This window comes from Pelobates fuscus, chromosome 3, assembly GCF_036172605.1.
Source record: "Pelobates fuscus isolate aPelFus1 chromosome 3, aPelFus1.pri, whole genome shotgun sequence".
Taxonomy (NCBI): Eukaryota; Metazoa; Chordata; class Amphibia; order Anura; family Pelobatidae; genus Pelobates; species Pelobates fuscus.
Window position 1 is genome coordinate 12,249,138 of NC_086319.1, and position 121,896 is coordinate 12,371,033.

The 121,896-nt window shown below is 43.6% G+C and overlaps 3 protein-coding genes across 3 annotated transcripts; 1 reads left to right on the forward strand and 2 right to left on the reverse strand.

Moving 5' to 3' along the window:
* Positions 1–49,680: 49,680 nt before the first annotated feature.
* On the reverse strand, positions 49,681–54,798 carry MCAT (malonyl-CoA-acyl carrier protein transacylase). The gene is made up of 4 exons (XM_063445047.1): positions 53,369–54,798; positions 52,983–53,070; positions 50,708–50,925; positions 49,681–50,125 (listed from the first exon to the last, which is right to left on the reverse strand). Exons 1-4 carry the CDS (start codon positions 54,140–54,142, stop codon positions 49,703–49,705), a joined length of 1,503 nt encoding a protein of 500 aa, XP_063301117.1. The 5' UTR covers positions 54,143–54,798; the 3' UTR covers positions 49,681–49,702.
* A 7,104-nt stretch (positions 54,799–61,902) lies between these two features.
* Positions 61,903–76,373, forward strand: TSPO (translocator protein). Its single transcript, XM_063445048.1, has 4 exons — positions 61,903–61,974; positions 68,962–69,144; positions 71,940–72,078; positions 75,938–76,373. The coding sequence occupies exons 2-4, from the start codon at positions 68,963–68,965 to the stop codon at positions 76,106–76,108; spliced, it is 492 nt and encodes a 163-aa protein (XP_063301118.1). The 5' UTR covers positions 61,903–61,974; position 68,962; the 3' UTR covers positions 76,109–76,373.
* A 3,724-nt stretch (positions 76,374–80,097) lies between these two features.
* On the reverse strand, positions 80,098–109,130 carry TTLL12 (tubulin tyrosine ligase like 12). The gene is made up of 14 exons (XM_063446710.1): positions 108,971–109,130; positions 105,335–105,510; positions 103,572–103,770; positions 100,634–100,793; positions 98,505–98,638; positions 97,684–97,760; positions 92,761–92,877; positions 92,330–92,524; positions 87,309–87,420; positions 87,072–87,223; positions 86,100–86,181; positions 83,916–83,984; positions 82,326–82,464; positions 80,098–81,244 (listed from the first exon to the last, which is right to left on the reverse strand). The coding sequence occupies exons 1-14, from the start codon at positions 109,100–109,102 to the stop codon at positions 81,093–81,095; spliced, it is 1,896 nt and encodes a 631-aa protein (XP_063302780.1). The 5' UTR covers positions 109,103–109,130; the 3' UTR covers positions 80,098–81,092.
* Between the last annotated feature and the right edge of the window lie 12,766 nt (positions 109,131–121,896).

Here is a 121,896-nt window from a genome sequence, read left to right on the forward strand (position 1 = left end):
TGTAAGGTTAACATATTACATATGATAACTGTGTGTAAGGTTAACATATTACATATTATAACTGTGTGTGAGGTTAACATATTACATATTATAACTGTGTGTTAGGTTAACATATTACATATTATAACGGTGTGTAAGGTTAACATATTACATATGATAACTGTGTGTAAGGTTAACATATTACATATTATAACTGTGTGTAAGGTTAACATATTACATATTATAACTGTGTGTTAGGTTAACATATTACATATTATAACGGTGTGTAAGGTTAACATATTACATATTATAACTGTGTGTTAGGTTAACATATTACATATTATAACTGTGTGTTAGGTTAACATATTACATATTATAACTGTGTGTTAGGTTAACATATTACATATTATAACTGTGTGTAAGGTTAACATATTACATATTATAACTGTGTGTAAGGTTAACATATTACATATTATAACTGTGTGTAAGGTTAACATATTACATATTATAACTGTGTGTTAGGTTAACATATTACATATTATAACTGTGTGTTAGGTTAACATATTACATATTATAACTGTGTGTAAGGTTAACATATTACATATTATAACTGTGTGTTAGGTTAACATATTACATATTATAACTGTGTGTTAGGTTAACATATTACATATTCTAACAGTGTGTAAGGTTAACATATTACATTTTGTAACAGTGTGTAAGGTTAACATATTACATATTATAACAGTGTGTTAGGTTAACATATTACATATTATAACTGTGTGTTAGGTTAATATATTACATATTATAACAGTGTGTTAGGTTAACATATTACATATTATAACTGTGTGTAAGGTTAACATATTACATATTATAACTGTGTGTTAGGTTAACATATTACATATTCTAACAGTGTGTAAGGTTAACATATTACATATTATAACTGTGTGTTAGGTTAACATATTACATATTATAACTGTGTGTTAGGTTAACATATTACATATTATAACAGTGTGTTAGGTTAACATATTACATATTATAACTGTGTGTAAGGTTAACATGTTATAACTGTGTGTTAGGTTAACATATTACATATTATAACTGTGTGTTATGTTAACATATGACATATTATAACTGTGTGTTAGGTTAACATATTACATATTATAACTGTGTGTTAGGTTAACATATTACATATTATAACTGTGTGTTAGGTTAACATATTACATATTATAACTGTGTGTAAGGTTAACATATTACATATTATAACAGTGTGTAAGGTTAACATATTACATATTATAACTGTGTGTAAGGTTAACATATTACATATTATAACAGTGTGTAAGGTTAACATATTACATATTATAACTGTGTGTTAGGTTAACATATTACATATTATAACTGTGTGTTAGGTTAACATATTACATATTATAACAGTGTGTTAGGTTAACATATTACATATTATAACTGTGTGTAAGGTTAACATATTATAACTGTGTGTTAGGTTAACATATTACATATTATAACTGTGTGTTATGTTAACATATGACATATTATAACTGTGTGTTAGGTTAACATATTACATATTATAACTGTGTGTTAGGTTAACATATTACATATTATAACTGTGTGTAAGGTTAACATATTACATATTATAACTGTGTGTTAGGTTAACATATTACATATTATAACTGTGTGTAAGGTTAACATATTACATATTATAACAGTGTGTAAGGTTAACATATTACATATTATAACTGTGTGTTAGGTTAACATATTACATATTATAACTGTGTGTAAGGTTAACATATTACATATTATAACTGTGTGTTAGGTTAACATATTACATATTCTAACAGTGTGTTAGGTTAACATATTACATATTATAACAGTGTGTTAGGTTAACATATTACATATTATAACTGTGTGTAAGGTTAACATATTACATATTCTAACAGTGTGTAAGGTTAACATATTACATATTATAACAGTGTGTTAGGTTAACATATTACATATTATAACTGTGTGTAAGGTTAACATATTATAACTGTGTGTTAGGTTAACATATTACATATTATAACTGTGTGTAAGGTTAACATATTACATATTATAACTGTGTGTAAGGTTAACATATTACATATTATAACTGTGTGTTAGGTTAACATATTACATATTATAACAGTGTGTTAGGTTAACATATTACATATTATAACTGTGTGTTAGGTTAACATATTACATATTATAACAGTGTGTTAGGTTAACATATTACATATTATAACTGTGTGTAAGGTTAACATATTACATATTATAACTGTGTGTTAGCTTACCATATTACATATTATAACAGTGTGTAAGGTTAACATATTACATATAACTGTGTGTAAGGTTAACATATTACATATTATAACTGTGTGTAAGGTTAACATATTACATATTATAACTGTGTGTAAGGTTAACATATTACATATTATAACTGTGTGTAAGGTTAACATATTACATATTATAACTGTGTGTTAGGTTAACATATTACATATTATAACTGTGTGTTAGGTTAACATATTACATATTATAACAGTGTGTTAGGTTAACATATTACATATTATAACTGTGTGTAAGGTTAACATATTACATATTATAACTGTGTGTTAGCTTACCATATTACATATTATAACAGTGTGTAAGGTTAACATATTACATATAACTGTGTGTAAGGTTAACATATTACATATTATAACTGTGTGTAAGGTTAACATATTACATATTATAACTGTGTGTAAGGTTAACATATTACATATTATAACTGTGTGTTAGGTTAACATATTACATATTATAACTGTGTGTTAGGTTAACATATTACATATTATAACAGTGTGTTAGGTTAACATATTACATATTATAACTGTGTGTAAGGTTAACATATTACATATTATAACTGTGTGTAAGGTTAACATATTACATATTATAACTGTGTGTAAGGTTAACATATTATAACTGTGTGTTAGGTTAACATATTACATATTATAACTGTGTGTAAGGTTAACATATTACATATTATAACTGTGTGTTAGCTTAACATATTACATATTATAACAGTGTGTAAGGTTAACATATTACATATCTGTCTCTAAGGTTAACATATTACATATTATAACTGTGTGTAAGGTTAACATATTACATATTATAACAGTGTGTAAGGTTAACATATTACATATTATAACTGTGTGTAAGGTTAACATATTACATATTATAACAGTGTGTAAGGTTAACATATTACATATTATAACTGTGTGTTAGGTTAACATATTACATATTATAACTGTGTGTTAGGTTAACATATTACATATTATAACAGTGTGTTAGGTTAACATATTACATATTATAACTGTGTGTAAGGTTAACATATTATAACTGTGTGTTAGGTTAACATATTACATATTATAACTGTGTGTTATGTTAACATATGACATATTATAACTGTGTGTTAGGTTAACATATTACATATTATAACTGTGTGTTAGGTTAACATATTACATATTATAACTGTGTGTAAGGTTAACATATTACATATTATAACTGTGTGTTAGGTTAACATATTACATATTATAACTGTGTGTAAGGTTAACATATTACATATTATAACAGTGTGTAAGGTTAACATATTACATATTATAACTGTGTGTTAGGTTAACATATTACATATTCTAACAGTGTGTTAGGTTAACATATTACATATTATAACAGTGTGTTAGGTTAACATATTACATATTATAACTGTGTGTAAGGTTAACATATTACATATTCTAACAGTGTGTAAGGTTAACATATTACATATTATAACAGTGTGTTAGCTTACCATATTACATATTATAACAGTGTGTAAGGTTAACATATTACATATAACTGTGTGTAAGGTTAACATATTACATATTATAACTGTGTGTAAGGTTAACATATTACATATTATAACTGTGTGTAAGGTTAACATATTACATATTATAACTGTGTGTAAGGTTAACATATTACATATTATAACTGTGTGTTAGGTTAACATATTACATATTATAACTGTGTGTTAGGTTAACATATTACATATTATAACAGTGTGTTAGGTTAACATATTACATATTATAACTGTGTGTAAGGTTAACATATTACATATTATAACTGTGTGTAAGGTTAACATATTACATATTATAACTGTGTGTTAGCTTACCATATTACATATTATAACAGTGTGTAAGGTTAACATATTACATATAACTGTGTGTAAGGTTAACATATTACATATTATAACTGTGTGTAAGGTTAACATATTACATATTATAACTGTGTGTAAGGTTAACATATTACATATTATAACTGTGTGTTAGGTTAACATATTACATATTATAACTGTGTGTTAGGTTAACATATTACATATTATAACAGTGTGTTAGGTTAACATATTACATATTATAACTGTGTGTAAGGTTAACATATTACATATTATAACTGTGTGTAAGGTTAACATATTACATATTATAACTGTGTGTAAGGTTAACATATTATAACTGTGTGTTAGGTTAACATATTACATATTATAACTGTGTGTAAGGTTAACATATTACATATTATAACTGTGTGTTAGCTTAACATATTACATATTATAACAGTGTGTAAGGTTAACATATTACATATCTGTCTCTAAGGTTAACATATTACATATTATAACTGTGTGTAAGGTTAACATATTACATATTATAACAGTGTGTAAGGTTAACATATTACATATTATAACTGTGTGTTAGGTTAACATATTACATATTATAACTGTGTGTTAGGTTAACATATTACATATTATAACTGTGTGTAAGGTTAACATATTACATATAACTGTGTGTTAGGTTAACATATTACATATTCTAACTGTGTGTAAGGTTAACATATTACATATTCTAACAGTGTGTAAGGTTAACATATTACATTTTGTAACAGTGTGTAAGGTTAACATATTACATATTATAACTCTGTGTTAGGTTAACATATTACATATTATAACAGTGTGTTAGGTTAACATATTACAACTGTGTGTTAGGTTAACATATTACATATTATAACTGTGTGTTAGGTTAACATATTACATATTATAACAGTGTGTAAGGTTAACATATTACATATAACTGTGTGTAAGGTTAACATATTACATATTCTAACAGTGTGTAAGGTTAACATATTACATATTGTAACAGTGTGTAAGGTTAACATATTACATATAACTGTGTGTAAGGTTAACATATTACATATTATAACTGTGTGTTAGGTTAACATATTACATATTATAACTCCACGGACATCTGGCAGGGCCGATGGATGACTACCTCTCCACACCGCAACCGCTGGCCGGCACACGCGGCCCAGACAATATGGCGCCTGCATCCCCGGGTACAAGTAGCCGTACGGGCTCCACGCGCGGCTCTCCGGCCCGTTAATCCCCCAGGGACACCCTCACACAGCTGTCCGCGGACCTGGCTGTGATAGCGGCGAATATGCTTACGCGTGGTGACAAGACGGAACTCAGCAGAGCTCCGAACCGCCATCCGGGAAGAAATCACGGCCGTGACGCAGGATCTTACAGTAGTGGAGCAGAGAGTGGACGCCTTGGAAGTGCACCAGTTACAAGCCACACAGCACCAATGGGCATCAGAGCTGGCAGCCACTAGGCAGGGTAACATCATCCTGGACCTGAGACACCAGGTAGAAGACCTGGATAATAGAAGCCGCTGCGGCAGGGTTAGGCGTGGAGTGGGGCGACGGCGTTTCCGGGGGGCTCACGGAGAGACGCCGTATGAGGTGACCCTGATGTGTACGCACTACAGAGTGCACAATTCTGTTTTCAGTTCTGTCATAGTTTAACCATGTTATAAGTTACGGGTCTCATACCGGAGATAGTTCAAGGAGGAGACCAGGGAAGTTAGGACCGCCCCTTTCCGTTGCACGTCCATACAGGCCCGTGGGGATGAAAAGTGAGAGAGTAAGCCCCTACAGGAGGGGAACGAGCACTGACAGGCAACCTACGCATGGCCCAATAGACTAGGCAAGACGGAGCTCCCCACACGAGGGACATGACCCGATTAACGCTTGAAGCTCGGGGGGTGACTGGGCCGGGGGACTGTTCCCCACGCTACACGAGACAGGGAGGTTCATGGGGAATTTACTCAATAGCCGACACCTCTGGCGGGTCGGGAGCTGACGGAGACCGCCGACGACATTACCTACACAGAGGGACAACTTACACCGTAGGAATCTGTGGCAAACCTAGCCACTTCTGGACTATACTGTAGAAAGGTTGTCCGTAGGTTGTATGGGGTACTGTGTATATTTTGCTGTGTGTGTATTGTATTATGGTAGTTCGCATGCTGGCAGCCGTAAGCTACCAGCATGCAAACACTTTGTTTGACGAACCGCGGCTATCCGGGCTGTTCGTCAAACGAATACGGGCTCCCTAGGTAGACTACACACTTAGAGTCGTGTGGCGCTCATTAACCGATTGCAACAATGTTGCAATCGGTAATTAAAGGCTCTCCTAGGTGGCCGTCGTTCGACTACCGACCATGCGGCGGTCGGCCATCTTGGATCCTTTGTCTCTGCAGCGGTGTTCGGTCGTCGAGTGCCTGGAACTGAAAGCGGCTACTCGATGATACGAACACCGCTGGACTTCCAGAGCGTTCGGGAGTTACGCTCTCATCACATTATGTTCCCCATCGGTGTTCGGTAGTTTCAAACCGAACTCGATGGTTAAATGTATTTCGTGCGGCGTTCGGTTAGTTTAGCTGGGATCTGAGCGGTATTCCCACTAAATGTGCCCGCAGACCCCAGCTATCTACCGAACGGTTGTTCGTATAAAAGCGATGAATATTATGTGAAATACAGATTTTTATGTGAATTGTCAGTTTTGCTGCACGAGGGGATAATCCACTTAATCGTCCATTTTAGTGGGAGTATCCCTCTCGTGCAGCAATGCCTGTTGGGATAATTACACTGCCTGATGGGAGAAATCCCCTGTAACATCTGTAAGGAAACCCCTTGCAAGGGGAACTGCATAAATATGGAAGTCTGTGAATAAAGCAAGTTAGTTGACTCCCAGACTGTGTTTCGTCCGGTTATTGGGAGGATTGGGATATTGCCTTGCTTTCTAGCGCTGACTGTGGATTTTCCTGTGATACCAGTGGAGATCGTGGATTATAATACTGCATTCTGCTACAGAATCCTTCCACGCACCCCGTGCAACTGACCTACACTGTATATACCGGTCAGAGTTCGGAGAGGTAACCCTCAGAGGGCCCCCGAACGACTTCACCTGGACGTGGTTCAAAGTTGCTACCACTACCCCCACTGACTAGACCACTCCCAGATGGTTACGCACCCCCTGACTACCCTCTCCCCCTCTTTCCTGAAGTGTACTGCCCCTGACGGAGAAGGCGTACCCTCTTCTAGTCCCACACTAAGCCCGGGTGGGGGCCCCATACTGGGCAGATATGGCACAATTTAGACCGGCGCAGCTTAATCTGTGGTCCCACAATGTTCGAGGTCTTAATTTACCCAAGAAGCGCGCGCAGTTAATTCGTAGGCTCTGGGCAGAAAGGGTTTCCGTGGCGTTCCTGCAGGAGACACATTTTAGAGGTAGAGACGCACCGACACTTGAGAACAGGCGCTTCCCACAGGGCTACTATGCGAACCACCCAGACGCAAAGAAGACAGGTGTGGCGATCCTATTCGCACACACGATACCGTTTAGACACAAAGAGACACTCACGGACCCAGGCGATCGATATATCTTCCTCAAGGGCACCATTGCGGACGTCCCATACACTTTCGCATGCATATATAGCCCCAATCGTAGACAGCACATCTTCCTCGCTAAGACCCTCTCCAGGCTAGACAGGTTCAGGGAGGGCCTCTTGGTACTAGCCAGAGATCTCAATGCCCCACTTGATCCACACCTGGACTCATCGAGAGGCACTAGCACGATCCCAGCACACTGTTTGCGCTCGATGCGACGTTCCATGACCAGGTCAGGGCTAATAGACTGCTGGAGAGTGGCACATCCGGAGGACAAGGACTTTTCCTACTATTCCGCGGTACACAAACACTATAGCAGAATAGACTATGTATTCTTGCCCCAGGAATGCCTGACCCACCTCCAAGAAGCGAAAATTGGAATCATACAGCAATCCGACCACGCGCCGGTACTAATACGGATGAAATCCCCATTGTTTAAACCTGCGGAACATCAGTGGAGACTCAACGAGTCTCTACTGGATGACCTGGACGCTAGTACGTCGGCCCGTCGGACAATCACAGACTACTTTGACACGAATGCCACTGCGGACATGTCCCCATTGACGCTGTGGGATGCACATAAATGTGTTATTAGCGAACACTTCATATCCATTGGCACACAACAAAGGAAAAACAGAGCTCGTGGAATCTCCGACCTTACAAAGAAGATAGCTGACTTAGAAAACTCACACAAACACACAGTGGACGACAACGTTTATTTACAACTTACAGAAGCCCGCAGGGCACTAGCAGATCTCCTATCCTAGGGCCTGCTGCACACCTTACGGAAATCCGCACGGTTCTTCTATGAGCACTCCAACAAGAGCAGTAGACTTCTGGCGAAAATGCTCCAGGAGAAACGGAGATACCAACACATTCATAAGATTCACACACAAAACGGACGAACCGCGGGTATGCCAGAAGGTATCCTGGAAGCCTTCAGGGAATATTACATGGACCTGTACAACCAGTCCCAAGCCCGATCAGGAGCCGCGGCGCAAATACACCACCGAAGGGTCACGGACTACCTGTCCCAGCACATCACGCGCAAGCTCACGACAGACCTCGCGGAAGAGCTGGATGGTCCCCTGACCTTAGAGGAACTCGCGGCGGCTCTGAAGAAATCGAAACCTCATCGAGCACCAGGCCCAGACGGCCTCCCCCTGACATACCTGCGGACATACCGGGAGGTGCTCCTACCGAGACTTCTAGCAAGCCTGAATGCCATACGGGACTGTGGAGCGTTCCCCTCAGATGCCCTGGCGGCAACGATCGCGGTGATCCCCAAGGAAGGGAAGGATCCATCTAATTGCTCTAGCTACAGGCCGATCTCGCTGCTGAATGCTGACCTAAAATTGTTCACGAAAGCTCTCTCACTGAGGATATCCCGGATCCTACCAGGCCTGATTCACCCAGATCAGGTTGGCTTCATCCCAGGTAGGGAAGCTAGGGACGACACCATCCGGGCGCTGAACATTATCCATTGCGCGAGATTCAGGAGTCGGGATGTCGTCCTCCTCTCAACGGACGCCGAAAAGGCGGTTGATCGGGTGGACTGGATATACCTGAATAAAACGCTACGGCACCTAGGCTTTGGTACGAACATGCGCACATGAATCTCAGCCCTGTACACTACGCCGACCGCCAGGATACGTGTGAACGGTGCCCTGACTAAATCGTTCCCTAAACGCAATGGGACCCGCCAGGGCTGTCCCCTGTCCCCTCTCCTGTTTGCCCTCACCCTGGAACCATTCCTGGAGGCGGTCAGACGGGATGGGGGCATAATGGGGGTTCAGGTGGGCAAGGAGGAGCATCGGGTGGCGGCGTACGCCGACGATATGTTGTTCTTCCTTGAACAACCCCTGATCTCGGTACCCAACCTGCTGCAGGCTTTCCATAGATTCCGCCAAGTATCCAATTTGAAACTCAACCTTGATAAGTCGGAAACAATGCCGATAATGCGGAACGAAGACGATGTCCATAGACTCAGTGCCCAATTCACCTTCTCATGGTGCACAGTGAAACTGCGCTACCTTGGAACCTGGCTACCGAAAGACCTGGCGCAAGTATACCAGCTGAACTTCCTCCCCCTCCTCAAGAGCATACAGCGGGACCTCCAACGCTGGACGACAAGCTACATCACCTGGTTTGGCCGTATTAACGCAGTCAAAATGAATGTGAGGCCACGGCTGCTGTACCTCTTTGCCACCTTGCCGATATCAATACCACACTCATTCTTCAAATCGGTAGAATCGGCCATCCGCAGGTTTGTATGGAACCATACACAACAAATGTGCACTAAAGTGGTACCCGTGGAGGCTATACATCTCTACGGGAAGGGCTTAAAAACTGGGGACAGGCGCGAAGCTCGGGTGGACGGGACCGAAACGAGCATATGTGCCGCCATGGACCCTGTGCTGCCGGGCCGCGAGAAGTGCAAACGCTCGGGGGGACCTCACCCGGGCAGCGGACCCCCACCCGTACCAGTATCTACCTTAAACCCCCTTCCCCACCTCCCTCCTCACCCACCTCCTACTGGACACCCCCATCACTCCCCACTGTACTGAAAGGGGGGCAAGACTAGCCTTGCCCTAGCAAGACAACGCCCAGATGGACTGACGACACTGAGGTCGGACACAAGAGAGGACCAAACACCGGCTGAACAGACTGGGCCTGACACCTGACACACGGACAGGATCTCGCTAATGTGGAAGACAAGTAAATACACAAGGGGGCACGGGAACCAGTAGTTGCCCAGACATGGGCACTGGGACACAAACGGGACCTAACACAACGTAAGCCTACTCAACACATAACTCTACTACCACATGACTTGTTGAGGGTGACCGATACACCCCCCCCCCCACTAATGAGCTCTTGAATCTGCACGCTCCACGAGATACAGAGGCTAGAACCGGACGGGATGGAACCCAGGCAATTCCACACGGACAGAGCTCGCCTAAAAGCCAATTTGACACTAGCAATGGGAAACCAGGGTGTCACCCTAGCCAAAATGAGACAAGAGCTAGGGGGAGGTAGACCACATGGACCACATGGCACCGTCCACAGGTTTATGACATTGGGACCGGGCAAGACATCACCTGAATTAAGTTTAACCCTTAGCATGACAGACTAAGCGAACCTAGTTACCATGAGATGTGCTTCCTCACTATGTTATTTATGCAAACTTAGAGTACATATGCTCACTCTTGCTAACTACTGAACTATGTATGTCATATGTACAATGTATTACTGTAGTTATCCTGAAAAAATCAATAAACAATGATTGGAAAAAAAAAAAAAAAGCTTATTTTAGGTTATTGCACTTTACATCCCTGACTGCCTGGATTTGGCAAAAATGAGGATAAAATAACCAACCTGTGATTGTTGCTTAGTTGAATATTTTTCCAACTGAGCAAAACAGTCACAATTTTCAGCTTTTTTTTCCCCTTTTGATCCAATTCTGAGTTTCATTAATAACCAGGACTGGATGGTAAGTTACAACAAGATTAAAAGAGTTGCCATTGCGACACTTTTTGCTCCTATATTTAACAAATGAAACGTCTTTATGTTTTACGTAGATAAAGAGAAGAGATTGAACAAATGGGTCTTGATTTTGTGTAACCTGTCCCTGTACAGGTTACAGTAATAGACACTCACATCGTAGGACACGAACGGACCGTGTAAGGCTGTATGAAGTGTCATGAGTGAACGAAAGCAAATTGTTAATGTACGAAGTAAGTATGAGTCATTCATTTAACAAATACCGCATTCCTAAACTGAGACGTACATTTTCACAAAACCTTTTTATTGTACCTAAACGAGTTTATTATCATTGTGAACATAACAAGTAAGACTTTTAATTCTTTCCTATGACTTGGATTTGTTTGGAGGATAATACAACTCAATCTGTACATTGCGTAATGAAAGCACATTCTATTGTAAAGAAATTGAGTTTATTTATTGTTTTGTATGTCTTTTTGCCCTGGGGTTGGCTACCAGCATAGCAGTAAAAACCATTAATTTGGAAGTCTGGGTACTCTTCATCCATTGTATTTGTGCCTACCAGATTGTTTACTACATGAGTTGGATGACAGATTTACTTTAGGCTGGCTAATAACTGCAGCAACTTGCAAAAATCACAGCAGAGTCGTGTAAAGGAGAGCTGGTTATTTCATTTCTATCCAAGGTCTGTCCAACTTGAGTGTACAATGTACACATACTGTGTGTCCTCTCTCTTCCCTGGCAAGGGCCTAAGACATGGCAGTGTGTATGTGTGGTCAGTGGCACAGGATATCACAGCCCAATTGTCTGAGCTGGAAGTGGCTTTGAACAGGCCGATGGCCACTGCACAATGGCTACTTTCAGCTCATTTTGCGTTTCCACTGATGGGACAATACCCTAACATGCAGAGTCTAGTACAACAACAGGTTAATAGTTGACCAGATAGAACAGACATGTCACTGGACCCTAGGGTACCAGAGAGAGAAATACAAGCCACGGTCAGGATAAAGGAGAGACAGAGTAACAGTAAAACTAGCCAATCAGAAAAACCGAATGACAGAAGGACGTATAAACTAGCCAGATAAGGATTACAGAGTCACCAACTAGCCAGGCACAGAAACCACGATAGGGACAGTACATGGGGCCTTTATAAAGTGTTAGACGTCATTTGATTGGTGCACGTCACATCATCAACCCCACAACGTACGTAAACAGGGGCGCTGGACTGAGTTAGATCACGTAGAACCAGAAATGATGTGACTCCCCTTGTGTACCTTTAAGAATGCGCTCCGAATGCGAGCAGTGCTAACATATCTGGAGTTTAGGCTGCATGAATGACTTACCCATTTAGCACACACGGCCCGCCTGTGAACATGGGATTTACACACTGACCGAGTACGTAATGCCACACACTGCCAATACATGTTCCTTATTGAATAAGGACAAAAAAAACCAACAACAACAAACCCCACCATAAACCACAATGAGAGGTCCATGATTTGATGGGGTCTTTTCTGCAAACGATCTGTGGCTGCTAGACTGGGCTCTCCAAGTAACATTAATTGGACGCAACTTTCTCCAGTTTTAAGATACAGTATAGTCATTAGAACCACTACAGCTTTATGTACGGTATACAGCTTAATGTACAGTATACAGCTTAATGTGTAGTACACAGCCCAACAGGGCCAGATTAAGAGCCCATTGGGCCTGGTGCTGACAATTATGATGGGCCTAATTACAGAATCTTATCGACTAAAAACACTAAAACCATCATACCTCCCAAGCGTCATGTATCTGATGGAGATGGTGTTGGAGGGAAACTCAAAGGATGAAGCTATAAGAAAACACATACTCTATGCTAATCTCTCTCTAATTTATGCTTTCATCTTTCAAGTAAATCCATAGCCCCTAACAGCAGTGTCCAGTGAAGTCAATGGGCGGGGTGGTGGGCCACTGATGTGAACCACGTGACCAGAACTGCGAAAAGGGGCGAACATGCCCAAAAAAGGGGACATGTCTGTCCAAAGAATTGGAAGGCCAGCCTGGCATCAGTGTCCCTATGTATCACAGTGTCAGTGTCCCCATGTCGCCCAGTCTCCTAGTCTCACTGGGAGACATGGGGACACTGGGAGAGATGGGGACACTGGGGGAAATGGGGACACAGACACTAGGGACACAGAGAATGGGGACACAGACACTGGGATACATGGGGACACTGATACATTTGGGGACACTAAGACAGACACTAGGGACACTGAGAGACATGGGAACACGTACACTGGGAGACATGGGGACACTGAGACACTAGGGACACTGGCTGGGAGGCATGGGGACACTGAGACACATGGGGACACTAGGGACCCTGGCTGGGAGACATGGGAACACTGGGAGCCATGGGGACATTGAGAGACTAGGGACACTGAGAGACATGGGGACACAGACACTGTGAGACTAGGGGACACTGGGTGCCATGGGGACACTGAGACACTAGGGACAGTGGCTGGGAGACATGTGAACACTGGTAGACATGGGGAAACTGGGAGCCATGGGTACACTGAGACACTAGGGACACTGAGAGTCATGGGGACACAGATACTGGGAGCCATGGGGACACTGAGACACTAGGGACACTGGCTGGGAGACATGGGGACATTGTGAGACATGGAGACGCTGTGTCCCTAGTGTCTCCGTGTCCTAAAGTGCCTCCCAATTTCCCTATGTCTCCCAGTGTCCCCTAGTGTCCCCAGTGTCCCCTAGTGTCTCAGTGTCCCCATGTCTCCCTGCTGCCTTTCCCCTCATCCCTCACTTCACTGAGCTGAAGTCTGTCTCTGCAGGCTGGGAGCTGCTGTCTGAACTCTCTGTGCTGTGTAGCTCCCCCCCCCCCCGCGGATCAGTGAGTAGAGAGAAGCAGGGAGGGATATGCTGTAACTGTCTCCACACACAGTGACCCCTACTGGCTGGTGCTGGTATTACAGAGTAATCTCCGTTTATACTGAGAAAAATATCTGCATTTGTATTGCCGGTATTACTGCAATACCAGCACGGCTAGGCAGCCTCAAATACCGGCTGTGCTGGTAAAATACCAGTCAGGTGGCAAACCTAAGAGTAGTGTGTAAAAAAAAAAAAAAAAAAAAGGATTTTCTATTTTTTTTTTTTTTTTTTAAATGGGCCTATTCCATGGGCCTGGGCCTGGAGCTGCAGCTCCATCAGCCCCTATGTTAATCCGGCCCTGCAGCCCAATGTACATTATACAGCTTATTGTACAGTATACAGCTTATTGTACAGTATACAGCTTAATATGTAGTATAAAGCTTGATGTACAGTATACAGCTTAATGTACATTATACAGCTTATTGTACAGTATACAGCTTAATATATAGTATAAAGCTTGATGTACAGTATACAGCTTTATGTACGGTATACAGCTTAATGTACATTATACAGCTTATTGTATCTTATACAGCTTAATGTACATTATACAGCTTTATGTACATTATACAGCTTTATTTACGGTATACAGCTTAACATATACTATACAGCTTTATGTACGTTATAAAGCTTATTGTACAGTATACAGCTTAATATATAGTATACAGCTTTATGTACGGTATACAGTTTAATATATAGTATACAGCTTGATGTACAGTATACAGCTTTATGGACATTATACAGCTTATTGTACTGTATACAGCTTAATATATAGTATACAGCTTTATGTACGGTATACAGCTTAATATATAGTATACAGCTTGATGTACAGTTTACAGCTTAATGTACATTATACAGCTTATTGTACAGTATAAAGCTTAACATATAGTATACAGCTTTATGTACGGTATACAGCTTATTGTACACTATACAGCTTAATATATAATATACAGATTAATGTACATCATACAGCTTATTGTACAGTATACAGCTTAATATATAGTATACAGCTTTATGTACAGTCTACAGCTTTATGTACATTATACAGCTTATTGTACTGTATACAGCTTAATATATAGTATACAGCTTTATGTACGGTATACAGCTTAATATATAGTATACAGCTTTATGTACGGTCTACAGCTTATTGTACAGTATACAGCTTAATATATAGTATACAGCTTGATGTACAGTATACAGCTTAATGTACATTATACAGCTTATTGTACAGTATAAAGCTTTATGTACTGTATACAGCTTATTGTACACTATACAGCTGAATATATAATATACAGCTTAATGTACATTATACAGCTTATTGTACATTATACAGTTTAATATATAGTATACAGCTTTATGTACGGTATACAGCTTAATATATAGTATACAGCTTTATGTACTGTCTACAGCTTATTGTACAGTATACAGCTTAATATATAGTATACAGCTTGATGTACAGTATACAGCTTAATGTACATTATACAGCTTATTGTACAGTATAAAGCTTTATGTACTGTATACAGCTTATTGTACACTATACAGCTGAATATATAATATACAGCTTAATGTACATTATACAGCTTATTGTACATTATACAGCTTATTGTACACTATACAGTTTAATATATAGAATACAGCTTGATGTACAGTATACAGCTTAATGTACATTATACAGCTTAACGTATTGTACAGTATACAGCTTAATATATAGTATACAGTTTGATTTACAGTATACAGCTTTATGTAGCTGTTCTGGTGAGTATAGACAGTTCCTGCAAGCCTTTTTAACCCCTTAAGGACCAAACTTCTGGAATAAAAGGGAATCATGACATGTCTCACATGTCATGTGTCCTTAAGGGGTTAATGTAAACACTGCATTTTCAGAGATGCATTGTTTACATTCACATGACATTCACTCAGGAGGTGCTTTCTGGGTTTGTGCTGCACAGTGTGCACAGTGTGCAGTTCAGCGTCTGCACCCTCTGCATGGAGACAGTGCACCTTCCTCATAGAGATGCATTGATTCAACGTAGATAGTATAGAAAGAAATTAGAGAGAATGTGTCTGGTCGCTGAAGATTTTATGGGGGGTAACCCCTAAACGTAACATAACGTAAAGAGAAAGGAAAAAAGGTAGAGAAAAGCCAAGAGAAGGCAAAGCCAAGAAAATGTCTAGTTTAAATCCCTTTTGAGGCTCTAGTACTTTTACAGCAACTCTAAGTAGTCTTATAATATAAAATATAAAATTTACTTCAATGGTTTAAAAAAATCCTAAATATGAGAAAAAGTGGAAAAATACATAAAAAGCTGAGGGGGACGAAAAAAGGAGAGAAAAATAGCTTTGCCCGTGTTACCCCTGTTGGGTGGTAACATCTATAGCACAGAGATACAAATATAGTATAATTGAATTAACAGGCTCAAGGGCGGGATATTTAAACTACCGATCAGCTCTAACTCGGTTCCCTTGGAAGAGCCGATACTCGGCGAAACTCGCGTTGGGACTTTAGTAGCAGAGGGTGGAGGGGGTTGACAGGGGACTCACTGCAGCCGTGATATTCAATTTATTTCCCTTGTTCTAGCCGGTTTGTTGGCAGAGGGGAAGGAGTTATTGCCGTTACGATGCGCAGGGTGATGGGAGTAGCGACATACACTATTGGGTCTATTGATACCGCTCTCTTAATTATACTATATTTGTATCCCTGTGCTATATATGTTACCACCCAACAAGGTTAACACGGGGAAAGCTAGTTCTCTCCTTTTTTTCGTCCCCCATAGCTTTTTATGTATTTTTCCACTTTTTCTCATATTTAGGATTTTTTTAAACCATTGAAGTAAAAGTTACATTTTATATTTTATATGATAAGACTAGTACTTAGAGTTGCTGTAAAAGTACTAGAGCCTCAAAAGGGATTTAAACTAGACATTTTCTTCTCCCCTTCTCTTGGCTTTTCTCTACCTTTTTTTTCCTTTCTCTTTAAGTTATTGATTCAACGTATTTCTATGAGGAGATGCTGACTGTGATTAGCCTCCCAATGCTTTTCTATAGGAAAGTATGGGATTGGCTAAGATCATTAAACTTGATGATCTCAGCCAAGGAGGTGGATCGGGTCATGGCAAGACCCACGCAGTGCTGGAATAAAGGTACGTTCATAGTGTCTTTAACAAGTTTGTATTCCTGTTACTGTAGTCCTTTATGTCCTTTAATGGATTTGTTTTTATATTATTCCCATATCAGTTTGAAATATGTAAAGATGCTGCCATGGCAAGAGCGCGGTGTTTTGCACACATGCAGCTGAAGGTGATGCAATGTTGTATCAAGCAGGTGCCTGTCACCATGGCAACGTGGCTTGGCGCAGTCATTGCTGAGCGGGTCAGAGGTCCACCGGAGATGCTGGGATCCTGGGAAACGAGCAGCATTTCTTTCTGTGCGCACTCTTGTTATCGCATTGGGTAAACATATCGTGTGGAGCGCTCTGAAAATCCCCAACTTCTCATATTTCATCAACTGAAATAATCTGTTTGCATAACAACCAGGAATGTCACGTGAACGCAAAGGCGGAACAAGCATTTTATTTCTAAACAAACAAAACCAAAACAAAAATATATCTGAAAACATCTTTTAAAGACCCATTAACCCCTTAACCCCTTAAGGACCAAACTTCTGCAATAAAAGGGAATCATGACATGTCACACGTCATGTGTCCTTAAGGGGTTAAAGTTACAAATCAGGTTGATTAAATTCCCTGGAATATCCCCCATTCTGAGCTGCTTTGCAGTTTATTTACTTTCTAATTACGAAATAGCTGGCTCAATTAGTCTTTTTTTTTTTAATACTTAGATCTGCTTTGAATAAGACATATTTTAAGCCCTTCAGGTCAGATATGTCAGAATTGATAACAAAACGTTGTCCTATTCCTTGTACCTGTAGTCTATCACAGGACTGGAAAATTATTTGGTTCAATTTCTTTTCATTATTTGAATCCTTTGCTTTTGATCATTCGTCATGCGACCTCCATTCATGGCTGAGTGTCTACATACAGCTCAAATGTCTGGGGGACGTGATGTACAGTACATCTTGAAATGCAATGTTCCAAATCCAGGTATTTTACCATTACTACTTACACTGGAAGTCTATTCCAGGTATCTACTACCCTTTCAATATCACTGTTACGGCTCCCACTGGAAGGCAATTCCTGGTATCTACTACCCTTTCTATATCACTGTTACTGCTCCCACTGAAAGGCAATTCCTGGTATCTACTACCCTTTCTATATCGCTGTTACTGCTCCCACTGGGAGGCTATTCCAGGTATCTACTACCCTTTCTATATCACTGTTACTGCTCCCACTGGAAGGCTATTCCAGGTATCTACTACCCTTTCTATATCACGGTTACTGCTCCCACTGGAAGGCTATTCCAGGTATCTACTACCCTTTCTATATCACTGTTACTACTCCCACTGGGAGGCTATTCCAGGTATCTACTACCCTTTCTATATCACTGTTACTGCTTCCACTGGAAGGCTATTCCCGGTATCTACTACCCTTTCTATATCACTGTTACTGCTCCTACTGGAAGGCTATTCCAGGTATCTACTACCCTTTCTATATCGCTGCTAATGCTCCCACTGGAAGGTTAATCCAGGTATCTACTTCCCTTTCTATATCACTGTTACTGCTCCCACTGGAAGGCTATTCCAGGTATCTACTACCCTTTCTATATCACTGTTACTACTCCCACTGGGAGGCTATTCCATGTATCTACTACCCTTTCTGTATCACTGTTACTGCTTCCACTGGAAGGCTATTCCTGGTATCTACTACCCTTTCTATATCCCTGTTACTGCTCCCACTGGAAGGCTATTCCAGGTATCTACTACCCTTTCTATATCGCTGCTAATGCTCCCACTGGAAGGCTATTCCAGGTATCTACTACCCTTTCTATATCACAGTTACTGCTCCCACTGGAAGGCTATTCCAGGTATCTACTACCCTTTCTATATCACTGTTACTGCTCCCACTGGAAGGCTATTCCAGGTATCTACTACCCTTTCTATATCACTGTTACTGCTCCCACTGAGAGGCTATTCCTGGTATCTATCTACTATTTGTTTAATTTTTTATATTTGTAAGCTGAGCTAAACATTTATTCTAACAAAGTGAGATTTAGTTAAAATAATTAACGTAAAGAGAAAACATATAGGTTATTGACACACGTTTAGTTAAGGACCCAGAATCTGCTCGCGTTTGCAGCCACAGTTAGCTATATATTAAATGGCGTCTAAAGACATCCGTGTGGCTAGGCTAACTAGCTCTGCATCAGGATTGGGAGCAACAAGACAATCCTGCATCGCCGTTATGCCATGCTATTCAATAGAGGGCTTGTGTGGGTCCGCTCGACTAATGCCCTTTTTCGGCAGGTTATTTATTCTGAATAAACTAGTGGCATGGTTGTGGCTGAGGGGTAATTTGGGGGAAACGCAGAATATAAACATGAAAAGGAGCATAGCTCTTAGTCCAGTCGCTCAGGCAGCGTTGCTGTAGGTAGCTAGTGTCCGTCAGCAGGTGATCAAGCCTTTTCCGTTCTGTGTGTCTGTTGCTCCGATCATCCGATCCCTGTCGGTGGCAAGGCTGGTGTTGGCATGGTCGGTGTGGGCATCCTTGCTGTGCGGAGGGCAGAAGAAGGCTGTGCGTGGCTGCGGGCTTTTCTCCAGCTCCCGGGCTCCGGTGAGGCCGGCATCCTTTGGCTCCTGACTTTGGTCCTCTGCGATACCATGTCTTCCTTGTTGAGGGTCCCGGAGGTTGTCCTCCGCCGCCGGTGGGTGACCTGCTTGCGTCGCCGTGGGGGCCTCCTCGCGGTGTCTAGGCTAGAGGGGCGCTTAGTTTTGTGTAGAGGAGGTTTGCCCGTGGTTGCGAGGATCCAGCTTGTCCCAAAATTTCTGGAAGATGAGGTCCAGGCTCGTGGGTTGTGGTTGCGAGGGTTCAAGTCCCGCCGGCCGTGGTGCTCCCGCCATGTGGCTGGGCCCGGAGCATCCGGAGCTCTGTCCTGAGTGGGCAACTGCAGTCCATGCTTTTGCTTGTGTCCAGTTGGTGGGGACAGGGATAACCCACACCGGTCCATAGGGTGGGGAACGGAGGCCTTTACTGTGCCTCGCTGAGTGTTTCTGCGGCGGGAGAGCGGCCGTCTCCCCCGCCCCCGCCATACTTGTAGGCCGCAACCTCAGTAGGGTGTACATGAGTACACATACAGGCCACACCCAGGGGGAGGCATAAAATAACCAATAACATAGATGTTACCTCCCAACTGTACACATAATGGGATTAAGTGTCACACTAAGGGGAGGGGATGTGTGGGAGGTAACATCTATGTTATTGGTTATTTTATGCCTCCCCCTGGGTGTGGCCTGTATGTGTACTCATGTAATAAAAACCAGGCTGGGTGCCCAGCACCTCAGACCACTGCTTGACCTTCAACACGGAGCCTTGTCTCGTTCTTGGGGGGATTCACTGTATGCTGTTGGAGATTTGACTGCTAGGAGTGTAAGCTGATGTCTGCTTTTCCTATTCATCTGCTAGCAGCTATTTGTGAGGTTCCAGCTGGAGTGCTACCTTATTCACCTATATCCAGTTCGTGAGTTCTGATGTTCTGCAGTAGCTGTGCCTTTCTGAGAAAAGGGGATTATCGCCTAAACGGATTTTAACCCCTCATATGCTGAAACGGTCCGTTACAATTGGTGGCAAGCGGCGGGATCGTTCCTACAGCCAGAAGGACAGCTACAGAACACCATTTCTTTGGATTTACAATTTGAGGGCAACGCATGTCTGAGTACAGCGACCCTGACAGCACCAGGATGGAACCAGCAGTGGAGTACAATAAGGGTGACATGGATGACCGGGATGCAATAAGGAAAGGCATCTGGTACCAGGCCCTGGATAATGTACAATACCAGCGGGGTGAGAGTCTCCCCAGTGAAGAGCAGCGGTTGCAGAAGCAAGTGGCCCTGCGGATGCCCTTCCTGGGAGAGCAGCCCCTGGAGGAATGGGTGAAGGAACTAGAGCACCGGGTATGGCAGGAGCTATGGCTGGAGGATGCCTACCAGGCGCTCTGGTGGTATATGGCACAGTATATACCCTGGACAGCCGAACATGACAAGCCAGAGGGAGAGGAGTTTGATGGTCCTGGCTTGTTATGGGAGTCCTTTGCAGAGCCTGGCTTCGGGAGCCCTGCGCAAACCAGACTGCAGGACATTTTCTATGAGAGGGAGGCTAGGCATGAGTGGGATGACCCCCATGAGGTAGAGCAAGACCTGGCTCACCTAGCAGCCCTGGAGTGGGAACTGGAGCAAAACTACCAAGATCTCTTCCGCTTCATTGGGAAGGCTCAGCAGGACAGTAAGGTGACAGACCCAGATCCAGACCCCTTCCGCTGGGAAGATATTGTAGAGATTTACTGGGAAGAACCCCAGGTGGCCTGTAGAGATGGGACCGAGGTCTCTCCACCGGCCCTGCAGGGAATTGGGAGCCCAGTCTCCATTCCCCAGCGGCAGGCTGAGTTACAGGGGGCAGAGGTAGTTGGTCCCACCCCCCAGCAGCAGAGTGATATGCCGGGAAGGCAGTGTGAAGTGCAGGGAGAGGAGAGCAGCGTCCTCCCTCCCCAGCGGCAGGCTGAGTTACAGGGGGCAGAGGTAGTTGGTCCTACCCCCCAGCAGCAGCATGATTTTTGGGGAATTGGGAGCCCAGTCTCCATTCCCCAGCGGCAGTGTGAAGTAGAGGGAGAGGAGAGCAGCGTCCTCCCTCCCCAGCGGCAGGCTGAGTTACAGGGGGCAGAGGTAGTTGGTCCTACCCCCCAGCAGCAGCGTGACTTTTTGGGAATTGGGAGCCCAGTCTCCTTTCCCCAACAGCAGGACACTGTATTAGGAGAAGAGACGGTCGGTCTCCCTCCGCAGATGATGGAAGTATGCATGGGAGAGGAGCTTATTACCACCTCTCCCCAGCGGCGGATTATTAATGGGCAGAGTGTTCTATCGGGAGAGGAGCTTGTTACCCCCTCTCCCCAGCGGCAGTTTAATGTACCAGGGGGAGACTGTAAGCCCCCCACCGGTGCAGATGGGACCGTGGTCTCTGCACTTACCACACAGGGGGTAGGGATGGTCGGTCCTACCCCCCCACGACAGAACTATGTATCCAAGGGGGAGACAACCGGTCTCCCCATTCAGCAGCAGAGCTATGCAATGAAGGGGGAGACAATCCGTCTCCAGCAACCAGGCTCCAACCAGACTACTCCGGTGGTAGTGCTGGCATCAGGACAGAGTACTGCTGGTCTCTGCCCACTCAGCAACCCACCAAGGCAGCCTACCAGTCCCCTGCACAGCCGGGGTGAGGAACCTGGACATGGACAACTTTCTCCTCTACCCAGGTGTAGTAACCATTTATTTTGGGGTGGGCTGTACTGATGTTTCTGCTTTGTGGGTGGGTTGCTGGACTAACAAGGGCACTGACCGGCAGGAGGTCAGGTACCCTGTTAGTCTTTTTGGAAAGGGGGAGAGATGTGACGAAACCAACCTCGCCACTGAGAACTGGAGAAGCCTGGTTGCCCGCCTGCTGCCTTTGGACTATGGCCCTGGGAGATTGGGCCCTTTACAAACAGTATTCGGCCCTAACAGAGTGCATGTCACTCATTCTGGCCCTTTAAATACAGTGGGGCCATTCGGTACTTGCCCTGTGTGAGCAGTGATACCCCCCAGATAGCTATGCCATGGAGCCTATTCATATAATGAAAGACTAGTGGAAAGACTTTGGCTCCATGGCAATTAAACTGTATTTGTGTGGTCTGCGTGCCATTCACCTAATAATGTGCACGCAGACCTGAGCTATCTGGGGATATGTTAAATGTCTGTGTTTAATGTATAAAATGTGACTTTATGTATTTTAAAGAGTTTTATGTTGTTTTGCAACCATGTGGTTAATGGAGTCTGCCTCTAGTCCTGGATAATTAGATTTCTTCTCCAATTATCTCCAGGGCAGAAGGGAGGAAGCCAGGATGCATTGTGGGGATGTTTTACTTTTACTGTTTGAGCCAGGGGGAATAAAATATACTTTTACTAACTTTTCAACCCCTGGTCTTGTGGTGGAATCTCGGTAAAAATAAATTTAGTAGGCCGAGATTACCACGTGGCATGTGTACGTGCATATGCTGACGTATCGATCAGTTGGTTGCACGAGGCAAGATACGATCAGTAGTGTACGGAGCATGTGCAAGAATACAGGATATAGTATTCCCCTCCTCCATTGTGCTGGACAAGCCATGCGGTCAAACAGGAAGTTAATTCTTATTTGTGTTGATTGGTTAAGAGAATGTGCGGGTGGAGCTTAATATGGGAGGAGTTATATGCCTATATAAGGAGCCTGCACTATTGTCCGGGGCTCAGAATTTGCTGTATTTTGGTGACGCTAGTCCCTCTGGGTCCCGATCGGTGATCCAATAAAGAATCTCTTCCTTCCTGAAGAAACCTGTGTCCATCTCTCTGTGCTTGGCTTCCGTCAGTTTCTCCGGTATCATTTGGTGCATTGGCCGGGAAACTCATCGTTCAACGGTAGCTGAGAGGCAGAGGCGTGAGACGGTCTATCTTTGCCCACGTTCTCTACGGCTGCACCCCTGAACTTCTGCGTGGACCTCCCTTCGTCTCGGCGCCACTGGGCCGTTGTCCAGGAGATCATCGGCCTCTACGTGAGAAGTGCTGGGGTGTCCCCGTCGATGAGTGTGAACTCAGGTTCAGGAACGAGGAGGTAAGACAACTGCTGTTTTAGACGGCAGGACCCACTAGGGGTATACCGATTGTGCGGTAGGCCCAAAGGGGTTTTGAATCTGTGTATCTGCCCCCTCTGTCGGAGGGAAGGAGCGAAGGCGCACCGCTCGATCGAACGCTCTTTAGTCAGACCGTTTGATTTGGTTAGTCAGGCGGGGTCCTGGTGTAAATAGCCCTAGCCGGACACCGGTGTCTTGTCTAGACTAGCGTTCTAGGGTGTATATTACGTTCGCTAGGTCGGAGGGACCGGGAGACTAAGCGGCGCCTGTGTAAATTCGGTTCGCTAGTTCTCATCCTATCTGGGCTAAGTGGGAAGGCGTGTAAATTTGGAACCCACTAGACTTTTGATAGTGCGACTAAGAGGCGCCTGTGTAAATTCGGTTCTCTAGCTCGCTATATATGTGGTGATTGGGCAGTGTGGCTAACCAAAACGGGTGTATATAGTTTTAGGTAGTCCATTCAAGGTACTGGCCAATAGTTTAGTTGGGAATTGTAAATGTGTTAACGATTGTTTAGTAAAGTGTATATCTTGTTAGATAGCGCGAGCTCAGCCGTCTAGCGAGAGTGTTAATAGTGTGTTGCTGTATTATAGTGCACGGTACCATAACCCTGTATATTTACTGACACTGTATATAAGTACTAATCATTGTCGTCAATTGCATGTTTTAACACCATAACCACTAATAATTGTATTGTGACCTTAACTTGTGCTTTGACCTATGCTAACCGTACTGTAACCGCTATTTGTAAAAGACGATGTTACTGGGGTGTGTTATAGACGGGTAATTCGGATATAGTGAATTATAGCGTGGGTGACTGTATAGTTACGCCAAAGGGCATAATATTGATTATATAGTGACTGGTGTAACAGCTGTGTGTGTACGGGAATTCCCTGAGTGTTTATTGTTATTGTGTACGTTTCACTTGGTAACCGTACCACGTGGTGCTGTTGCCAGAGGAAACGGGTGTGACTGTTGAATAGTACGCGTGTATAGTATTCGTTGTCGACGACGTTCCATTGTTAAGTATGGGTGCGTCGCAGTCAACGATTCCGGATCCCTTAGGTTGTATGGTGAAGAATTTTAAAAAGGGATTCAAAACTTGTGATTTTGGGGTTAAGATGTCTCCTGTACGTTTGGTTACTTTGTGCACTAGGGAGTGGCCTACTTTGATTGCGGCATGGCCGCCACGTGGCAGTTTGGATCCAACTCTGGTACAGCGCTTACACGTGGCTGTATCAGGTAGGCCTGAACTTTACGGCCAGTTTCCTTATATTGACTGTTGGAGACAGGCCGTAAATGACTCGCCAAAATGGCTCCAGACATGCCACGAGGAGCAGTGTCGCCTCATGGTAGCTAGGACTTGTTCGTCCACTAGGACCGGTGTTAGGCCCATTTTGGACACGCCCCCTGAGTCCGAGATCCCTTTGCCGCCCCCTTACTTTCCGTTAAGAAGAAGTGACGCAAACGCAGGAAGTCCTGCAGCCCTCCCCTCATTACCCCCATCCACTTCCGCTTCCTCCTCCAGTACAGGATCCACCCCCCCTCGTACTAAATCTCCCCTTCCGGAACCAGAACCCACCCCCATTAGAAACGAATATCCTGATTTGGCGCCACTTCAGACTTCCGGTCAAGCTTCATCTAGCTCGACCCGAAGTGTTTTATTTACAACCTTTTCCCAAAACCAACCTCCCACATCCCCATACCCTATCTCTCCCCGACCGGAACCCATGACTGACGCCTCTCTACGTAGCCCCATCCAAACCCGACAGTTGACTGGTGCCCAACAATTAAAGCACTATCAGATGCCTCTTCGCCTAAATCCCGGGTCAGCTTATATCGATGCCGCAGGTCAAATGGCACACGCTGACCCAGTCTTCGTATATGTCCCATTTACCACTACCGACCTTTTAAACTGGAAGACCCATAATTCCTCGTATACTGAGAAACCACAAGCCATGACTGATCTGTTCACCTCAATAGTACAGACGCATAATCCGACATGGGCTGATTGCCAGCAGTTATTAATGACTTTATTTAACAATGAGGAAAGGACAAGAATAAATCAAGCAGCCATAAAAGCACTAGAGGATAGAGCCCGTGCTTTGAACCAAGCCAATCCAGCAGCATGGGCCGCAACACATTATCCCAACACCGATCCCGATTGGAACGTAAATGGTGCTGATATGGTTCAACTCAGAGCCTATAGAGACGCTATAATTGCTGGCATGAAAGCAGGAGGAAAGAAAGCCATTAACATGTCGAAGACAGTTGAGGTGATCCAGAAAAGCGATGAGGCGCCCAGTGTCTTTTATGACCGATTATTGGAGGCATACCGCTTGTATACCCCCTTTAATCCGGAAGACGCAGACAATTCCCGAATGGTTAACTCCGCCTTTGTCAGCCAAGCATACGGAGATATTAAGCGCAAGCTACAAAAGTTAGAAGGGTTTGCAGGTATGTCCATCACCCAACTAATGGAGGTAGCAAATAAGGTCTATATGAACAGGGATACAGAAAGTAAGAAAGAGGAAGAGCGCAAGATGCGTAAAAAGGCTGATATGCTAGCGGTAGCGATCGCAGGCGTAGATAAACGGGGCCCAGATAGAGGCAATAATAGATGGAGTAGGGAGCCTTTGAGTAGGGATCAATGCGCGTATTGCAAGGAAGAAGGGCATTGGAGGAACGAATGTCCGCAAAGAGAGCAGTACGAGAGAGACCAACCCAGGGCAGGCTACGGAAACTTTAGAGGCAGAGCGAGAGGTAGAGGAGGCCCCGGAGGGAGTAATGGTTATAGAGGGAGTAATGGGAACAGAGGAAGTGTTAGGGAAGACAGGTATATTCCAGCAGCGCAAAGGTCCCGCGATAGAGAAGGCAGGGACTTCGTAGGATTGGCTGACACGGTCATGGAGGACTATTGATACCGACCGGGCTCCATCCCCCTTGGTCGAGCGGAGCCTATGGTCGATGTATCAATAGGGGGAAAAAGGAGTGCGTTCATGATCGACACTGGTGCTGAACATTCAGTGGTGACTAATCTAGTTGCTCCTCCATCTGGAAGGACTATTACTGTGATAGGAGCAACTGGAAGAAGTGCTGAAAAACCGGTTCTTAAAAGTCGACTCTGTACATTGGGAGGCCACGTAGTAAAACACCAATTCCTTTATATGCCTGAATGTCCAGTCCAATTGCTGGGACGTGATATGCTATCAAAATTACAAGCGCAGATTACGTTCCTACCAAATGGAACAACATCCTTAAAGTTTAATGGACCTTCAGGTATTATGACTTTATCCGTACCAAAGGAAGAAGAGTGGCGACTTTATACAGTGTTGACTAGCCAAAACCCTAGGAGTGATGAGACATTGTTTAACATACCAGGAGTTTGGGCAGAGAACAACCCACCAGGACTGGCCCGCAATATTCCACCTATAAAAATTGAACTGAAACTTGGGGTTTATCCAGTGAGCCTAAGACAATACCACATCCCACAGAAGGCTAAGAAGAACATCCAATCCTATCTGGATAAGTTCATACGGTATGGTATCCTAAAATTCTGTACTTCCCCCTGGAACACCCCATTGCTGCCTGTTCAAAAGCCCGGTACAGATGAGTATCGACCTGTGCAGGACTTAAGAGCAGTCAATGATGCGGTTGTTAGTATACATCCAGTCGTACCCAATCCATATAACCTGCTTGCTTTAATTCCGGGCGGGGCTACTTACTTCACAGTCTTAGATCTCAAAGATGCCTTCTTTTGCCTCCGAATTGCCGCAGAAAGTCAATGTATTTTCGCTTTCCAATGGGAGAACGCTGTAACGGGCTCAAAACGCCAAATGACTTGGACAAGACTGCCCCAAGGGTTTAAAAATTCACCTACCCTATTTGGTTCAGCTCTAAGTCAAGATCTACTGGATTTCGAGTCTATCCCAGGAGAATGTGTATTGTTACAATATGTAGATGACTTGTTGATAGCAGCAGTTACAAAAGAAAAATGTCAGCAAGCAACGCACGATCTACTACATATTCTCTGGAAGGCAGGATACAAGGTGTCCAGGAGGAAGGCTCAGTTGTGTTTGCCAACTGTCAAGTATTTGGGATTCCATATCTCTGAAGGTCAAAGGATTATGGGGCCAGAGAGAAAAGAAGCTGTCTGCCAAATACCAATACCCAAGAATAGAAGACAAGTGCGAGAATTCTTGGGGGCAGCAGGCTTCTGTAGGATATGGATTCCCAGCTATGCGATACTGGCAAAACCTCTGTACGCAGCCATCAAAGGTACAGAGCACGACCCCTTCTTATGGACCCAAGAACAGCAAACGGCATTTGAAGATGTGAAGAAGGCTTTGATGAGTGCCCCAGCATTAGGTCTACCTGATCACACACGACCATTCTACTTATATGTACACGAGCAAAGAAGAATGGCTGTGGGAGTATTGACACAGTACTTGGGATCATGGCAAAGACCTGTTGCCTACATGTCTAAGCAACTGGATGCAGTGGCCAGCGGACTTCCACCTTGTCTAAGAGCCGTAGCTGCAGCCGCCCTGCTAGTAGCTGAAGCCGATAAACTCACTCTGGGTCAAGAACTTTATGTACGAGTCCCACATGCAGTACAGACGTTGTTGGATTACAAAGGAAATCATTGGTTTAGTAACAGCCGTATGACCAAGTATCAAGCAATGTTGTGTGAAAACCCAAGAGTGCATTTAGAGACTGTAAACACCTTAAATCCAGCTACCCTTTTGCCGCAACCTACTGAAAGTCAACATGATTGTTTGGAAGTAATGGATGAAGTATTTTCAAGTAGACCAGATCTTCGTGATTTTCCCATCCAGAACCCCGATGTTCAATATTATACCGACGGCAGTAGTTATGTGAAAGAAGGGATCCGCTATGCAGGATATGCAGTAACAACAATAGACAAGGTGATAGAAGCCCGGCCACTGGCGAAAGGAACATCAGCACAAAAGGCAGAATTGATAGCACTAACACGAGCGTTACAATTGGCTGAAGGTTTAAGAGTAAATATCTATACGGACTCTAAGTATGCGTTCTTAACCACTCATGCCCACGGAGCTTTGTATAAAGAAAGAGGACTACTGAATTCAGAAGGCAAAGAAATCAAATACGCAGCCGAAATCCTACAACTATTGGAAGCAGTGTGGGAGCCGAAAGAAGTCGGTATCATACATTGTCGAGCGCATCTGAGAGGAGATGGTGATGTAACCAAGGGAAATCGGATGGCAGATAGTGCAGCTAAGCGTGCTGCTGAATCAGGAAGACAGGAGTATGTGGGGCATATAGCTGCTCTTATACCAACTCCACTGTCCCAATGGACTCCAGTTTATACAGCTCAAGAAGAGGAGTGGTTAAAGACTGAACCGGGAAAGTATTTGGAAAACAAGTGGTATCAGCTAGAAGATGGAAGAATAGTCATACCAACATCACTAGCAGTAGAAATTGTCCAGAACTATCATAACGGGACACATTCTGGGAGAGACAGTACAGAAGAATCTCTCAGGAAACATTTCTACATACCAAGATTGTCCAACTTGACTCAGGCCATTGTACGCAGATGTGTAACGTGTGCTAAGAATAATGCAAGACAAGGACCAGTAAAGCCACCAGGAGTCCAGTTTATGGGGGGACTCCCCATGTCCGATCTACAAATAGACTTTACAGTGATGCCTAAATCGGGTGGACATCGTTACCTGTTGGTAATTGTGTGCACCTATTCAGGCTGGGTAGAAGCATGTCCTACTCGTACAGAGAAAGCAGGAGAAGTTGTAAGATTCCTGCTACGAGAAATAATACCCCGATATGGACTACCCTGTTCTATAGGATCGGACAATGGTCCAGCTTTTGTTCACCAGTGCCTACAACAACTGACTCATATGCTTGGTATAAAGTGGAGGCTTCATACTGCATATAGACCCCAGAGTTCTGGTAAGGTAGAGAGAATGAATAGAACTATTAAGAACCAGTTGGCTAAAATGTGTCAGGAAACCCAACTTAAGTGGAACGTTCTCTTACCCATAGCTTTATTGCGAATCCGCAGTACCCCTACCAGAAGGATGGGCCTCTCTCCTTTTGAAATTATGTATGGGCGACCACCTCCCGTACTTGGTAACTTAAGGGGGGATTTGAGTCAGTTGGGAGAAGGAATTACCCGGCAGCAGGTTGTAGAGTTGGGTAAGACTATGGAGGAGGTACAGAAATGGGTACAAGATAGATTACCTGTGAATATTTATCCCCCTGTTCATAGTTATCATCCAGGAGACCAAGTGTGGATTAAAGAGTGGAATAATGTACCGTTAGGGCCCAAGTGGAGAGGTCCTTATGTTGTTCTTTTGTCTACCCCTACAGCGATAAAAGTAGCCGAAGTAACTCCGTGGATACATCACTCCAGGGTTAAACCAGCAGCAGTCGATTCTTGGCAAGTTACAGCAGATCCAGAGAATCCCTGCAAGATCCGGTTGAAACGCACTACTCAGTCGGAGTAACGAGGAATTATTGTGGATTACAAATTTTATTGTTACAGGTGTGAGTGAGAAGGCCATAATAAAGCCTGTCCGCTTACCAACACATAGTGTATAAGCCAGGAAAGTCTCGAAGGGACACCTGTGAAGACGAGCAGAACTCCATTCCCTGCAGCCCTCACATCCTGGAAGCTGAGGTTCCATCGCACGGACGAAGACTGAGGATGACGGCGAAAGATGTGCTTTTGATTGTGTTTATTTACATGTGTTTTTATATTCAGGAAGGTAGAGGTACCGACACTCCTAGCTGTGAGGTATGCATTAAGACTACGAGAACAGGTAACCATATTTCCCAAACCCTAATTTGGCATTCACAATACGAATGTAAAGGAGAGGTATCAAGATGTAGATACCTAAATATAGACTATAGTGTGTGCCATTTAGGAGTAGGAGAACCTAAGTGCTTCAGTCCAGAGTATCAACCTCGTACAATTTGGTTGACTCTCAGGAATGGAGATCCTCAGGGGACCCTAATTAATAAGACGGTGTTAGAATCCGTATATTCTTCGGGTGTTCTGCTATTTGATGCGTGTAAAGCGATATCAAGTGGTAGAAAGCCGTGGAATGTATGTGGGGATCTTATATGGGAGAGGACGTATGGGTCTAATGATAAATATATTTGTCCCAGTAGTAAAAATAAATATGTGAGTCCTAGATGCCCAAATAAAGACTATAACTTTTGCCCATATTGGTCTTGTGTGGGGTGGGCGACTTGGGGACAGACAGTAGATAAAGACATGATAGTGACTAAGTTGCCGACTAGCCCTTATTGTAAGTCTATGGAATGCAACCCAGTCCATATACTTATTAATAACCCCGACAAGTTCCTAGATAAGTATGGAAATTTATTTGGGTTTCAGATATACGGGACGGGTTTAGATCCTGGGACATTATTGTTTATAGGAATAGAGACTGATACGGTATCCTCCCAGACTCATCAAGTATACCATTCCTTTTATGAAGAGATGAGTATAGATAATAAGATCCCCCATAACGCTAAAAACCTGTTCATAGATTTAGCCGAAAGTATTGCCGGTAGTCTTAATGTTACCAACTGCTATGTGTGTGGAGGTACTAACATGGGAGACCAATGGCCTTGGGAAGCAAAGGAGGTAATGTCCGGTTCTGAGGCAGTTGACCAACTAATATCTACACAAGCCGATTATCATTTGAGTGTTAGAGGTAAATCTGAGTGGAGATTAAAGACCTCCATCATAGGTTATGTTTGCATAGCAAGGAAAGGAATAATGTATAATACTTCTGTAGGAGAATTAACTTGTCTAGGGCAAAAAGCTTATGATGATGATACTAAAAATACAACTTGGTGGTCGGCTTCAAATGTCTCAGAACCATCTAACCCGTTTGCTAGATATGCCAGTTTAAAGGATGTGTGGTTTGATTTATCCATCACATCTACCTGGAGAGCCCCAGCAAATTTGTACTGGATCTGTGGTAAGAAAGCCTATTCGGAGTTGCCACAGGACTGGGAAGGGGCATGTGTGTTGGGTATGCTCAAACCATCCTTCTTCTTGTTACCGATTGAAACAGGTGAGACTTTAGGTGTTAAAGTGTATGATGTGAATTATAGGAAGAAAAGGGGACCCATAGAGATAGGCGCCTGGGAAGATGATGAATGGCCTCCCCAGCGTATCATAGATTATTATGGGCCAGCCACGTGGGCAGAAGATGGTACCTTTGGTTATAGAACCCCTATTTATATGCTCAACCGCATTATAAGATTACAGGCGGTGGTTGAGATTATCACTAATGAAACATCACAAGCGCTCAATCTCCTAGTGAAACATAATACCAGGATGAGGACAGCAGTATACCAGAATAGATTAGCCTTGGATTACCTTTTGGCAGTAGAGGGAGGTGTATGTGGGAAGTTTAACCTAAGCAATTGCTGTCTTCAAATAGATGACGAAGGGCAAGCAATAGCTGAGCTTACTAGCCATATGGTTAAACTAGCGCATGTGCCTACTCAGGTATGGAAAGGGTACAATCCAAGTAGTTGGTTTGGTAGCTGGTATGAGTGGTTTGGAGGGCTTAAGGCAGTGGTAGGTGGAGTCCTACTGATTTTACTGTTGTGTCTACTCCTACCGTGTCTTATACCCTTAGTAGTTAGGTTTGTGCAAAGCCTGATAGGAAGTATAGCAGAGAGGAAGGCTGCTGCACAGATAATGGCGATATATAAGTATAAGGCTCTAGATCAGGGAGAACCAATGCAGGAAGATGAATGTTGAAGATTCACATCATAAGATAAGTCTGGTCTGGTTCAAGGTAACTTGCGGTGTAAGCAAAACTAAGGTTATGTGATGCCTCAAGTAATTGTAAAATATCAAGAGGCATCAAAGGGGGGAATGTGGTGGAATCTCGGTAAAAATAAATTTAGTAGGCCGAGATTACCACGTGGCATGTGTACGTGCATATGCTGACGTATCGATCAGTTGGTTGCACGAGGCAAGATACGATCAGTAGTGTACGGAGCATGTGCAAGAATACAGGATATAGTATTCCCCTCCTCCATTGTGCTGGACAAGCCATGCGGTCAAACAGGAAGTTAATTCTTATTTGTGTTGATTGGTTAAGAGAATGTGCGGGTGGAGCTTAATATGGGAGGAGTTATATGCCTATATAAGGAGCCTGCACTATTGTCCGGGGCTCAGAATTTGCTGTATTTTGGTGACGCTAGTCCCTCTGAGTCCCGATCGGTGATCCAATAAAGAATCTCTTCCTTCCTGAAGAAACCTGTGTCCATCTCTCTGTGCTTGGCTTCCGTCAGTTTCTCCGGTATCAGTCTGATTCATGCCATTTTTTAATATGTTGTTCCCCTGAATGGATTGATTGTGGATATGTATTTTTATGTGAATGTGATGTATGGTTTTAAAGTTATGAAAGTTGGGTAAAAGTATATTTTATTCCCCCTGGCTCAAACAGTAAAAGTAAAACATCCCCACAATGCATCCTGGCTTCCTCCCTTCTGCCCTGGAGATAATTGGAGAAGAAATCTAATTATCCAGGACTAGAGGCAGACTCCATTAACCACATGGTTGCAAAACAACATAAAACTCTTTAAAATACATAAAGTCACATTTTATACATTAAACACAGACATTTAACATATCCCCAGATAGCTCAGGTCTGCGTGCACATTATTAGGTGAATGGCACGCAGACCACACAAATACAGTTTAATTGCCATGGAGCCAAAGTCTTTCCCATAGTCTTTCATTATATGAATAGGCTCCATGGCATAGCTATCTGGGGGGTATCACTGCTCACACAGGGCAAGTACCGAATGGCCCCACTGTATTTAAAGGGCCAGAATGAGTGACATGCACTCTGTTAGGGCCGAATACTGTTTGTAAAGGGCCCAATCTCCCAGGGCCATAGTCCAAAGGCAGCAGGCGGGCAACCAGGCTTCTCCAGTTCTCAGTGGCGAGGTTGGTTTCGTCACAGTCGGTAAGTACTTTTAGAAGCGGGAGCAGCCGCGGCATGCGACCACTCCGCTCTGCAGTCAAGCCCCGCCCTCAAACCAAGGTGTTCTTTCAGAATTCCAGAGCTTGGTCTATAGTGAGGTGTGCATTCTAGAATTGTATTATGTAAGCTAAAGCAAACTGTGCTTCCAGAATTCTAGAACCTGGTCTGAAGCCTGGAGTGCTTCCACAATTCTACAACCTGGTCTGAAGCAAGGAGTGTTTCCAGAATTCTAGAACCTGGTCTGAAGTATGGAGCGCTTCCAGAATTCTAGAACCTGGTCTGGAGCCTGGAGTGCTTCCATAATTCTACAACCTGGTCTGAAGCAAGGAGTGCTTCCAGAATTCTAGAACCTGGTCTGAAGTATGGAGCGCTTCCAGAATTCTAGAACCTGGTCTGAAGCCTGGAGAGCTTCCAGAATTCTAGAACCTGGTCTGAAGCATGGAGTGCTTGCAGAATTCTAGAACCTGGTCTGAAGCCTGGAGTGCTTCCAGAATTCTAGAACCTGGTCTGAAGCCTGGAGTGCTTGCAGAATTCTAGAACCTGGTCTGAAGCATGGAGTGCTTCCAGAATTCTAGAAAGTGGTCTGAAGCCTGGAGTGCTTCCAGAATTCTAGAACCTGATCTGAAGCCTGGAGTGCTTCCAGAATTATAGAACCTGGTCTGAAGGATGGAGTGCTTCCAGAATTCTAGAACCTGGTCTGTAGCATGGAGTGCTTCCAGAATTATAGAACCTGGTCTGAAGTATGGAGTGCTTCCAGAATTCTAGAACCTGGTCTGAAGCATGGAGTGCTTCCAGAATTATAGAACCTGGTCTGAAGTATGGAGTGCTTCCAGAATTCTAGAACCTGGTCTGAAGCATGGAGTGCTTCCAGAATTCTAGAACCTGGTTTGAAGCATGGAGTGCTTCCAGAATTCTATAACCTGGTCTGACGCAAGGAGTGCTTTTAGAATTATATAAACTGCCATGAAGCATGGAGTGCTTCCAGAATTATATAACCTGGTCTGAAGCCTGGAGTGCTTACAGAATTCTAGAGCCTGGTCTGAAGTACGGAGTACTTCCAGAATTCTAGAACCTGGTCTGAAGCATGGAGTGCTTCCAGAATTCTAGAGCCTGGTCTGAAGTACGGAGTGCTTCTAGAATTCTAGAACATGGTCTGAAGCATGGAGTGCTTCCAGAATTCTAGAACCTGGTCTGACGCAATGAGTGCTTTTAGAATTCTAGAACCTGGTCTGAAGCATGGAGTGCTTCCAGAATTCTAGAACCTGGTCTAACGCAAGGAGTGCTTTTAGAATTCTAGAACCTGGTATGAAGCATGGAGTGCTTCCAGAATTGTATAACCTGGTATGAAGCATGGAGTGCTTCCAGAATTCTAGAACCTGGTCTGAAGCATGGAGTGCTTCCAGAATTCTAGAACCTGGTCTGAAGCATGGAGTGCTTCCAGAATTCTAGAACCTGATCTGAAGCCTGCGGTGCTTCCAGAATTCTAGAACCTGGTCTGAAGGATGGAGTGGTTCCAGAATTCTAGAACCTGATCTGAAGCATTGAGTGTTCCAAAAATTCGAGAACCTGATCTGAAGCCTGGAGTGCTTGCAGAATTCTAGAACCTGGTCTGAAGCATGGAGTGCTTCCAGAATTCTGGAGCCTGGTCTGAAGTACGGAGTGCTTCCATAATACTAGAAGCTGGTCTGTAGCATGGAGTGCTTCCAGAATTATAGAAGCTGGTCTGTGGCATGGAGTGCTTCCAGAATTCTAGAACCTAGTCTGAAGCCTGGAGTGCTTCCAGAATTGTAGAACCTGGTCTGAAGCATGGAGTGTTTTTAGAATTCTAGAACCTGGTATGAAGCATGGAGTGCTTCCAGAATTCTAGAAGCTGGTCTGAAGCCTGGAGTGCTTCCAGAATTCTAGAACCTGGTCTGAAGCATTGAGTGCTTCCAGAATTCTAGAAGCTGGTCTGTGGCATGGAGTGCTTCCAGAATTCTAGAACCTAGTCTGAAGCCTGGAGTGCTTCCAGAATTGTAGAACCTGGTCTGAAGCATGGAGTGCTTTTAGAATTCTAGAACCTGGTATGAAGCATGGAGTGCTTCCAGAATTCTATAACCTGGTCTGAAGCCTGGAGCGCTTCCAGAATTCTAGAACCTGGTCTGAAGCATTGAGTGCTTCCAGAATTCTAGAAGCTGGTCTGTAGCATGGAGTGCTTCCAGAATTCTAGAACCTGGTCTGAAGCCTGGAGTGCTTCCAGAATTGTAGAACCTGGTCTGAAGCATTGAGTGCTTCCAGAATTCTAGAACCTGGTCTGTAGCATGGGGTGCTTCCAGAATTCTAGAACCTGGTCTGAAGCATGGAGTGCTTCCAGAATTCTAGAACCTGGTCTGAAGCATGGAGTGCTTCCAGAATTCTAGAACCTGGTCTGAAGCATGGGGTGCTTTTAGAGTTCTAGAACCTGGTATGAAGCATGGAGTGCTTCCAGAATTCTATAACCTGGTCTGATGCCTGGAGTGCTTCCAGAATTCTAGAACCTGGTCTGAAGCATTGAGTGCTTCCAAAATTCTAGAAGCTGGTCTGTAGCATGGAGTGCTTCCAGAATTCTATAACCTGGTCTGAAGCATGGAGTGCTTCCAGAATTCTATAACCTGGTCTGAAGCATGGAGTGCTTTTAGAGTTGTATAACCTGGTCTGAAGCCTGGAGTGCTTCCAGAATTCTAGAACCTGGTCTGAAGCATTGAGTGTTTCCAGAATTCTAGAAGCTGGTCTGTAGCATGGAGTGCTTCCAGAATTCTAGAACCTGGTCTGAAGCCTGGAGTGCTTCCAGAATTCTAGAACCTGGTCTGAAGCCTGGAGTGCTTCCAGAATTCTACAACCTGGTCTGAAGCCTGGAGTTCTTCCAGAATTCTACAACCTGCACTAAGCCAATGTGTTCATTCAGAATTCCAGAGTCTACAGTGAGGTGTGCATTCTGGAATCGTATTATGCCATCTAAAGCGTTCCAGAGTCTACAGTAAAGTGTGCTTTCTAGAATCCAGTCTGTAGGAAGATGTGGTCTCAGAATTCTGGAATGCAAAATAGTGTATAATGTATGGATTCAAATTAGCAAAGTATTAAACAAAATACTAGCAATAATGAAAATGAACACGGGTGGATTGCTCCTCCACAAGTCTGTTTTATTACTATTATCATGGTACTTAGCAGGCATTGCTCTAGTTATGGCAGTACAGTTTTTGGTTTTATAAGTTTCCCTGGCATACAGACCTAGGGTGGTCGCCTAACCTTAGCATTGTCCTCTTAAGCTTATATCCTGAGTTACGGTTTACGCTATTATATAGACAAATATTTGGTGCTGTAAACTTGACATTCAATGTAATTCCATGTCCCGTGTATCATTCTTTTTTATATAATTCTTTATTTTTCTTGTGCATACGATAACAACAGGCGTGTAGAGCCACAACAGCGTCTACAAGCTTTTCAAGACATTTCAAAGTGTGGCAGTTTGGTCGGCACATTTTTGTATAATCATGAAAATAACAGGCTGTTAAACATTGTTTTTAGAGCATAACATGCTAGCGTAAGTAGGCATATTAAAAGTGAGACGTGAGTTTGATTTAACATGCTATTCTAACCACAGGCTGAGTTAAGACATACTGTGTTTGTCGTGGTATGGTTTGGCTAGGCCAGGCTAATATGGATCGCTTATATAACATAACACAACATGCCAGTGTAATAAGGCGTAATTAGGCGTATCAAACGTTAGACGTAATTTTGATAAAACAAGCTAAATTAATAACAGGCTGAGTTAAGACATACTGTGTTTGCTGTAGTATGGTTAGTAGTACAGTTAGGCCAGGCTAATACAGATCGCTTATATAACATAACACAACGTGTCAGTGGTATTAGGCGTATCAAAAGTTAGACGTCATTTTGATAAAACATACTAAATTGACAACAGGCTGATTTAGACATAGTTAGGCATACTGTGTTTGCTGTAGTATGGTTCAGGCTAATGCAAGTCGCTTATATAACATAACCTGCTAGGGTAACTAAGCGTGTTAAGAGTTAAACGTAAGTTTGATAAGACATGCTATACTAGCTACAGGCTGAGTTAGCAAGACATAACAGAATGTAGGATCACTGGCAGTGATTTTTGACAAAAAGAAAATACTATAATCGATAGCTGTGCTAGTGAGGGATAATCATTTCAGGTTAACTAAGATAGTGCCAATGGAGAGATCAATCGAACCAAACAATAAGTAATAGGAAGGATCAGTTCAGTACTTGCTTAGAGTGGTTGTTTAACTGTCTGGAACACATATTTGAGTATGCATGTTGTGAACAAGTAGTGATACAGGAGCCGTTCCCGACGATGTAGTATTACAGTGTGGGAAAGTCTGCTTTGCTGTCTGGAGTCAACCAATGCCTGCAATGCCAATCCGTTGGTGCTGTGTGCAATATTCCTTCGAGGCAGGGACTGGGGCAGTGTTCTGAGAGGTAAGTGTAAGCATCTCACCGAGAAATCCTTTGGGCTGCTGCATTTGTTCGGCGCATGGAGTAGGTAGGCAGAAGGTTGTGGCTGATCTGTGCACCCTGGCTCGGCAGCCGTTACCCTTTTTCACTGGCTTAGCTGTAGTAGCGATATGCTGTGTCATTCGGTCCTTCCCTCGCCTTGGGTATTTAGAGGGTTGTGGAGGCATCCGTTTACGGCGGATGAACCTCCATTTGCGCGGCATGTGCAGGGAGGCAGTGCCTCGGGGTGCTGTCCTCTTAGGTGGCGTTAACGCCATTGCTTTGGCTCTGCTTGTCCGCTTTGGGCGGACCATGCCCCTCTGTCTCTCCCTCCGCTTTGTTGTGTTGCCGGTGAATCGCTCCCATGGTGTAGTTGCCATAATCGGGTGCCTCGGCCGTGTGTTAGAGGGTGTGTGTTGTCGCTTTGCCAGTGTAGCTAGTTTCAGAGCAGGTGATGGGTTCCTCTTACCCAATCTCTCCCAAAATGTCTGGCATACCTCCTCAAATTTAGCCTGGAATGCCGCTGTCCATTCTTCGGTTGTCTGTAGCGGTGGATTTGCGGTACTGCCGGCAGCCTCGTGGGGTCGCTTGGTCGGAGTTGATCTTATAAGTGTCCCAGAGGTGAGTGCTCACTGTAAGCTGGTGGACCGGGATGACCCCCGCCGGTCCAGAGGGGGGGGGGGAAGTGAGAGCCCACCGCCAGGTATCCGGCGTGGTGTTGCAGCTGGGGAGCGGCCGTCTCCCCTGCGCCTGCCATGCTTGTAGGCCTCATCGTGAGTTTAGCTCGGTTCTTCGCTTGAGAGGTATCGTTCTCCTCACTCCGATGCCCACTCTTGAGTGGTGGCCTCATAATCACGATTGTGTGCCGGTGTGGCAGTGAAATTCCGCTTTAGACGCCAAGTTTAGCAGGAGCTGCTGAGATAAGCGTCTTCACAGCTCTGCGTTCCGGCCCCGCCCCCCCCCCCGTGTATCATTCTTGAAACATTGTTTGTTACGTGTTGTATGAGGAACGCAACGCAAAAATAAAGGATGTCGAAAAGCCAAACCGATTTTTGTGTAATATGGAAAATAGCGTATTGAGACTATTTCCCTCACATGTTAAAGAATCGCTGTACTCACCCAGACCATTTCATCTCAGTGAAGTCATCTGGCCCATAGCTCCCGTAATGTAAATCACAGCCATTCTGGAATAATGGCGATGTTTCTTTAAATTGCAGGCTAAACACGTGTCTAGCGGCTCACGCCCCAACTGAGCCATTCTCAGTTCTGTGACGTTCAACTAACATCCTCTAATGCGTCTCAGAGAAAACCACTGGATTCAATCCTTCTCTATGGGAAACATTTGATTGGAGGGGCGTAACCTTTGCTGTGCATGCGCTTCTCATCCACACCTCTTCATTTCCTGTCACTCCATCTGAAAGGAACCCACGTCAGTGTTGTATTCCCACGCATGCGCGAGATCTATGGAGGATCCCCTATTTTTTCTTACATATCTTTTTTACTATGTTGGTATTTCAGTTAAATTCCAAAACAATAAATGTATTTCAGAAAGATTTTAACTTTATGAAATAATGTATTTTGGGGGGGGGGGGGGAGCTAGGTGAGGTATGAGGGACAGAGCTTCCAGAAGTGCTATCAGCATATCTGATATGTTTTTGAGTATCCCTAAACAGCAATGTATACACAAAACATCATATTCTAGCTAGGATAGAATCATATGAACAGAATGATAATTATTATTTATTTGTTTTAAACAAAGGAACATGGTCAGACTGACATAACTTGACTGTGGTTTTAAATTGGAACTGATATATAGGATGTAGCGGATTGGTACCGGGCTGTCCCACGACATGTATGAGAATAAGTGTATTTGGTCATATGGCTGGTTTAATGTGTATGTACATGTATAGAAAGCATGGTATCCGGGTATAATGACAGTTAAATGTATGTAAAGAATTGTATTCCTCTAGTTGTTCGGTAGAATCATTCAAAATAAAACAAGGGAATGAAACTACCGAACAACCAGACCACCCAGGAATGAGTGTGCCTCCAATTACCGTTTGCAACAATGTTGCAAACAGGTAATTGGCAATCAGTGCAGTGTGGTCTTTGTCCTCTGGGTGGCCGCCATTCGGGAAACAAACACGTGGCGGTGGCAATCTGAAACTACCGAACAGCGGTGTTTTGCCGTCGAGTGTCTGGAACTAAAATCGGACACTTGACTAGGCAAACACCGCTGAGACCTCCATACTTCCAGAAATTCGTATGGAAACTACCGAATGACCCGCCGTTCGGTAGAAAGAGCCCCATAAACAAGGGAATTCATTCAAACCCTCTCCAGGCTCTATAACACAGGCAATTCGCCTGTTTTCATTCCCTTGTTTGTGACCGACCGCAGGGCCAAAATGCATGGAACTGTTTTCGGATACTTTACCCATGCGGTCGGTCAAATCTTTGGAACCCCATATCTCACGAACCATTCATCCGAATGGGCTAATTTTTAAGTATGTTGGTTCCCCAGAATAGAGCTATCTGGGGATGTTGGATTTGTGGATGTACCCCAAGTATTTAGGGTACATCCAAAACTCGGGGAAAACTGTGTACACAATAAGGGGATTATGATGCTAGAGGAGGGGAGGAGATCTGTGGGAGGTTACTACTTAGAGATTGGATAATGTCTTAAGTGATGGAACCTCCTCCCTTGCATGGGAGAGGGCTTTATAAGGAACTGTGGAATAAAGCTTGTCAGACTACTCCTGAAACTGTGTGTCGTCCAGTTATTGGGATTGCGATGGGGATACTGCTGTATTACTTTACCTGCTGGAAACCTTGCCTGTGGACTTAACATCACCTTGTTCCTGAGCCTCACTGGAATCTCTAGTGGAGAATAGCTGTGCAAGATCGGCTCTCCGCTACATTGGTTGGCAGCGCTGGGATCCAAACTCACAGAGGAACAAGCGTAAATGGAGTACGGATGGAGATTGATTTTTCTGCGCTAAAACGCTCCACGCTAAAGGACCTCCTAGAGGCAAGGGGTATACAAGCCAGCAATAAGAAGAAAGCAGTACTTGTTACAGAACTCATGGCAGAGTACAGAATGGAGGGCGATTCAGTTCCGGCACAGAGGGAGCCGGGAAGAACACCACAAGGATCGGAATTCCAGAGGCAGGTTCAGTTCAGGCTATCCTTTTATGGGGAAAACCCCCCAACAGAAATTGTTACCAGGACAATGGCCGAGGTACAAGAATTCATCCTAAGGACACAGGCACCAGAACAAAGCTCTGCAATTAATGTGCCACAGGAAGGTAAGCCTAAAATACCATACCAGGCTTTTAAAACATATGTGGAGGCAGAGGAAGATATAGACGCTTTCCTGCAAGACTTTGAAAGACTGTGTGCACTGCATAAAATTAACGCAGAGGACTGGGTACCTATTTTGGCCGGAAGGTTAACCGGGAGGGCAGCAGAGGCATATCGGACTGTACCTAATGACGAAATAAGGAATTACAGTAAAGTGAAAGAAATTATACTCGCCAGGTATGCTATAACACCCGAGGCATACCGGCGGAGGTTCCGGGATCTAAAGAAAACAGAGAAGGACTCGCACGCAGAGTGGGCATGCCGATTACAGGGGGCAGCGCTCGGGTGGGTGCAAGCTAGCAAGGCACGTTCTATGGAGGATGTAATACAAATGTTGCTGATGGAGCAGTTCTATGAGGGAGTAACCAATGAGGTCCAGGAATGGGTAAGGGACAGAAACCCTACTTCCCTTACCGAGGCGGCTAGGAAAGCGGATGACTACCTGGATGCACGCAGGTCACAAAAACCTGCAGCTCCAAAAGCAACCTTTAAAACATTCGGGGGAAACAACTACACCCCAGCTCCACCGAGACCGCTACCACCACCTCCACCACCCGCTGCACAGCCCCGGTTCCGACAACCCACCGCTGGCCCCTGTCATCACTGCCAGAAGTGGGGACATTATAAAAGGGAATGCCCACAGCTACGGGACCGTTCCACCTGGATTCGTCCAGGCCCACCTCCACCCAGGGCGGCCGCAGCCCACCACTACCAGGACCTAGTCACCACCCCATATGGTTCCGCAGTCCCCATTACTACTGTGGAACAATGGGAGGTACTGCACGAGGCAGATCCGGTCCAGGCCAATGTGGATAATCTACGGCACCATCGACAGACGGTATATCTGAATGGTACAGCAGTCCGGGGATTACGAGATTCGGGAGCCACCATCACTTTGGTACAGAGCCACCTGATTTCAGATCAGGCAAAACTGAACAAAACTGTTGCCGTCCGGGTAGCTGGGGGAGCAGTGTACCGGCTACCTACAGCAAGGGTACATTTACATTGGGGAGCGGGGGCAGGGGAAGTGGAGGTGGGGTTGATGCCACATTTACCGGCGGAGGTTTTATTGGGGAACGATCTGGGGAGGCTCACTTCTGCTTTTGAGCCCCAGTCACCCACCACAGGAGAGGTCAACCCTGTAGTCACCCGACAACAGGCCCGCACCCAGGACCACAACACACTGCCGGAGGTCCAGGTAAGCAACCCTACCCCCCCTCTAGAATGTGTCCCCTGGGCTCCACCTAATGAATTTGTAGCTGAAGTCGCAACAGACCCCACGCTTCAGGTGTATAGGGACAAGGTTGGCACGGGTTCCCCCGGGGCGGAGGGAGAGAAGTTTATCTGGGATAAACAACTTTTATACAGGGAAACAACCAAACAGATTACGAGGTTAGACCCGATAGCGAGGAGACAATTAGTGGTACCACAGCGGTACCGGGCTGAATTACTCCGGATAGCGCATGATATTCCGCTATCCGGACATCTAGGGGTTAGTCGCACCAGGTACAGACTAACCCAGAGTTTCTTCTGGCCAGGGATTAGCCAGGAAGTACGCAGATATTGCACGACTTGCGATACCTGCCAGAGAGTGGGAAAAAGGGGGGATCGCAGGAAGGCTAAACTTCACCCCTTACCCATAATAGAGGAACCTTTTAGCCGAATAGCGGTGGATCTGATAGGCCCCCTCAATAAAGTTAGCCCGTCAGGAAAACGGTATATTTTAACGGTCGTAGATTATGCCACCAGGTATCCAGAGGCAGTGGCTCTGACCAACATCCACGCTGAGACGGTCGCGGATGCCCTCATGCGGATATTCTCCCGGATGGGATTACCCAGGGAGATTATCTCGGATCAGGGTACCCAGTTTACCGCAGAATTCACCCAACACCTCTGGAGGATCTGTGGCATTAAGCCTATTATCAGCGCCCCTTACCACCCCCAGACGAACGGGCTCTGCGAACGATTCAATGGTACCTTGAAGCAGATGCTCCGAACCTTCGCAGAGACCCACAAGGACTGGGAACGATTCCTGCCGCACCTCCTATTTGCATACCGGGAGGTGCCGCAGGAATCCACAGGGTTCTCCCCGTTTGAATTATTGTTTGGAAGGAGGGTCCGAGGCCCATTGGATCTTATTAGAGAGCATTGGGAGGGAGACCGGAGCACAGATGGCACTCCCATCCTACCATATGTGTTGGCCTTTCGGGACCGCCTAGAAGCGTTGACCAAGACGGTACGGGAAAACCTTCAGGAGGCCCAGACCCGCCAGCGTACATGGTATGATCGGGGAGCCAGGGACCGTAGCTTTCAGGTCGGGCAGAAGGTACTAATTTTAAAACCTGTCCGACATGATAAGTTACAGGCCGCCTGGCAGGGCCCATATAAGGTGGTGGAGCAAAGATGCGATACCACCTATATTATCGGCCCCTGCACAGGGACTGGGGGGCGACGCATGCTCCATGTGAACATGCTGAAGCCCTACCACGAGCGTACTGAGGAGGTAACCGCCATCTGTGCCCCTAACACGGAAGAGTTTGACAGCTTACCCCTCCCCGATTTGCTGGGGGATGGGCAGCTGTCCGGAGATTTAGGGGAGGTTACGCTGGGAGATCGGCTGAGCCCACAGGAGCGGATCGAGGTACAGCAACTATTGGAAGAGAAACGCGACACGTTCTCTAATGTACCTGGATACACGCCTCTGGCAACTCACCGGGTCGAGACCCCAGGGCAACTACCCATGCGCCAGACGCCATACCGCATTCCAGAAGCGGTACGGGCAAACATGCGTAAGGAGATCGACGAAATGCTCCAACTGGGGGTGATTGAACCCTCAGACAGTCCTTGGGCATCTCCTGTAGTCCTCGTACCAAAGCGAGACGGTACGACCCGCTTCTGCGTGGACTATAGGAGATTGAACGAGAAGACTGTATCTGACGCCTATCCGATGCCCCGGATAGACGAGTTACTGGACAGAATGGCCAGGGGCCAATACCTCACCACTATTGACTTGTGTAAAGGGTATTGGCAAATCCCCCTGGCCCCAGACGCCATCCCGAAGTCGGCCTTTGTCACCCCATTTGGCTTGTACCAGTTTAAGGTCATGCCATTTGGGATGAAAAACGCCCCAGCCACCTTCCAAAGGATGGTGGATCGACTCCTAGATGGATTCCAGGACTATACATGTGCCTACCTGGACGATATTGCTATTTTTAGCAATACGTGGCAGGAACACTTAGCTCACATCGGAGCTGTACTAGATAGGATAAGGGAAGCAGGTCTGACCTTGAAGCCGGCCAAGTGTAGTATCGGCATGGCTGAGGTACAATACCTGGGACATAGAGTAGGGTGCGGTAAACAAAAACCCGAACCCGCCAAAGTAGAGGCTGTAGCCCAGTGGCCCACCCCTAGGACTAAGACCCAGGTTTTAGCGTTTCTAGGGACAGCAGGGTATTACCGGAAGTTTGTTCCCAATTATAGCGCCCTGGCCAAACCCCTCACTGACCTGACCCGTAAGAACCTTCCCCGCCAAGTAAACTGGACCCCGGAGTGTGAGCAGGCATTCCAACAATTGAAAAATGCACTGATAAATGCCCCTGTCTTGGCAGCTCCCAATCCAACTAAACGTTTTCTTGTTCACACAGACGCTTCTATGTTTGGATTGGGGGCAGTACTGAGTCAAGTCGGGGCCGATGGCGGGGAACATCCAGTGGCTTACATCAGTCGCAAACTGTTACCTCGAGAAGTAAGCTACGCCGCCATCGAAAAGGAATGCCTGGCTGTGGTGTGGGCCCTAAAGAAGCTACAACCCTATTTATATGGACAGCCCTTTTCCTTGCTCACGGATCACAACCCGTTAGTCTGGCTGAACCGGGTGGCTGGAGACAACGCCAGGCTGCTGCGCTGGAGTTTGGCGCTACAGCCTTTTGACTTTAATATCCAGTACCGGCCGGGTAAGCAGAATGGAAATGCTGACGGGTTGTCAAGACAAACTGACTTAGAGAAATGATCCGTGAGCCCCCGGACATCCCCAAGCCGATCCGTGTTGGATCAGACTGTGTATGCCGGCTTGTGGGCAAGGGGGAGCAGTGTAGCGGATTGGTACCGGGCTGTCCCACGACATGTATGAGAATAAGTGTATTTGGTCATATGGCTGGTTTAATGTGTATGTACATGTATAGAAAGCATGGTATCCGGGTATAATGACAGTTAAATGTATGTAAAGAATTGTATTCCTCTAGTTGTTCGGTAGAATCATTCAAATAAAACAAGGGAATGAAACTACCGAACAACCAGACCACCCAGGAATGAGTGTGCCTCCAATTACCGTTTGCAACAATGTTGCAAACAGGTAATTGGCAATCAGTGCAGTGTGGTCTTTGTCCTCTGGGTGGCCGCCATTCGGGAAACAAACACGTGGCGGTGGCAATCTGAAACTACCGAACAGCGGTGTTTTGCCGTCGAGTGTCTGGAACTAAAATCGGACACTTGACTAGGCAAACACCGCTGAGACCTCCATACTTCCAGAAATTCGTATGGAAACTACCGAATGACCCGCCGTTCGGTAGAAAGAGCCCCATAAACAAGGGAATTCATTCAAACCCTCTCCAGGCTCTATAACACAGGCAATTCGCCTGTTTTCATTCCCTTGTTTGTGACCGACCGCAGGGCCAAAATGCATGGAACTGTTTTCGGATACTTTACCCATGCGGTCGGTCAAATCTTTGGAACCCCATATCTCACGAACCATTCATCCGAATGGGCTAATTTTTAAGTATGTTGGTTCCCCAGAATAGAGCTATCTGGGGATGTTGGATTTGTGGATGTACCCCAAGTATTTAGGGTACATCCAAAACTCGGGGAAAACTGTGTACACAATAAGGGGATTATGATGCTAGAGGAGGGGAGGAGATCTGTGGGAGGTTACTACTTAGAGATTGGATAATGTCTTAAGTGATGGAACCTCCTCCCTTGCATGGGAGAGGGCTTTATAAGGAACTGTGGAATAAAGCTTGTCAGACTACTCCTGAAACTGTGTGTCGTCCAGTTATTGGGATTGCGATGGGGATACTGCTGTATTACTTTACCTGCTGGAAACCTTGCCTGTGGACTTAACATCACCTTGTTCCTGAGCCTCACTGGAATCTCTAGTGGAGAATAGCTGTGCAAGATCGGCTCTCCGCTACATAGGAGATTATAGAACATTCTAGTCATTAATAATTGTACTTTTCGTTTTAACTTTAAATGTTACATTTATCTTATTGAATGCAATGGCAAACTTCCAATGTTTTGCAATTTTCTGTGTTTGCTCTCTGAATATTCGAGCAGTGGATTACAAGATAAAGTTTAACAACCATCCATAGGCAGATCATCTTAGCAAGATGGCTCCATCTGTCGTCCGTGATGCATGACTCACCTTAGCACGCTGCATCGATGGGACACAGGGCGTCTTTACACGCCACCTGAGGGTGCCAGACCCTGTAAGGACATCTTTGCTTGTAGTGCTTAGACTGACCTATACTGGCGGCCTTGTGTTTTGCCATAAGCTGTTGTGAGTAAAGTTGGAACATTCCCTTACACATGAAGCATCAAGTATGCCAAGGTAATTTGCATCACATGCCAGGATATGCCACAAGATAAAAAGAATATATTTATATATTTAGCAGCTAATGCAATTGTGGCTTTCGGGGTTTTTGCACAATCCATATCGTCACTTTATGAGGCGGAGAAGGTTACATAGTTGACAAGAGACTTGCGTCCATCAAGTTTAGCCTTCTTCCCATATGTTTTTGCTGTTGATCCAAAAGAAGGCAAAAAACCCAGTCTGAAGCGCTTCCAATTTTGCCACAAACTAGGAAAAAATTCCTTCTTGACCCCAAAATAGCAGTCAGATGTATCCTTGGATCAAGCAGCTATTACCCCACTAATTAGAAATGATATCCCTGTATGTTATGTTTTTGCAAGTATTTATCCAATTGCAGTTTAAAAATCTGTATGGAATCTGATAAAACCACCTCTTCAGGCAGAGAATTCCACATCCTTATTGTAAAAAAACCTTTTCTTTGCCTTAGATGAAATCTCCTTTCTTCCAACCTAAATGTGTGACCTCGTGTCCTATGTATAGCACTGTTTGTGAATAGATTTCCAGATAAAGGTTTGTACTGGCCCCGAATATATTTGTATAATGTTATCATACGTTAACGGAGACGGACCGCAAGGCCAAACCTTATGGAACTATTTTCGGCTACTTTTGCCTGTGCGGTCGGTCATAACTTTCAACCTTTATAACTCCCGAACCCCGGGTCCAATCTGGGTGAGCTTTGAGTATGTTACTCACCCAGATCAGGGCTATCAGGGGATCCCCTATTTTGGAGTCTACTCTAAGTATTTGGGGTACATCCAGAAAGTGGGGAAGTAATGGACATGGCTAAGGGGATTATGTGTCATGCTGAGGGGAGGAGATGTGTGGGAGGTAACGCATGTGTGATTGGTGTACTGTAAATCTCTCCCTTGCATGGGAGAATCCTTTATAAGCCACTTGTGTTAATAAATCTGGAGTTCCTGTTTTAACCCTCAAAGTGGTGTTGTCTCATTCTTGGGGGAGCATTTATTGTATGCTGTTCCAGTTTGACTGCTAGGAGTGTAAACCTATTCGTATGGTTTCCTATTCAACTGTCTACAGCATTCATATGCTTGAGAGGATTTATATGCTTCTTCGGTTCGGTGATTGTGGTGTCTGCCAGAGTGCTTGGAGTCCTCAGGAAACGCTAGGAGCATCCTTCAACGGAGGTACCCAGTCGGGGTGCCAGGTGATCCGTTACAGTGTGGTCTTACCAGCGATTTATAAAGAGGCAAAATTATATTTTCATCCCGAGAATTTATGCCCCTATTTATACATGACAAAACCTTACTGGCCTTAGCAACTGCAGATTGACATTGCATATTGCTGCCTAATTTGTGGTCTATAACAATTCCCAAATCCTTCTCGTGTGTGGTTATCCCTAATTCACTACCATTTAGGGTGTAAATTGCTTGTGCATTCTTGACCCCGAAGTGGTTAAGAATTCTCTACGTTAAATTTCATCTGCCATCTGCCCAGTACCCCAATCTATCCAAATCCCTCTGCAGCAAAGCAATATCCTGCTCACATTTTATTACTTTACAAAGTTTTGTGTCATCTGCAAACACTGATACATGTCTTTCAATGCCTATTTCAAGATCATTTATAAATATGTTAAATAGAAGTGGTCCCAAAACAGAACCCTGAGGGACACCACTTACCAAGGTAATATGCAGATTGTGCACACCGACACCTAGTGGTTTAAATGAGCAATGCAGCTCCAGATACTTTCATTATTGATCTGCCTCTTTTCCAAATTAAAGCAACACTAATTTTCTTTTTCAGGTTTTCCTTCTTCTGTTCCTTAACTTCACACTAGCTAGTAGACTCAGTCTGTCTTTGTATTAAATCAACCATTTATAGACATAAACTCTACAAAACGTTGGGCCCATACCCAATTCTTCACTCAGAAACAACTAACCGAAGTGCTGAATCCACACGGTGTGAGCACCTGCCACAATCAGATTACATTTTAATAAAACACGTTTCGCGGGGTGGGAAAGCACATTATCACTGATCTGGCAGAGCTTGTCAGCATTACAAATATAATAACCTTTAAGTGTTATTTAAGATGTTTGTTTATATTACAAATTCAAACGTAACAAATATAAATTAATTAGTGATCAAAAAGTCTCAGAAATGGAATCAGGAGAAAGAGATGAAAATTTATATTTTATTCTACGTTCCAGGAGATTCCTCTTTTTCAAAAACATCCACATTTTGGTAGTATTTCCAAGCCTTGAAGTTGCAGGATTTCAGGATGGACCCCAGCTGTCTTCCAGGGCCCATTTCTAATGTTCGGGGGAAATCTATCCCCTTTTTCCTTTCATAGATGGCATGCATTGTTTGTTCCCACTTTACAGGCGAGACCAGCTGTTTGACAAGCAGTTTGCTGATTACAGAGGCGTGCTTATAGCGCTTGCCATCAATATTACAGTAAACGGGGACATACGGCTGCTTAAACTCCAGGTTCTTGAGGGCTTTCTGCAGGGGTTCCATAGCAGGTGCCATTAACGGAGTGTGAAAAGCACCACTCACCGGTAGCATCTTTGTGCGCAGGAAATGGTATTTTCGTGAATTTCTCTGCAGATACTGCAAAGCCTACGATGGGGTGAAAAAACACAAAAAATATACAACAGAATTTGCGCAAGAAAATATATCTAAAATCTTCCCACAAAAAGCAGTGAGGGGACACTATTGGACTACAACTCATCTAAGTCTCAGCCAGATTAAATGATGTGTTATGGGATGCCTTCTACACAGTTACTTTCTCACAGGAATATTACATGAAATCTGTCATCAGATAAAAACAGAATTTCCACGCTTTTACCGCGGCCTCATTTCCTGCTTCGCTGACCTGAAAATCCCAAGACACAAGGCCGGATTTAAATCTCCTACTCTGGACACTGATTATTATTATAAATGCTAATAATAAGTACTCTTACAGCGACACAAGAGAGGTAGGTTCACTCGCTGTTATATGACCTTAGAATAAACAGTCACCTGTCAATATATAGTCAGACGGAGGGAGAAAGAGTAAGTCAGTCCTTGTTTGTATAGAGTAAATGAGATTAATTTTAACGGAACCATCCCAGAAAAACACTTTGGGGTTATCCATTAAACTGGGAAATTTAACTATTTGTTTTATTTTAGACAGGACACATAGAAAATAGTGTCACGTACCTCTATATTTCCTGCAATGACCCTGCCATCCGGGAACAGGTAATTTGCCACATCGCACACTACATTTTCCAAGCCTATAGATTTGCAATGTTCTCGAGCTTCTGCGCACGCAACATTGTACTTTGAATGAGGACGGCCAATTACAGACAACATTCCACTGGGCACAGCGTCTGACGCCCGCTGCATGGCCTCCGCCCGAGCCTTCACAGCATACAGCGCTACAACATAGAGGGTTAAACAAATCAGAAAAGGCACAAAGTAAACATATCAGATGTGGCTCGTTCACCGAACCTATCAAAAGAAACTGACTAAAATAGATCACTTGTTTTCTGATCGCCTCGAAATCTTGCAGTTGATCTGCCAATTTAAATGGATATGCCAAGCACCATAACCACTACATCTCACCATGTTTGTCGTCTGGTTATTCACTAGACTAATTTGTACTTGGAGGGACCACACACCAGCTACCCTGGGATCCTGAAACTCTCACAGGCATACTGCAGGAAAAATATCTAATGTTTGAGCCTTGTCAGCTATTACACGTGAGCATAAAAGGGACATCAAATTGTGAGTGGAGAGAGATATTAAAGGGGAAGTATAGCATCCTTCTTCTATCCTTGTATCAGTGAACATTATCTCACTATCAGACGAGTTCACAAAGAGTATCTCACAGACACTTTGCTCGTGTACTTAGCTTGCGTCTCCATCTACCAATACTGGCATCCTAAACTAATCTGCCCAGAATTATAGCCATGCCAATACACATACATTGCACATGCCAGCCACTTAGACCAACCAGGGGCAATCAATGAAAGTGGTAATAGATGGCACATCGGAGACACCATTTGGCAACATAAAACCATGTGAATTTATCAAATAGAATTAGAACTAGAAAGCGTTTACTGTTTCTTTAAAAATCAGAAGTGTTTCAGAACAAATAAATCTGTTAATGTGAGAAATACTTTAGGCTAAATAAAAAAAAGTGTCACTTAAAACAGCATGTACTAAATGTAATATTAACGAAAAACATTCTTAAAGGACCACTATAGTGCCAGGAAAACAACCTCGTTTTCCTGGCACTATAGTGTTAATAGGTCCCCCCCACCCTCATGGCCCCCCTCCCGCCAGGCTCTAGGTGGAGGAAGGGGTTAAAGGCTTACCTTTCTCCAGTGCCGGGCTCCCTCGGCGCTGGGGACTCTCCTCCCTCTTCCACCGAATGCGCATGTTTGGCAAGAGCAGCGCGCGCATTCAGTCAGTCCATAGGAAAGCATTCTCAATGCTTTCCTATGGACGCTGGCGTCTTCTCACTGTGAAAATCAAAGTGAGAAGCGCCTCTAGCGGCTGTAAATGAGACAGCCACTAGAGGCTGGATTAACCCATAGGTAAACATAGCAGTTTTACTGAAACTGCTATGTTTACAGCAGGCAGGGTTAATCCTAGGTGGACCTGGCACCCAGACCACTTCATTAAGCTGAAGTGGTCTGGGTGCCTATAGTGGTCCTTTAAATCTCACTGAATCTTGTGTTTTGTAAAAAAATTACTTTAAAAACAATGTTCTGAGTATCATGGGTAACATAGTCCAAAATCTTCTTTAGAGTGAATGTTAGTCATCACTACACAGAACCCAATACAAAGCGCTGTTCACAGTGCCAGCTTAGAGGGTTACTCCAACCACCATGACAACTTCAGTGATTAGAAGTGGTTGTGGTGGTAATAATCTGTATGTGAAGTGTCTCTGCTGGTATGCTGCACATACAGAGTAATCTGCACTTGTGTGCTGAGGGCTAGTTACACCGGCAGAAATAACTTTTGGCATCCTGGAACTCTGTGCCGGACTACCTAATGTCAATTCTGGGCATACGATAACTTTTGTTGTCAGTGCGCACAGCAGGCTCTGCGTTTAAGGGGACTGTTTTCATCCGCTCCCTCTCTCTGTGCCCTCCCACTTTCCAATAAAACCGATATTACTATTTTTTTTTTTAAATAGTAATTTTTCACCTACTGACCACCTAGTCTCCCCCTCCCCTTGCTTGCTTAGATTTTGCATAAACGCTTGGAGCTGGTGAGACAGCTTATCACACTGCTGCAGGAGGCCCTGGCTGATTCCACCCCTGTTTTACTGCACAGTTAAGGGTGGTGGGAACCTAATTAATAGTGGCCAATAAGGCATTTTACAGAGAAAGAACCCCCCCCTCCCCTCCTTTAGAAAAAATGGATGGAGTAACCATTTAAGCTCTGCCAGTTCATGTTTGTAGTTCCTTGCCAGTTCCTTTACCTTCTGTAAAATCTAGCGCACCCGAAAAAACAAGAGCTGCGAATTCCCCAACGCTGAATCCTGCAACTGCAACACAATTGTCAATAGCCTGGGAAAAAACAAACAAAAAAAACACATCAGGCATTATAAATTATCAGGAATGAGCATCATCAGTTTGATTTAACAAAATATGCGGCTTTACCTAGAACACATCGAGATTAACTATAAAAATAACTGGGGTAGCCCCAGGATTTATCTGAATAATACAATCGAGTTGGGGATGTTTCCCGATTCAGCTACTTTGGCTAAAATCTGCTATTCCCATTTCAGAGATCGGCAGGCTAGGTATTGACTTTTTCTGCTGTGATTATCACGGAACATACAACTGGATCCGGCATGGTACTTACTGTAGGGTCTTCATGGCTCAACTTTTCAGTGGCAGCCAGGGACGTCACAAACACAGCAGGCTGGCAGTGTACAGTTCTACTGAGTACCTCCTCAGGACCATGTAGGCACAGCTCCAGCAAGTCATATCCCAACACCTTGTGCGCTGCATCAAACATTGTCCTGACATTGGGGTAATTCAAGAGCGCTCTAGCCATCCCAACCTGCTGGCTACCCTGTCCTGGAAAAAGCAGCACTGTGCTATTAGTAGGGGATCGTCTGGCAGGTGTGAGGTCCACCTCTGACATCTCCAGAGCTTTGGTGATATCTTCAGAGTCTTCCAACAATTTAGATATATCTTCTGACCCAGCCAGCACTTTAAGGGGGTATTCTGACCCAGCCAGCACTTTAGGGGGATCCTCTGACCCAGCCAGCTCTTTAGGGGGATCCTCTGACCCAGCCAGCTCTTTAGGGGGATCCTCTGACCCAGCCAGCTCTTTAGGGGGATCCTCTGACCCAGCCAGCTCTTTAGGGGGATCCTCTGACCCAGCCAGCTCTTTAGGGGGATCCTCTGACCCAGCCAGCTCTTTAGGGGGATCCTCTGACCCAGCCAGCTCTTTAGGGGGATCCTCTGACCCAGCCAGCTCTTTAGGGGGATCCTCTGACCCAGTCATACCTTTGGAGGGATGATGCCCCCTCTCCCAGCCTCCAGCAGGTGCTGACTGCCACCTCTGCCATTGCACATGGGGTACAATCCTCCTGCAGAGCAGGGCCCTGGAGAGAGCTGTGCTCCCCATTATTGGAAGGACCTGGGTTCAGCTGCACTGCACAGCCATGCTGCTCTCTCTGATCAGCAGTCACATGGAGCTGCTGCCCTCTGCATGATACTTCCTGGTTCCAGTCACTAACACCTTCCCCGGAAACAAGGAACAAACTCCAAGGTTCCTACAGTAAAAATGTCCCTGGCAGGGACAGAAAGTGGGGTGTCAACTTTTACCAAACTGGGTTATTCACTAAATATAATTTATTTACTGAACAGCGAATTGTAGTGAAATTAAATCTGAACTGGAAAACATAGATAAAATACATGATTAAAATAAGGAGTCACGTGGCGCATGTCTTATGGCTGTGCAATTTTCATCCTGTGTCTTCCTCGAGGACATTTATCTGAACACGTTTCACCGATTGCTTTATGGTTATTTTTATAGTAGACGTTATTGCCTTCGTAAATAAAGAGTTAAAAAATATCGCTGATTTGGAAAAATTCACAAAATTAGTAACTTTGCCTACATTTTGCAATTCAGTTTTCATTTCACTACAATTTGAAGTTTAATGCAAACATGTTACAGGATTATTTACTTATGTGAGAATTCAAAGTGAATTTCAAATGTCAGGCCGGAGAAGCTCGAAGCAGAGCCAAGTTATGGAATTTTCCGGTTTGGTTTCCTTTGACCCTAATTCTGATATTAATTTTGAATTCTCACTTTATTGAATAACTCCTGACTGTCAGTCTTTAGTGTACCTGTCCCTAGTTATATAGCCCCCCATGTGCGCTTGCTAAACACCTCTGTCTAGCTCGGAGTTCCCCTTGGGGCTGTTCACCTTCACTCCTCCTGCAACGTTATGGAGGACGCAAGGCTTCTTCTATGATGGACCGATCCAATGCTTCTCATAGAGACATACTCGTAGAGACATGAAGCGCACGTGCGGCCAATCCAAACCTCCCTGTAGATTTTACTGGAGGTAAAAACGCTTCCCGTGACAGTATTACCTTGAATAGTTAAATTGACTGAACCACGGCACCCAGACCACTTTATCGAGCTGACGTGGCCTGGGAGATTTCAATATCCGTTAATAGTAAACATTCCACTTCCGATACACTTTAATTTTAGGGGTGTGAGTGTTTTTTTTCTGATAAGTTTTTGATAACTCCCAACTGTCTCGAATTTGATGTGACCGTCCCAATTATCAGGTCCTGTCCCGCCGTCCTACATTTGTTCCGCTTTCGGGGACACCAGGAAACTGTCCCCGACAATCATAGCACAGGCGCACCAATAGACGCACTCACGCAATGATTAGGCATGAGCAGGGTGACCCGATCTACCATGTTTTTAGGGACACATATCATTTTATCATATTTATGAAAACTCATGAAAAAGGTGGCCCTGCAGTGTGTGTAATGCATATTCTGTAGGATTCTTCATTGCCTAATTGCTTAATCTGATACACATTGTTCTGAATTTTACAGGGCGACCTTTTTCATGCTCTGCCCAGAAAACATGGTGGATCTGTTCACGCTGGGCATGAGGGACCTTCAGGGAGGACTGAAACAGTGGTTCCTGCTGGGTCGGCCCACATGATTGACAGGCAGACTGGCACGCATTCACACCAGGCTGACCTTGGTGGACCCGCCCCTTTTCCAACAGGTCCGCCATTTTGTGGCAAAGCTAGTGACATGATCGCTTCACTGGCCTTCCCAACTTTACCTCACTCCCATTGACATCCTGATTCTCTGGCATCCCAAATAGGGAGGCATGCTTACTAATAACAAATTATACACTAAAATATAATTTACAAGAAAAGCAATGTATCTTATTTACACAGACTGATTTCTAAACACATTTACTGCCGTTTAAAGGGACACTATAGGCACCCAGACCATTTCATCTCACTAAAGTGGTCTGGGTGCAGTGACCCTGTTCCCTTCACTCTGCAATGTAAAACATTGCAGGATTAAAACTGCCTACCAGTGGCTGCCTACCAGACAATGCTTCCTGCAGTTTCACAGAGTTTGAATCCGTGAAATGACACTTGTGCTCAGCAGGGGTTAATTCAGACTGACACATAATAACAGCAAGTGATGCATATCAAATAAGGCACAGAAACATAATAATAAAACACAGACTCAGAGGTGTGCTGAAAAGGCCGTGGTCTTTAATGTAGTTTACAAATTATACAAACATAACTTATTAACTTTAAAACACGTAATTTGTGGGGGGCGGGGCCGGACCGCCGAGCTGGACGGTCGCAGGCAGTAGGAGCTCCTGCTGCCCCAACTTTAAATATGCCGGAAAAACTTAACTTCAGCCAAGAAACGACCGACCACCATCACGCCCAAAGCAGAGGGCCTGCTGGAGCCAGGGTGAGGCTGGCTTTTTAAGCTACAGTCCCCTGGAGGAGAGGACTGCGATACCCCGGCCCTCTCCCGCGGTGAGTGGAGCGGACGGCCGACGCACCACTATCCCGCCACACAGCACCCAGACTGGGGCTCGAATTTGAGCGGATCCGGCCTTGGTCCCCCCCCTATGGACCGGGGGGGTGATCCCGGTCCCCACCCGGGGGCATAGCAGCCGGAAAACACAGGCGCCACAGACACGCTTGAGGGCCCGACCGCACAAGATGGCGACTGCCACGTGCACTGAGGGCACCTAACAAGCACGGGCCCAAGAAGCCTGAGATGACGGAGGCCTCACTCTCCTACAGCTCGCCAAGCGATATCTCACCTGACAGAGCAATAACTTATCGGAAGACAGACAGCAGCAGAGGCTTACTGGACACGGAGTGGCGGAGACACCAACCTGCAGGGACTCAGCTCCATACCCACGAGTCTACCGCCAACCGAAGGGAGCCACACGCCAGAAAAAGCAAACCACCCAATGCCGACCTTGGAGACCGCTCCACCTGACTCCCAATAGTGGCAAGCCCAGGCGACACATCTGGAGAGGTACCCCAGCCTGCAAGACTACCGACACTGGGTCATACTGAAGGGCTGAAACAAGCACTGGCCGATTATACGCTCACTGCCACCCATGAAGCAACAGACCCACCATGACAGTGATTCCTGAAGAATCTGCCGCTATACGAACTCTTGAACGGACTGGGTGATATTATGATATAAGATGTCTGTAGATAGCTGCCTGGCTTTAACATATATAACGCTTACATGCTACTCTGACCACAGCATACTGTTTACACCTCACTCATCATAACATATACCATGCTAGCGCTTAGGGCACCCTACCAGTGCAGAAACTGCTAGCCAGCCTGCACTCACACCTCGCCTGCAACAACTATGTTTTAGGCCATACTGTCTATTATGTGAACCCACAAGCTGGCTGTAATTATAACACGCACCCTTGCCTCCCCGGGTGAGTCACTAAGGAGCAATCCTGAATAAGCAACATCAGCACGCAGAACACAGCACCTACACATGTGTACCGCATCTACTTGTTTAAATAATTTTATTTAACTTGTATATCCTGCCTGCATAACTCATATAACCAATCGACTTAATATTGTTGTACATCTTCTTATCAGAACGCGATCTTTTAAAAAAAAAATGTGCACATACAAACGCATACCCCAATGTACTTATTGTCTGACCAACACGAGGATTGCCTTTGGGGTACCCCGTGTGAAGCTGTAACATCTTATGCACTGCAAAAAAAAAAAAAAAACAAAAAAAAAAAACACGTAATTTGTAACCAAACATCTCAGGTCTTTAAACCCCCAGAGATCTAACACATAACTCAACAGAGTTCTGCCCTATTAGCCAGAACTTAAAGGGAAACTCCAGTGCCAGGAAAACGATCCGTTTTCCTGGCACTGGAGGGTCCCTCTCCCTCCCACCCCCCAATCCCCAGTTGCTGAAGGGGTGAAAACCCCTTCAGTGACTTACCAGAGGCAGCGACAGGTCCCACGTCGCTGCTTCCTCCTCCCCCGCCGCTCCTCCTTCTGCTTACGTCGGCCGGTGGGCGAGACTGATCTCGCCCGCCGGCCGAGGAGACCTAATTGCCGCGCATGCGCATTAGTGCACCCCATAGGAAAGCATTGAAAATGAATTTCAATGCTTCCCTATGGGGAATAGAGCGACGCTGGAGGTCCTCACACAGCGTGAGGACGTCCAGCGACGCTCTAGCACAGAAAACCTGTGCTATGATGCAGGAGGTTCCCTCTAGTGGCTGTCTAATACTTAACCCTGCAAGGTAATTATTGCAGTTTAAAAAAAACTGCAATAATTACACTTGCAGGGTTAAGGGTAGTGGGAGTTGGCACCCAGACCACTCCAATGAGCAGAAGTGGTCTGGGTGCCTTTAAACCAAATGAAAACGAAACTCAGCTAGTCCTCCTCCCCCCCCCCCCTTTAAATTAGGCAGGTGACCTCAACCCCACACGCTGCAGCATGCAACTAATGCTGCAGCCCACCACACCAGACCACAGCCTTATCGATCATGCACTGTAAATCGTTATTAAAATAACCCGACATCAGATAAATGAATACCATCTCTTATGAACAAGCCTTCTCACTGCCCCTCAATGTTGACATGGTGAATAGAAAAACCGCCGACTGATGGCATAGATTTCTCCATGGCTTTATTAAGCTTGCGCCGAACTCTCTCTAATGCTTTAAGCTTAGCATTGCGCAACCAAATTAACCTTGGGACTATTTCAGACCAAATAATTAGCGAGTCCGGGAACATTTGCTTAAAATTGAAGAGCAAAACTACTGACTTAACCCGGGCCACACCATTACCACCATAATGAAAAATAATAACATGAAGCCATGAATTTGGCCAAAACAATCTTGTAACATTTTAAAAACATTGTCCCTTAACGGACCCCTTGCACCAACCCAATAAATTAGAACAGACTCCTTATCAAAACTCAAGTTCTCGCCATATGACCTTTCCATAGCTCTTCTATGTGCCCAGTGGATGGAAGAATGCCCTACGATCCATACAATCACAGGTCTCGTATCTGAAACAGAAAGAAACAAGTCAGTATAATAAATTCATTAAGGTCTAACATAAATGTTATATCTGCTCGAGGACCATCGACCAACTTTTTAAACCACTTCATTCGAGAGACCATATGATACAGCCTCTATTGTAGCACCTATAGAAATGAATGATAAGTAATCCTCTTCTCATTAATACCCAGCCCTTTACATGGTAACTGAAGAACTTTTTTTCAAAATTGAAATTTAGAAAGAGGGACCCCTGACCGGTGTATCAAAAGGCTGCCTTGACCTTTTGGACGAATATTTAAATAAACCCTGACTGCCTTAACTGGGCATAATGAAAGATGTATAGCTTGTAACTGAACCCATTGACCTTTCCCTTGCTGGTCAGCTTTCGACCTTAGCATGGCAACGCTCCGCGGGTCTCGCGAGAGTTCTTAGCAGAGAGGAGAAGAGGAGGAGAAGCTGTGTGCTGCCTGGGCCCCCTCTGCGGACTGCGGTAACAGGGAGCCGGGGGCCCGCGGCTGCACACATAGATAGCGATATTCGCTATCAATGTGTGCAGGGAAAGAAAGTGGGGCCCAGGGGCCAGAGCAGTCCGGGCCCCCCAGGGCCGCCGGGCCCGTGACAACCGTCATGGTTGTCACCCCCTGATGGCGGCCCTGATCCTGTATAGTGGGAACTGGGATCAGTAGCGTCCATTCTTCCCAGGCCTTCAGGTATGCCATTCTTCCCAGGCCTTCAGGTATGCTCCCCAAGTGGTTGTAGCTAACGATAAACCCAGTAATTGGCTTATCTGGGTGAAGTTAGCTCCCAGGTGCTTTCTGGCAACCTTGTTCCAGCTTCGTCTGCTAGAGGTGCAAGGGATCTGAAAGACTTGAAGTCAAAACGGGACAAGGCATCAGCTATACTATTACTTTTCCCACTTACATCATGCTTTGCTTTTACCCATATATTATTCACCAAACAAATAAAAAACAGAAAATCTCAGTAAATTGATCACCAGGATACATTTTGCCCTAAGGGAATTGATTTTCCAAACCACCCCTAAATTGTCACAATGAAAAGTAATCCTCATGTTTGCTAATTCAGAGCCCCAAACCTCCAGGGATATGACTACTGGAAATAGCTACAAAAGAGAAATTATTCTCGTCCAACCATACTCAACCCACGACTGGGGCCAAGAAGCTGCTTCCCATCTACCATGAAAGTATATACCAAAGCCTTGAGACCCAGCTGCATCCGTGAAAATATCCAATAATATTTATATAAAATATCCAATAATTAAAGAATATTGATATATTCATCATTCCATATTTTTTCTGTCCGCACGGACCCCTGTATGGACAGTTCACGAGGGCACTGCAACAGCTGTTGCTGAATGCCCTCGCGACTAAGGCTATGCGCGCCGCAACTTGACCCCTGAATATCCCCGTGACGCACATGTGTACCTAGTCGATTGAGTAGGTACATTCTGAAAGTCCTCAGGCTTTGCATGAAGTCGTCCAGCTTGTTAAAAACCTCATAGAAAAGCACATTAGGTTCCCCCATCAGCGGGTGTCGGCAGAGAAGGAGCCCAAGCCAGATGCGGGCGCTGTGATCTGATGAGGATTTAACTGACGCTGGGTGTCCTCACACAGAGCATGACGACGTCTGGCGTCAGCTAGGTGACCAAAAGTTGCCTAGCAAGTAAAAAGTGCCTTTAGTGGCAATGAATTTATTACAGTTTCTCAAAAAGTGCAATGATTTACATTGCGGGACTAACCAGGGCAGGGACTCTGAGGACAATGAGCTAAAGTGGTCTGAGTGCCTATAGCGTCTCTTTAAAGACACATTACTGTCAGTAATTTTGTTTGTCTGTTTGTTTTTTTTGCTGTGGAGCTCTGACATACACTCACAGGATTGTTTACTAAGCAATTTCCAGTTCGGTTATTTTCACCTAGAATTGGAAATTCACTCTTAGTGTTATTCACTATAGTGAGAATTTTATAAAGATAGAATCTCTTTATAATACTCCTGTTTACTTTGTTGGAATTTCACTGATATTCCAACCCAGTCAAGAGATATCCTGAGACAAAATAGGGGCTACTTTGTCTCTTATATTTCCTTCGTCTGAGACTTCTAGACACTGGGCAGAGTTTCCGCCGTCGAGAAGTGTCAGTTCCCTAGAAGAAGATGGTGGCACCCATGATGGACAGGTTCAGGTAAGTAGAACTTAGCTTTGCCTACCCTTCCCGGCCACCGGTCCCCCAAATTCTGCACCAGATGATGACAATTGGTGACAGATGGTGACATTGCCGCTTTGAAGGGACACTAGTCATGCAGACCATTTCATGTCATTGAAGGGGTCGGTGCAATGTCCCCGTCCCCCTTAGTCCTGCAATGTAAAACATGTTTTTGAGTAAGTGCAATAATTACATTGCAGGACTAAGACTGCCTCTAGGGGTTGTCAATCAGATAATAAAATCATTCATGAGTTTGATTTGAAATAGTGCTCGGTGTGAATTTCATTGTATTTTAAAGTATTTACTCTGTTTTATATACAATGAAAAGGCAAACACAAATCCCTGTGGGCTTTATTCACTAAATATTGAATTGTGGTAAATTTATGAAGAAATTGTTATGAGGAAAAAAATACAATCTACAACCTGAGCTCTATATAAGATACTAGTATTTTGTCTCAGACAATGTATTGCCCTTTAAAACTCACAATTTAGTGAATACATTTCTTCCCACTGAGCCTTGCCCTAATCCAAGATGGCGGCTCACTGCTTCTTTATGGGCAGGTTCTATTGGATGTAGGCGTTGCCAGGCTTGCAGGTCACGTGACGCGATCTGCCTGCTCACTGTGAGTGCCAGTAAGCTGAGTGATCACTTAGAGAGCTGCAGGTAAGTGTATCCTGGGGCACCTCACATGGGCACCTGCTGGGGGCAAGGATTAACCCTTTAAACTGACATTAAACTTCAGCCTCCCATGTGTTTACTGAGAGAAATGTCTGCTTAAAAAAAAAAATTATTATTTAATGTGAAAAAGTGTTATTTTTAATTTTAAAAATAGCTTTTAAAAAAATAAATAAATACATATATTTTTACTGTATGTGGATTTAATGGAATATATGTATTTATGTTTGTGTTAGTGCAGTTTTCCCAGCTGATTATTTAATAATTCTGATAATAAATCATTCTGTGGGAGCCCCCACGTGGGGCAGGGCAGGAGGAATGAGAAGGGGGGCAGATATTGGGGGTGCAGTTGTAGGTGAGAGGTTGGATCCCCCCCTGGGGCAGGGCAGGAGAGGAGGAATGAGAAGGTCCGGGGGGTGCAGTTGTGGGTGAGAGGTTGGATCCCCCCCCTGGGGCAGGAGGAATGAGAAGGTCCGGGGGGGTGCAGTTGTGGGTGAGAGGTTGGATCCCCCCCCTGGGGCAGGAGGAATGAGAAGGTCCGGGGGGTGCAGTTGTGGGTGAGAGGTTGGATCCCCCCCCTGGGGCAGGAGGAATGAGAAGGTCCGGGGGGGTGCAGTTGTGGGTGAGAGGTTGGATCCCCCCCCTGGGGCAGGAGGAATGAGAAGGTCCGGGGGGGTGCAGTTGTGGGTGAGAGGTTGGATCCCCACCCTGGGGCTGTCTGTAAGGCACTCCTCTGTTACACAAGCATGATTTCACAGTTTGCACAAACTGCTCAGAGACTGGGAACTTCTACAAACTAAGTGGGTTTATCCACCAGCTCTCTGTCTAGTGAATGCATTCCGGCTGGTTTGGAGGATTTGTTTTCACCAATTCTGCTTTTTGACCTAAAATGTTCATTTTCCCAGTGAATTCCTGTCAGTTCACAGCTGGGTGAATGCCAGAACTCTTGGTTAAACTTTGCAAGTCTGCTGTTACATAAATCTTCCAGGAAATGTGCCTGGGTTAAACAAAGTTGTAGCAGTGGAGCAATCACTATGGTAACCAAGGAAATGTTCAGCTAATTGCTCCATTTTTAGACATTTGCACCAGAATTGCTCTTTGTACAAAATCAGCTCTGCTCTTGTGTCTGTTCCGAAGTCACCACAAATTACAGTAAATTGTTAATAACTGGTTGATTATATTCCTGCAAGCGGAAATAAATGTGTTGCAATGCATAATGGGAGCTGAGCTGGATGTGGGTAGGACAGTGACCCTCGTAGAGCACAGAAAGGGCTTTCTCCTAAACTAGTAATGGACCAGGCACCGCAGATTTGAAATTAAAATTACCGAATTGTAAAAATTCTCCACTCTCACCATTTCTCACGCTTGATGTAAAGGCAGGCAGTCGTGTTTGCTGTTAAATAGATGAAGAATCACTTAATTTAGTATAATAGAGTTTGCATTAAAATGAGCCTATATGTTGCCTTTTCGATGTCCCATAGCCAGGCTGTGGCTCTAGCTGAGTTGGAGAATGTTTGTAGAGCAAGTCCTGCCATTTCTATTTCAATTTGCTACTATAACCCTACGTGTTTGGCAAGCAGAGGGTTAATATATAAAGCACGGTTTGCTTATATAATCCAAGCGTTCAGGAAACTGGTTCTGAGTTCGCTCCTGTGCATGCCGGAGGAGTTGGCTGTTACGACAGTAACTGTGGGAATGTTTGCAAATAAATACTTGGAAGGCGGATGTCAGAGAAATGACAGAGGGTATTAAAGGGACTTGACGTACATCAGGGTTGGGAAAAATCATGGTTTTATTCACTCAGCTGTTAATTTTTCTATTTTGGCTGTAATTTCTAATTCATTTTGAATTCCTAACAGTTTTGACTTTAGTGAATAATCCTACCAGTTTTTAATTGCGCAGAGTTCACTGCTTAGTAAATAAATCCCGTAGCCTCTGCAAGTTGACGTTGGAGTAAGACGATGTCTTTTTGCCGGCGTTCACGAAATGATCCCCTTAGCTCCATGGATAGTCCCCCTGGTGTACGGCCGAGATAGGTAATCTAGAGATTCCTAGAGAGAAATGCTAACTTCGGCAAACGCCCAATACCTCAAGACAGCTGTAAATTGGAGATAATTGATCCAGACAGCAGTCTCAGAGCTGACGGCGTTCCCTTTAAAGGATTCGACGGACGGCTCTCTGAGTCCGGTATTCCTATGATCACTGCTTTATCTGTAGGTGGTGATGGGTGATTTAGCAGATATTTTAAGGATTGCTTTCTTATCCCATGTCCTGCTGTGACAGGATAACCAGCAACATTTTGTAACAAGTTGTGGAACCATAAATAGTTTGAATAGAGACCTCGTCCACGACCGCCTTACCCCATAACCTCCCCAAGGACATCTGCTCTCTCTATGTTATTGTGCTAGAAGTTTTGTTTTGTTTAACCCCTTCAGGACGGAGTCAATAGTGCACGTTCTGATCAAAACAAAACGTAAACAAAAACTGGAATTTGCGCTATATGTCTGTTCACCCGTAGTTCCCCTCTTTCAAATTATATGCACCCACACTTATTATATATCATTTTGTTCAGGAGAAACAGGGCTTTAATTTACCATTAACTATTCATATATGGAACATCATTTATTATGAATAACATTTTTTAAAAAATGTGAGAAAATAAGATTTTTTTTAAAATTTGTATTTCCGTCTGACATTTTAGCTGTGAATGTCATAATACTGTTAGGTTTTACTGCAAAAAATGCACATATTTGTAATCAGCGATGTCTCACAAGTATAACAGTACCCCCCATTAACAGGTTTTATGGTGTTTTGGAAAGTTACAGGGTCAAATATAGAACGTTCCATTTTCTTTTTTTTAATTCTTTATTTTTGCACACGATGGGTAAGGCAAGAATTAGACAATTCGAAGGCTTGCGCAGAAGCCAAAGTACAAAAGAACAGTTTTGTGAACGTAATAATGAAAATATGCCCATATTACAAGCCCCCTTGTAAATGCTATACAACTTGCCCCCTATCGAGGATTTTGTGTTTTTTATATGGCATCAGTATTTAAATTCCCTACTCTTGCCCGCAATTGTCAAAACAGAAACAATATGACCGTGTGGCCTGCGCAGAAGCCTGAGCGTAAAAGAGCATTCTTAACCAGAAGCAATCTTAATCGATATCTGTCTACAAGACACGCCTATCCCTAAATTCCATTCCACCCGCCTCCCATCGGGGATTCGGTATCATTCTAATATGTTTTGGTTTAAGTCCCCGGTGTTCGATTCGACAGGAGGCACAAGTACATAAAGCTACGTGTCAGGTGGGTAGTAGCTAACGGTGGTGATTCGAGAAGCGAACTGATAGCAAATGCAAAACCACCCCTGGCTTCCCCGTTTAGGTCATCTAAGTCAACTGGCTCTCAATGAAGGTTGTTTATAAGTCTCAGGCAATTCTAAGTCGTCCCCTAAGGGGCTTAGTAGGAAAGGGAAGAACGTTCCATTTTCAAATAGAAATTTGCCAGATTGGTAATGTTACCTTTGAGACGGTGTGGTAGCCCAGGAATGAGAATTACCCCCATAATGGCATACCATTTGAAAAAGTAGACAAGCCAAGGTATTGAAAGTGGGGTATGTTTAGTCTTTTTTAGTAGCCACTTAGTCACAAACACTGGCCAAAGTTAGCGTTCATATTTGTTTTTGTGTGAAAAAAGCAAAAAATGTATATTTGGCCAGTGTTTGTGACTAAGTGGCTACTAAGAAAGACTGGACATACCCCACTTGCAATACTTTGTGTTGTATACTTTTGCAAATGGTATGCCATCATGGGGGTAATTCTCATTCCTGGGCTACCATACGGTCTCAAAGGCAACATAACTAATCTGGCAAATTTCAATGTAAAAAAAATGAAATGCAAGCCTTATATGTGACTCTCTAACTTTCCAAAACACCATGGAACCTGTACATGGGGGGTACTGTTATTCTCGGGAGACTTCACTAAACACAAATATTAGTGTTTTAAAACAGTAAAACATATTACACCAATAATATAGTCCATAAAAGTGCCGTTCGTTTGTAAAAAATGCAAAAAACTTCACTTTTACTTAAAATATCATCGTTGTAATACAATTTACCAGTTTGAAACACTAATATTTGAGTTCAGCGAAGTCTCCCGAGTAAAACAGTACCCCCCATGTACAGGTTTTATGGTGTCTTGGAGAGTTACAGGGTCAAATATAGTGCTTGCGAATTAAATTCTCTGCACTTTCTCCCTGTGTTGTCAGGCATGTCAATCAAATTTTAATTAATCATTTCACCTAATTATGTTAAAAGATTACTTAAATATACACGTAGAATTTTAATATATATGCATTTATAGGTATTTAAATTCTACGTGTATACTAATGTAATCTTTTATGTAATTATATGTATTTATCTATATATATATATATATATATATATATATATATATATATATATATATATATATATATATATATATATATATATATATATATATGCGGTTAATTGCATTTTATATATAGCTAGATATAAAATGTAATTCTAAGTGTATTTTGTTACCAATATATATATATTAATAACAAAATACAGTTAGAATGAAATTACATATTAATATATAATTTATATTAAATTTTGTTTCAATATTTTTATTTATTAATTTTATTATTTTATTTATTATTATAATTATACGTATTTATTTATATATGTGTATATCTAATATATACATATATATATGTAACATCATTCTAAGTGTATTTTAATACTAATATATGTACTTATATTAATATTAAAATACACTTTGTATGACGCTAAAGCGCCGGTAAGGTGAGTATACCGGGCGCTCCAGGGCACAAAGCCGTTACGGCGTTCTATGCCGCCGCAATGGCTTTAAAGCCTACTTAAAGCGGGACGGCATAGAACGCCGTAACGACGGGAAGGGGTTAAATCAAATTTTATTATATTTTCCTCTGTTTATACAAGATATATAAATGAACACAGGAACCTGTATTTAGAGGACAGTCCATTCATTGCATGTCACTGTTTGGAGGGGGACTTTGTATATAATTATTATTATTGCCATTTATATAGGGCCAACAGATTCCATAGCGCTTTACAATATTATGAGGACAGGAAATAGCAGTCAAATTAGGTGGGAGTGAAGCAGAGCTGGAGGAGAGAGCAGAGTGCTACCCTTTAGGAGAGAGCAAGAGACAGGTATGTGAGGTAGAAGTTACTCTGGGAGGCCATAAGCTTTCCTAAAGAGATGGTTTTAACCCCTTAAGGACACATGACGTGTGTGACATGTCATGATTCCCTTTTATTCCAGAAGTTTGGTCCTTAAGGGGTTAAGGCACTTCTTGAACGATTGAAGACTAGTCGAGAGTCTGATGGGGGTAGGCAGGCTATTCCATAGGAAGGTAGCCACCCGCGAGAAGTCCTGCAAGTGTGAGTTGGCCGTACGGGTGCAAGTAGCGGACAGGAGAAGGTCATGGGCAGAGCGGAGGGAATGAGAAGTGGCATACCATGGATCTGTGAAGAGATATAAGAGGGGCTAAGATTTAGGGATCGACCGATATTATCGGCCGATATTCGGTATTTTCGGCAATATCAGTATCGGCCAATAGAGATACCGATATTGCCGATAATACCTCCTAGGACCGCCAGGCCCATTACAAGCCCAGCGGTCCTGGGGGGGCTGGCTGGCAGCAAGCGGTTACTTACCTCACAGAAGCTCCTCCAGCTCTTCAGTGCAAATCTCGCGAGTCCTGCGGCCGCAGAGCGTTGCCACGGGTTACCATGGCAACGCTCCGCGCGGCACTAAGGGCCGCAAGATTTACACTGGGGTGCTGGAGGAGCTTCTGGGAGGTAACTGCTTGCTGCCGGCCCCCACTGTACTTAACAAGCCGCCGGACCACCAGGGAATTCATTATATACACACACTACACAAACACACACACTTCATTATATACACCCACTTAGTTTGTAGAAGTTCCCAGTCTCTGAGCAGGTTGTGCAAACTGTGAAATCATGCTTGTGTAACAGAGGAGTGCCTTACAGACAGCCCCAGGGTGGGGATCCAACCTCTCACCCACAACTGAGATTGAAAATTTTAGTGAGAGGGAGACAAAGTGCGGATGAGATATGAGGGAATAGGATCGAGGGAACAGGTGGTGGGGCGGGAGGACTGGAGCAGAAACCTCTTCCGTTGTAGTTGGTGCAAATGAGCATAGAACAGTGGACTGAGTGGGATTTGGTGATGTATTGGTAGGAGATGGAGAGAGATTCGAGATCTCTTCCCTGATTGTAGAAATCTTCTGTGAAGTGAGTTGCAAAGTTTGAGACGGACAGGGTGGTAGGAGGAGGGGGAGCAACAGGGCGAAGGAGAGCATTAAAAGTGTGAAATGGGCATTTGGGTTGGCGGTACTGTGTGGTTATGAGGGTGTTAAAGTAATTTACTTTTGCAGAGGAAAGAGCCAGAGTGTAGGAGCATACATTTATAGTGGAGGAAGTCAGGTGCAGGTTGAGACTTTATCCAACAGCGTTTCAGCAGTTCTGGAACATTTTTCGAGATATTGGGTCAGCTTGGTGTGCCAGGGTTGTGATTGGGAACTCCTGTGGCATTTAAATGTAGGAGGTGCCGTTGTATTATTATAGCTCAGTGTATTATTACAGCTTATTGTGATACAATAAGCTGTAATAATACAATAAGCTGTAATAATACACTGAGCTGTAATAATACAATGACCACCTGAGGTCGTGCTCTGCGTCACCGTGGAGGCCGTCTCCTTTAGATACATCCAAACGTATATACAGGGGTTTGATCATACTCCGCACCCCTCTGCCCAACAGCAGCACCCCGTCCTCTTTAATTCCATGGCTACACCTGGTGCTAGGTAGATTTCAGGCAGCAAAGGGTTAATTCTAATCGAAGCTATAATCTTATCTTCTGTTTCTTCTTTCTTACATGCAGAATGCCTTCCTCTTGGCTTCCCGCCGTTGGATTCACCCTCCTGCCTCACGTGGGAGGAATATTGGGGGGACTGATAACCAGAAGAGAAGTACGGACGTGGTACACCACACTAGTGAAACCATCGTGGCGCCCCCCAAACTGGATGTTTGCACCCGTCTGGACCACTCTGTATACCTCCATTGGGTATGTGTGCCATCTGGGATACTGCTTATCAGTTGCCCTAGGCCTAGACAATCCATCCACATCTTTAATACAGGGAAAATCACACACTAGCTTACCGTCATGGGAGTGCCTTTGGCTAACGTGTTACATGTTTCAAGCAGGAACACTACAACAGTCCAGGCAATCCCAGTTTCCCTCCCGTGCCTTAAACAGAGCAACTGCAGGGCTGCCATAGGCTGAATACAGCATTAATATTGGCATTCCATTCTGACAGTCCATTCAAACCAAGTCAGTTTAGCTAGCAGTATGCTCACGTATCGGGTGAGGCTGCTACAAAATCTGGCATACGTCACTTATGAAGGGGAGGATAACGTTGGTATGCCTTGAAAACAAGGGGGGGGGGAGCAAAAATCACTGTATAGTAGACATGCCGCCAATTAAAACATGCATGCATTTAAATGTTCATTTTTATAACTGAGGGTATCTAAAAACAACTTGCAAACGCTACAGATATCTCGTCTGCAGCCTTCGTAAGCCCGCCACTTCATTGGAATTTTATATAAAAACCGCTTGCAAAAACAGCAGATTTTTCTGCAGCCTTTACAAACCTTCCCCTTTTAACCACGTCCAGTCTTTCTGTGGCTGTCCAATCACAGCCTTCCCAATGCAGCTGAATGAGAAGTCTTTGCAAGGCAGGTGCTCTGGGCAATAGTTGCCTCTTGAGTTTAATTCCACTGAGCTAAACAACCAGGAAGTAACGGGACCAGGTTATTGACAGCTAGGAGGGGTGTAACAAGGGTCATTTATAAAAGTGACATTTTTTTATTGAAATCTGCACTTTTTACAAAATGAAAAAAAAAACAGGACACGCTCTTCACACATAAAGCATTTCAGAAAACTAAAGTGCTGTCGGGGTCCGGAGTGTTCCTTTAATACAATATATAAAATATTATAACAACTAGAGATCTATCCTTTGCTTCCTGAATATGATTTACATATCTGGGATTAATAAGCAGCAGGAGAAGGAATAAACTGGTGACATATCAAATGCAGAGAGAGCTAATACAAATGAGACAAATCTAAACCTGTGTCACGGGGGTGCCGGTCTATTACACAGTAACTGCATATTGCGGCTAATAACTTGCTCATGGGTAGGGCCCGGACAATAGGTTCCCCTCCCCCCCCTTATTGTATTTTTTTTGTGCATGGGTGGGTGCCAGGGGGGTGGACAATAGGTCCCCCCTGTTGTAACTTAAGGGTCCCCACCTGCCACTCATAGGTGGGGGCCGGGACAGTAGGTCCTCCACCCCTGTTGTAATTTCGGGTCACGGTGGTGCAGGGGAAACACAACAAAAGGGCCCCCCCATTGTAACTTAAGGCCCCCACCCGCTGCTCATGGGTGGGCGCCGGAGGGGATAGGACAATAGGTCCCTCCCCCCCTATTGAAGCTTAATGCCCCCACCCGCTGTTCCTGGGTTTGGGCCGGAGGGGACACGAAAGTGGGTTCCCCCCCCCCCCTATTGTATTTTAGGGTCCCCACCCGCCACGCGTGGGTGGGGGCCAGGGGTGTGGACAATAACTTAAACGGACACTATAGTCACCAGAACTACATCTTAATGTAGTTGTTCTGGTGAGTATAATAGCTCTCTTCAGGCAATTTCATGTAAACACTGTCTTTTTAGAGAGAAGGCCGTGTTTACAATGCTCCTAGGGACACCTCCAAGTGGCCACTCCTTAGATGGCCACTGGAGGGGCTTCCTGGCTCAGGGCTGCACAGGCTGCATGGAGACGCTGAATTTTCCTCATAGAGATGCATTGATTTAATGCATTTATGAGGAGGTCCTGATTGGCCAAAACGGCATTTTGGCCACACCCCATACCGTGGGAATTAGGGAGCTATCTACTCACGGCACAAGTAGGATCGGAGTTTCATTCATTCAAATGAAATTCCGATCCGAACAAAAACTCCCGAATTGCGTACTAACACGAAGGGACAAACTGTTCTCGTTCTGTTAGGACGAAATTCTGTAGTTTCGCCGGCGTTCAAACGCCGAACGAAGCAGCAGGAGGACGGTGATATTGTGGGAAAATTGTCTTGACCACAGGAAACGGAGCGGACTTTGCTCCTCCCTGGGTCAAAGCTGGTCAAGCTTAGGAAAAATACATAAGACAAAATAGTCCCTACTTTATCTTATGTTAAAAAAAAAAAAAAAACTAGATTAGATAGGAAGAAAAGAACAGATCCTGAGAGAGAAGAGGAAGCAATTGGGGGAAAGGTAAGTTCGGCATGCTAGGGCCGCTTTGAATATCTCCCAGTCCAGGAAACAGCAGTCTGGTTTGAGAATACTGTACTTCGTGCTACGTGAAAATCTCCACCAAAAAAAAAAAGAATGAAGCAGAGATTTTTTTTCAATTATGGAAAAAACAGAAAGGTTTTTTACAATTTACAGCAGTTCCATTTTTTTAAATATAATATAAACACTATCTGCTGTCACCTGCCTTTCTTTCGATCGTTGCTATGTCTATACATATAACATTGTGTGTAGTGCAATCCTTAGCAGTTTTGTTTTATATTCTATAAATGCAAATAAAAATTTAACAAGTAAACATGAAAAAAATTTCTGAGAGTTCACTCAATAAACATTTTACTAGTCAGGAGTTTATTATACACAGTGAAAGAGCGATGTATTTAGTGTTTCCTGGTGAGGCCGGGTCACTGAGTGTTCGGGGCTTACAGAATACAGAATGTTTGCGTGCCTTGGATTGGCAACCCAGTAAAGTGACAATATATGTAAAATGTTTTCTCTGCTTTGCAGGTACGGATCGTATCTTATCTATAAAGAACTCGGGGGGTTCACTGAAGATGCTGTGGTTCCTCTCGGACTCTACGCAGGCCAGCTTGCGCTCAACTGGGCCTGGACCCCCATCTTCTTTGGTGCCCACAAAATAGGCTGGGTATATGATGATTTATTTACCTTTTTTTTTTTTTATTATTCTTTATTTTTGTAGTGCATTGAGTAACAAAGCATGGTTACATAGACATTCTCAAACAGTAAGAAGTATCATAAAAATGTCAGAGTTGCTGCACTTTTTATAATTAAGTAGAAATGTTTCAGGGTCATAGTTCTATGTGCAGAGTGACAGAGAAAGACATGTTTAGGGATAGAACTATAGATAAATTTCAGAATATTTAGACCACTGGGCCCAAGGACACAGCAATAGAACGAACAAGCCGGCACCGCCACAGCAGCTGGTGCAGGCAGACATATTTTAACAGTCATATGGCATAGAAATTCAGTGCACATTTTTTGTTAATATTCAGAATATGTGACAGCTGGAGAGATGACCCAGGCTTATATAATTTAACTCACTGATGGCTTAATTGTATGCTTGCTTGCTTAATGACATGTTAGATTAACCCATGCGAGAGTAGTCAGGTATTAAGTGGCATATAGGCATACAGTAAACGTTCCACAAGAGTGATAGCAAACGGTGCTCAGTGGGGATGTACATTTGAAGATTGTGCGTTATATGATAATATTGACATCTCCGTGTATGGTTATAGCAGGTTGGACTTAGCAAGCTAGGTACATCTCCTGAGTACACAATAACATAATATACATTAGGTTATGGTTGTCGGCTATACTGGCATACCCCGCTATTAGATGCAAAGCTAGCCTGCCCTAACTATCTCGGGCTTACAAGTGAAATTTGTATTAGTGCTGCAGTTAGGTTTGAATATTTAGGCATAGGACTAGGTAAGCTAGGGTCTGTAATAGATCCTGCTCTACAGTAGTGAGTGAAAATCAAGAACAAAACATACTAGCTATATAAACCACTGTATCCCTACTAACCCATTCGCTACTGGAGTGGCAGTTTGGGGAAAGCCCTTCAACGTTTAGACTTGTAGAATAAAGTAATGAAAGATAAGAACTCAAGTCCAACTTAGTGCTTTGCTAGATTATAAATAGCACATTAGCGTAGGATGGTGGTGTAGTCCAACTAGGTAACAGCCCAAAAGTGGATTGGGACCAGACCTGCAGATTAAGTCCAGCTTCAGCCGACGCCAGTGCGTGGGAGCCCGCTGAGGCAGGCATGGGGCGTTGTGAGACAGGTGCAGAGATCGGCTTCCCTCCAGCCCCAGGCCCTGAGGAGAGCTTGCATCTCATTGCCACGGATTTGGTTGCTCACGTTGGAGTCCGGATCTTTCCCATGTTGGGGATAGCTTGAGCTCCAGGTGTTTCTTCGCCGCCTGCGGCGTCTGGGCTTCAGCTGCTGTGCATGATGCCGGGAGATTGCCTCCCTATGTGTTCTCTGCCCAGGTGGGCCATTGAATATAGGTACTTTTTGAAGCTTGATAGTTGTGCCCAGAGGGGGCCGCTCTTTCCCCGCCTCTCTCCGCTCCGTTCACCACTCCAGCCCCGGGCCGGTTCTGCCACAGTATGAGCCTCCAATTTGGCCCAGAAGCGCTCGAAGGCTGTGTCTATGCGCTGTGCTAGGGAATCCAGTGTGCTCCCCTTGGTCGTTGCCGACAGCGTGGACTCGTGTTGGGCCTGCACAGCCGCCATCTTGCTGGTGGTTGCTGCAGTCTGTGCTCGTGCCTTATTATCAGGTTGCTGTTTGTTCGGGTCTGCGTGGTGGGCCAGTGGGGACCGGGATAACCCCTGCCGGCCAAAGGGAGTGGGGGGGACAGCTTCAGGTGGACTCTACACCGTCAGCCCTTGAACCGGGAGAGAGCGGCCGTCTCCCCTCGGTTCGAGCGCGGGTAGGCCGCAAGCCTCGAGTCGGGCAATTCAGCAGGAGGAACCCTTATAACGGGTATCCCCAGGTGCAGCGTCGTCCCGTGAGCAGGAAGGTTGCGGGCTGTGGTCTGCAAGAGTGAGTGGACAGGGAATAGTCCCCATAAATTGAAGCAGGGCCCGGGAGCTCTAGCTGAGCACATCCAGGCAGCATGGCAGTCAAGCTCCGCCCCCATTTATTAAGATTTTTGTTGTGCAGTGACACATTCACAGATTCTCATAAAATAGCAGGACCTGAGACAAAATATGGTAACATCTGAGTAAATATAGAAAAAGATAATAAATTCTGTCAGGTTAGCATTAAATAATAGGCTACACATTTTAGGTAATAAAGTATAGTAAACACAAACGGAGTATTATCACACACACAGTAGTTTAGCTAGGATACGAGAGTAGAGTATTCCCTGGGTGAAATGGCCGCATATTAATCATTCAAGTAGGCCCTATACCGGATCATAGTTAATTCTATGTCCTTTGAGAGACACGCACAGTCCTGCAACTAGGCCAACAACCAGAGGGTCAGTAGGTGTGGGAGTCTCCTATAAAGTGTGGCTCCATGAGATGCTTTGTCACCTTCAAACACAAGTTGCCAGATAGGTCCCAGGTCCATGCCTATCTTGGTCAAAGTGAAAGTGGCACTGTCCCCAGTCCTGCTTAGGTGGACGGTGTCACAATGTTCGTGGGCCTCCGGAGTCTTGGACCTTGGTGTTCAGGTGCATTCTCTCCCTTTACTCACCCTGTGTGTAAGGAACACACAGCCGTAGAGTTGACTGTAAGACAAGTATCTGTGACTCATCCTGCAAGGCACGCTGGTGGTTTTGAAGGCTGGACCAAAAGTCCTCAAACAGCATGTCCAACCTAGCCAGGATAGGGGAGAACTTGTCGCAGGATGTGTGCATGGTGTCCGTCATTTTAACCCCTTAAGGACCAAACTTCTGGAATAAAAGGGTATCATGACATGTCATGTGTCTTTAAGGGGTTAAAGAAGATTGGAATACTGCAGGTTACTAGACGATGCGAGGATAACCTTTGCGGTTGGGTTTGGGGGGAATGCTGCTGCTATCGCCCCCCTCCCTCTCAACCACATAGTAGACCTCTTGTAGGCTGCAGGTCCACCCATGCAAAATCCTTAATGTGTGGTCAGAACTGGTTAACTTGAGAAGGTTGTATGACAGCTTCTGATGCAGTGCGACCCCTGATGCAGGGTAGATGATAATTTAATATTATGCCATTTAAGTGACCTGGGAACATGGGTATTATATTGACCTTCTAAAAGGCACAATTTAAAGAAGTTCATAGTTAAAAAATGAACAAGGCTGGCTTCTTAAAGAGACCCTCCACTTTGATACAAAATAAATAAAATCACGGTTCAGTAGATATGCCCCAAATGAAAACTTGCATACATTTAATTGTGCATTTTTTTCATTGGAATTTTATCTAAAAAACAGATGATCTTTTTTTCTGCAGCCTTTACAAACCTTCCTCTTTTAACCCCGCCCAGTCTTTCTGTGGCTGTCCAATCACAGTCTTTCCAATGCAGCTCAATGAGCAGTCTTTGCAAGGCAGGTATTCTGGGCAATTGCTGCCTCTTGAGTTTATCTCCACTGAGCAAACCAAACCAGGACATAACAGGATCGTCTGTCTGATTAAAAAGCCATGGGAGTGTAACAAGGTTAAATTATAAAAGTGAAAAAATATGACACATTCAGCTTTTCAGCAAGCTAAAGTGCTTGAGATAGCCGGAGTGTCCCTTTAACTTATAAATGGCAGAGAACAGAGAAGTTAGGCCACAGGGGCATGATATGTACACCCAAACTGCTTGATTAAGCTAAAGTTGTTTTGGTGACTATAGCGTCCCTTTTACACGAGGTTTATATTCTGACAGTTAATGTTGTCATTTATCACTGCTGGATTTTCTCTGTATGCCAGTGTTCATTGGTTTATGTATAAAGGTGTTCACATGTAGTACTGAGAAAGTATTCATACCTGGAAGTTGTATTTCTTTTCGCCTACAGAGCTTGGCTGTGCTGATTGTCCTCACCGAGGCTGCTACCGCCACTGCGATATCCTGGTACCCAATCAACAAGACCGCAGCCTATCTGATGGTGCCTTACCTGGGGTGGCTGATGCTCGCCTCCACCCTAAACTACTGCATCTGGAGAGATAACAAGGACAAGTCCGAATAAGGAAGAATGCTATTTCATGCTGCAATAAGGATAACCAGCAATTTTATACACAAAATCTATTTATATTGATGTTAAAATGTTAACCCTTTAAGCGGCAGGCATATGACCAAATGCATAATATGCCAAGTGTCGATAAACCGTTTTTTATTTACAAATACCTAATTTGGTGTGATTTGTATGCTCACAATGTGTCTGATATTTTAATCCAGCAGTTAAACTAAGCAGAAACATTTGTGTCATTAAGAAAAGTTAAAATAAATGGTAACGTGTTGGATACAAAGGGAATATTTCTTTTTTTCCATATACACTAAATATTCAATTAAAACCTTTTGGTACGATTTGGTAACAAACCATTTTTACCTTTTCTGTGTTGCTTCATTTTGTTTTAAATCTTTTAACAATTGACAACGTCACAATCCACTCAAGGCATTGCACAGATGTGGTGAACTCTGTTGGATGGAGGAAGATAAACCGTAATCGTGGGGGAGATTTAGTGTTACTACCACAATCCTGCTGTAGTGGTTACAGTGATGGGAATACCCTGGCACCGTTCTCTGGTTATGGGTTTCACAATGTTGTGCCATCTTACCTGGTCTTGTCAGGTGCAGGCTCACCACTGAAGCAGGATATATGGCATCTGGTCTCTGCAGAGCTCAAGTTCATTCATTGGTGAGAACGTCAGCTGATCATTTTCAGCCAATTAATGTGATTCTGTGTATTGAAATTTACACAGAATTGGCATTAGCCAGGGCAGGACTCTAGTTGGCTAATGACTCCCCAGTGACGCTGCCAGAGATGGACTTATACCTCCAACAAGAGAGGGGTTAAACTTTCAAAGCAAAACCCTGCACATACAGACACCATGACAAAGCTGAATTACTGAAGTGGTCATGGTGCCTGCACTATATGGGGTAATCACCATGGAAACCAGTGGATGCATTGTGCACATTCCATTGGTGACGACACTGTTTCCTGGCATAACACTGAAATTGTGCACATGGTTTCAATTTCTCAATATGTTTTCTTTGGGCCGACTGGTGTAGAGGGCGTGGCTTACAGCAATTGACAGGGAGCCAGGAAGGAGGAGCTAGTCCATGATTAGAGGTAAATATTGTGGCGTGGATTTCATGAATTTAACTGATTATCATCAAGTTGGAGAATTTTTCCAGATTCGTTATTTTACATTCTGTGCAGATTTCATTTGCCAAACGTTCGTGCTGCAATACGTTGTTACTCTGAATACAATGTACTCTAGAATCACTTTTTGTCATTTTAATTTCCTTTAGATTGTAAGCTCCTTTGAACAGGGCTCTCACTAATTCTAGTTCCTGTAAATAAAAACTTTCTTGTTCGTTTTACCAGTCACATCCACCCATTGTACCCTGCTGCAGTGTCTGTTACTACTTAAATAATAAGCTCCCTGATTCATGCCATGTGATGTTATATATTACCAGCACAGATTTTATAGAGCCAAATAATGAACTTTCAAAACAATTAGAATTTAGAGAACACTATGGGTACCATAACAATTGGAATGAAGTTGCCTTGGGGTGGGGAGGTCCCAGGTCCTGGGTTACATCAAGGAGTTAAATGGTTAATTAATGTTTTACTGCTAGGTGTCAGCTAACACTCCTCTTTAAATCCTCAGAAGAAAGAAGTAAATTCAGGGGAGAGATAACAGGTGTTTAAATGAAGATTTTGTAGATACACAGTTCATGTGACCTCACAACTTAATGAAGTTATGGTTTCAAAAATATTATTTTAAATGTTTTTATTCAGACATTTAGTATCAGAAGAGATGATACTGTACAGAACAAGTCTAAAAACGAAAATTGCCAAAAATAGTATTTTGCTGTTGCCTGGACAGGTAGGTGGATGTATATTTTTAGTTTTCTTGCCCAGGGACATTTACTGGTGAGTTGGTCTGACCAGAATTCAAGCCTTTGTATCTAAATGAGTGACAGAATCATAGAAACATAGAATGTGACGGCAGATAAGAACCATTCGGCCCATCTAGTCTGCCCAATTTTCTAAATACTTTCATTAGTCTCTGGCCTTATCTTATAGTTAGGATAGCCTTATGCCTATCCCACGCATGTTTAAACTCCTTTACTGTGTTAACCTCTACCACTTTAGCTGGAAGGCTATTCCATGCATCCACTACCCTCTCAGTAAAGTAATACTTCCTGATATTATTTTTAAACCTTTGTCCCTCTAATTTAAGACCTTGTCCTCTTGTTGTGGTAGTTTTTCTTCTTTTAAATATAGTCTCTTCCTTTACTGTGTTGATTCCCTTTATGTATTTAAATGTTTCTATCATATCCCCCCCTGTCTCGTCTTTCCTCCAAGCTATACATGTTAAGATCTTTTAACCTTTCCTGGTAAGTTTTATCTTGCAATCCATGAACCAGTTTAGTAGCCCTTCTTTGAACTCTCTCTAAGGTATCAATATCCTTCTGGAGATACGGTCGTCAGTACTGCGTACAATACTCCAAGTGAGATCTCACCACTGTTCTGTACAATGGCATGAGCACTTCCCTCTTTCTACTGCTAATACATCTCCCTATACAACCAAGCATTCTGCTAGCATTTCCTGCTGCTCTATTACATTGTCTGCCTACCTTTAAGTCATCAGAAATAATCACCCCTAAATCCCTTTCCTCAGATGTTGAGGTTAGGACTCTATTAAATATTCTGTACTCTGCCCTTGGGTTTTTACGTCCAAGATGCATTATCTTGCACTTATCCACATTAAATGTCGGTTGCCACAACTCTGACCATTTTTCTAGTTTACCTAAATCATTAGTCATTTGGCTTATCCCTCCTGGAACATCAACCCTGTTACATATCTTAGTATCATCAGCAAAAACACATACCTTACCATCAAGGCCTTCTGCAATATCACTAATAAAAATATTAAAGAGAATGGGTCCAAATACAGATCCCTAAGGTACCCCACTGGTGACAAGCCCAAGCTTCGAATATACTCCATTGACTACAACCCTCTGTTGCCTGTCACTCAGCCACTGCCTCACCTATTCAACAATATTGGAATGCAAACTTAAAGGACCACTCTAGGCACCCAGACGACTTCAGCTTAATGAAGTGGTCTGGGTGCCAGGTACCTCTAGGATTAACCCTTTTTTTAATAAACATAGCAGTTTCAGAGAAACTGCTATGTTTATAATGAGGGTTAATCCAGCCTCTAAATCCTCTAGTGGCTGTCTCATTGACAGCCGCTAGAGGCGCTTGCGTGCTTCTCACTGTGAAAATCACAGTGAGAGCACGCAAGCGTCCATAGGAAAGCATTGTAAATGCTTTCCTATGCGACCGGCTGAATGCGAGCGCGGCTCCTGCCGCGCATGCGCATTCAGCCGATGACGTCGCGATCAAGATGGAGAGGAGGAGGAAAGCTCCCCGCCCGGCGCTGGAAAAAGAGGTAAGTTTAACCCCTTCCTCCCCCCAGAGCCCGGCGGGAGGGGGTCCCTGAGGGTGGGGGCACCCTCAGGGTACTCTAGTGCCAGGAAAACGAGTATGTTTTCCTGGCACTAGAGTGGTCCTTTAAAGATTGCAGTTTATTGATAAGCCTTCTATGTGCAACAGTGTCAAAAGCCTTACTGAAATCTAGGTAAGCAATGTCTACTGCACCATCCCACAGCACCCACTACTCGATATAAACAAACCGTGGAAGCTTCTTACATCATCCGATCCATAGCTACAGGCCACCCACTACTTCCACTAATTGTAAGACTTCGAGTTTTTATATTAAATAGGCAATAAAGGGTAAAATATAGGGTCTTTATAATTAATAGGCATTAAGGGGTAAGATACGATGTACAGTCTTTATGTTAAATAGGCAGAAAGCATCACCCTTATTTATTTATTTTTTTAAACCCCAATATGAGGATGAAATAAAAACAAACAAAAATCTAATATAAAACTTTGCAGCCATTTCATAGTCGCTGCAGACTTGCAGTAAACAATGGAAATTCAGATGTAAATCTCTTTAATGTGTAGAAAATCAATAAAAATATTGAAATACATTCTAACTCTCTAGGTTACAAACAGGAAGCAGCTGGGGCCCACCAGTCAATCCCTGACTTCGCCCAAACATCTCTCTTTAGTGTGCTCAGTGCCTTACCTTAAGAAAACAATGGCGTTCACCTCCACCAGACAAAAATCAATGAGTCACTTCGAGCTGTGCCCAGCATACGTGTTGCAGAAAGGAAATGGGAAGCAAGCACAGTACACTCTTTTTAAACTAGTGCTGGAGAAGAAGGAAAGATGCGCATGTTTATTCTAAGACCCATTTATTTCATTGTACCCAGGTGTCTGTTTAATATCCAATGACAGCAGGTTTCACTATTATAGGTTTCATTCAAACAACCACAAAACAAAGTATGTGATTCTCTCTGCAGCATCCAGGGATTGCAACGTAATACACTATTGGTGTTCCAACTCTGTGACAGTGAACGCCAAGGTTTAACATATCAGCAAAAGAAACTTCTAATGGACAAATGGGAAAACTAGCAGTTGCATGAAAATTGTCTGAGAAGGTCTTCCCTGTAACAGACTGCATGGGGCATTAATACGGTATATCTGCAAATAGAATGGGATCCTGCCCAGCTTCTAGTCTCATAATGGGGGGCTAATAGTGGGAAGCCGGATGGACGTTAAGAGGCTACTTTACGGTCTCATATTGCAGGTTATAGTCTGCTTGCTGGAAGACAAGATTAGGTAGCGATTGGTTGAGACAAATGTAACAGGTATAACTCAGTGCATCATGATATAACATTTAGTCACGGTATTAAAGCTACTACCACCTGAGGAGGAAGGTGTTCATATTTTAGTCACCCCGTCATAAACTGCATTCAGTGTACAGAACAGGAAATAGCGATTACTGAAATACCACCCAACACCATATAGCGCTTTTGGAGTCCAGGAAACAGATTTAGCGACCAAGCATGTATCAAGCGCAGTGCTATCAGAGGATACGCGTCACGTGGCAGTTCTCCGTCTCATCCAAGAACAACGTGCTAAACACATCATTGAAAAATGTCGGGTGATATTTGCATGCTCTGGCGCAGTCTGGATTGAAATTAACTTCCAAAATTTGTGGCTGTATCACCCGTTTACCTGCAAATCAAACAACAGGAAATGTTACAAATACTTGTTAGAGAAAAACCCAAAGATTGGGTGATTCCGACTCAAATTTAAAGGGAAACTAGAGTGACAGGAAAACAAACTTGGGGTTTTGGGTGACGGTGGACATCCCCATCCATAGGGTGAAGATGTCCAGCTCCAGTTAGGTCACAAAAAGTCACCGAACAGCCCCCAAAGTCCCTCAAGTAGACAGTCACTAGGGGTGGCATTAACCCACCAAGATAATTAGCTTTGCCAAGTTAAGGGACGTGGGACTATGCACCCAGACCACTTTAATGAGCTGAAGTAGTCTGGGTGCCTAAAGTGTCCCTTTAGCTTAACCTTGTATACATTTCTACCAGTGTATTTAAACACAGTAATGCAGACAGTAATAATCATCCAGTCACTGGGAAGCATATACATATTCCCAAACAGAAATGTTACAGCCCACAAGGGCATTTCCTGAGAATTACATATAACAGAGTCTAAAGCCAAAGTGCTTAACGTCATCAGGTGTCAAAGGAACACTCTGGGCACAACAAAACCACCATTATGTGTCAAACTAGGGTTGCCCAAAAGGTAGATCCACACATGTTTTTAAACTACAGCTTCCATGATGCTTTGTCATTCTAAAGGCATGCAAAGAATCATGGGAGTTGTAGTTCTACAGCATCTGGGGATCTACCTTTTGGGCATTCCTGGGTTAAACTGTTTGTGGGGAAAAAAAAAAAAGTCTGTGCTCCAGTGCTCTGCCCCTTGACCTTCAATTACTGAAATTCTTCAGATTGGAAGCCTTGGGCAGCATCGGGCAAGGCTGCAGCTGATTGGCTAGAGTGGTCAGCTGGCACCCTAAGCCACTTGGTAGCTCCCTTTTATCTTGTTGTGTGTGTGGCTAAATTCAGCCAGCACGGATACTATGGAAGCATTCACGGAGAGCTGTGAGGGGACCCTTACATCCAATTATAATAAAGATATTCTACAATTACAGCAAGAAACAAAATGTTGCCCACAATGACATATATACCGTCATGAGAGCAATAAAAAGCCAAACCAATCCCACAGGAGAGATCATTACCATCGCTGTCTGTGTCCCATTTCAGCATCAAGTCAATAGCATAAACTGCCCGGGAAGAAGGGTAGTCGCAGATCCCGTATGGCGCCGGTTTGGAGGACGCCACTTGGAAGAGTTCGCCAAAATTTTTAAACAACTGATCCTGGAATAAAAGATTGTGATGAAGCAGACTGTGTTGTGAAGTCCACCCTATAGATAACATCAGGCAAAGAGAGAGATGTATAGATTTTTTATTTACTAATGGGATTATTTTAAACAATAACAGGACTCCTTCCATAAAGATTATTATAGGAGAAGTATGATTTCCAAATGTAAAAAGTAAAATAAAATTAGTTTCATTTAAGAAAGCAAGTGAATAAAACACTATTACTGTAACTGTATGACCTGCAACGAATTCCACTCTCTCAAAAAGAAATTCTAACAGACATTATAGTGAAATCAAATCTGATGATGGTGTATATAGTGCATTCTAACATACATGGTGAAATAGAATCCGATGATAGTATATATAGCGCATTTTAACAGACATAGTGAAATCAAATCTGATAATCGTGTATCTAGTGCATTCTAACAGACATTATAGTGAAATAGAATCCGATGATCGTGTATACAGTGCATTCTAACAGACATGATAGTGGAATAGAATGTACTATATACACCATCATTGGATTTTAACAGACAATATGGTTAAATACAATCCAATGATAGTGAATATAGTGCATTCTAACAGACATAGAATGCACTATACACACTATTATCAGATTTTATTTCACTATGTCTGTTAGAATGCACTATACACACTAATCATTTTTTATTTCACTAACAGATAATAGTGTATATGGTGCATTCTAACAGACATTATAGTGACAGTCTGATAATAGTGTATATGGTGCATTCTAACAGACATTATAGTGACAGTCTGATAATAGTGTATATGGTGCATTCTAACAGACATTATAGTGACAGTCTGATAATAGTGTATATGGTGCATTCTAACAGACATTATAGTGAAATAAAGTCTGATAATAGTGTATATGGTGCATTCTAACAGACATTATAGTGAAATAGAATGTACTATATACACCATCACTGGATTTTAACAGACAATATGGTTAAATACAATCCAATGATAGTGAATATAATGCAGTGAGGCTGCACACAATACACAGTTGTTTAAATCAGGATACTTGTAGCAGCCACTAGCGTTACACAACAAATTCAATAAAATGACCCATTGCCCAAGCAAGGAATGACTAGGAAACCCAAGTACTATCTTTATGTAACCGTGAGACAGGTCATCGCGCAGAGCGATCTATTCACATTCAATTGGGGGGAGGTTAGTAGGTGCTATGGAACAATTTAAATTTGAAGGATTTTTTTTTATCCAGTTTTAGAGTTTCTGCCGATTGGTGCAGGATCTCACGTTCCATCCAGAGGTGGTTTCAGATATCCCTACTAAATGTGTAACTGGATGCCGTATTGCTAAGTTAGCAGAGGATATACTTTCAGTAAACCGGTATGGTTACAATCTCTGCATGCTATGGATTTTACGTTTTGGTGCAAGGCCCAGTAACAGCATTGATAGGACCGTACCTGTATGGAGCTCCAGGGATATTCAGGATACTGCTTCTCAAACAACGTCATGAATTCATCACAGTGAACCTGAAGCCAATGGATAACATTATTTAATGACTCTTTCAAGTAACAACCAGAAATAGATTCTTCCAACCTATGTGGCTATTTCCCCAGAGTTTGTACATTGGAAGCAGCGAGCTCCCAGTATACAGTAACTTGGGCTGTACACTCAATATACACAGCAGGTAACACTGGCGGACAGTTTTAGCTCAGAGAAGTCAGCGGCCTTGCTCTCAGTTTTATTCCTCTTTACCTCCCTTCCCTATAGTATTACGGTTTAACTGAAAACTGTTGTACCTTCCATGCTTAACTCTTGCTTTGTTAAATGTTTATTGTTGTTAGTGAATAGAATTAAACAAGATTATAAGTGCAGTAACTATTTAGGACTTTCACATTTCTCATCTCTCCCATTCCCTTTTATTTTAAAATCTTAAATGTCATTTTTCTCCTTCCTCAGTTTTCTTCGTTGATTGTTTTTTCTCACCTCAATATCAGCATGCCTCCCCACACAGAATTGCTGTTTTATCGAACCCCAGACTCTCTCTTACAGCCTGAGCCCCAAACAGCAATCATACGCTTTACTCAGTTCACAGAGCTAGCAAGTCTTCCAGTTATACGCAGTGGTAGCACTTCTTGTTTTTGAGTGCCCCCTCACCAAACATTCTCAGCCTTATCGTACTCAAAACAGGAGAAGCCTGAGTTATCCTGACCTGCAGCAAGTGTCAGCTGATGTCTGTTCTAACTCTCATCCATCCGTTCTTTGTCCTGTCCCTCTCCGGCTATCTCCTCATGTAAAACTACCCTGAACAATGCAGCCCCACTTAAACCATACCCCTCAAGAGGGGCGCTACTCCAACCGTGGCACACTTAATCGACCCGCTACCTGCAGGAGGAAATCTCGCACCCATTCAGACTTTCTCCATTATAGATTCAGATTATGTTCATACAGCGTAGCCCTTGCCAAACAGTCATACGTTTCCTCTCTGATTAGCTCATGCTCCCACAATCCCAGGCATCTCTGTGATGCCTTTAACTCTTCTTCTCCCTGCCATTGCCAACCCCAAACTAACCTTTCACCTGATAGCTTTGCATGCTATTCTCCTAACAAGATTAAGCAGATTAATTCCATCCCACCTTATCAGATCTCTCTCCTTGTGCCATCATTAACGCACATATCCAACTGCTCTTTTTACTCTGGCATTGTCCCTACACAACTTAAACTTTCTAATGTTATACCGGTTCTAAAAATGCCATCTCTTCACTGGTCTTCCCATATTTCCGCTCCATTTCTCCTCAAAGCTTCTGGGACGGCTCAACTTTACCAGCCTGGCATGCTATCTCAATTCCAGCTCTCTCCTCGATCCTCTTCAATCCAACTTCCGCCTTCTCCATTACTTTACTCAGAGTTCGCTTTGGCTAAAGTAACTATCTAATCACAGCTAAATCCAAAGGCCACAACTTCATACCAATTTTTGTCCCTTCATTATCTCTCCGCGCTGTCAGTGACCTTCTCCTGTCCGCTGCTCGCACCCTTACTACAAACTCGTGCTTGCAGGGCAGCTCCTTTTTTTTTTTTTTTTTTTTTTTTTTTTTTAACAGCCTGCCTACCTCCGTCAGACTCTCCACTTTTCTTCAATCATTTAAGAAATCCCTCAAAATCCATTTGTTCAGAAAATGTTATAGCCTCCCAGATTTACTTCTATTTTAGAAACCTGTCTCTGGCTCTCACTTAAAGAGCCACACTCCACTCTCACCTCCAGTTCTCCTACTTTCCCACCTTGTCGCTTGGTTGCTATCCCACTCTCACCTCCAGTTCTCCTACTTTCCCACCTTGTCGCTTGGTTGCTATCCCCCTTGCTGCACTTACTATTGTCCCTCTAGACTGGAAGCTTGGACAGAGTTCCCATCTATCTGTTGTTCCTGTAATATTTGTATGGTTAAATTTCCACCTTTATCATAATGTAAAGAGCTGCAGAATAAGTTGGCACGGTATAAATGCCTATAATAAAATATTAATCCCATCTGGTCTTTAACGTGTTTAATATTTCACCTATAAAATGGTTTGACAAATTCCTAGCAAATACAATGACAATAATGTAATTTTTTATTGACAAAGATTATATAACAACGGACAAGCCTTACCTGTTTCAGGGTCACGTTAGGGACGTAATTCATTACAGTGAAATGTTTCTCATAATCGTCCAATTCATTCAGAGCAAACGGCCTATTGGGAAGACAAGAACTGCCTTTATTGAAATTCTCTCCCAGAGCGCTATACCAAAGAAAACTGATTGAAACCTTATTTCCAAGCAGTGCTATCAGGCTAAGGGATCCTAAGAAGAACATCATACGTGATATACACCAGTCAGTACTATTGCACACGGCCAGGAGCTCAGGAGAATAAAACAATAAATAAATGTCGGATTTATTTAATACATATTGTAGGAATATAATGAATAACCCATCACCATGTAATCCATCCTATGTGAGCACTGGAACGGCTTCCGGAGAACGAAGTCCTGCTATGCAGAGGATAATGGGATCATTTTATAAAGCACACACACAAATTAGGGGCCCATTCTGGTGAGGGAGAGGTCTGCCTGCTACCGGCACTAACATTGGGCTGAAACACATTATCTATATTATACATTAAAGTGAGGAATACATTTTGAATATGGTTTCTTATTGACAAAAATGAGAAAAACCATTCACAAACTGGAATTATTTCAATAAAAAAATAAATAAATAAAAAGGCACAACTTGCTTAGTGTGAAATAAAATGAGAGTTCTTTAAAACATAAATGGATTCTGCCCAGAGACACCCCGGGATGATTTGTTCCATCTGCTAATTGGCTCTGAAAACATTATGCAACAAGAAGAGTTTCATCGTTTTTCTCGTCATCTTTATACATTATAAAAAAAACTTTGCATAAATAGAAGTTCCATGGTTCCGAACCCAGTCAGGCACACTACTAAACGGTCACATTTGATCTGTTATCGCATAGGAACAGAGCTGGGGAAAGCCTACATTCTGGAGTGTTGTTGTGCTTTAAATAAATGGCCACAGTGTATTCATATCATACAAATAGTGAGAGAGAATGAAAAATGACTTGCCGGTTTGCAAATCGCAGCCAAAATACGTCATATACAAACAGCTTCAGGGGTCGAACCGACCGCAAAAGGACAATGTATCGAATATCAAATTTCACAAGCCCTACGTCATCCCGCTGAAAGAGCACTGGATCTTCAATGTATTTTGACACAACCTGGGGGATTAATGATCATCAATAAGTTATAGTCAATGAAAGATCCATATTTGCCTTTGAAACCGTTTTGCGCATGCAGACAAACCTTCGGTGTGCTTTCTCGCTGCCGAATGATGTAGGAGAGGTTAGTGGTTACGTGCGTATCCAGGCTTCTCGCCAGATTCCATGGCTTGCATATCCAGTGATTGTCTTCTCCACTGGGGGCAAAAGAAATGACAAATAAGGGAAATAAATATGGTTTCTGTAGCTTTTTGCACAGACGAATAGCTCAGTGTCAATTACTAGGGATGCACCAAAATGAAAATTCTGGTCCGAAACCGAAAATTTAGGATGCCCTTGTTCATTCCCTCCCCCCTCCCGTGTCCCGTGTCCCATAGTGTTCATTTCCCAACCCCTCCCCTGTCCCATAGTGTTCATCCCCCCCTCCCGTGTCCCATAGTGTTCATTCCCCCCCCTCCCGTGTCCCATAGTGTTCATTCCCCCCCTCCCGTGTCCCATAGTGTTCATTCCCCCCCTCCCGTGTCCCATAGTGTTCATTCCCCCCCTCCCGTGTCCCATAGTGTTCATTCCCCCCCTCCCGTGTCCCATAGTGTTCATTCCCCCCCTCCCGTGTCCCATAGTGTTCATCCCCCCATCAGCTGTCCCATAGTGTTCATTCCCCCCCTCCCCTGTCCCATAGTGTTCATTCCCCCCCTCCCCTGTCCCATAGTGTTCATTCCCCCCCAGCTGTCCCATAGTGTTCATTCCCCCCCTCCCCTGTCCCATAGTGTTCATCCCCCCCCAGCTGTCCCATAGTGTTCATTCCCCCCCCTCAGCTGTCCCATAGTGTTCATTCCCCCCCCTCAGCTGTCCCATAGTGTTCATTCCCCCCCTCAGCTGTCCCATAGTGTTCATTCCCCCCCCCTCAGCTGTCCCATAGTGTTCATTCCCCCCCCTCAGCTGTCCCATAGTGTTCATTCCCCCCCCTCAGCTGTCCCATAGTGTTCATTCCCCCCTCTCAGCAGTCCCATAGTGTTCATTTCCCCCCCCTCAGCTGTCCCATAGTGTTCACTTCCCTCTCCCCTGTCCCATAGTGTTCACTTCCCCCCCCTCCCCTGTCCCATAGTGTTCACTTCCCCCCCCTCCCCTGTCCCATAGTGTTCAGTTCCCCCCCTCCCCTGTCCCATAGTGTTCAGTTCCCCCCCCCCCCCTGTCCCATAGTGTTCAGTTCCCCCCCCTCCCTGTCCCAGTGTTCATTTCCCCCCCTCCCTGTCCCATAGTGTTCATTTCCCCCCCTCCCCTGTCCCATAGTGTTCATTTCCCCCCCCTCCCCTGTCCCATAGTGTTCATTTCCCCCCCTCCCCTGTCCCATAGTGTTCATTTCCCCCCCCATCCCATAGTGTTCATTCCCCCCCCCCTGTCCCATAGTGTTCATTTCCCCCCCCCCTGTCCCATAGTGTTCATTTCCCCCCCCCTGTCCCATAGTGTTCATTTCCCCCCCCCCCTGTCCCATAGTGTTCATTTCCCCCCCCTGTCCCATAGTGTTCATTTCCCCCCCCCCGTCCCATAGTGTTCATTTCCCCCCCCCCTGTCCCATAGTGTTCATTTCCCCCCCCCCTGTCCCATAGTGTTCATTTCCCCCCCTCCCCTGTCCCATAGTGTTCATTTCCCCCCCTCCCCTGTCCCATAGTGTTCATTTCCCCCCCTCCCCTGTCCCATAGTGTTCATTTCCCCCCCCATCCCATAGTGTTCATTCCCCCCCCCCTGTCCCATAGTGTTCATTTCCCCCCCCCCTGTCCCATAGTGTTCATTTCCCCCCCCCCTGTCCCATAGTGTTCATTTCCCCCCCCCCTGTCCCATAGTGTTCATTTCCCCCCCCCCTGTCCCATAGTGTTCATTTCCCCCCCCCCGTCCCATAGTGTTCATTTCCCCCCCCCTGTCCCATAGTGTTCATTTCCCCCCCCCTGTCCCATAGTGTTCATTTCCCCCCCCCCTGTCCCATAGTGTTCATTTCCCCCCCCCTGTCCCATAGTGTTCATTTCCCCCCCCCTGTCCCATAGTGTTCATTTCCCCCCCCCCTGTCCCATAGTGTTCATTCCCCCCCCCCCTGTCCCATAGTGTTCATTCCCCCCCCCCCTGTCCCATAGTGTTCATTTCCCCCCCCCGTCCCATAGTGTTCATTTCCCCCCCCCGTCCCATAGTGTTCATTTCCCCCCCCCCGTCCCATAGTGTTCATTTCCCCCCCCCTGTCCCATAGTGTTCATTTCCCCCCCCCTGTCCCATAGTGTTCATTTCCCCCCCTGTCCCATAGTGTTCATTTCCCCCCCCCCTCCCCTGTCCCATAGTGTTCATTCCCCCCCCCTCCCCTGTCCCATAGTGTTCATTCCCCCCCCTCCCCTGTCCCATAGTGTTCATTCCTCCCCCCGTCCCCTGTCCCATATAGTGTTCATTTCCCCCCCCCTGTCCCATAGTGTTCATTTCCCCCCCCCTGTCCCATAGTGTTCATTTCCCCCCCCTGTCCCATAGTGTTCATTTCCCCCCCCCGTCCCATAGTGTTCATTTCCCCCCCCCCTCCCCTGTCCCATAGTGTTCATTTCCCCCCCCCTCCCCTGTCCCATAGTGTTCATTTCCCCCCCCCTCCCCTGTCCCATAGTGTTCATTTCCCCCCCCCCTGTCCCATAGTGTTCATTCCCCCCCCCTCCCCTGTCCCATAGTGTTCATTCCCCCCCCCCTCCCCTGTCCCATAGTGTTCATTTCCCCCCCCTCCCCTGTCCCATAGTGTTCATTTCCCCCCCCCCCTCCCCTGTCCCATAGTGTTCATTTCCCCCCCCTCCCCTGTCCCATAGTGTTAATTCCCCCCCCCCCCCTGTCCCATAGTGTTAATTTCCCCCCCCCCCTCCCCTGTCCCATAGTGTTCATTTCCCCCCCCTCCCCTGTCCCATAGTGTTCATTTCCCCCCCCTCCCCTGTCCCATAGTGTTCATTTCCCCCCCGTCCCCTGTCCCATAGTGTTCATTCCTCCCCCCGTCCCCTGTCCCATAGTGTTCATTCCTCCCCCCGTCCCCTGTCCCATAGTGTTCATTCCTCCCCCCGTCCCCTGTCCCATAGTGTTCATTCCTCCCCCCGTCCCCTGTCCCATAGTGTTCATTCCTCCCCCCGTCCCCTGTCCCATAGTGTTCATTCCCCCCCTCCCCATTCCCATTAGTGTTCATTCCCCCCCCTCCCCTTTCCCATAGTGTTCATTTCTCCCCTGTCCCATAGTGTTCATTTCCCCCCTCCCCTGTCCCATAGTGTTCATTTCCCCCCTCCCCTGTCCCATAGTGTTCATTTCCCCCCTCCCCTGTCCCATAGTGTTCATTTCCCCCCTCCCCTGTCCCATAGTGTTCTTTCCCCCCCTGTCCCATAGTGTTCTTCCCCCCCATCCCATAGTGTTCTTCCCCCCCATCCCAAGTGCAGTATTCTTGACTTTTCATGTTATCATTACTATCTTTCATTGTGATTTATAATCCTCTGAATTGTTAATGCAAGCATGTCTGTTAAACTATTCACTACAAAAAAATTATTTAATTTCAGCAAATTTGACACATTTTTGGCCTGAAACGGGATAGGCCTATTTTCATCCGAAAATTACCTATCAATTACCAGTCTCTTATAACCACAGAGATGGTCACCAAACTAAAACCGAGTGTTCGACTTTGTTACCAATTGAAAGTGTTAACTCATTCTCAACAACCAGAAAGGTTTGGTATTTAAAACGATACACTTTAAAAAGCTTCAGAATGGGTTTTTCAAATTAGGACAAACAGGAGAAAAAAACCCAACAATTATGGAGAATCAAATAGAAATAACAAGGAAAAGAATTACACACACACGCACAAAAAAAGACATGAAAATCTGCTTTAAGAAATAGTGTCAACATTAAACAAGTTTAAAACACAGGGGATGCTTTTTGACCAGCTGTTCTCCACGTCAGGAAGACCTGCATTTGCAACTAATTTCAATAAGCCAAAAATCACATCAATTATGGGGGTCAGCAAGTGAAATGGAGCTCTGTAAACAGGGGGAAAAACTATCCTACATTTTAATTTTATGCAGAAAAGTGAGCGTCACACACGTGACTTGAATGGGTTTATAAAAACCATCTATAGTTTGGGCTGCTATTTCGTTTTACTTCTATTAGGGACTGTAGTAAAGGCACTTATATTGACATGCTTTGGCTTTGAATAAGACACTTGCCCCCTCTGCAGGCTGATAAAAGCAGGAAAATATGATTTTTGTTTTTTCATGTTTGCCTGTTTCTTCTTATGCATTTCACACCTTAGGAGACTGATCTAACCAATCAGTATGCTATCCCTAGGAATGCTTGATATGTGCATTGGGCGTGCCTGACACAGTTATACACATGCAGCTGAAAGATCTCTTCACTAATAGGGGAACAATAGAGGGATTCTGTCCAATGTAAATCATGCGGAGTAATCTCCGGTTTTGGGTTTCGCTCTTCTACGGCTGCACGGCGCCCTTTTTCTGTTATTAGTGGACTGATCTGAAACGGAGATGGGTGGGGAGGCTGAAGAAACTCGCCTAGCCGTGAGTGATGCCCAATAATGCAATCTAACCAAGTTTTAGTAAATTTGTTACATCCTTTTCAAACTTGATCTTGCTTTATTTTGATTTATATATTTGTTTGAAAGTCTTTACTTGCTGATTTACAAAATAATTGACTGCAGGGAGAGTCACCCTGTTCCCTCCCCACCCTTGTCTATCCTTCTGTCTATTTTATTTCTCTTCTTGTTTTTGTATAACTGTATATATTGGGAGATCGACTCTTGAAACATTTGTAATAATGTATACAATATTTCTGTGCTGATCTGTGACCAATATTCTACAAGTAAAGATGAAGTAATACATGTCCATTTAGCATAACCCGAATTGATTGTAAAACACACGATTACACAGGTAAGAGTGAATGGAAAGGAGCACATTCTGAATATTCAGCTTGAAGCATCATCATTACAATTTTCAGTCACCAGTTAAAATCCACAGTTCTCTATTTGCTAAACTTGCCAAACAAAGACAGTACACACTAATTTTTGCAATAAAAACATTAACATTTTGTACACCGTCTTACCGCTGTTCCCGTTGTTTAAAGTAGCTAATAAACTGAGGAAGTTCAGTCTGCAAATTAAAAGTGCGTGGGAGCCATTTTGGACCCTCAGGGCCACCGACCCTCCGTGAAATGGAAGCTAGACAATCCTTAACAGTCAGGAGATTCTCACATGGAAACTGGCTTAGCAAAACATGGGGTCTATGCGTGCTGAGTGACCTGTTCAAGAAACAAAATGATCAGCGTATACAAAATGATAACTCTGGGATTACAGAACTGCTAACGGCATTGCAGAAAGGGGTCTCATTTAAAGCTAGAGTCTCTCTGTCATCCTGACCTAGTCTTGTACTTTCTCTCTATTATACGTTAAACCCGGCCACTCTAAGGACCGGTAAATCAGTCTGTTATTACCTTAGACTCTGTGACAGAAAATAGCTGAGATTGTCCCCTCTCACCTGTAGTCTTTAATATGGGAGAAGTTGTAGAGGATGTCGGCTTCCTGTTCATTGTCTGTAAATATAAACCGCGGGTGATTTATTCCACCGAGGACCTGCTGCATGTCCGTGTAGACCCTACAGAAATACACACAGGGGTAGTTTGTAGGCGCAAAGCTGATCAATGGGGCATCATACTGACAGCTCATATTTATTCACCACTTTAGAATTGTATCAAACAGGAAGTGGAGTGAGAAACATATATATATATTAACTGAAGCGTTGCACGCCAAGTAACAAACATGTACAAAAAAAAAGCGATAAATGGGAAAACATCCAAAAGTTATAGAAGTTCTTTAAATCTGGACTTTTGCCTGAAAAGCAAACGGTCACTTCTTGAAAATTACATAATTGAATAAAACATTGAAAATCATGAATAACTTGTATTGGACTTTTTTCATATGATGCTTTAAGTTTATCTTCGATATTTAGCAATTAACTCAGAACAGACACACAATGCAAATGAAGAGGAGAGATAGAAACATTGGTTAAGCATGCTTTCACAGTGCCTACTACCAGAGGCAAAGCGTATTAAATAAAACCTGGGAAATGATAGTTCTGCTATGTTTACAATACAGGGTTAATCTAGCCTCTAGTGGCTGTCTCCCTGAAAGCCACTAGAGGCCACTTCCGCAATTCTCAGTGTGAAAATCGCATTGAACTCGTGTTGGACATCTATAGGAAAGCATTGAGTAATGCTTTCCTATGGGCGGTTTGATTGCGCGCGGCTCTGGTCATGCATGCACATTCGGCTCCACTCGGGAGCGGACGTCGGTAGGGGGAGGACCTAATAACCCTATAGTGCCTGGAAAACTGGTTTGTTTTCCTGGCACTATAGGATCCCTTTAACAGCTTTTGATCTTGTGCATTTTTCCCTTTGGGTAAAATAAGGTGAAATTAGACACCGAAAGTTCTCAATACTCCAGATGTGAAATCATTCCTTGATTGTAAGCAGGGCCGTTTTTAATATTGATTGGACCCTGGGCAAACATTTGCCTGGGCCCCCTGGATCCTGGCCCCCCACTTCCCGGGCATGCAATCACAACCTCAACTCCCACTAACCGGCAGAACTAATGTATAGAGTGCCCTGCTGCAAGAATATTTTTCAGGCCTTCCCTGTATCGCAAGAGGGAAGAAAAGAGAAATCCCCATCTTTCATATAAGTCATGCGATGCTATGACAGCTGGGGACCTACTATCCTTGCAGGGTTGTATTTGTGAGCAGTGTTTGTGCATTTGAAGGTAAGCATGTTTTTGTATAGAGTGTATGTGTGCATGTAGGGGTGTATTTGTATGTGCTGTTACCATTGGAATGCAGGGGTGTGTGTTTGTCTGTAGTGTTGGCTTTTAAATGCAGGCATGCTTTTGTCTGTAGAGTTGATGTTTGTATATAATTTTAGTGTTTTAATACAGGGGTGTGTTTGTATGTAATGTTTGCATTTGTATGCAGGGGGGTGTTTGGATGTAGTGTTGTCTTTTAAATGCATATGTACATTTGTGTGTAGTATTGGTATTTCAGCAAAGGGGTTTGTGTATATGTAATGTTTGTATTTGCATGGGTGTGTTTCCATGTTCTGATTTCTGGGATGTATGTACATACATATTACCACATATAAACATACACATTACCACGCAGATACACACATAAACACCTTGACACATACTGGCATATACACCCATACACAGATACACCCTATGGCACACAGATAAATGCACTTTGATACACACACTAGTACAGCCACACATCGACACAGATATGTACTCCCTCAGATACACACATACACAGGTACACATGCAGGGGTGTATTTGTGTACAGTGCTAGTGATGGAATGTAGGAGTGTATTTGTGTGCAGTGCTAGCGATGGAATGTAGGAGTGTATTTGTGTGCAGCGTTGGCATTCAAATGCTGGGATGTATGCATTACCACTCACTCAGATGGACACTTACACACCGACACATACATACACACAGGTAAACATACACACTGACCCACAAGTACACATACACAGGTAAACATACACACAGCCAGATACACACACAGCCAGATACACACACACACACACACAGCCAGATACACACAGCCAGATACACACACTGACATAAACACAGTCACACACACATATATAAGTGTCAATTTACATATTTTAATCTCTGCCCTCTAGCAGCTTCTGGATAGCAACTCCCAACAACCTTGGCCAATATAATGCCTCAACTCTGTTCTTACATAGTTAAAATAAATATTTGTCAATGTTTTATTTATTTATATTTAATAGGGCACTGTCAGGTTCATCTAGAAATTTTTAACATGTAGTTATCCTCAGTGTGTTTCATTACAAACACTCACACATGGGTGTTTGTAATGGCTGATAAATAAAAGTGAAATCAGAAATTACAAACAGAAAAAAAAATATTTAGCCACCCTCCTGTCTCCTCACCTTTTGGGTACAGTGGGGTGGCTTCCCTGGGGTCCAGTGGGAGCTTGCTGGCCCTGGCTGATGGGAGTTTGCATTCAGCTGCCCCAGTCCCTCTCCACCACAATGCTTGCATCCTCTCAGTCGCGGCACTGAGAAGGAAGTGATCTGTTCTTACTGGTAGGAGGCAATCTGACCGCACTTCCTCCCAGCATGCCCGGGGAACAAAGAGACTCACAGGGCAGTGTGTGCGGGGGCTAGCTGTGAGTATCTAGTCAGCCACCCCCATATTACAGGGCCCCAGTCCGGAGCAGTATTAAAGGGCCGGGGCCCCTAATTGTCTCAGGTGCTGCAGGGGGCCTTAGGCCCCCCCAGGAGTAACTGGGCCCAGGGCAGCTGCCCCGTTTGCCCCTCCTTAAAGACGGCCCTGATTGTAAGTGATATCATAAAATGTATCGAACACAAGAACATTTTGTTTGATTCTACTGTTTAACAAACTGGGTACAGAAATAAGAGCACATTGGGAGCACCCTGTGAGAGCTCCTGTCTTAGCCACTGATTTTCTCGTCTCTGTGAGCCTTTGTTCAGCACTTGCTCTAAACATACCTAATCCTGCCAGGCAAGGTTTCTGCTGGAGCGCTCGACAGCTGTATATATTGCTGCAATCCACGGCACAGTGCCGCCTGGTGCTTGTGCCCGATGGGAGAGATGACTGCTATCCCAGTTTGCCAGGTGCTGGGCCCATAGAGAATCCTCCTGCTACCCTGTCCCCCCTCTGGACTCTACACCTCGGAGGACCTCTTGCTCATTCTGCAAATATTGGAGACAGGTTCACAAGACCCAGTATATCACCAACGGCAGACGCCACATGCTCTTCGGAGCCCCACGATGATAGAGCTCCACATCATCAATAAACTACACAGCATTTTATCAGAATTTTAGAAAAAGCTGCAACAGAGTGAAACCTCCTGGACACCAAAAGCGGACAAGTGGTTCGCCTCGGTGGTTTCCGCGTGAAACCATCAAGAACCGGGCAGTTGCAGCCTTAGTGAAAAGGCTGATTCCAATCAGTCCCCAGGCCTGAGTCCTAAAGGACCATGAACCTGGGACACTGCATGCTGCTGGGCAACCTGGAGAGGCCTTATCAGTGCCGCAGGGTCAAGTCCTCTACTTGCAAAGGACAACATCCCAGAATAATCGCTGGGGAGAAGTGGCCTACTAATATGGTACAGCGGGACTGTGAGCTGCACTTGGAGGGCATAGGCTGAGCTGAAGCTCCCTACATTTATTTTAAGCTATGGCATGGCTCCCGCTTCTATAGTTTGATTTTCCTCTTCGAGCTCTTGTTTTACTGGATTTAAATGGTCTTAACTGCTTAACTTTTTATGTCTCCTAAAGTTCTATCAGACACCAGACTGTTACTAGATCATAGCACGGCCTCCTTGGTGGACACAAGAGTCTTCAAATGTGTATTATGTCTCTTTCTGGCCTTGGCATCTCACTGTCTCTACTAGCATCTGGTCTTATAACCCTCATGCTCTCTGACACGGCATTTAGCTAGTTTATTATGCATGTTTTACAAACGTAAAAAAGAATGCGACATTCCTGTATGACATAGTTGGCAAAGCTTGTGTCATTTCCTGGCAGTAAAATCTAAAAATAAGATCACTAACGATTTTATCTTAGATAACCACCTGATGATATTTGTATATTCCCAGTATCTGTAAATTGTAAGGGACTTTAAAGAGATCACTGGCTGTAGTAATATTAGTGGATGCCAACACACAACCCTTGGAAACACACCCTGCATTACAGGTACACTTATATAGCAAACACCAGTTACTGCAGTATAAAGTAACAAATAGTGTAACGTTTTATTACACTTTATACAGCAATGAATGGCGTTAATCTGTTTGTGTGTTGGGAACTCCACTGCCTGAGAAAGGGGGCAGCCGTGAGCGATTTTCGCAGAGCCTGTACTCAGCTCTTCGCCATGTGTTCTCCTAATACTATATAAAAGACGATTTAAAGGGGAAGTAGATTTATTTCTATATGGTTCCACTTGTTCGTGGAAGGTTATTAATTATTTATATACTTTACTATTGTGCAACCTTCTGAATTTTCTGTTAGTGTGTGAGAGCACTTGATTTTTAGTAAAACACGTGCACTCATCACTTTTAGATACATTCGACAAATATCATTTAAAGCAACTGAAAACACTTTTTCTGCCGAACATTCCCTTATAACAACCATAAAATGGAGAAAGTTATTAAAGAATAAAACACAGAAAAACAATACAATTGGGAGCCATTTTAAGCATTTTCACAGCATGCGCCAAAACGAAGGCAGACATTGGGGACATCTGTCACTGGTTTTGTATTTGTCAGAGTTGCTTGTATTGCTTACAAGGTTTAGTGCGCACATCGATGTACTATTGTAGCCAAATCACCTATTGATCTAGAAGAGGAACATACTTGAAGATTTTACTCTTGTCGTGTAACGGTGGCTCTACAGGGAGGGGCAGGATTTCTTTGTTTTCCGCAAAAATACTCTATAAAATAAAACAGAAAATAAGTATAAGAAACCAAATTTCATTCATTTATTTTATTAACGAAAAAAAGAGAAAAAAACAAAGTCACTTCATCAATGGAATGAAACTAAATGGAATGAAAAAAAAAATCACTTCAAGAAGCTATATTAACCCCTCAAGGACCAAACTTCTAGAATAAAAGGGAATCATGACATGTCACACGTCATGTGTCCTTAAGGGGTTAAACGGTTAGCAGCCTTCCCTCCCCACACCTCCCTAACCCATCATGCTTCCTCTCCTCTTACTGGGTCATCTAATAACCTAAACCTTTATTGTAAACTCTTCTAACACATGACTCTTCCCATACATGAAATACCTCTGACCCTTATCTCGTGTCATTTTACTAAACCCCTTTAGACTGCAAGCTTCCAACTTGTCTTGTTGCAACTACTTGTATGTTAGTCCACCTATTTTTTTTTTTATAAATGTTGTTTTATTGAGTATATAACAATGGTCATGCAAGAAAGTCATGTAATAATGCGGTTGCACAGGTCTCACATGAAAGATACAATGTAAACGTGATGGGCAGAATAGGTTTAGCTCAGGCAATAGATACATTTTAGATAGTTATTTGGTTGTGCTAAAATCGTGAAAGTGACAGCGACTCATTATATCCTCTGTGTTTGGAACTGCTGAGTTTCAGCAGGATTCTTTTTGTTTTGTTAGATAACTAACTTAAAATACAGAAAGACGCGGAATCTTTACCTGATAATAAGTGTCCGCAGGCTCAGGAGTGTGACAGCTGACGTGACTTATATCTACAGGCGCCCATGGAAAGAGTAGACAGTCCCGAATTAACGCATTGGACTCACCATAAGCATAGTCACGGGAAACTTCCTCTGTAAAAAGGGATACGGAGGTATCAAACAATGACTTTATCAATACTAAGACAGCAGCTAAATAGTTTGAGTGTTAAATATGGAATAGAATTCCTTCCAGCTCTCAAAGAGTTGCAGAGTAATGCAGGTTCCAAAAACTGTACAGTATGTTAAAGGAACACGATAGCATTTGGAATAAACACATGTATTCCCACCACTATAGCGTTCTTCCAACTATTTAGGTGTCCGCCCCCTATGTACATTAAAAAAAAAAATTAGATTAACCTTTTAGCTGTGCCTGTATCTGTGGTGGTTTACCAAAGAAAGCAAATAAAATTATAAACAAATAAGATCCCTCCCCCCCCCCTTTGGACCACCAGGGTTCATTCCGGTCCCAGGAGGGTATCCACCATTACCTCTTGCACCTACCGTTGAAGTGTGCCCCACGATTAAGATGTCGATGGCTGCAGATGTTTCCTCGGCCGAAGCCTACATCGACACGTTAGTCCGACTGGACTCATTTCGCTAACCTCTGGGCTAATCTGGCGGCACGGCAGCAGCACAAATAAATGCCTGTAGCGACCACCACCGAGCCTCCGGCTCAGCAGTCCAGCACACACCGGACCACCTTCCAATCGAAGCCCCCCTGCACTCAGCTAGGCCTGTAACAAATCAACACACCGTGGCGGAGGCCAGGGAGATTGGAGAACGCAGCTCCTCCAAAACCTGACTGCGGACCGACAAGAATAGTGCTGAGGAGCAAGGCCATGACACAAGGCTATGGGAATCTGCATTCCAATGCACCCACAACGGGCGACTCTTACTGTGGGAAGACTGGGTGGCACCCCAACACAGGGCTGCAGTCACTGCCTCCACAGTGTTCATACCCACCTGCTAGAAGCTTACCTTGCCTGCCTGAAGGGTGTGAGGAAAGAGGCACTGGCACGGGGCTGGTCTCTCTATCATGGCCAGCCTGTGGTTTGGGCTGGACAAGGTTACCGTTATCACTAGGCATCCCGCATTCATAATGGCACCATTTTGGTTAACTAAACTGTGATTTCTGCTTGGCTTCTGCCCCTTGCAATCTATCTCTGACCAGTGGTACTATGCCTATTTGCTAGTCTGCTATGCAGCAGCACTAAATAGCTAATATCCTCTTGTCTGGCTGGTCTATTAGAGGTATAGGCTAAGCCTTTCAAACTGTACCATAACATGGATAGATGGATTTTGCTGTTTAGCTCACAGTTAAATGAGATCATTTGCAAATGTGTTATCCTCAGCTCGCTGTTTGTATAATCAATGTACAAGTATTATAAACACAGATCTCAATACTCAAGTCCGAAGTAAAAAATATGTATTGTCACTTCAGCTTATTCAACCTATCACTCTTGATCTCTCCCTCCTGACACATCTATGGTGAGCATGTTTACAGTCTTAACCAGATCATCCTGTCTGTTCCACTACATGCTCATATTGCTCGATTGTTGACTGTTATTATATAAACAATGTGCCAATGTTTAGAATGCCACACTAACGATTTTCAATTCTGTGTCATGTCTATGCCTGTCGATGCTGTTGTGGCAAGGCAAGCTAATGTTGTTATTTATGCACAACAAAAATGAAGAAAGAAAAAAAAAATACTTGATGTCTGTCACCATCTACTTCCACAAACCTTTTGAAATTGCTGATGCATAAAGTAAAAAGCAAAATATATAAAAAAAAAAAATTTTTTTTTTTTTTATTTCTATTTGGATGAAAAAGTAATTTTAAATACAACCTGGGAATTTGAAATATTTGGATACGTTTTTCAAACTAATATATTCGGATAAACTTATAAAACGCTTTAACATTTTGAAAAACTTGATATAATTCTGCGTATGATATTTAAAAAAACAACAAAATTATTATTTTAAACGTTTACTCAAAAATATTAAACCTCTAACATCAGCTATTCTGGCCTTAACTTTTAAGATCAACACACTGAAAATCCCATGGAGAGACCGCATTGATACATACCGCCATTGTCCAAGTCTCGGAGGGGCCACAGGACAGTGTAGGTCATTTCTTGTGGGATGTAATACAGAGGCGCTGTACCAAACGTGGGCTTGTCCGAATGTTGTATTCTGGAGCCAAACTCATCCATGATGTACCAGACCGGAATCTTATCCTCAGCAGACTAAGCAGTAAAAGAACATTTGTGTTAGATTGGAGACTGACCGAGTCTCCTATAGATGATACACATGTTAATGAATACATAAAACTGCAGAGCGAAGCCATCTATCTGTACATCGCATGTTTCAAACCTGGATAAAAATATCTTAAGAGGGGGGGCGGGGCTTGACCAGCTAGATAAACAGACGCATGTTACACGAGCTCCTGGGCCCATCAAGCCTAAAATCGAACTTACAGGCAGCCACGCTGTGGAATCTACCGGCAAACTAGCCAGCTACAAGGGGGAGACCGAGAGGATCCGAGCGATACCAAACTCGGAGCCCGTTGGGACCCTTTGCGGCCTACAAGCACGCCAGACGCTGGAGAGACGGCCGCTCCCCAGCGCTGGTAACCACCAAGCATGGCGGACTTCTACCTCCCCCCCCCCTATGGACCGGCGGGGGTCATCCTGGTCCCAGGAGGCTACCCACCTCTGCACTCGATGGCTACTAGGCAGAGCGACGAAGCGGCACCCAAGATGGCGGGAAACACGAGCAGCACCACAATAGAGGCCTACCTTGCAGCATCCCAGGCAAGACTTGACCGCATCTTCGCCAGATTCTGGGCTACACTGGCAACACGGCAAAAAAGCACATCGGAGCCTGTCCGGCCCGCAGCTGAACTGGCGACGCAACAAACTCGCTCCCGCAGACCCACCGAACACCCGACACTACTGGGCGGTAGGGTGAAAAAGCGACGCCCCCACAAGAAGCGGCACACGACTAAGAAATGCACGCCGGCCTTCCCACGAAAGCAGGCAACATACTGCGATAAGCAAGCAGCAGGGGAAAGAGAGGACGGTGCCCAAACTCACAGAAACCGGACACATTCAGCCCTGCAAGATGGCGGAGCATCGAGCAGAGACGCCACATGGCTCCCAAATGCAGAACAGCCCTGCACTCCCACAGAAAACAGCTCGCAGCAGAAAGACGGTCTGCTCCAACATGATCAGCGACCGCCCCACAGACTGGGCATCGGATGAGAGATGGCGAAGTCCCGAACTGCCTGCAGACGCCCTACCGTGTCACCGCTGGTAAAGAGGACTCTATAAACCACATCTAAAGTGGTGGACTCCTGTTACTAATCAACTCATAAAAGCTGACGTTAACCTTCACAGTTATTTTGAATGCACACACGACCTAACATACTACTAACCAAACACACTCGCATCATAGCCAGTCAGGTCAGTTAACTATTGACACCTTGACCTACTCAGCATGCATACTTTTTGTTTCATTTAATTCTTAAACCCAGCCAGTCATCTAGCCTGCTCAATAGTTAGGATTAATAACTCTGGTGGGTACCACATTCTCATTCAACTATAATTTAATTTTTAAAGCGCTAGATACGCATACACCCACTGTTACCTCTGCTAACTTCATATCTAGTTAAAACAATCACTGGGCTCTTAATGCCTATATGTCACACCACAACTGAGATACACACGCATCACCTAAAGAGCTACTAGTTCTGTTATATGCATGTTTAGCCTAGCAAGTTATACTATAAACATGATGTCTAATCGTATGATATTTTCTTGTAATAAAAAAAAAAAATGTGCTGTCTAACCTGCCACGCTTTGTAATGTTATGAAAATGCATGTAGAAGCTGTCGTGGCTCTACACGCTCGTTGTTCAACTATGCACAAGAAAAATAAAGAATTATAAAAAGAAAAATATCTTAAGAGGAGGGAGAATAACCATGGAGCTTTACACATGTAGAGCTCTTCTTTGGGTAAATAGGTCAATTTAATTAAAATGTAAAGTCTATAATGCTGCCTAGCGAAATATCTGCCTGTGTTAGCTTTTGGCATTCTGAGAGAATTGTGGAAATGTGTAGAATTATTCACTAAAGCTACAATTCTCGGAAATTCAAGGTGAAATTTAAAACCATGTATTGTCCAAGACAGCTATGATTACATTTCCCCTATTTTGACCTAGAATTTGAATTCCTGACAATTCGCACACCTAAATACCCGATTATTCTTCTCACAAGGTCTTTTTTTGCCTTAACTTTTAAAAATGATTCAAAGAAAAGTATGTCCATTATTGAATCATTGGGGAGCTTTGTCACTTGATGCGGTCAGAGATTTTCTATGCAGAGACAAAATTGTGCAATCAATGGATGGACGCATACAGTAACATAGAAAATAGCAGCACTTTGTCACGGCGGTCGGCAGAATAAAGGACAGAAATCGCAATAAAAGAACAATAGCGTATGTACTAGCTTTTACATTTCTTATGGCATTCTGGGAGAGTTGAAAAAAATAAATAAAATAAAGAGTCAGAACTGCTACATTTAGGCACAAACACCCAAATTTAGAGGGGAAAAAAACCCAACCTTACTATTCTGGGCTAAATTGTGTAATTCATTTATTAATTCTCCACCATTCCTGGTCTCTCTCTCAAACACGGCTTAGGATATGTAAAACATTAAGGTTTTATGAATATTCGGATATTGTTATATTTCTAAACATTGGAGCTTTCCTTTAAAGTTGTCAAATAATGACATCTGCATTTAACTCTAGATTTTATTTGCCTAATCCAGCAGAGTTTAATCTTGTATCTGATCTATTAACCCCTTAAGGACCAAACTTCTGGAATAAAAGGGAATCATGACATGTCACACATGTCATGTGTCCTTAAGGGGTTAAAAGAGCGAATTTATTTGGGAAAAAGTCACTGAATTGAGGCACGGTTTGTTGAAGCAAAACTAAGACTGATACAGAGCGAGAGTCTCTTACCCCCTGAGACAGCTGGTAGGTCTGGTTATACTGCCACATTTCTTTCAGCACTTCCTCCACAACCCCCTCGTCCGGCACCTCACCATGAAAGGGTATTGCCATGAGATTCGCCATGCGGTGGAGGAGACCGGGTACTTGCATGAGCTGGTGACGGGCATGTTCAACACGATACGTCCATGCATGGTCAATCAGAAAAATGCTGAAAAAAATTATGTTTATGTGAGTCAGATAAAAGCTAACAATGTATTACACCACAATGGTATATTGTAGATAGAATTACACAAAATAAAGAATATTCACACAGTAGTGTTAGCCTTTGATACATTCCCATTTTCTGAACCATACCTTCTTAAAGCGACTGTCACCCCCACCATGTGTATTTTATCATCGTTATGAAAGACTCACATTTACTGTGTTTGAATTTCACTTAAATTCCAATGCAGTCAGAAGATATAAGGCAAAATAAAGGCTACTTTGTTTTCTGTATTTTTGCTATTCTCGACAAAAAGGAGGAGCGACTGCTGTCACTGGTGATGGCTGTGGGGAAAATGCATTGTCTGCTGAGCTCTCCAGTCGCAATGGATCCTCCACAGACATCAGTGCTCAACGGTCTCACGCAGATAAAGCATCACAAGCTGAAGACAAAATCATACAAAGGGCAGTCCCAACATGGAGAGCGGACTGTCCTACTGGGGATAACCCAAAACTACAACACAATCAAATAACAAATGTCCAATATTTGGGGCACGTCAGACAATGATAAGGCCCTCTAATGAAAAATTTTGAAACGGTTTATTGAAAAGAACATATAATAAGATGTAAATGGACTCAAATACAAACAGTTAAAATTGGGCTCCAATACAAAGAATGGGGGAGAAGCAAATGAATACAGACAACAGAGGTATATACAATTAACCCCTGGAGAGGCCCTCTAGACAGGAAAAGTGCTTATTGTATAGAATGGTAACTAAAAATGGCATTAAATCATTTCACAGAGGAGCCACTATGGGTTAACCCATTGGCTACAAAGAGCCTGTCATTCTAATGCAGTATAAATTGTACCCGGATTACGGAGTCAGCTCTTCAAGTGATATCAAAGAGGAAATCATTTTTTTATATCTCTTTAGTATCTCTGTTGATTTTGGAGTATAGATTATCAAGCATTACTGGTAGACCATGTTTGGTCAGACTTGGAGAAGAGGGATTTAACAGAGGAAAATCTTCTTCAGAAATGTGGGAGTCAGGAGCATACATTGGCAGTGATTTCCTCTATTTTTCCCGAGTCTCCAGTTGAAGTTTGGGAGAATAGTAGGTGTTACAAGATTGAGATTTTTCTGAGTTTACAGCCGTCTCCCTTTCCTTCTCTCTTTTTTGGGGCCATTATCTTGACCACACAAGATTTGTGATGGCTGGATGTCCTGGGAAATATAGTCAGAAGTACTTGGATTGCAGAGGTTTACCTCGCTGCTTATGTTTGGAAGCTCTGGTGTCCAAAGTTTCTCTCCAAGTCCTGGTATAATGTGTATGTTTCCAAGCGATCATACATTTTGTATACCCTCAGGCAGCACTGAACAAAACAATAATGTAAAGTGCAATCTGAGTACTGCATTAGTTTTAGAATTCGTACACTTTTACCATCTTGGAATTCAGAACCGGATTGTTGATTAATCACAATAAGTAAAAAGCGTGCCCTGGTTAGGTTTATACACCTGAGGATAAAGACAGAAACGATTCGGCTATATCCCCCACCCCCTTTCTCTTACCTATTGGGATCCGAGGCCTTTAGACCGTCTTCTTTGGTTACAATGACTTTGAATGATGGTATGAGGCCAGGATTCGACTTCTTTACCGGTTCGGTTTCGATTTCTTCCTCAACGTCGTCTTCTTCTGCTGCTTCCTCAACCTGCATTATTCCGAACACTTCGCCAGCATCAAAGATCTACATAAAGAGAATAAAGGCAAATTCAAATCAGAAAGAAAACGAAAACAATAAACAAATTGCACCCGGGTCCCATGAAGGCTAGTATGCTGATACAGTCACACTAACAATGTGGAGGTTCGCTCACTAAACTCACAAACTTTGGAGAACTGGAAACGGATTTGCAGATTTTACACCAAAATAACCAACCAAGAAAAATGGTGAGAATTTTTCTATTAGGCTGATTTGCCTAAAATGAGAAATTTCCCATTTAAAAAAAAACAAAAAAAACTGATAATATTCCTCTAAGCTGCGCTACAAATGACTCTCCTTGCAGCAATCGGATTTCTCTTCCCTCCCAGTTTTCCATTTATCGGTGCCAGGGTTTTTTCTTTTAATATAATAATTATGAAGAACAAGCCACGACAAGCTCCAAATCTGGGTTTCCAGAAAAAAAAAAAAAACAATCCTCTGGCCGTTAATATGGACTTCATTAACACCAAGTTCTCCAGCAGTTCTGAGATCGAAATGCTTCTGTCTGTAAATGAAAGTGCAGACCACCCCAAAAAAAACAAAATGCTATATAACAAATGGAGTCAGGCAGGGAAGGGTTAACGTCCTTGAAAAATGGGCTCAAGAAACACAATGAGGGCAGGGAAGAAATACAAAAACCAGTGCCAAGCGGAAGTAAAATCCCCCAGATTGTAATACTAGAGCTAGCTATTAATGGCTGCGGGACATTAAAGGGTACCTGGCACAGGAAACAAGTAAATAGTGGCACTGCACCCACAGATTTAATCCGTTTATTGCATCCAATGAATAGATATTAAATGCAAAGATAAGCCGGGCAGGTGTGCACCCTGCTCCGTGTTAAACAAAGTTTGCTGCAAATAATTATTATTTACACAAATATTTTAATATAGGCGTTGGCCGCCAATCTCTCTAACACAGTGTATAGTAGCAACCTGAAGCAGATATTGTTATCTACATGCTGGCTGAGGATTACAGAAGTCACACGGAACAAGAACTGGATGCCAGACACTGCCCAAAATAACTGCCAATGGTGCCCTTGGCGTTCAGCTAACGCTGGGCAATGAGCCATGGGTGCGGCAAAAAAATGAAAGGTAATCTTCCTGTCACAAATCTAAAACATTAAGGCAGGCAAGACAGTGCAAGAAGAAACCATGTGTTCTAAACGATGGGGTCGATGGGGTCAGGCACATACTGGTTACAAAGCTCTGTCGTAGCAATCCCCCCACATAAAGGCAGCTGGGGGGAATGTAACAGGCAGATCTGTCAATTCTATGTTTTCCTCCAAATACGTTCAAAAACATTAACACCAACACAATAGTCACAAGATCAACTACAGCTTATTGTACAGTATACAGGTTATTGTATTTATTCTGGTGAGTACAATCACTTCCTTCAGGCTTTTTGCTGTAAACACAGTTTTTCAGAGAAAATGCAATGTTTACATTGCAGCCTAGGGATACCTCCACTGGCCACTCCTCAGATGGCTGCTAGAGATCCTTCCTGGGGAAGTGCTGCACAATGTGACTGACATTCAGTGACTCCACCCCCTGCATGGAGACACTGAACTTTCCTCATAGGGATACATACAACCTCTGACTCAGTCCGTGGCCCCCCCCCACACAATCTCTCTGTCGCTCCGTGCCCCCCCCACACAATCCCTCTGACTCGCTCCGTGCCCCCCCCCACAATCCCTCTGACTCGCTCCGTGCCCCCCCACACAATCCCTCTGACTCGCTCCGTGCCCCCCCCCACACAATCCCTCTGACTCGCTCCGTGCCCCCCCCCACACAATCCCTCTGACTCGCTCCGTGCCCCCCCACACAATCCCTCTGACTCGCTCCGTGCCCCCCCCACACAATCCCTCTGACTCGCTCCGTGCCCCCCCCACACAATCCCTCTGACTCGCTCCGTGCCCCCCCCCACACAATCCCTCTGACTCGCTCCGTGCCCCCCCCACACAATCCCTCTGACTCGCTCCGTGCCCCCCCACACAATCTCTCTCTCGCTCACTCCATGCCCCCCCACAATCTCTCTCTCACTCCATGCCCCCCCCACAATCTCTCTCTCACTCCATGCCCCCCCCACAATCTCTCTCTCACTCCATGCCCCCCCCACAATCTCTCTCTCACTCCATGCCCCCCCCACAATCTCTCTCTCACTCCATGCCCCCCCCACAATCTCTCTCTCACTCCATGCCCCCCCCACAATCTCTCTCTCACTCCATGCCCCCCCCACAATCTCTCTCTCACTCCATGCCCCCCCCACAATCTCTCTCTCACTCCATGCCCCCCCCACAATCTCTCTCTCACTCCATGCCCCCCCCACAATCTCTCTCTCACTCCATGCCCCCCCACAATCTCTCTCTCACTCCATGCCCCCCCACAATCTCTCTCTCACTCCATGCCCCCCCCACAATCTTTCTCTCACTCCATGCCCCCCCCACAATCTTTCTCTCACTCCATGCCCCCCCCACAATCTTTCTCTCACTCCATGCCCCCCCCACAATCTCTCTCTCACTCCATGCCCCCCCCACAATCTCTCTCTCACTCCATGCCCCCCCCACAATCTCTCTCTCACTCCATGCCCCCCCCACAATCTCTCTCACACTCACTCCATGGCCCCCCCACAATCTCTCTCTCACTCACTCCATGCCCCCCCACAATCTCTCTCACTCCCCCCCCACAATCTCTCTCACTTCCCCCCCACAATCTCTCTCACTTCCCCCCCCCACAATCTCTCTCACTTCCCCCCCACAATCTCTCTCACTTCCCCCCCCACAATCTCTCTCACTTCCCCCCCACAATCTCTCTCACTTCCCCCCCCCACAATCTCTCTCACTTCCCCCCCCACAATCTCTCTCACTTCCCCCCCCCACAATCTCTCTCACTTCCCCCCCCCAATCTCTCTCACTTCCCCCCCCCCAATCTCTCTCTCTCACTCTATGCCCCCCCCACAATCTCTCTCTCACTCACTCCATGCCCCCCACAATCTCTCTCTCACTCCATGCCCCCCACAATCTCACTCTCACTCCATGCCCCCCACAATCTCACTCTCACTCCATGCCCCCCACAATCTCACTCTCACTCCATGCCCCCCACAATCTCACTCTCACTCCATGCCCCCCACAATCTCACTCTCACTCCATGCCCCCCACAATCTCGCTCTCACTCCATGCCCCCCCCACAATCTCTCTCACACTCACTCCATGCCCTCCCCACAATCTCTCACACTCACTCCATGCCCCCCCCCCCACAATCTCTCACACTCACTCCATGCCCCCCCCACACAATCTCTCACACTCACTCCATGCCCCCCCCACAATCTCTCTCACTCTCTCTATGCCCCCCACAATCTCTCTCTCTCTCCCTCTATGCCCCCCCCACAATCTCTCTCTCACTCCATGCCCCCCCCCCCCCAATATCTCACTCCATGCCCCCCCCACACTCACCTCTCCCTCCAGTTTGCGGTGGAGGCTCCTCCAGTGGAGTGCGGGGACCCCGGAGGCGATGAGTGCAGCCTGGTGAAGGGCCACAAACTGAGTGTAACCATCATCCAGCTCGGGAGAGTGAGGATCGGCCATGCTGCGTGCAGGGAGTGAGCGCGGGGCATGATGGGAGTCAGGGGAGGGGGGGGAGTCTGACAGGAGGGGGGAGGGGCCACGTGATCTCACTGTCTGCACTCACTGCACCCTGCACTCACACTCACTGTCAACACTCACTGTCAGCACTCACTGCACCCTGCACTCACACTCACTGTCTGCACTCACACTCACTGTCTGCACTCACTGTCTGCACTCACTGCACCCTGCACTCACACTCACTGTCTGCACCCTGCACTCACACTCACTGTCAGCATTCACTGCACCCTGCACTCACACTCACTGTCTGCACTCACACTCACTGTCTGTACTCACTGCACCCTGCACTCACACTCACTGTCAGCATTCACTGCACCCTGCACTCACACTCATTGTCAGCACTCACTGCACCCTGCACTCACACTCACTGTCTGCACTCACTGCACTGTCATGTTACTCTCACTGTCTGCACTCACTGCACTGTCATGTTACTCTCACTGTCTGCACTCACTGCACTGTCATGTTACACACACTGTCTGTCACTGTCATGTTACACACTGTCTGTCACTGTCATGTTACTCACTGTCTGTCACTGTCATGTTACACACACTGTCTGTCACTGTCATGTTACACACACTGTCTGTCACTGTCATGTTCCACACTGTCTGTCACTGTCATGTTCTTCACTGTCATGTTACTCGCTGTCTGTCACTGTCATGTTACTCACTGTCTGTCACTGTTATGTTATACTCACTGTCTGTCACTGTCATGTTACTCGCTGTCTGTCACTGTTATGTTATACTCGCTGTCTGTCACTGTCATGTTACTCACGGTCTGTCACTGTCATGTTACACTCGCTGTCTGTCACTGTCATGTTACACTCGCTGTCTGTCACTGTCATGTTACTCGCTGTCTGTCACTGTCATGTTACACTCGCTGTCTGTCACTGTCATGTTACTCGCTGTCTGTCACTGTCATGTTACACTCGCTGTCTGTCACTGTCATGTTACTCGCTGTCTGTCACTGTCATGTTACACACACTGTCTGTCACTGTCATGTTACTCTCACTGTCTGTTACTGTCATCTTACACTCACTGTCTGTCACTGTCATTTTACACTCACTGTCTGTCACTGTCATGTTACACACACTGTCTGTCACTGTCACGTTACTCACTGTCTGTCACTGTCACATTACTCTCATTGTCTGTCACTGTCATGTTACTCTCACCGTCACTGTCATGTTACACTCGCTGTCTGTCACTGTCATGTTATACTTGCTGTCTGTCACTGTAATGTTGCTCACTGTCTGTCACTGTCATGTTACTCTCACTGTCTGTCACTGTCATGTTACACACACTGTCTGTCACTGTCATGTTACTCGTACTGTCTGTTACTGTCATGTTACACTCACTGTCTGTCACTGTCATGGGCTTGTTGAATGGTGTCAGGAGCAAAGATTTGGCTTTGTTTCTCATGGTAGCTCTGTTTGGAATGGAAATAAACTGTACAAAAAAGATGGTTTGCATCTTTATCAAAAGGGAACAAATGTTCTCAGTGAGCAGTTCAGAGGTTTTGCTAGGATGTATTTAAACTAGGAGTGATACCGGAGAAACTGACGGAAGCCAAGCACAGAGAAGTGGACACAGGTTTCTTCAGGAAGGAAGAGATTCTTTATTCGATTCACCGACCGGGGCTCAGAGGGACTAAGGTCACCAAAATACAACAAGATCTGAGCCCAGAACTGACTGTGTAAATGCATGATATAGACATATAGCTTCTCCTATAGTTAACTCTACCCACATATACTCTTTACCCAATCAGCTGAACAAAGGCTTCCCTTACCTGTTAGACCACATGGCTCACCCAGAACAATGGAGGAGGGGAAGTGTTTTCAGTTCTTGCATTCCTGCACTTGCTCAGTACACTGTTGATTGTATCTTAGCTACGTGTAACTGACTAAATGATACACCAACATTTACACATATGCCACGTGGAAATCTCGGCCTACTAAATTTAATTTCTACCGAGCTTCCACCACATTCCCCCCTTTGATGCTTCTGATATATATAATAATTCCAGATGCATCACCTAATCATCGCTTACTTACACCTCAAGTTGCCATGAATCAGAACAGACCTCGTAAGCATCTTAGCATCATTACAAATTCCTTCAGCACTCCTCATTCTGAATATATTCTCTCTGGGCTAAGGGTTCATACCTGCAAACAGCCATTACATGCACAGCTGTTTTCCTTTCTGTCGTGCTCTCTATGACACTCTGTATGGACCTAATTACCAATGGAATCAAACATGGTAGAAAGAGACACAACACTATAATCAACATGACTCCTCCTACCAATGTCTTGATCCCTCCAAGCTGCTCGTACCTACTTCCAAACCAACTACTAGAATTGTACCCGTTCCAGGCTTAAGTCGGTACATGCGTCAGTTTAGCCATGTGGCTTGTGAGATCAGCCACTGCCTGCCCTTCATCATCTATGTGCAGACAACAGTTGCTGAGATTGAACTTTCCACATACACCTCCTTCTATTTGCACTGGAAGTGAATGGAGGACTTTATCAACAGCCCAACTGGTTTACCTGGTAAGAAGGCTATGTGCTTTACAGAGGAATCCATAATTGCCTAGTGGTAGAATGAGGCATGAATCCCTGTATTAGAATACAATAACACTTCATGGGCCTACAGTTTGGCTGTTAACCAGTTCCCTCACATATTACATCCCTCCTATTTGCAACGAAGCGCGCTAAGGTAGCCAGTGCCACTCATTATCTTCCCAGCTGCCTACATTCAAGGATGCTAGCTTCTTTTTATGATTCACATCATAAACCTTAACTCCCAAGGTCTCTCCTGTTTCAATTGGTAACAAGAAGAAGGATGGTTTGAGCATACCTAATACACATGCCCCTTCCCAGTACTGTGGTAACTCCGAATAGGCTTTCTTACCACAGATCCAGTACAAATTTGCTGGGGCTTTCCAACTAGATGTAGCAGATAGGTCAAACCACACATCCTTTAAATTGGTATAAATTGCAAACGGATTAGGTGGTTCTGAGACATTTGAAGCTGACCACCAAGTAGTATCTTTTGTACTATCATTATAAGCTTTTTGCCCTAGACAAGTCAATTCTCCTACAGATGTATTAAACATTATTCCTTTCCTTGCTATGCAAACATAACCTATAATGGAGGTCTTTAATCACCACTCAGATTTACCTCTAACACTCACTTGATAATCAGTCTGAGAAGATATTAACTGTTCAACTGTCTCAGAACCGGAATACATTACCTCCTTTGCTTCCCATGGCCATTGGTCTCCCATGTTAGTACCTCCACACACATAGCAGTTGGTTACATTAAGACTACCAAGACTACCAGCAGTGCTTTCGGCTAGATCTATAAATAAGTTTTTCGCATTATGGGGGATCTTATTTTCCACACTCATCTCCTCATAGAAGGAATGAAAGACCTGATGAGTCTGGGTTGCTACAGTATCGGTCTCTATTAATATAAATAATATTGTCCCAGGATCCAAACCTGTTCCATATATCTGGAACCCAAATAAGTTCCCAAACCTATCTATGAATCGTTCTGGGTCATTGATAAGTATATGGACTGGGTTACACTCCCTAGACTTACAATATGGCTTGGTAGGCAACTTAGTGACGATCATATCCTTATCTACTGTCTGTCCCCAGGTTGCCCACCCTACACAGGACCAATACGGACAATAATTATATCTTTATTTGGGCACTTTGGATCCATATATTTGTACTTACTACTGGGGCAAATATATTTATCATTGGACCCATACGTTCTTTCCCATTTAAGATCCCCGCATACATTCCACGGTTTCCTACCACCTGATATCGCCTTACATGCATCAAATAGCAGAACACCTGAAGAATGTACGGTTTCTAGTATGGTCTTATTTATTAGGGTCCCCTGTGAGTCTCCATTCCGAAGGGTCAACCAAATTGTACGGGGTTGATACTCTGGACTAAAACACCTATGTTCTCCTGCTCTTAGATGGCATACACTATAATCTATACTCAAGTATCTACACTTAGATACATGTCCTTTACACTCATATTGTGAATGCCAAATAAGGGTCTGGGAAATATGATTGCCTGTTTTCGTAGTCTTAATGCAAACCTCACAGCCTGGTGTGTCGGTACCTCTAACTTCCTGAATAATTAAAAAACACAAATATACACATTATCAAACACATCACCCCTGACATCTTTGTCCTGACTCTTCGACCGTGCGATGGCACCTGATCCTCACTTTTCTTCACAGAGGTTTTTCCTCTGGCTTAACGTTGGTAGGAGGTCAGGCTTTATTGTGGCCGTCAAAACACCTACTTGTAGATCTTTGTTGATGTTCCCTTTTAACAATATTCTCTTTGCAAAAAACACTTTTAATCCAACTGGGTCACACGCTTCAACCGGATCTTGCAAGGATTCTCTGGATCTATGGTAGATTGTCAGGAATCTGCCGCTGGTTTTTACCCTAGAGTGATGAATCCACGGAGTCACTTCTACAACCTTTACAACTGTTGGGGTAGATAAAAGAACAACATAGGGACCTCTCCACTTGGAACCTAATGGAACAGTGTTCCATTCTGTTATCCACACTTGATCCCCTGGATGGTAAGAATGAACAGGTGGATAAATATTCACAGGTAATCTATCTTGTACCCATTGCTGTACCTCCTCCATAGTTTTACCCAACTCTACAACCTGCTGCCGGGTAATTTCTTCTCCCAACTGACTCAAATCCCCCCTTAAGTTACCAAGTATGGAAGGTAGATGCCCATACATAATTTTTCAGCAGTACCCCAGAAACAAAAGAAAGCATCTTTGAGGTCTAGGAAGGTATAGTAGGTTGCCCCACCTGGTATTAAAGCAAGCAGATTATAGAGGATGGGTACCACTGGGTGTATATTGACTACTGCATTATTAACTGCTTTTAGATCTTGTACAGGATGATACTCATCTGATCCCAGCTTCTGAACTGGTAATAATGGAGTGTTCCAAGGGGAGGTACAGAATTTTAGGATGTCATACTTTACACACTTATCCACATAGGTTTGTATATTTTTCTTAGCCCTCTATAATATATGATACTAACTAAGGCTAACAGGATACGCTCCAAGCTTTAATTCAATGTGTATTGGTGGAATATTGCGAGCAAGTCCTGGAGGATTATTCTTTGTCCATATTCTTGAAATGTCAAATAAGGATTCATCACTCTTAGAGTCTGTATTTGTTATTATAGAGTAGAAGTGCCATTCTTCTTCCCTTTGCACCGATACTGATATTATGCCTGGTGATTTATTAAACTTCAGAGACGTTGATCCGTTGGGTTTAAAAGTTATCTGGGCTTGAAGCTTTGATAATAGATCTCGTCCTAGTAGCTGAACTGGACACTCCAGCATATATAGGAACTGGTGCTTAACAAAATGGCCTCCTAGAATACAAGTATGACTCCTGAGAATTGGTCTAGCAGCGCTTTTCCCAGTAGCTCCTATCATAGTTATAGTCTTCCTGAAGGAGGAGCAACTAGGTTAGTTACCACAGAGTACTCAGCACCAGTGTCAATCATGAAAGAGCTCCTCTTTCCCTCTATTGATACATCGACCATAGGCTGCACTCGGCTAAAGGGGGATGGAGCCCAGTCGGTATCAATAGTCTTCCATGACAGTGTCAGCCAGACCGGCAAAATCTCTATCTTCTCTATCCCTTAATCTCTGGGTAGGGGAATAGTATCTACTTCCCTGAACACCTCCTCTGTTACTACTGTCATTCCCTCCAAGACTTTCTCTATAGCCACCTCTGTAACCATCTCGTAACCTTCTCTCTTGTCTTATCTATAACTTGCTTTATATTCCCTCTGTGGGCAGTTACTTTTCCAATATCCTTCCTCTCTACAATACGCACAGTGATTCCTACTTCCTCCCTTACTCAGCCTATTCTCAACTCCTCTATTCACCTCCCTTCCCTGTCTCTCTACACTTATGATAGCTACAGCTAGCATATCTGCCTTCATCCTCATTTTACGTTCTTCCTCCTCCTTTGTTTCAATCTCCCTGTTCATATACACCTGACTTGCAATTTCCATTAACTGTGATATGGACATTCCTACAAATCCCTTTAACTTTAGCAATTTTCTTTTGATATCACCTTGGGTCTGGCTGACAAATGCTGAGTTGTTCATTCGAGAGTTCTCAGGGGCCTCTGGATTAAAAGGAGTATATAATCTATATGACTCCAGCAATCTCTCATAGAAAGCACTAGGTGACTCGTCGGCTTTCGTAAAGGAATTATGGGTCTTCCAATTAAACAGATCAGTCATGGTGAAAGGGACATAAACAAATACAGGGTCTGCCAACTGTAATTGACCATTAATATCAATGTGTGGTGGACCAGGGGTAAGCTGCAGTGGCATTTGTAAATGTCAAAGTTGGAGGGCACCGGTCATTTGTCAGGTTAGGGTGGGACTTAGATAGGGTTGTTTAGTCATAGGTTCCGGTCGGGGAATGGTGAGGTAGGTGGAAATGGATAAATAAATTTTACTGGTCAGTAACTCGGTTAACAAAATGTTTCGGACAGGGCTAGGAGGAGCCTGACCAGTAACCAAAAATGGTAAAAGTGTATTCCAGCGTCCTATACCATTGACCATTTCATCCAGTTGTATTTCAAAACTAATTTACTGTTACTAAAGGCACACAAGGCTCAGTAATTATAGTGTTATGTCAGTGGTTATGGTGTTTTCAGTGATTATGGTATTGTCAGTGGTTATGGTGTTTTCAGTGGTTATGGTGTTTTCAGTGATTATGGTATTGTCAGTGGTTATGGTGTTTTCAGTGATTATGGTATTGTCAATGGTTATGGTGTTTTCAGTGGTTATGGTATTTTCAGTGATTATGGTATTGTCAGTGGTTATGGTATAGTCAATGGTTATGGTATTGTGTAATTGCTGAGAATTATCTGATTCAGTGGACTCAGTTAGTGTTATTTTTTTTATTTTTTTTTAAAAAGTTCTATTTAAGATTTCATCGAAATTCGTTTTATTATATTATTTTAATTTAACGTAAGACCGGCCATGGAGCATCAGCATTATGTCAATTGCCCTCTCATAATCTATATTAGCTAGTAAATGATGCCTAGCTCCCCTGGTCATATCTTATCAGACTAAACAAACAAAACATACGTGGAAAATTGTTCATTCACACAGTGCACCAGGGGCATTAGGGAGAGTATCGTGGAAATTTATAGGTTTAAGGACCAGTTTCTTTTAGTATATTCTACGTTATTGGTTAGTGGATATCTCAGTTGTCCAGGGTTCCCATATCTTAATGTGTTTGTTTGTCATATTAAGGTTTCTATATACCTGTTTCTCCATTAAACGTTGATATCCTATTTGGGATTCCACCTCTCTCCATGAGGGAATATTTACAGTTTTCCAATATCTGGCGGTACAAATTTTAACCGCCATTAGAATATGAATTATTAGATATTTTATAATTTTAATTTTAGTAGGAATATTCATATGTAGCAAGAATAGTTGTGGAGAAAGGTCCATTGTTATTTTGAGAATGGTATTGATTTTTGTGGATGTCACTTGCTTTAAAGAATCCAAAGCATTGCAATCCCACCATATGTGTCTAAACGTTCCGTCACATCTTAAACATCTCCAACAGAGAGGTTCTGTAGGAGAGTGAAATCTTGCAACTCTCGCTGGAACCATATACCACCTATGGACCAATTTTATCTGTAATTCATACAAACTTATACTATGAATCGCTTTCCCAAGCAAATCGAATGATTCCCTCCATTGATCCAATGAAAACTCAGTTCCAATATCATTTTCCCATTTCAACATAGATTTCATTTTTCCCTTATTGTATCTACTATATAGAACCTTGTTTATTTTTGAGACCATATTATTCTTATGTTCTATACCAAGAACATTATCTATAAGTGAAATATTATGTACTGGTTTAGATTGTATAAAGTGTTTGATTCTAATATATGTAAAATGTTCGTTATCAAGTCCTTTTGTGTCAGTAAGAATTTGTTGAAACGATTTTATTTTAAGATCTGGTTTTAGAATATCAGCTAATTTTACGAGACCGTTGTCTTTCCATTTTTTAATGTTAATGTCCTCTATATATATTTGTATTATTTCAATTGGTGAGTTTATAGTTAGATGTTCTGTAATCTGTAATTTCTTCTTCAAAGTTTGTAAATTAGAAAAAATATCCAGTATTATCTTATTTTGTATTTTTAATTTAGCGAATGTTGAAGAATCAATCCAATATAACATTTTAATATCAGATATATTACTCGAGATTTGTTCTTGGTCTATCCACAAGTTGTCCATATTATCGTTATTCCATTCTAGGATATGGGAGAACATAATTGCGTCATGTATTTGATACACATCTGGGAATGATATTCCACCGTCCTTAAATTTTGTAGTTATATATTTGAGGGCTATTCTTGATTTTTTTTTCCCCCAGAGGTATTGGGAGAATATTTTTTGATATTCTTTTAATATGTCTTTTGGGACTTTCATAGGAATGGTTCTCATTATATATTCAAGTTTAGGTAATAAATAATGTCTAACCGCATTAGATTTCCCTATCCATGATACGTATAGGTTATTCCATTTAAGTAACGTATCTTTCATATCTTTGAGCAATGGATAGTAATTAATTTTAATTATTTGGTTCCAGTCAAAGCTCAATTTAATTCCCAAATATTTTATGCTCTCACTCGACCAAATAAATGAAAATTTAGATTTTAGAGTTGAAAGTTGTTGTTCTGGTAAGTTGGTGTATATCACCTGTGTTTTATTTACATTGATTTTATAATTAGAGATAGATCTATATTTCTCAATTAATTCCATAAAATGATATAATGAATCCTCACATTCAGTTAATGTTAGAATTATATCATCTGCATATAATAAAACCTTGACTTGTTTGCCGGCAAGATGAATCCCTTGAATTTTTTGGTCTAATCTAATAGCTGAGGCGAGTGGTTCTATAGTCAAAGCATATAGCAATGGGGCAAGTGGACATCCCTGGCGTGTACCATTATTTACATCAAACCATTCGGATGCAATACCCCTTCCCATAACCCTCGCCGTTGGATTAGTATAAAGAGACCAGATCAAATCATATATAAAATCTTGAAACCCAAATGCTTTGAGGACCCTCGACAGGAACAACCAGTTTACCCTGTCGAAGGCCTTCTCTGCATCCACGGCCACAAACAACGATGGGATCTTATTATCATCTATTACCTGTATCAAATTTAAAAGTCTGCGTACATTATGAGCTCCTTTCCTACCCATGATAAATCCGGCTTGATCTGGATGGATTAAAGTCGGGACAATTTTTTTTATTCTATCAGCTATTATCCTTGAAAAGATCTTTATATCAATGTTTAATAACGAAATAGGTCTATAATTCGATACAAAATGTGGGTCTTTCTCTGGTTTTAGAATGGGAGTAATCATTGTTTGTAACATTTCGTTGGGGAATTTTTTCTGGTCTCTTACTTCATTATAAACTTTAAAGAGAAGAGAAGCAATAGGGGTAGAAAATGTTTTATAAAAGGAATCCGTTAGACCATCTGGTCCCGGAGCTTTCCCTTTGCGGAGTGTTTTTATAGCATGGGTAATCTCTGTCATAGATATCGGAGATTCCAAATCTTTAATCTGTTCTATATTAATTTTTGGTAATTTACAGGTGGATAAGAAGGTATCTATCTCTTCAGGCGTTGAGGTAATCTTTGGGAGGTTATATAGTGACTTGTAATATTGACCAAATACTTCCCCTATGTCAATTGGGGATAAATGATCTTTGTTGTTATATTTGATCTTTGTAATCCTTTGTTGTCTTTTTTTAAATTTTAGTTTATCAGAAAAAACTTTACTCGTTCTATTTTCTCCATGATACCACAGCTGTTTTAACCTTATAATTGCATTGTTTACTTTATTTGATAAACTGGTTTTAATTTGAGTTTGTATTTGTTTAATTTTGTTTAATTTTAATGTATTGAAATCTTTTTTATTAGTATTTTCTAATATGGCTAGTTCTATATAGAGATCCGTTAAATTTTTCCCCTGTTCTTTTTTCAATTTTGCTCCAATTTTTATCAAATTTCCCCTCATGAAACATTTATATGTACACCAGAGAGTAGTATTGGATACTTCTTTATTATCATTAAATCTTATAAATTCTTCTGCTTGGTCTTTCAAATATTTTAAGCCAGATAGTGAGTCTAGAATTTCATCTTTCATCCTCCAAGGTATAGTTACCTTGGTGTCATTTTTTTGTTTAATATTAGTTATTATCGGTGCATGATCTGACCAGGATATATTATCAATGTTAGAATTCTCAAACTTATGTAATCTGTACGAATTTGTTAAAAAAATGTCTATTCTAGAATAGGTTTTATGTACATGAGAAAAATACGAATAATCCCTGGTGTTAGGGTGATGAACCCTCCAGATATCATATAGATCGTGTTCTATCATGGCATTAGTAAATGATCTGGCATTATTAATTATTTTTCTTGTATAATGATTACTCTTATTAGTTAGTGTTCTATCCATTTTTACGTCTGGTGTAACATTCATATCCCCAGCTATTAATAGAGTTCCTTTATTGATTTTTTCGATTTCCTTAAAAAGTGATTTAAAAAATTTACTAGAGTAGATATTTGGTGCGTATAGATTTACTAGTGTATATATTTCTTCGTTTAACTTACAGATTAGAATCAGACTTCTACCTTGGTTATCTTTTTTTTCCATGATAAGTTCGAATTTAATATGTGCTGAAATTATTATTGCGACTCCTCTCTTCAGGTCTCGGCAGTGCCCCCTACAGAGAAAGGATAGGGGGCACTCCCGAGACCTGAAGCGGCAGCACCTTTCATGCAAAATTCAGGTCTCGGGAGTGCCCCCTATCCTTTCTCTGTTTATACTATATTTGGAGTCCAGACCAGATTCCTTAGGGGTTAAGCACCCCGCCCAGGCCCCCCCAGCTTCAGAGTCTCCTTTAGAGGTGGCCACAGGTGTGTATATTAAGGAGGAGTTTATCAGTAGTCAAGTCACCTTTATTATTTTTTCCAGTGAGCACAGTCATCTGCATTAGTGAGTATACTCATTTTCAGCACTAACACATTAATTATTTAGCTTTAACACTGCTTTTAATTGCTTTCATCACTTTTGTTTGTATACTCACTATGCTCTTACTAGTATTTAACACTATATTATTTATAACACGATTACTATTATTTTGTCTCCCACAGTGTAGTGTAGGACCCACCGATAATGGGGTACTTTGAAAGTAGTGGTGGGCTTAACAACATATGGCCATATGGTGGAACCAAATCCCCATATTTATACTTAGTTAGGCATTTTAGTAGCCTTCTTTGTTTTTTGTATTTTTTTGTAGTCTGAGTGCGCTGCATTATTCTCTCATTCATGAAATCTTGGTCACAGCGTCAGCACCTTTCATGCAAAATTCAGGTCTCGGGAGTGCCCCCTATCCTTTCTCTGTTTATACTATATTTGGAGTCCAGACCAGATTCCTTAGGGGTTAAGCACCCCGCCCAGGCCCCCCCAGCTTCAGAGTCTCCTTTAGAGGTGGCCACAGGTGTGTATATTAAGGAGGAGTTTATCAGTAGTCAAGTCACCTTTATTATTTTTTACAGTGAGCACAGTCATCTGCATTAGTGAGTATACTCATTTTCAGCACTAACACATTAATTATTTAGCTTTAACACTGCTTTTAATTGCTTTCATCACTTTTGTTTGTATACTCACTATGCTCTTACTAGTATTTAACACTATATTATTTATAACACGATTACTATTATTTTGTCTCCCACAGTGTAGTGTAGGACCCACCGATAATGGGGTACTTTGAAAGTAGTGGTGGGCTTAACAACATATGGCCATATGGTGGAACCAAATCCCCATATTTATACTTAGTTAGGCATTTTAGTAGCCTTCTTTGTTTTTTGTATTTTTTTGTAGTCTGAGTGCGCTGCATTATTCTCTCATTAATATAAGAACAGTGACTGAGTCACACCACACAAAAACAAAAGTTTTAGACTTTAGAAAAACAGACTTTTCTAAAATTAGAATATGTGTAAAGGAGTCATTATCAGACTGGAGCAATTTAAATGGAGTCCAAGAGAAATGGGATTATTTAAAAGTTGCACTACGGAAGGCAACAGAAAATTGCATTAGGCTTGTCAGTAAAAGCAAAACATTCAAGAAACCACTGTGGTACTCCGCAGATGTGGCCAAAATAGTAAAAAACAAAAAGTTAGCATTTAAGAAATTATAAGAAAACACAGAGTGAGGAAGACAGAATGACCTATAAGATTAGGCAGAAAGAGGCTAAGCAAGTTATAAGAGCTTCCAACTCACACACAGAAGAGAAAATAGCACAGTCAGTAAAAAAGGGGGACAAAACTTTTTTTAGATACATAAATGAGAAAAGAAAAGTAAAACAAGGATTAATTAGATTAAAAACAAAAGAAGGAAGGTATGTAGATGAGGATAAAGGTCTAGCTGACTGCCTCAATGAATATTTTTGTTCGGTATTTACAGATGAAAATGAAGGAGAGGGACTTCAGTTAAGATAAAGGATAAATGAGTCATTTATTACACGTGAGTTTACAGAGGAAGAGGTTCTATTTCAACTGTCAAAAGTAAAGACAAATAAGTCAATGGGACCTGATGGAATAC

What these genes read in the sequence shown, in the direction of transcription:
- MCAT (XM_063445047.1), bottom strand. Translation starts at nt 54,142, where the DNA reads ATGGGGAGCACAGCTCTCTCCAGGGCCCTGCTCTGCAGGAGGATTGTA. An exon ending in TGAGCCATGAAGACCCTACA is followed by an intron (nt 53,071 to 53,368) that starts GTAAGTACCATG and finishes GTTTTTTCCCAG; the next exon opens with GCTATTGACAATTGTGTTGC. An exon ending in TGCGCTAGATTTTACAGAAG is followed by an intron (nt 50,926 to 52,982) that starts GTAAAGGAACTG and finishes TCTATGTTGTAG; the next exon opens with CGCTGTATGCTGTGAAGGCT.
- TSPO (XM_063445048.1), top strand. Translation starts at nt 68,963, where the DNA reads ATGCCTTCCTCTTGGCTTCCCGCCGTTGGATTCACCCTCCTGCCTCAC. An exon ending in ACTCTGTATACCTCCATTGG is followed by an intron (nt 69,145 to 71,939) that starts GTATGTGTGCCA and finishes TCTGCTTTGCAG; the next exon opens with GTACGGATCGTATCTTATCT. An exon ending in GTGCCCACAAAATAGGCTGG is followed by an intron (nt 72,079 to 75,937) that starts GTATATGATGAT and finishes TTTCGCCTACAG; the next exon opens with AGCTTGGCTGTGCTGATTGT.
- TTLL12 (XM_063446710.1), bottom strand. Translation starts at nt 109,102, where the DNA reads ATGGCCGATCCTCACTCTCCCGAGCTGGATGATGGTTACACTCAGTTT. An exon ending in TCCCATATTAAAGACTACAG is followed by an intron (nt 92,525 to 92,760) that starts GTGAGAGGGGAC and finishes TTTCTTGAACAG; the next exon opens with GTCACTCAGCACGCATAGAC. An exon ending in ATCCCTGGAGCTCCATACAG is followed by an intron (nt 82,465 to 83,915) that starts GTACGGTCCTAT and finishes CTTTTATTCCAG; the next exon opens with GATCAGTTGTTTAAAAATTT.